Source organism: Nerophis ophidion, linkage group LG28 (assembly GCF_033978795.1).
Source record: "Nerophis ophidion isolate RoL-2023_Sa linkage group LG28, RoL_Noph_v1.0, whole genome shotgun sequence".
Classification (NCBI taxonomy): domain Eukaryota; kingdom Metazoa; phylum Chordata; class Actinopteri; order Syngnathiformes; family Syngnathidae; genus Nerophis; species Nerophis ophidion.
Genome location: NC_084638.1, coordinates 24528975 through 24638974, shown reverse-complemented (window position 1 = coordinate 24638974; position 110000 = coordinate 24528975). Strand labels below are relative to the sequence as shown.

The 110000-nt window shown below is 40.9% G+C and overlaps 3 protein-coding genes, 3 long non-coding RNA genes and 2 other non-coding genes across 14 annotated transcripts in view; 3 read left to right on the top strand and 5 right to left on the bottom strand.

Annotated features, from left to right (window-relative positions):
* Positions 1–7595, bottom strand: part of LOC133544984 (gastrula zinc finger protein XlCGF57.1-like) — a 202805-nt gene extending 195210 nt beyond the window's left edge. Inside the window, exons 1-3 of one of the 5 annotated variants that reach the window (XM_061890252.1) lie at positions 6982–7595; positions 6639–6742; positions 754–782 (exon numbers count right to left, since the gene is read on the bottom strand). In XM_061890252.1, the coding sequence (XP_061746236.1) occupies positions 754–782; positions 6639–6742; positions 6982–7093 (245 nt within the window). In that variant the 5' untranslated portion in view covers positions 7094–7595. Of the gene's footprint in view, positions 1–623; positions 783–6638; positions 6743–6981 lie in introns of all 5 variants that reach the window. The other 4 variants (XM_061890257.1, XM_061890254.1, XM_061890258.1 and 1 more) reach the window with 4 other exon arrangements.
* Positions 7596–13315: 5720 nt separating this feature from the next.
* On the bottom strand, positions 13316–27709 carry LOC133544996 (zinc finger protein 391-like). The gene is made up of 2 exons (XM_061890271.1): positions 27348–27709; positions 13316–16233 (listed from the first exon to the last, which is right to left on the bottom strand). Exons 1-2 carry the CDS (start codon positions 27442–27444, stop codon positions 14936–14938), a joined length of 1395 nt encoding a protein of 464 aa, XP_061746255.1. The 5' UTR covers positions 27445–27709; the 3' UTR covers positions 13316–14935.
* A 12909-nt stretch (positions 27710–40618) lies between these two features.
* LOC133544998 (zinc finger and SCAN domain-containing protein 2-like) lies at positions 40619–50304 on the top strand. Its single transcript, XM_061890273.1, has 2 exons — positions 40619–40718; positions 47346–50304. The coding sequence occupies exons 1-2, from the start codon at positions 40634–40636 to the stop codon at positions 48623–48625; spliced, it is 1365 nt and encodes a 454-aa protein (XP_061746257.1). The 5' UTR covers positions 40619–40633; the 3' UTR covers positions 48626–50304.
* Positions 50305–58215: 7911 nt separating this feature from the next.
* LOC133544975 (uncharacterized) lies at positions 58216–106006 on the bottom strand. Of its 3 annotated transcripts, none has more exons than XR_009804693.1 (8): positions 105935–106006; positions 61837–61961; positions 61441–61725; positions 60957–61365; positions 60540–60865; positions 59246–60481; positions 58865–59165; positions 58216–58791 (listed from the first exon to the last, which is right to left on the bottom strand). It is a non-coding gene; the product is annotated as an uncharacterized LOC133544975 (long non-coding RNA). The 3 variants fall into 3 exon arrangements; XR_009804694.1 differs by having other exon boundaries at positions 58865–59784; positions 59859–60481; XR_009804692.1 differs by having other exon boundaries at positions 58865–60481.
* Positions 72424–72529, top strand: LOC133545708 (U6 spliceosomal RNA). The gene has a single exon (XR_009804925.1). It is a non-coding gene; the product is annotated as a U6 spliceosomal RNA (small nuclear RNA).
* LOC133544951 (uncharacterized) lies at positions 77854–78928 on the bottom strand. The gene is made up of 2 exons (XR_009804686.1): positions 78363–78928; positions 77854–77943 (listed from the first exon to the last, which is right to left on the bottom strand). It is a non-coding gene; the product is annotated as an uncharacterized LOC133544951 (long non-coding RNA).
* Positions 79505–79610, top strand: LOC133545707 (U6 spliceosomal RNA). The gene has a single exon (XR_009804924.1). It is a non-coding gene; the product is annotated as a U6 spliceosomal RNA (small nuclear RNA).
* LOC133544944 (uncharacterized) lies at positions 84317–85026 on the bottom strand. The gene is made up of 2 exons (XR_009804683.1): positions 84826–85026; positions 84317–84406 (listed from the first exon to the last, which is right to left on the bottom strand). It is a non-coding gene; the product is annotated as an uncharacterized LOC133544944 (long non-coding RNA).
* Positions 106007–110000: the final 3994 nt, after the last annotated feature.

Sequence of the window (110000 nt, the reverse complement as noted above, 5' to 3'; positions counted from 1 at the left end):
ATCGTCCTGTCCCCTTAGCAGAAAAACAGCCCCAAAGCATGATGTTTCCAACCCCATGCTTCACAGTAGGTGTGGTGTTCTTGGGATGCAACTCAGTATTCTTCTTCCTCCAAACACGATGAGTTGAGTTTATACCAAAATGGATACATGGATGATACAGCAGAGGATTGGGAGAATGTCATGTGGTCAGATGAAACCAAAATAGAACTTTTTGGTATAAACTCAACTCGTCGTTCCAAAAAAATAGTCGAAAAAACGGAAAATAACAGAGCTGAGACCCGGTGTTTGTAATGTGTTGAAAATGAAAATGGCGGCTGTATTACCTCGGAGACGTCATCGCAAAAAGAGCGATAAACAGAAAGGCGTATAATTCGCCAAAATTCACCCTTTTAGAGTTCGCAAATCGGTTAAAAAAATATATGGTCTTTTTTCTGCACCATCAAGGTATATATTGACGCTTACATAGGTCTGGTGATAATGTTCCCCTTTAAGACTAAGTCTATGAGCATGAAGTGATGAAGCCTACTTGGATGAGAGTACAAAGGTCTTGTAAGACAAAGTGAAGAGTCCAGTTGTGATGGATTGAACGCCCTGAGAATAAAATGATATGTGGATGTGCTTACTTGGACTGTGATGAAGCTGTGAGGACTCAGGTGGTTTGTCTTCATGCTCTTCAGTCTTCACAGAGACAACAGTCAGTGGAAACTTGCTGACATCAGCCTCCTCCTGAGTGATCCAACATTCCTCCTCTTCTTCTTTAATGTGGGGGGCCTGCTGGACATCTGTTGGGTAAGAGAGAGCATGAATAGTTTTTGACTGACACTGTTAACACAATGACAGTAGTTGGGTTATTTTGTGTGTTGTGTCTTAAGTGTGTAGCTAAACAATCAATAAAAACATAAGAGATACTTGTGTCCGAGCCACTAAAATTAAACAGTGAGTACAAAAAATTACAACTTCAAAATCCTTTGTAAAAGGAAACAAAAATATATTTCATACTATGTTTTGTCATCATATAAAATACAATTTTTATGGTAGCGTTGTTGGCTGGGCCAAAAGGAACTCTTACCAAGACATGTTTTACTATGTGGTGTTTTTATGTAGTATCTCCATCAATAATTCCTCTAAAAAGCACAGCTTTCACATTCACTCGTCTACCATCTACGACACGCTGAAGAAAAGTCAGTCACCTTCATGTTCTTTTAATAAATGAAGTGTTGACGACATTGGTTATTGAAAATAAATGTTTTCTGTCAATTATTGATGCCTGTAGGTCAGAATCAGAAGGTGAAATTACCCAAGAAACTGAATTATATTGATTACAATGCATAGGCTGATTGTCAACAATAAATGGTCCCTCGTGTCAAAATATGAGTGTTTGTTTGTCTAAACTGTGTTGGCTCTGCGATGAAATGGCGACTTGTCCAGGGTGTACCCCGCCTTCCACCTGAGTGCAGCTGGGATTGGCTCCAGCACCGTGCAACTCGAGAGTGACGAGCAGTAGAAAATGTACAGATGGATGTTGTTACACATTGTTACTAACTGAGAGGAGCATCAACCTCTCATAAATGTTGTGTGTCTGAAACACTCTCATTTTCTTGAACTATATCAAAACAAAGCAGTGCGTCATCCTCACAAGACAATCCATCTTCATTTTGCTTGGATTTACATGACGTCACGTCCGGCTAATTCAATATGCGTGGTGGTCAAGCCACTGCCTGTTTTTTTAATGGATACTAGGCGCCATTTAGCCTTTGATGAAGAAAAATGCCCTAAGCCTGCCTTGTTTTTGGCTGTTGGAACTGTTCAAATCACGAAAAGGATAAATGTTTTTTGTCAGTTTCCCGAGTGGTCATCAAAAAGGGCAGAAGAATCCAACATTCCACAAAACGACAACGATAAAATGTAGCAAACACGGCAGTCCAAGGGAGCACAGTCAGAGAATGCACGCGTTTGCAGTGATCCCTGTGTTAACTGGGAACTGCGCATTTTCTTATTTATTTTGCCTATCATTAAAAAAAAAAAAACAGTTGGGTGAGTCTAAATAAAAGAAATTAAATGTGGGTAAAACGTAAAAGAGTTAAGCTTTTTACCAAAGACAACAATCATAAATGAATCTTTCAGCACATACACAATGTGCACATCTGTAGTCGTAGTTTGATAAACAATCATAAATTAATCTTTCAACACAAAGTTTTTATATCTACAATTATATGTTGATGAACAATCTTAAATGAGTCTTTCAGCGCATACACATTTATTTCTATAGTTATATTTTGATAAACAATCAAATTAATCGTTCAGCACATACACAACGTTGACATCTATATTAATATTTTGATAAAGAATCATAAATGAATATTTCAGTGCATACACAATGTTGACATCTATAGTTATATTTTGACAAACAATCAAATTAATCTTGCACACATACACAATGTTGACATCTATATTAATATTTTGATAAACAATCATAAATAAATCTTTCAGCACATTCAGTTTATATCTATAGTTATATTTTGATAAACAATCATAAATTAACCTTTCAGCGCATACATAATGTTGACATCTATAGTTATATTTTCATTAAGAATCATAAATTAGTCTTTCAGCGCATTCACGTTTATTTCTATAGTTATATTTTGATAAACAATCAAATTAATCTTTCAGCACATACACAATGTTGACATCTATAGTTATATTTTGATAAACAATCATAAATAAATCTTTCAGCACATTCAGTGTTTACATCTATAGTTATATTTTGATAAAACAATCATAAATTCATCTTTCAGCGCATACATAATGTTGACATCTAGTTATATTTTGATAAAGAATCGTAAATTAGTCTTTCAGCGCATATACATATTTATTTCTATAGGTAGATTTTGATAAACAATCATAAATGAATCTTTCAGCACATACAGTGTTGACATCTGTATTAATATTTTGATAAACAATCATAAATGAATATTTCAGTGCATACACAATGTTAACATCTATAGTTATATTTTGATAAACAATCATAAATTCATCTTTCAGCGCATACATAATGCTGACATCTAGTTATATTTTGATAAAGAATCATAAATTAGTCTTTCAGCGCATATACATGTTTATTTCTATAGGTAGATTTAGATAAACAATCATAAATGAATCTTTCAGCACGTACACAATGTTAACATCTATAGTTATATTTTGACAATCAATCAAATTAATCTTTCAGCACATACACAATGTTGACATCTATAGTTTTATTTTGATAAACAATCATAAATGAATCTTTCAGCGCATACATAATGTTGATATCTATAGTTATATTTTGATAAAGAATCATAAATTAGTCTTTCACCGCATACACACGTTTATTTCTATAGTTGTATATTGTGAATCATAAATGAATCTTTCAGCACATACACAATGTTGACATCTATGGTTATATTTTGATAAACAAAAATGAATCTTTCAACGCATACATAATGTTGACATGTATAGTTATATTTTGATAAAGCATCATAAATGAGTCTTTCAGCGCATATACCGTATTTTTCGGACTATAAGTCGCAGTTTTTTTTCATAGTTTGGCCAGGGGTGCGACTTATACTCAGGAGCGACTTATGTGTGAAATTGTTAACACTTTACCGTAAAAATATCAAATAGTATTATTTAGCTCATTCACGTAAGAGACTAGACATATAAGATTTCATAGAATTTAGCGATTAGGTGTGACAGATAGTTTGGTAAAGGTATAGCATGTTCTATATGTTATAGTTATTTGAATGACTTACCATAATATGTTAGGTTAACATAGCAGTTGGTTATTTATGCCTCCTATAACGTACACTTATTCAGCCTGTTGTTCACTATTCTTTATTTATTTTAAATTGCCTTTCAAATATCTATTTTTGGTGTTGGGTTTTATCAAATAAATTTCCCCCAAAAATACGACTTACACTCCAGTGCGACTTGTATGGTTTTTTTTCCTTCTTTATTATGCATTTTCGGCAGATGCGATTTATACTTATACTCCGAAATATACGGTACATGTTTATTTCTATAGGTAGATTTTGATAAATTAATCTTTCAGCACATACACAATGTTGACATCTATAGTTATATTTTGATAAACAATCATAAAGGAGCCTTTCAGCACATAGTTTTTATATATAGTTATATTTTGAATCAAATTAATCTTTCAGCACGTACACAATGTTGACATCTACAGTTATATTTTGATAAACAATCATAAAGGAGCCTTTCAGCACATAGTTTTTATATATAGTTATATTTTGAATCAAATTAATCTTTCAGCACGTACACAATGTTGACATCTACAGTTATATTTTGAATCAAATTAATCTTTCAGCACACACACAATGTTGACTGTTATAGTTATATTTTGATAAAGAAATGAATTGTTCAGCACATACACAATGTTGACGCCTATAGTTATATTTTGATAAACAATCATAAAGGAGCCTTTCAGCACATACAGTGTTTATATATAGTTATATTTTGAATCAAATTAATCTTTCAGCACATACACAATGTTGACATCTATAGTTATATTTTGATAAACAATCATAGATTAATCTTTCCGCACATACACATTTTTATTTCTATAATTATATTTTCATAAACAATCATAAATGAATCTTTCAGCGCATACAAAATGTTGACATCTATAGTTACTGTATATTCTAATAAACAATCATAAAATTAGTCTTTCAGCACATGCACAATGTTGACATCTATAGTTATATTTTGATAAAGTATCATAAATTAGTCTTTCAGCACATATACATGTTTATTTCTATATGTAAATTTTGATAAACAATCAAATTAATCTTTCAGCACATACACAATTTTGACGTCTACAGTTATATTTTGATAAACAATCAAATTAATTAAAAATGGATGAAATCAACACATTACCGTAAAATATAAAATAATATTATATAACGTACACTTATTCAGCCTGTTGTTCACTATTCTTTATTTATTTTAAATTGCCTTTCAAATATGCGACTTATACTCCAGTGCGACTTATACATGTTTTTTTCCCTTCTTTATGATGCATTTTCGGCAGGTGCGACTTATACTTTGCCGCGACTTATACTCCGAAAAATACGGGACATGTTTATTTCTATAGGTAGATTTTAATAAACAATCATAAATGAGCCTTTCAGCACATACAGTGTTTATATATAGTTATATTTTGAATCAAATTAAACTTTCAGCACGTACATTGTGTACACATACACAATGTTGACATCTATAGTTATATTTTGATAAACAATCATAAATGAATCTTTCAGCACATACACAATGTTGACGTCTATAGTTATATTTTGATCCATCCATCCATCCATCTTCTTCCGCTTATCCGAGGTTGGCTCGCAGGGGCAACAGCCTAAGCAGGGAAACCCAGACTTCCCTCTCCCCAGCCACTTCGTCTAGCTCTTCCCGGGGGATCCCGAGGCGTTCCCAGGCCAGCCGGGAGACATAGTCTTCCCAACGTGTCCTGGGTCTTCCCCGTGGCCTCCGACCGGTTGGACGTGCCCTAAACACCTCCCTAGGGAGGCGTTCGGGTGGCATCCTGACCAGATGCCCGAACCACCTCATCTGGCTCCTCTCGATGTGGAGGAGCAGCGGCTTTACTTTGAGTTCCTCCCGGATGGCAGAGCTTCTCACCCTATCTCTAAGGGAGAGCCCCGCCACACGGCGGAGGAAACTCATTTCGGCCGCTTGTACCCGTGATCTTATCCTTTCGGTCATGACCCAAAGCTCATGACCATAAGTGAGGATGGGAACGTAGATCGACCGGTAAATTGAGAGCTTTGCCTTCCGGCTCAGCTCCTTCACCACAACGGATCGGTACAACGTCCGCATTACTGAAGACGCCGCACCAATCTGCCTGTCGATCTCACGATCCACTCTTCCCTCACTCGTGAACAAGACTCCTAGGTACTTGAACTCCTCCACTTGGGGCAGGGTCTCCTCCCCAACCTGGAGATGGCACTCCACCCTTTTTATGATAAACAATCATAAATGAATCGTTCAGCACATACAGTGTTTATATATAGTTATATTTTGAATCAAATTAAACTTTCAGCACGTACATTGTGTACATGTACACAATGTTGACAACTATAGTTATATTTTGATAAACAATCATAAATTAATCATTCAGCCCATACACATTTTTAATTCTATAATTATATTTTCATAAACAATCATAAATGAATCTTTCAGTGCATACAAATTGTTGATATCTATAGTTACTATATATTCTAATAAACAATCATAAAATGAGTCTTTCAGCACATACACAATGCTGACATCTATACTTATATTTTGATAAAGATTTGGAAAAACACGCTATTCGTAAACGGTGCGTGCAACAACACCAACAACTATCCATCTACCTCTCAGAGTCAAGGGGGTGGCTGGAGCCTATCCCAGCTCCATTCGGATCGGAGTATAAAAAAAAGGCTTACATTGTTCTGCAAAAAATCAAACTATGCAATGAAATAGATCCATATACTTTATCAAAAAAAGATATGGATCTAAGGTAGAAGACGCAAAGTTAAATCATGAAATGCAACCCCGCCCGAGCAAAAACGATGCATTTTTACCTGGGAGAGTCTTGATACCAATGTCCTGTAGACCTCCATGCTTTTACAAGTTTTCATCCGTTTTGTCGTGCAGAATGATGTCTGAGCACAATAGTTCCATATGTCTGAAAACGCAGCCGACATAAAATCACTTGACACATCTTATTTGATAAAGTACATGGATCTATTCCATTGCATAGTTGGATTTTTTGCAGAACAATGTAAGCCTTTTTTTTTATACCCAGATCGGAATGGAGCTGGGATAGGCTCCAGCCACCCCCTTGACCATGAGAGGTGGATGGATAGTTCGCACGTCAATCAAATATGAAGTTAGTAAAGATGTGAGAGTAAGAAGTAAACAAACCTGTTCTGTGTAACACAACTTGATGTTTCTTGAAGACAGCCTCCAGTCGCTCGTTCTCCGCTTTTGCTGGAGAAAGTCCCCGCGCGTGGTCTGCTGTCGTTCTTTCGCACATTTTCACACAATCACAACACTTTACACTCACACTTTATCTCTGCTAGCGATGTCTTTTGATCACTTCCGCGTCTCTTTCTTAGCAGCTAACAAGCTAAGCTAACTAGCAAGCTAGGCTAGCACGAGAAGCTTCAGCACTCGGACTAATTTATCCGGATACAAACAATTATTAACGATGTTTACTCTATCAAACAGTATATGTGGGTACATGTACGCACTGATGAGTAAAAAAGGACTATTTCAACACTAAACGCCATCTTGACTTCTTCCTGAGTAGTTTAGATCCAACCGCGGTTGGGACGCCATTTTGTTTTTTTTCCCAGTCGTCCTGTTTAGTTCTCAAATTTCGAGAGAGAACAAGCAGTTAGCTCTATCGGTGCGTCTCAATTCTGAGAATACATCCTTCCAAGGACCCAGGCCGCGCTGTCGACGAAGTGTGGGCCGCGGCTGGACGACGTGAATTGAGACAGTCTCGTCGACGGGAGAATTTATGCTTACGTCACATGTCCCCGCCCTTACATTACGTCACATGTCCCCGCCCTTACATTACGTCCATGTCCCCGCCCTTACATTACGTCACATGTCCCCGCCCTTATATTACGTCACATTTTCCAGGACATGTCCGAAATAGGACCTGGAACGAGTGCTTTTCTAGTTTTTATTATTCCTAAATGAGCTTATCAAAGTTGGAAGTAATTATATAATTTATTAATTAATTTTATAAGTAATTATATAATAATAGAGTATAGATGTGTCAAACTCAAGGCCCAGAGGCCAGATCAGGCCCATCCATCCATTTTTTCTACCGCTTGTCCTTTGTGGGGTGGCGGTGGAGCCTATCTCCGCCTTCGGACGGTAGGCGGTGTACACCCTGGACAAGTCGCCATCTCATTACAGGGCCAACACCACACTTGCCAACCTTGAGACCTCCGGTTTCGGGAGGTGGGGGTGGGGGATGGGAGGGGCGTGGTCGGGGGTGGGGCATAGGCGTGGTTAGGGGCGTGGTTAAGAGGGGTGGCATATAATTCACAAATTCGAGTATTTCATATATATATATATCAATCAATCAATCAATGTTTACTTAGATAGCCCTAAATCACTAGTGTCTCAAAGGGCTGCACAAACCACAACACAAACCACTACCACATCCTCGGTAGGCCCTCATAAGGGCAAGGAAAACTCACACCCAGTGGGACGTCGGTGACAATGATGACTATGAGAAACCTTGGAGAGGACGAAAGCAATGGATGTGGAGCGGGTCTAACATGATACTGTGAATGTTCAATCCATGGTGGATCAAACACAGCCGCGAGAGTCCAGTCCAAAGCGGAGCCAGCAGGAAACCATCCCAAGCGGAGGCGGATCAGCAGCGCAGGGGTGTCCCGAGAATCCTGGGTCCCGACTCTGGACGAGTGGTCCATCCTGGGTCCCGACTCTGGACAGCCAGTACGTCATCCATGGCCATCGGACCGGACCCCCTCCACAAGGGAGAGTGGGACATAGGAGTAAAAGAAAAGAAACGGCAGATCAACTGGCCTAAAAGTTATATATATATATATATATATATATATATATATATACATATATATATATTCTCTGGATTATATATATATATATATATATTCTCTGGATTATCCAGAGAATAGTGCTCGATACCGTGGTAGAGCGCAATATGTAGGTGTGGGAAAAATCACAAGACTACTTCACCTCTACAGAACTGTTTCATGAGGGGTTCCCTCAATCATCAGGAGATTTTAATCTCCTGATGATGGAGGGAGTCCGGTCGATGACCATGGATGAAGTACTGGCTGTCCAGAGTCGAGACCCAGGATGGACCGCTCGCCTGTATCGGTTGGGGACATCTCTACGATGCTGATCCGCCTCCGCTTGAGATGGTTTCCAGTGGACGGGACTCTCGCTGCTGTCTTGGATCCGCTTTGAACTGAACTCTCGCGGCTGTGTTGGAGCCACTATGGATTGAACTTTCACAGTATCATGTTAGACCCGCTCGACATCCATTGCTTTCGGTCCCCTAGAGGGGGGGATGTGAATTCTCCCTGCCCACTGGGTGTGAGTTTTCCTTGCCTTTTTGTGGGTTCTTCCGAGGATGTCATAGTCGTAATGGTTTGTACAGTCCTTTGAGACATTTGTGATTTGGGGCTATATAAATAAACATTGATTGATTGATTGATTGAATATAACAAAAAAAAAAAAAAACGAAATTAGATTTTGTGATGTTAAAAAATATCGATATAATCATTGTAGTATCGACTAGATACGCTATTGTACGTGGTATCATTTCAGTGGATGTTAGGTGTAGATTCACTGCAGGGAATTTGTTCTGAAGTGTTTATGTTGTGTTGCGGTGCAAATATTCTTCCAAAATGTGTTTGTCGTTGTTGTTTTGTGTGGTTTCACTTTATGGCACATATTTATGACTGTGTTGGCATTGCTCATGCTGTCACCCTTATTGTGACATGTATGGCTGTTGACTAAGTATGCACTTCATTCGCTTGCCTGTTGTGTGTTCAAAGTCAAGATGAACGTGTCATTAGTTCATTACCGGGCACAATAAGATCTCGGTTAGGCCTCGTTAATTTTGGACTGTATGATTTGTGTCTTTGTCATTATGCAATATGGACCAAACTCGCCACAAAACAAACTACAACAAGATTGATTTGTCAAAAGTGATTTTATAGAATGAGTGTTGCCATCAATCCCACGTGGGTACTCGGCCTTGTCGGTGCCTATGTACACAGGACCGTCTCAGAAAATTAGAATATTGTGATAAATGGCAGAGTGATTTGTTAACGAACCCCAAGATGCAGAGATGGAGGCAGGCATGGAGTGGGAAGACATGATTTAATAAAGATACTAAGACAAAATCAAACAAAAGGGTACTAACACAAATCGCGCACGAGGCGGATAACAAACTAAGGGTCTTTAGCATAGAAGCTAGCAAGAAACAAAAAGGGCCTAACGTGGAAGCTAGCGGGTAGCAAACAGGAAAACAGAAGTCGTTACTTGTAGAGTGAAAACAAAACAGAAGCAGGGAACAAAAGACGGTAAGTCACAAACAAACGAATGTAGCTTACCGCTACGCTGCAATAAAACGACACGATAGCAACGACAGGAGCGACATGTGGCGACGACAATACAAATGACAATACAATGATCCAACAACTGACACAAGACGAAGAGGGTACAAATAGGAGCGGGCTGATTGGCAACAGGTGTGGCCAGGTGCCAATCAGCCGCAGCTGAGGAGGAACACAGCACTCAGGGAACAAGACAGGAAGCTGACAAAATAAGAGCACTAGACAGGAACTGAAGACAGGATACTAAACAGAGGAAACAGACAAATGCAGAGGAAAATTAAAACATGGACAAACTGTCAGGGGAAAGCCTGACAATAAAGTCCTTTATTCTCTGTAATGCGACTAAAAACATGAATATTTCATTCATTCTGGATTCATTACACATCAACTGAAATATTGCAAGCCTTTGTGATGGCATGGGGGTGCATTAGTGCCCAAGGCATGGGTAACTTACACATCTGTGAAGGCACCATCAATGCTGAAAGGTACATACAGGTTTTGGAGCAACATATGTTGTCATCCAAGCCACATTATCATGGACGCCCCTGCTTATTTCAGCAAGACAATTTCAGGCTATGTATTACAACAGCGTGGCTTCATAATAAAAGAGTGTGGGTACTAGACTGGCCGGCCTGTAGTCCAGACCTGTCTGCCATTGAAAATGTTTGGTGTATGATGAAGCCTAAAATACCACAATGGAGACCCCGGACTGTTGAACAAGTTAAGCTGTACATCAAGCTAGAATGGGAAATAATTCCACCTGTGTTTCCTCAGTTCCCAAACCTTTACTGAGTGTTGTTAAAAGGAAAGGCCATGTAACACAGTGGTAAAAAAGCCCCTGTGACAAATGTGTTGCTGCCATTTAATTCCAAGTTAATGATTATTTGCAAAAAATAAAATAAAAAGTTCTCAGTTCGTACTTTTACTATCTTGTCTTTGCAGCCTATTCAATTGAATACAAGTTGAAAAGGATTTGCCAATCATTCTATTCTGTTTTTATTTTCGAATTACACAACATGCCAACTTCACTGGTTTTGCACATGTAAAAAAAACTATCACAAAACAATATTCATATTACAAAAGAGAGTTGAAAAGATAATAAAATGGATTACAGAGATCCAACAAATGATTCATAAAGTCACACATTTAAAGGGGAACATTATCAGCAGACCTATGTAAGCGTCAATATATACCTTGATGGTGCAGAAAAAAGAATATATGTTTTTTTAAAGGGGAACATCATCACAATTTCAGAAGGGTTAAAACCAATAAAAATCGGTTTTCCAGTGGCTTGTTTTATTTTTCGAAGTTTTTTTCAAAATTTTACCCATCCTGGAATAGTCCAAAAAAAGGCTTTAAAGTGCCTGATTTTTGCTATCTGTATTACCACCCATCCATTTTCCTGTGACGTCACATCGTGACGCCAATACAAACAAACATGGCAGATAGAAAAGCAAGATATAGCAACATTAGCTCGGATTCAGACTCGGATTTCAGCGGCTTAAGCGATTCAACAGATTACGCATGTATTGAAACGGATGATTGGAGTGTGGAGGCAGATAGCGAAAACGAAATTGAAGAAGAAATTGAAGTTATTGAGCGAATAGCTATTGAAGCTATTCGGCGATCGCCTTCTAACCAACGATTGCATCTTTTGACCACTGGAGCAACTTAAATCAGTCGATTGGTAAGTGTTTGTTTGGCATTAAATGTGGGTGGAGGGAAAGGTTGGATGCAAATATAGCTACAAATGTACATACAGCTAGCCTAAATAGCATGTTAGCATCGATTAGCTGGCAGTCATGCCGTGACCAAATATGTCTGATTAGCACATAAGTCAATAACATCAACAAAACTCACCTTTGTGATTTCGTTGACTTTATCGTTGGAAATGCATCTGCTTTGAGTGTCGCAGGATATCCACACATTCTTGCCATTTCTGCCATGTTAGCATTGATTAGCATGCCGTGCTAATCGATGCATACTCCACGTAAGACAACTTGAATCCCTCCCTGATTGTGTTGTTACACCCTCCGACAACACACCGACGAGGCATGATGTCTCCAAGGTACGGAAAACAGTCCAAAAAACGGAAAATAACAGAGCTGATTTGACTTGTGTGTGTAATGTGTTTGAGAAAATGGTGGATTGCTTCCTGTTGTAACGTCACGGGTGAAAGGTCATTGCTCCGACAGGCGAACAATTGAAAGGCGTTTAAATCGCCACATTCACCCTTTTAGAGTTCAGAAATCGGTTAAAAAAATATGGTCTTTTTTCTGCAACATCAAGGTATATATTGACGCTTACATAGGTCTGCTGATAATGTTCCCCTTTAACCGATTTCCAAACTCTAAATGGGTGAATTTTGGCGAATTAAACGCCTTTCTATTTATCGCTCTCGGAGCGATGACGTCAGAACGTGACGTCACCTAGGTAATAAAGCCGCCATTTTCTCAAACACATTACAAACACCGCGTCTCAGCTCTGTTAATTTCCGTTTTTTCGACTATTTTCTGGAACCTTGGAGACATCATGCCTTGTCGGTGTGTTGTCGGAGGGTGTAACAACACTAACAGGGAGGGATTCAAGTTGCACCACTGGCCCGAAGATGCTAAAGTGGCAAGAAATTGGACGAAATTTGTTCAAAATACGAGGGTGTAGGGAAAGCTGATGAAATGGTCAGTCGTTTGTTCCGCACACTTTACCGACGAAAGCTATGCTACGATGGCAAGATTGTGTGGATATCCTGCGACACTCAAAGCAGATGCATTTCCAACTATAAAGTAAACGAAATCACAAAGGGTAGTTTTGTTGATGTTGTTGACTTATGTGCTAATCAGACATATTAGGTCGCGGCCTGACTGCAGCCTAATCGATGCTAACATGCTATTTAGGCTAGCTGTATGTACATTTGAAACTATATTTATATCCAGCCTTTCCCTCCACCCACATTTGATGCCAAACAAACACTTACCAATCGACAGATTTAAGTTGCTCCAGTGTCACGAGATGCGAAACTTCCGATCGTTGGTCTATGCTAAGGCAAACATGGCCGAATAGCATCAGTAGCTATTCGCTCAATAGCTTCAGTTTCTTCTTCAATTTGGTTTTCACTATGTCTCCATACTCCAACCATCCGTTTCAATACATGCGTAATCTGTTGAATCGCTTAAGCCGCTGAAATCCGAGTCTGAATCCGAGCTAATGTCGCTATATCTTGCTGTGCTATCCGTATTGGCATCACTGGATGACGTCACAGGAAAATGGACGGTGGCTTCACAGATAACGAAAATCAGGCACTTTAAAGCTTTTTTTAGGGACATTCCGGGATGGGTAAAATTTGGAAAAAAAACTTCAAAAAATTAAATAAGCCACTGGGAACTGATTTTTATTGGTTTTAACCCTTCTGAAATTGTGATAATGTTCCCCTTTTAAAATATTTTTTTTAAATAAAAGACAACTGTTAAAATGATGTATAATGTAAATATGCTTCCAGAAGTGGTCCAAAAGATGTTTCTGATCCCTAGTGTGTGTTTGACAATCATGGGTACTTTAGCTTTAACTTTAGAGGTGAACCAGTAAATATGAACTAAGAGGATTTTTTGTGTACATAAAAGCAACAGTATGAACAAATGTAAAACCTACATATCCATCATATAAAGGAGTTCATCTTTGGCAGTAGTTCTCAAACTTTTTTTCACCACCTCAGAAAAAACCTGGCTCTCCAAACATCACCAAAATGACCAACATTAAAAAACAGTAGCATAGTAGGCATAAGTATTCATTTAAAAACAAGGCAGACGTTTTATCTAACAAGTAGATTAATTTATATTTTTGGGCTATCGTTACATTACACAGTTCAAACAGTAACACTTTGTTTGAATTATAAGAAAATAAAACACTATTTTAATCAAATGACTTATTAGTGTATCAGTTTGAGAAACATTGATCTATGGAAATATTTATTAGAAATAGAAATATGTAACACGTCATTATTTGAAAAACCTACAATACACGGGTGAAAGTGAATGTTAAATATCTATATGCACGTAATATGTTTATTGTATGAAATTTATTTACTGTCATCTGGAAAATCTAATTATTCTGTTCATTTTTTAATTCAAGTACACAACGTTGATAATGCATGCATCTGACTAAGAAAAAAATATCTAATCTATAAATGGTTAACACGATTGTGTTACAAAAACAACATTGATGTTACACATGTTATATGTGCTCTCGTTGTTCAAGTTAAAGTCTTGGCAGGTTATTTAGTATCACCAGCACACTTGTGTTTGTCCAACTGGTAGTTATAAGAGAATCTTTCCCCACACACACTGCAACTCAACACTTCCTCTACTGTGTGTGTTTTCATGTGTCGAACAAGCTTTGATCGTTCATGAAAGCTTCTGTTGCATATTGAACAGGAATGTGGTTTTTCACCTGTGTGTGTTCTCATGTGTCTTTTCAAACACTGACTTTCTCTAAAACCTTTACCACAGGTTGAACAGGAAAACGGTTTTTCACCAGTGTGGGTTCTCATGTGCACTTTCAAATTGCGACTTTGTACAAAACCTTTACTACAGATTGAACATATAAAAGGTTTTTCTCCAGTGTGTATTCTTGTGTGTTTTTCCATACATGAATGTTGTGCAAAACCTTTGCCACAGATTGAACAGATAAAAGGCTTTTCTCCAGTGTGCGTTCTCATGTGTACTTTCAAATGGTGATTTACAACAAAACCTTTACCACATATTAAACAAGTAAAAGGGTTTTTTTTCTCCACTGTGTAATATTGTGTGTCTTTTCAAACCCTGACTGTGTGTAAAACCTTTACCACATATTGAACAGATAAAAGGTTTTTCTATGGTGTGTGTTCTCATATGTAATTTCAAATTGTGGCTCGTTCCAAAACCTTTACTGCAGATTGAACAGACATTAGGTTTTTCTCCAGTGTGTGTTCTCATGTGTACCTTCAAATTGTTACTTTGTGCAAAACCTTTACTACAGATTGAACAGATAAAAGGTTTTTCTCCAGTGTGTATTATTCTGTGTTTTTCCATATATGAACTTTGTGCAAAAGCTTTACCGCAGATTGAACAGATAAAAGGTTTTTCTCCAGTGTGTATCCTTCTGTGTTTTTCCATATATGAACTTTGTGCAAAACATTTACCGCAGATTGAACAAGAAAAAGGTTTTTCTCCAGTGTGTGCGCTCATGTGTACTTTCAAACACCGACTTTGTGTAAAACCTTTACCGCAGGTTGAACAAGAAAACGGCTTTTCTCCAGTGTGTGCTCTCATGTGTACTTTCAAACACCGACTTTGTGTAAAACATTTACCGCAGGTTAAGCAAGAAAATGGTTTTTCTCTCGTGTGTCTTGTCATGTGTCTTTTCAGATGACTATGGTATTTAAAGGTTTTGTCACAGTGGGAACATTTAAAGCGAGTTTTGTCAGTTGTCTTATCATCTTTAGAGTCTTCATCCTCAGTGTCAGGAGAGTGTGACGTTGTGTCCTCACTATCTGATAGTGGAGCTAAGAGCTTGTCTGCTTGTGATCCTCCACAGTGGTCTCCATCAGCTTCTGTTGTCATGTGTTGTGTTGAGCTGCTGCTTGGAGGCCCCCCCCCTCCCCTCTCCTCCTCATTTGGACTGTGATGAAGCTGTGAGGACTCAGGTGGTTTGTCTTCATGCTCTTCAGTCTTCACAGAGACAACAGTCAGTGGAAACTTGCTGAGATCAGTCTCCTCCTGTCCTAGAAGACACTCTTCCTCCTGAGTGATCCAAAATTCTTCCTCTTCCTTTTTGACAAAAGGGGGTTGTCGCTCCTTGTCTTCTTTAACACGAGGCTGTAGCTCCTCCTCTTCCTCTTTAATACGAGGATGCTGTGTCTCTTTGAAGTCCTTTTTAAAATGACCGGGCTGTGGCTCCTCATCTTCCTCTTTAAAATGGGGGGGCCGTGGTTCCTCCTGATCCAAAGTGAAGCTCCCCCCCTGCGTTTGAGGTACAGGTTCTTCTTGATGTCCAATCAGCTGCTGGATGTCTGCAGAAGACAAACAAAAGCACAGAACCCCCAAACCAGTGAAGTGTGTAAGTCGTACATAGTAACAGAATACAATGATTTGCAAATCTTTTCCCATCTTATTTTCAATTGAATAGACTGCAAAGACAATATTTCTAATGTTCCAACTGAGAAACTTATTTTTTTGTGTTGCATATAATCATTAACTTTGACTTTAATGACAGCAACACGTTGCATAAAAGTTGGCACAGGGGCATTACATGGCATTTCAACAACACCCAGAAAAAGTTTAGGAACTGAGGAGATACATTATTGAAGGTTTTTAGGGTGGAATTCTTTCCCATTCTTGCTTGATGTACAGCTGGAGTTGTTCAACAGTCTATGGGTATTTTAGGCTTCATATTGCGCCACATATTTTCAGTAGGAGACAGGTCTGGACCCGTACTATTTTACTATGAATCCACGCTGTTGTAACACGTGGCTTGGCATTGTCTTGCTGAAATAAGCAGGGGCGTCCATGAAAAAGACGTTGCTTGGATGGCAACATATGTTGCTCCAAAACCTGTATGTACCGTTCAGCAGTAATGGCGCCTTCACAGATGTGTAAGTTACCTATACCATAGTTTCCAAAAACAATTTGAAATGTGAACTCGTCAGACCACAGAAAACTTTTCCACTTTGCATCAGTCCATCTTAGATGAGCTTGGCCCCAGCGTTTCTGGGTGTTGTTGACGAATGATTTTGGCTTTGCATTGTATAGTTTTAACTTGCACTTACAGATGTAGCGACCAACTCTAGTTACTGACAGTGGTTTTCTGAAGTGTTCCTGAGCCCATGTGGGGATATCCTTTACACACAGATGTCACTTTTTGATGCAGTAGCGCCTAAGGAATCCAAGGTCAGAGGCGTTCAATGCTACGTGCGGTGATTTATCTAGATTATCTGAACCTTGTGATGATATTACGGACCACAGATGGTGAAATCACTAAATTCCTTGCAATTTTTTCACGCATTTGTTCACAAAGTAGTTACTCTCGCCTCATTCTTGTTTGTGAATGACTGAGCATTTCATGAACGCTGCTTTTATACCCAATTATGGCACCCACCTGTTCCCAATTAGCTTGTTCACCTGTGGGATGTTCCAAATAAATGTTTGATGAGTGTTCCTCAATGTGTATGTGTGTGCGCATGTTTGTGTGTGCGCCCCAAATGAAACGGACAGCGAAGCCTTGTCTGTCTGAGAGAAAGACAAGCATTATTGACCTACAGTTAACAACTAAGTTATTTCACTTTACCTTTTTTTGTGTTGATTGAGCTGTGTTGAAGCAGCAAAAAATGACATTTTGTTAAATGGAGAGTTTCCTGAAGCTGTCTCTGATAGTTGATGTATTAATGTAACTGCATCATAAAGCCTACATAAACTCCATAGTGTTTAGGGATGAATAGTCTCCCCTATTGCTATTGTACTATTTATCCAGCTTTAGTTACATTAATCAATGGTAATGTAGCAGCACAGTTTTGAATGGCAGGGTCCCTGCTATCACATTTTGATAAAAATATAACATTTAAATAATAAAAATCAACTTCAGGCGTCCCAAATGCTGTAATAAATGAAGCATGATGAGCTGTGCATATGTCAGCATGTGGCTCCACTTTTCACTTTTTTTCCAAGGCTTATTGGAAATACATTAAATTGACTTAGTAAGTAATTATTTTGACTTAGTAAGTCATTATTTTGACTTAGTAAAATACTAAGTCAAAATATTGAGCATTGATGGCGACAAGCCCAGTTACACTGTTCCTTACACCCAGCCACCTTCCCTGTCCGAAACCCTGAACATGCTTCAAAAAAGCTGGCACAGGGGTCAAAAAAGACTGAGAAAATTGAGGAGTTCAGGTGGGTGCCATGATTGGGTACAAACAATCACAAACAAAGATGGGGCAAGGGTCACCACTTTGTCAACAAATGCCCGAGCAAATTGTTTAACAACATCCATCCATTTCCTACCGCGTATTCCCTTTTGGGTCACGGGGGGCGCTGGTGCCCATCTCAGCTACAATCGGGCGGAAGGCGGGGTACACCCTGGACAAGTCGCCACCTCATTTTTTAACAACATTTCTCAACCAGCTATTGCAAGGAATTTAGGGATTTCACCATCTACGGTCCGTGGTATCATCAAACGGTTCAGAGAATCTGGAGAAATCACTGCACGTATGCAGAGAGGCTGAAAACCAATGTCCATGAACTTCGATCCCTACGGCGGTAATGCATCAAAAAGCGACATCAGTGTGTAAATGATATCACTGCATGGGCCCAGGAACACTTCAGGAAACTACTGTCAGTAACTACAGTTTGTCGCTACATCTGTAAGTGCAAGTTAAAACTCTACTATGCAAAGCCAAAGCCATTTATCAACAACACCCAGAAACGTGGCTGGCTTCTCTGGGGCAGAGCTCATCTAAGATGGACTGATGCAAAGTGGAAAAGTTTTCTGTGGTCTGAAGAGTCCACATTTCAAGTTTTTTTTGGAAACTGTGGATGTAGTGTTCTCTGCACCAAAGAGGAGAAGAACCATCCGGACTTTTTCTTCACGCAAAGTTGAAAAGCCAGCATCTGTGATGGTATGGGGGTGTATTAGTACCTAAGGCATGGGTAACTTACACATGTGTGAAGGCACCATTAATGCTGAATGGTCCATACAGGTTTTGGAGCAACATACAGTACGTTGCCATCCAAGCAACATCTTTTTCATGGACGCCCCTGCTTATTTCAGCAAGACAATACGAAGCCACATTCTGCATGTGTTACAACACCATGGCTTCATAGTAAAAGAGTGCAGGTACTAGACTGGCCTGCCTGTAGTCCAGACTTGTCTACAAATTAAAAATGTGTGGCGCATTATGAAGCGTCAACTACGACAACGGACATTCCGGACCGTTGAACAATTTAAGCTGTACATAAAGCAAGAATAGGGAAGAATCCAACCTAAAAAGCTTCAAAAATTTGTCTCCTTGGTTCCCAAACGAGTGTTGTTAAAAGGAAAGGCCATGTAACACAGTGGTAAAAATGCCATTCTTGCTTGATGTACAGCTTTAGTTTTTCAACAGTCCGGGGTCTTTGATGTCGTATTTTAGGCTTCATAAAGCGCCACACATTTTCCAATGGTAGACAGGTCTAGACTACAGGCAGGCCAGTCTAGTACCCGCACTCTTTTACTATGAAGCCACGCTGTTAAGTCCGGAGAACATAACATCCACAGTTTCCAAAAACAATTTGAAATGTCGACTCGTCAGACCACATAACGTTTTTTCACTTTTGCATCAGTCCATCCTGGATGAGCTCGGGCCCAGCGAAGACGGCGGCGTGTCTGGGTGTTGTTGATGAACGACTTTCGCTTTGCATAGTAGAGTTTTAACTTGCACTTACCGATGTGGCAACCAACTGTAGTTACTGGGAGTGTTTTTCTGAAGTGTTCCTGAGCCCATGTGGTGATATCCTTTACACACCGATACCGGTTTTTGAAGCGGTACCGCCTGAGGGATCAAAGGTAATGGGCATTGCTGCTTACGTGCAGTGATTTCTCCAGATTCTCTGAACCTTTTGATGGTATTACTCATCGTAGATGGTCAAATCCCTAAATTCCCTGCAATAGCTCGTTGAGAAATGTTGTTTTTAAACTGTTCGACAATTTTCTCACGCATTTGTTCACAGTCGTGACCCTCTCTCTATCCTTGTTTGTGAATGACTGAGCATTTCATGGAAGCTGCTTTTATACCCAATCATGGCACCCACCTGTTCCCAATTAGCCTGTTCACCTGTGGGCTTTTCCAAATAAGTGTTTGATGAGCTTTCCTCAACTTTGTCAGTCTTTTTTGCCACTTGTGCCAGCTTTTTTTTAAAACATGTTGCAGGCCTCAAATTCCATCCATTCATCCATTTTCTACCACTTGTCCATTTCAGGGTCACGGGGGGGTGCTGGAGCCTATTTCAGCTGCATTCGGGTGGAAGGCGGGGTACACCCTGGACAAGTCGTTCCAAATGAGCTAATATTTGCAAAAAATAACAAAGTTTTCCAGTTCGAACGTTATATATCTTGCATTTGCAGTTTATTCAATTGAATATATAAGGATTTGCAAATCATTGTATTCAGTTTTTATTTACCATTTACACAACTTGCCAACTTCACTGGTTTTAGGTTTTGTATGTAAATATATATTTTTTTACACAAACGTGTTTAAAGTGTTCGCCTGCCAACACGAAAAACAGACGCACTATTTTTTCAAACAATATTTCAGCCCCACCATCTTTTGTTATTTTCCTCCATAATTCTAGTTCTACTAAGTCCAGGTCATGGTTTGTTGTTGTGCAAATACTCTTAAAGCCAAACTGTGTAATATTTAGAATATTTCTGTGGATTTGAATCCGGACCTAATATGTTTCATTTAAATAAAAGTTTATGAGTGTTTACAATTCGACATTATTAAAGAAAAAAAATTGACAAACTGTATTTCTATTTTGGCCAACTGTAGCAATTTGTACAGTCGAAGCTCAGTGCTGTGATGTCAGCAAATGTCCTACAAGAAGACTCACTCCATACTTGGTGGTGGTAACCATGGTAACCTACAGTACCCTTGTTATTTTGTGTCACACCAACTTTGATGGCTGTGGCTTAAAGGCAAGTTACAGTTGAATTGAGAATCGTTTTGTTGTCTTCACACATCTCTCTTGTTTTATTTTCTCCCTTTTTGGGCACACGGAAACATCTTGAAAGAACCAAAGTTTAAACAAAATGAATACAAACCCCGTCTCCATATGAGTTAAGAAATTGTGTTAGATGTAAATATAAACGGAATACAATTATTTGCAAATCCTTTTCAACCCATATTCAGTTGAATGCCCTACAAAGACAAGATATTTGATGTTCAAACTCATGAACTTTTTTTTTTTGCAAATAATAATTAACTTAGAATTTCATGGCTGCAACACGTACCAAAGTAGTTGGGAAAGGGCATGTTCACCACTGTGTTACATCACATTTTCTTTTAACAACACTCAATAATCGTTTGGGAACTGAGGAAACTAATAGTTGAAGCTTTGAAAGTGGAATTCTTTCCCATTCTTGCTTGATGTAGAGCTTAAGTTGTTCAACAGTCCGGGGTCTTGTTGTCGTATTTTACGCTACATGATGCGCCACACATTTTCGATTGGAGACATGTCTGGACTGCAAGCGGGCCAGGAATTTACCCTCACTCTTTTACTACGAAGCCACGCTGTTGTAACACGTGGCTTGGCATTGTTTTGCTGAAATAAGCAGGGGCGTCCATGATAACGTTACTTGGATGACGACATATGTTGCTCCAAAACCTGTATGGACCATTCAGCATTAATGGTGCCTTCACAGATGTGTAAGTTACCCATGCCTTGGGCACTAATACACCCCCATACCAACACAGATGCTGGCTTTTGAACTTTGGGCCTATAACAATCCGGATGTGTATTTTCCTCTTTGTTCCGGAGGACACCACGTCCACAGTTTCCAAATATAATTTGAAATGTGGACTCGTCAGACCACAGAACACGTTTCCACTTTGCATCAGTCCATCTTAGATTAGCCGGCGGCGTTCCCGGGTGTTGTTGATAAATGGCTTTCGCCTTGCATAGTAGAGTTTTAACTTGCACTTACAGATGTAGCGACCAACTGTAGTTACTGACAGTGGTTTTATGAAGTGTTCCTGAGCCCATATGGTAATATCCTTTACACACTCATGTCGGTTTTTGATGCAGTACCGCCTGAGGGATCAAAGGTCCATAATATCATTGCTTAAGTGCAGTGATTTCTCCAGATTCTCTGAACCTTTTGATGATTTTACGGACCGTAGATGTTAAAATCCCTAAATTGATTGCAATAGCTTGTTAAGAAATGTTGTTCTAAAACTGTTCGACAATTTGCTTACAAATTGGTGACCCTCGCCCCATTCTTGTTTGTGAATTACTTAGCATTTCATGGAAGCTGCTTTTATACCCAATCATGGCACCCACCTGTTCCCAATTAGCCTGCACACCTGTGATATGTTCCAAATAAGTGTTTGATGAGCATTCCTCAACTTTATCAGTATTTATCGCCACCTTTCCCAACTTCTTTGTCACGTGTTGCTGGCATCAAATTCTAAAGGTAATGATTATTTGCAAAAAAAAAAAAAAAAGCTTATCAGTTTGAACATCAAATATGTTGTCTTTGTAGCATATTCAACTGAATATGGGTTGAAAATTATTCACAAATCATTGTATTCTGTTTATATTTACACAATTTCCTAACTCATATGGAAACGGGGTTTGTACAACACGTGTGTCACTTGAAAATAATAGTGATCTGATCCAGTAATATGTAAATAAGAATTCCTGCATAACATAAATGACTTTATTGGGTTGTTTGGTATACCAGTGTTAGTACAGTACCGCGATACTAAAGAATCATTTTTGGTACTATACCGCCTCTAAAAAGTACCAGTCCCCCAACCTCCGTTATCGTCACGTCGTGGTCATTGCTGGTTTACAAGCAGAAGAGCATGTTCGGCAGCGCACACGCACAGAGTACTTACAAGCAGACACAGAGTGTAGACAGAAAAGGGAGAACCAACGGATTTTGGTCTATAAACTAGCGATAAAGGTGAAATTATAACACTGAAACTCCCTCAGGAAGAGGTGCTTTAAAGGGGAACATTATCAGCAGACCTATGTAAGCGTCAATATATACCTTGATGGTGCAGAAAAAAAGACCATGTATTTTTGTAACCGATTTCCGAACTCTAAATGGGTGAATTTTGGCAAATTAAATGCCTTTCTGTTTATCGGTCTTTTAGCGATGACGTCAGAACGTGACGTCGCCGAGGTAACACACCCGCCATTTTCATTTTCACATTACAAACACCGGGTCTCAGCTCTGTTATTTTCCGACTATTTTTTGGAACCTTGGAGACATCATGCCTCGTGGGTGTGTTGTAGGAGGGTGTAACAACACTAACAAGGAGGGATTCAAGTTGCACCACTGGCAAGAAATCTGCCGCCAGACCCCCATTGAATGTACCAGAGTGTCTTTACATTTGACCGGCGATGCTAAGACAGACATGGCACAGAGATGTATGGATAACCTGCAGATGCATTTGCAACCATTAAGTCAACAAAATCACAAAGGTGAGTTTTGTTGATGTTGTTGACTTATGTGCTAATCAGACATATTTGGCCACGGCATGACTGCCAGCTAATCGATGCTAACATGCTACGCTAATCTATGCTAACATGCTATTTACGCTAGCTGTATGTACATTTGAAACTAGATACCCACGTTTAATGCGAAACAAACACTTACCAATCGACGGATTTAAGTTGCTCCAGTGTCACAAGAAGAGAAAGTCCTGATCGTTTGGTCCGCACATTTTACCGGCGATGCTAATAAGGCAGCCATGCTATGGGCCACTTCATTAGGTACACCCACGCTATGGCCGAATAGCGTCAATAGCTATTCGCTCAATAGCTTCAATTTCTTCTTCAATTTCGTTTTCGCTATCTGCCTCCATACTCCGACCATCTGTTTCAATACATGCGTAATCTGTTGAATCGCTTAAACCGCTGAAATCTGAGTCTGAATCCGAGCTAATGTCGCTATATATTGCTGTGGTAACCGCCATGTTGTTTGTATTGGCAGCCCTGTATGACGTCACAGGGAAATGGATAGTGGTTTCGAAGATAGCGAAAATAAGGCACTTTAAAGCTTTATTTAGGGATATTCCGGGAACGGTAAAATTTGGAAAAAAACTTTAAAAAATACAATAAGCCACTGGGAACTGATTTTTATTGTTTTTAACCCTTTTGAAATTGTGATTCAAGTTGCACCACTGGGCCGAAGATGCGAAAGTGTCTGCCGCCAGACCCCCATTGAATGTGCCAAAGTGTCTCCACATTTTACCGGCGATGACACAGAGATGTATGGATAACCTGCAGATGCATTTCCAACTATAAATTCAACAAAATCACAAAGGAGAGTTTTGTTGATGTTGACTTATGTGCTAATCAGACATATTTGGTTGCGGCGTGACTGCCAGCTAATCGATGCTAACATGCAACGCTAATCGACGCTAACATGCTATTTACCGGCGGTGCTAAAGCAGACATGGCACAGAGATGTATGGATAACCTGCAGATGCATTTGCAACTATATTACGTTTCCTTCCACCCACATTTAATGCGAAAAAAACACTTACCAATCGACGGATTTAAGTTGCTCCAGTGTCACGAGATGCGAAAGTCCTGATCGTTTGGTCCGCACATTTTACCAGCGATGCTAACGCAGCTATTCGGCCATGCTATGGCTATGAATAGCGTCAATAGCTATTCGCTCAATAGCTTCAGTTTCTTCTTCAATACTTTCATACTCCAACCATCTGTTTCAATACATGCGTAATCTGTTGAATCGCTTAAGCCGCTGAAATCCGAGTCTGAATCCGAGCTAATGTCACTATATCTTGCTGTGGTATTCGCCGTTGTTTGTGTACATTGGCAGCACTGTATGACGTCACAGGGAAATGGATAGTCGCATCGCAAATAGAGAAAATCAAGCACTTTAAAGCTTTTTTTAGGGATATTCAGGGACCGGTAAAATTTTGAAAAAAATTTCAAAAAATACAACCAGCCACTGGGAACTGATTTTTATTGTTTTTAACCCTTTTGAAATTGTGATAATGTTCCCCTTTAATATTTCATTTTCTACCACTTGTCCTTAATAATTTTGACATAATATTAGAATGATAAATGGAATGGATGGACGGATGGATAAATGACACAATATGTTACTGCAAATGTCAGCAGCTAAACTAGGAGCCTTTGTTTGTTTACTTACTACTAAAAGACAAGTTGTCTCGTATGTTCACTATTTTATTTAAGGACAAAATTGCAACAAGAAACATTGGTTTAATGTACCCTAAGATTCTTTATTAAAATAAAGCCAATAGTGCAATTTTTGTGGTGCCCTTTATTTAAAAATGTACTGAAAAGTATTGAAATACATTTTGGTCCCGGTACCAAAATATTGGTATCGGGACAATACTATGACTTTCCATACTTAAATAATAAACCCAGACCAGATTAAAAGTTACACTGCTTCAAAAAAGTCTACACGCCACTGACATAAACTAGGCTGACCATTATCTGAAATCTCAAAAAGAGGACACAAATATTCGTGCCAAGGAGAAAATTTGCCAATGATTCTCGAACTTGCTTTATTAATAATATATTTAGTTAAATAAAGCATTTTTTCTCTTTTGTTGACTGCTGTGTTGGCGCTCGGGATTTTTAAAATGGGGTCCCAGGGACCTCATCAAGTCATAAAAATGGGGTCCCACAGTACATTTTTGGGGTCCCACTTTTTTGTAAGCGTTTTTAAAACAAATGATAAACGTATTCATTATCCTGTTGTATCTCACATTCTGTATCGTGTTTTGGAAAGAGGTTGTCATAAACGTTACGTAATTCATAAAAAAAAAATACACTGTAAAAAAAAAATCCTATTTTTATGGTTAATTTACTCTAAATTTCTACTGTAATTTTTCAATTTTTTTTAAATAGGTTAGAAAACTGTAGAATTGAAGACATTATCTGTAAATAAACAAACAACCTGTTATTTTAAGTAATATGCCAGTAATGACAAAGTATGTATATTTCTATTTTTTTTTACAGAAAAATAACAAATAAATTATACATATAATTTTCTGTTTTCTTAAATTACTTTCAAATTTATGTAAAATTACAGTAATTAACTTTCATTATATATGTAACTTGTTATATAAAAATCTATGTCCATACTAACAATCTAACAGTTTTATATGACATTTTAAGGTAAATCTATTTTTTTAAATATTTATGTGTATTTTTACATTCAAGTCAAAAATTATATTTAGCCTGTTATATGAAGGTTTATGCTCATACTAACAATTTAACATTTTTCTCTGTAATATGACACACTTGATCAACAGCCAACAGCCATACAGGTCACACTGACGGTGGCCGTACAAACAACTTTAACACTGTTACAAATATGCGCCACACTGTGAAGCCACATCAAACAAGAATGACAAACACATTTCAGGAGGACATCTGCACCGTAACACAACATAAACACAAGAGAACAATTACCCAGAATCCCATGTGTTACAATGTACACCCCCACCACCAAACCCCGCCCACCTCAACCGACGCACGGAGTGGGGGGTGGGGTTTGGTTCTAGCGGGGTGTATAATATAGCCTGGAAGAGTCATGGATACAAGGAATTCTGGGTAATTGTTATGTTGCGTTTATAATGTGTTAATGTGAGGATGTTCTCCCGAAATGTGTTTGTCATTCTTGTTTGGTGTGGGTTCACAGTGTGGCGCATATTAGTAAGCGTGCTAAAGTATCACAACCTTCAGTGTAACCTGTATCACCCGGTATGCCTTGCAATCTCGTATGTGTATCTGCAGAAGCCACATACAACATGATACTTGACTGGCAAGCTGCTTGTACATGATGTGGAAGGTGTCCGTCAAAGGCAATGGCTTCACAACACGCCCTTATTCTTGTTATCTGGGTGACCACCAGAGAATGGATGCGGTTGCCATTGTCTTCTTTATTTTGTGAAACGGGTCAAAATGTCTCTGAGTGGTAAAGTTAGGTTGCCGATCCCTGATATACATATATACATACGGTAACTTAACCCTGGACCTACATTGAAAATACACGCAACCCTAATTCAAAATGCCGGACATTTGGCGCATTTAAAAAAACAGCCCGGACACCCGCCGCAAAAGAGGACATGTCCGGGGAAAATAAGACGTATGGTCAGCCTACATAAACCTCTTATAAATAGTAGTGGTTTGTGCATCCCTTTGAGACACTAGTGATTTAGGGCTATATAAGTAAACATTGATTGATGGATTGATAAATATTGTGTGTCTAAAACGTCCTCGTTCTCATGAAGAATATACAAACAAAGAATTGCATCATCCCCACAAGACAATTCACATACCCATACACAATGTATTTAAGAACAGTATTATTCATCAAAAATAGAGTTAGTAAAGAGGTGAGAGTAAGAAGTAAACAAACCTGTTCTGTGTTTCTTGAAAACAGCGTCCAATAGTTGATTGTTCTCTTTTGTTCTAAAAAGTTCCGCCTCGCATTCTGCTCTCGTTCTTTCGCACATGTTCACACTTTACGCAGCAGCTAACAAGCTCAGCTAACTAGCACGAGACGCTTCTCAGCTTTACAGTACCCGACTAGCTAAGCAACGCAAACATTCTCGCCGACCGAGACGTTTTACCCTGAAATAAAGAATCTAAAATGTGTTTTTTACGACATAAATATTTACATAATAGTGAACAAATAATAACACGGACTTGTTTACTAGCATGCGCCTTCACTTCTTTGTTCCTCTTCCATGTGCTTTTACGACAGTTGGCATACTTGACGTCACAAGACAGCGCTGCTCTACTCTCGCGAGATGTTTCATGCTTTAAAAAAAAGCTTTAAAAGCGATAGAAATAATTATGTAAATGTTTCGATATTGTTACATTATCTAATAGTCGTATGTTATATATTGTTATGTTGTTCATAAATATGTTAAAATATTCGTCCTGTAAATCAAGCATTTATAGCGTTTGTGTTAAAAAGTGGACTTTATGTTAAATATAACCCCTAAATTACAACCTGATGCCTGCAAAAAGGTGACTTGCAGTATGTTTTAAAAATATTGACACATACTTTCTGGTTTAAAGTTACTGGATCGAAATTGGAAAAGTTGAATATATAATACAATTTATTCAGTAGTGTTGACTTATTGAAATATCTTTTTAGAAGCTGAAACCATTCCATAACTCAACATTATGGCACTTAACAAAAAGTGATGTTGAAAATATTTAATTACCGACATATCTTTTCTGGAATAAAAAAAACAAAACCATACATCTCAGTTCATTTAATTACCTAAATCAGTGGTTCTCAACCTTTTTTCAGTGATGTACCCCCTGTGAACACTTCTTTAATTCGAGTACACCCTAATCAGAGCAAAACATTTTTGGTTGAAATAAAAAAGAGATAAATAACTAAAATACAGCACTATGTTATCATATTAAATTGTATAACAGTGCAAAATATTGCACATTTGAAGTGGTCTTTCTTGAACTATTTGGAAAAAAAAGATGGAAAAATAACTAAAAACTTGTTGAAAAATAAACAAGTGATTCAATCATGAATAAAGATTTCTACACATAGAAATAATCATCAACTTAAAATGCCCTCTTTGGGGATTGTAATAGAGATCCATCAGGATTCATCAACTTAACCCTGAACATTGCTTCACAAAAAAAGAAATCTTTATTTAACATCAATATTTATGGAACATGTCCACAAAAAATCTAGCTGTCAACACTGAATATTGCATTGTTGTATTTCTTTTTACAGTTGTTGAACTTACATTCATATTTTGTTGAAGTATTATTCAAAAAATATATTTATAAAGGATTGTTGACTTGTTGCTATTCTTAGACTACTTTTAAAAAAAAAAAACCTCACGTACCCCTTGGCATACTTTCAAGTACCCCCAGGGGTAGGCGTACCCCCATTTTAAAAACACTGACCTAAATCATAGCAAAGTTTATGACGTTTTGTTCAATACTCAAAATTACTTTTTGGCAAGCGTTACATTTTGAAGTTGAGGTGTGATTTTATATTTTAAAAGGGTGTGTACTTTATTATGATACAGAACTCTCCCGAGTGTGATCCAGGAAAGCAGAAATATGTCAGTCACAAGACCTCAGGCCTTTTTTCTTCCTCTTTCATCATTTGTACGATACAAGGGCGCCATCTGCTGTACAAAGATGGTACTAACAGGTTTTAATACAAAAGTTTTACAAAACCCGTTTCCATATGAGTTGGGAAATTGTGTTCGATGTAAATTTAAACGGAATAAAATGATTTGCAAATCCTTTTCAACCCATATTCAGTTGAATGCACTACAAAGACAAGATATTTGATGTTCAAACTCATAAACTTTATTTCTTTTGTAAATAATAATTAACTTAGAATTTCATGGCTGCAACATGTGCCAAAGTAGTTGGGAAAAGGCATGTTCACCACTGTGTTACATCACCTTTTCTTTTAACAACACTCAATAAACGTTTGGGAACTGAGGAAACTAATTGTTGAAGCTTTGAAAGTGGAATTCTTTCCCATTTTTGTTTTATGTAGAGCTTCAGTCGTTCAACAGTCCGGGGTCTCCGCTGTCGTATTTTACGCTACATAATGCGCCACACATTTTCCATGGGAGACAGGTCTGAAGTACTTCAAAAGTCACACATTTAAGTAAATGATCTTGTATAAAACACCACCGCTCAAATGATGTATAAAGTAAATAATAATATGCTTGCAGAAGTGGTCCAGAAGATGTTTCAGATGTGAACCGGTAAATATGTACTAAGAGGGATGTATGTGTACTCAAAAGCAAAAGTATGAACAAACGTAAAACAAATGTATCCATCCATCCATCTTCAACCGCTTATCCGGAATCTGGTCGTGGGGATAACAGCCCCAGCTGAGACCCCCAAACTTCCCTCTCTAGAGCAACAATAGCAACTTAATCCTGGGGTAAACTGAAGCGATCCCAGGCCAGAGAGGAGATATAAGCCCCCATTTGGTTCTTGGCCTGCCCCTGGGTCTCCTCCCATTGGGACGTGCAACGAGGACCTCCCTGGAGTAGTGATATGTCTCTGTAATTGCCACCCTTTCTTTTGTATATCATCACAATTTTGGCATGCTTTAACTCTGGTGGTATTTCTCCCTCGCTCCAGATGTTTAGGATACTTTGATATAGATGTTCTTGTAGTTTGTTTCCATCCATCCATCCGTTTTGTACCGCCTGTCCCTTCTGGGGTCGCGGGGGGTCGTTGGAGCCTATCTCAGCTGCATTCGCACGGAAGACGGGGTAAACCCTGGACAAGTCGCCGCCTCATCGCAGGTGGTTTGTTTCCACCATGCTTAAATATTTCAATTACAATTCCATCTGGACCTGTCGCTTTGCCAGCTTTCATTCGTGAGATGGATTTCTTCATTTCTTCCAGTGTTGGTAAGTCCTAGGTCCACTTTGATGGTCTGTTGGGGTATGGCATTGAGGACATCCCTGTTATAGACAGTTCGTTGGTTCAGTAGTTCTGCAAAGTGCTCTCACCACCGCTCATTGATTTATTTTTTGTTCTTCAGAATGGTACCCCCCCTGTCTTTGCTCTCGAAGGCCACCTGACCTTGTATAGATGGTCCATACATCTCTCTTGTCGCTGTAAAGAATGCCTTGCCATTGTTGTTATCAGCTAAGAGTTGAATTTCTTCAGCCTTTGACTGCCACCATTTATTTTTCATGCCTCGCACAGTTCGTTGTACATCACTTTTGATTTCTTGATACTGATTTTTCTTTAAAATGGAATTAGGGTCATTCAGCGGAGTTCATACTCCAACAGGCTCCTTCAGCTTACTTCCCGCACTATGCCATTCAAAAACTCCTTCATTCCACACTCCATCCAGCTGTATAATCTCTCCCCATACAGCAACAGATAATATCCGCCTATTACCTGACACCTGACACCTGACATGTCAGCTACTTCTTTTTGTTGTTAATGTCTATATTCCATTTTCTGCTGGACTTACTCTCTTTTTTTATGCTGGGGCTGCCAAATATACTGTGATAGTGTACATAGCATTTGGTATATATTGTATATATGTTATAGACATATTATATCTGTATATATTGTATACTGTACACATGATAAGTATATATTGTATATATTCGCAGATATGTTATATTTTACATTGCTATACCTAGTCTATTTATACCTGCATTGCCCTTTCCATCCTTACACTTTCCATCATTGTAACTAAGCTACTGTGTTGAACAATTTCCCTTGTGGATCATTAAAGTTTGTCTAAGTCTAAGTCTAAGTCTTAAGTTGTATGAAAGCTTCCCTTTCTCTATTCATGAGCTGTTGTCATTCCGTGTTGTTTTGATCAAACCAGTCCTCATGTTTCCTGGTTTTGTACCCAATTGAGTTAAAGCATGCTTTTCTGATTGCTACTTTTAATTGCTCCCTGTCTTCTGTGATGTTGGGTATTGTTTCTTCTAGGTTTCTTTGTAGTTCCGAGGGGTTAGTGCGTCTGCCTCACAATACGAAAGTCCTGTGTAGTCCTGGGTTCAATCCCGGGCTCGGGATCTTTCTGTGTGGAGTATGCATGTTCTCCCCGTGACCGCGTGGGTTCCCTCCGGGTACTCCGGCTTCCTCCCACTTCCAAAGACATGCACCTGGGGATAGGTTGATTGGCAACACTAAATTGGCCCTAGTGTGTGAATGTTGTCTGTCTATCTGTGTTGGCCCTGTGATGAGGTGGCGACTTGGCCTGATTGTAGCTCCAGCACCCCCCGCGACCCCAAAACGGGTAAGCGGTAGAAAATGGATGGATGGATCCTATGCTCATCTTGCTTTAGACATTCAATAATGTATTTTTTGCTGTGACATTTTTTTCGAGCCTTTAGTTTTAGCCTCATAACTGATGCAATCAATCTGTGATCTGATCAGCACTCCTCTGCATCAGTTACAGCTCTGGTATGAAGTTGGTGCCTCTTCCTCACTATAACATAATCAATCAAGTGCCAGTGCTTTGATATTGGGTGTTGCCAGCACACTTTGACGGAATTCCCTTGTCTAAAGATGGTGTTGGTGATTATCAAACTGTGTTTCGCACATTTGGTCAGAAGTAAGGCCCCATAACCTGAAAAAGGAAGGATGCCCACGCAGTAGTTTGCCTCTACAGTAACTCCGGTGAAAACTGCAAGATTTAATTCAAATTCTGCTTTTGATTTTTTATTAAAACTGACCACGCTTGACCAACTATATGCATACCTATCTTCCTGGGTGAGTTATACCCTGTCAAAACATAGATAACAACTGTGCCCAAGACACGAAGAGGGAAGCAATCAGAGCCACCTGTGGCCGTAAACGAGCTCGAGGCTAGCGCTGAGATGGCGTCACTGATACATAACACAGGACCCCGAGAACACACTAACGGATTATTTATAAAAACATTTGATTTAAAACTACCAGATCTCATCCAATTCAAGACTGCCCAAAGGATTTATAAAGCAAGTAAAGATTTACTTCCAACAGGATTACAAAGAAGATTTTTTACAGAGAGAAGGGATTTATAATTTAAGAGGAGAACTATTTTTTAAGATCCAATATTGTAGAACAACGCAGAAACGAATGAGTATAACAATAGCAGGGGTTAAAATATGGAAATGTTTAAAGGATGAAATAAAACACAGCAACAACATAAACCAGTTTAAAAAGCTTTTTAAATTATTTATCATTAGTAAATATAAGAAAGAAGAGCAAACATTGCTTTAGAAAGACAATAATATATAATATGTATATAAATACAATTTATGATTTCATAATTATACATATAGGTTATATTAAAATGTATATATTACCACTTTATATGGAATTTAAATAAATTGTGTGTATATATATATATATATATATATATATATATATATATATATATATATATATAAGTGTACAAATGTATATGTTTGATTTAAATGTTAAACTGTGTATATGAGACGTGTGCTACATATATGTTGCTTATATATTGTTTAAAAAAAAAGTAATATAAGTGAAGCATGTTTTAGATTTTATATATTTTAAACCTTGTTCTTGTTGTGATGGGGTAGGTTTATATAAGCGTTGCTTCAACCTACACCCTTTTGGCTCAATCATTGCTCAAATGAGTGTTTTACATTTTTTTTTTTGTTGTTGTTGTTGTTGTTGTTGTTCTTTGTTTTATGTGAAGATTGCCAAAATAAATAAATAAAAAATAAATAAATAAAGTTTGCAGAGAAGGAATAATTAATTGGAACTAAAAGAGGTCTAGCATGGACAAGCAGAGGAGATAAGTCAATATTTTGTCTTCTCGAAGGAAAACAACTTTTTATCTCCGATTTGGACTCCCTGAATGGCCTTGGCATGGAGCAGGCTGTTCTGAAGAAAATCTCCCGAAGACTCCTCAAAGACAGACGCTTTTGACCTTCCTTTTTGTCAACAACATCTGTAGCCGAACTTTATCGGCCTCAGCCATACAAAAACACTTCACCTCTCCCGAGTTAATTGGGCATATACGCACACACATGACCCCGACCCTTAAATCAACACCCTCACCACCGCTTATCTCCTTTGGGGTAGTGAAATGGCTGAGCGGCGCTACAGAGCGAACAGCGCGCCTGCGCAAACCCACCCCTCCCTCTGTTGCAAGTTGGTGTGATATATGTATGTTTAATGTGTGCCGTGCTATGTGAGGTTTTTTCCTTGGACTCAGACTAGACCTATGCTGAGGGTCTAGTCTTGGACTGATGTTTTTTTACCCCTCCCCCCTTTCCTAATGTCACCCGTTTCTTATTTTTTTAAGGAGCGCTGTAACCGGCTGATCCGTCGGCGGTCTCGTCTTGTCCCCCCCCTGTAACGTGTGTCTGCTCTTAGCGGGACTGTGCCGAAAATGTGCGCAGGCCCGCTGTTCGCTCTGTAGCGCCGCTCAGCCATTTCACAACCCCAAAGGAGATAGCGGTGGTGAGGGTGTTGATTTAAGGGTCAGGGTCATGTGTGTGCGTATATGCCCAATTAACTCGGGAGAGGTTAAGAGATGTAATTTCAGTTCTGATGTGTCTTGTACATGTTGGAACGGACAAATAAAAATGATTCTGATTCTGATTCTGATAAACTTTGGAGAAATTGCTGGATAAGATACTCGAGTCTATGAAGAAACGTTTTGACATGCTTGAGGAAAAGCTTGAGGCTCTTACAAGCGAGCAGCAACAGATTGGAGTACCCGGAGAAGCAAGGTTCCGACCAAGAGCGCCGCATTGAAGCGCTCTGTCATGCCTGTAATTCAGTTTTAAGTTTGATCATGTTTGTTTTGTTTTTGGACTCTTGTTTCCCGTTTTACACTTCCTGGTTTTGTTTTTCCATAGTAACCCATTAGTTTCCACCTGGTCTCCAAGTCACGCCCAGCCCTCAGTCCCACACCTGTTTCTAATCATCATAGCTGCTATTTATATCATTCTGTTTCTGTCCTCGTCCTGGGAACTTTGTTATTTGCATTCTGCTTCATGCCTTCATGCTCCCTCAATTACCTTGCAATCCATGCCCCTTGTACCTGTCCCAGTAAGTTTTTTGTGTGTTAGTTATTCATAGTTTTGCCACAGTGCAAGTTTAAGTTAGTTCATTGTCTTTCATGCCATCGAGCAGTTGTTTTGTTTTCCTGATTGTATTTTTGTAGCCAAGTTTTATACCTCTTTGTGAGCGCCCTTAGTTTGTTTATTTTTGTATTTAGAATTCCAAAGAAACAACATGTACCTTAATTCACGCCTGGCTCGTCCTGTAATCCCGCTGCGTCGAAGGAGCACACACAATCCATGTCCTGGCTTGACACGCTCCGACAAAAACTGACTGAAACGCAGAAGAGCAATGAGAAACTGGCAGCTAAAATAGACAAATTGGAAGGGCGCTCGAGACGTAGTAACATGGAAATAGTCGGGATACTAGAGCTAGAAGAAAAGGGAAGACGTACGGATTTCGTTGCGGACCTGATACCAAAGTTGTTTGGAGCGAGTAATTTCTCCAAGGCAGTGGTGGTGGACCATGGACTATGGTGACGGCAAGCGACCCAGGAGCATGATCGCAAGAATACACTTCCACCAGGACAAGGAGCTACTTCTTCGACTGAGTCGCAGCCAGGAGCTGATCTACAACGGCCTGCTCGTGTTCCTGTTTCCAGACTACACTGCCGAGGTGACAGCACAAAGACGGACCTTTCAAGAGGTGATGAACATGCTGCGGGTGAAGGAAATCAAGTTTATGCTACGTTTTCCAGCTCGCCTGCATGTGAAGGTAAAGGTGTTTACCTCTCCTACAGACACTAAGACCTTCATTATAAATCCTCTTGGTGGCTAATCATCTGTAACGGCTCCACCACACAAGGCTTATGATAAGCACAAAGCAGAAATACACTTTTTCACTGAGGTTTATTTCACCGAAGGACGCAGAGCAAAAAAGAAAACACTTTGCTACCGAGCTATTGCTTGGAGCAGTGAACGCAACTACTTGAAGATGGGGCAGTAAATGTGTATATATTATATATATATATATATATATATATATATATATATATATATATATATATATATATATATATATATATATATATATATATATGTATCTATATATATGTATATATATATATATATATATATATATATATATATATATATATATATATATATATAGACAGCCCAAATTGGTCAAAAAGTTGTCTGCTCTGCAGTTGCCGTGTTAATTGTGTGCTAAGTCAATCAATCAATCAATGTTTACTTATATAGCCCTAAATCACTACTGTCTCAAAGGGCTGCACAAACCACAACACAAACCACTACGACATCCTCGGTAGGCCCACATAAGGGCAAGGAAAACTCACACCCAGTGGGACGTCGGTGACAATGATGACTATGAGAACCTTGGAGAGGAGGGAAGCAATGGATGTCGAGCGGGTCTAACATGATACTGTGAAAGTTCAATCCATATTGGATCCAACACAGTCGCGAGAGTCCAGTCCAAAGCGGATCCAACACAGCATCAAGAGTCCCGTTCACAGCGGAGCCAGCAGGAAACCATCCCAAGCGGAGGAGGATCAGCAGCGCAGAGATGTCCCCAGCCGATACACAGGCAAGCAGTACATGGCCACCGGATCGGACCGGACCCCCTCCACAAGGGAGAGTGGGACATAGGAGAAAAAGAAAAGAAACGGCAGATCAACTGGTCTAAAAAGGGAGTCTATTTAAAGGCTAGAGTATACAAATGAGTTTTAAGGTGAGACTTAAATGCTTCTACTGAGGTGGCATCTCAAACTTTTACCGGGAGGGCATTCCAGAGTACTGGAGCCTGAACGGAAAATGCTCTATAGCCCGCAGACTTTTTTGGGCTTTGGGAATCACTAATAAGCCGCAGTCCTTTGAACGCAGATTTCTTGCCGGGACATACGGTACAATACAATCGGCAAGATAGGATGGAGCTAGACCGTGTAGTATTTTATACGTAAGTAGTAAAACCTTAAAGTCACATCTTAAGTGCACAGGAAGCCAGTGCAGGTGAGCCAGTATAGGTATATATGTATGTATATATGTATATAAAGGTATATACAGTATAAGTATATATGTATGTATATATGTATATAAAGGTATATACAGTATAGGTATATATGTATGTATATATGTATATAAAGGTATATACAGTATAGGTATATATGTATGTATATATGTATATAAAGGTATATACAGTACAGGCGTAATGTGATCAAACTTTCTTGTTCTTGTCAAAAGTCTAGCAGCCGCATTTTGTACCAACTGTAATCTTTTAATGCTAGACATGGGGAGACCCGAAAATAATACGTTACAGTAATCGAGACGAGACGTAACAAACGCATGGATAATGATCTCAGCGTCTTTAGTGGACAGAATGGAGCGAATTTTAGCGATATTACGGAGATGAAAGAAGGCCGTTTTAGTAACGCTTTTAATGTATGCCTCAAAGGAGAGAGTTGGGTCGAAGATAATACCCAGATTCTTTACCGAGTCGCCTTGTTTAAGTGTGTCGAAATGTTTTATTCTAGCGCGATACTGTGTTTTTGCGATTTTGAGCCGGTGCCATTGAATCATACTGTATGTTTGTATATCTGACTAGTGTTGTCAGTGCCTCCCCAACCTCAAACCTCCCTGCAGGGTGTAGCAGGTCCATTCTATGCGTCATACTTGATCATTTCGCCATATTGCCATATTTTTGCTGAAAGGATTTAGTAGAGAACATCCACGATAAAGTTCACAACTTTTGGTCGCTAATAAAAAAGCCTTGCCTGTACCAGAAGTAGCAGACGATGTGCACGTGACATCACGGGTTGTGGAAGTCCTCACGTCCTCAAAATGTTTACAATCATGCCCACCAGCAGCGAGAGCAATTCGGACCGAGAAAGCGACAATTTCCCCATTAATTTGAGCGAGGATGAAAGATTTGTGGATGAGGAAAGTGAGAGTGAAGGACTAGAAAAAAAAAAAAACAAGGGCAGTGGGAGCGATTCAGATGTTATTAGACACATTTACTAGGATAATTCTGGAAAATCCCTTATCTGCTCCCCCCTCCTCCACGGTGGAAGCATCCCATGTTCGGGGGCGGCCGGTCGGAGGAGGCAAGAGAGTCTGCATCTGCCTCTTTGACAGGTGCAGGAAGAACGATGCAAGCTCTCCCCTCATGTAAGAGTCGACTTATTACCACAATTTTCTCACCGAAAACTGCGACCTGTACTTCCTCCCCTCCATCATCTTCCTCTGTGACCTGTACTTCCTCCACTCCATCATCTTACTCTGTGACCTGTAGTTCCTCCACTCCATCATCTTCCTCTGTGACCTGTACTTCCTCAACTCCATCATCTTCCTCTGTTACCTGTACTTCCTCAACTCCATCATCTTCCTCTGTTACCTGTACTTCCTCCACTCCATCATCTTCCTCTGTGACCTGTACTTCCTATCCTCCATCAGCACTTGGTGCACACTTTCAACCACCTCACATTTATCGGTTGACACTTTGCCTAATAAGTATAATGTTGGAGCATAGAGAGGTCACAGTCACTAAAATGTTAAAAATAAGTCAAATTATTATTATTATTTTTATTTAATGCTTAAAGTAAATCTCTATATCAGCTTGAGGTTGATATAAAGTAAAACAAATAAGGTTTTATGCCTTTTCTGTGAAAGACAACTTTGTTTTTTATAGTAAAACTGAAATATGCAGTATTTAGATAGATGGATGGATGGATGGATGGATGGATGGATGGATGGATGGATGGATGGATGGATAGATAGATAGATAGATAGATAGATAGATAGATAGATAGATAGATAGATAGATAGATAGATAGATAGATAGATAGATAGATAGATAGTGTTGCGTTCGGACCTGTTCTTCCTTCGGTCAACGCCCCTCTGGTTTTTTTATGACACATAAGCTGGTTTTAAATCAATCAGAGACAGAGGTTGCTCATTTTGATATTTTTCATCCGAAGCGCTTTGGGAGATCAATCTAGATACAACTGTTCAATGCACGGCCCAAATTGATCTAAACTAAAAATGGCAGTTTCTCCCTCCTTCCTCACACTCCCCCTTCCCTCGGACAGTTGAGATAACAGATTGTTATGGCTTCATTCCTACATTCCAAATTCAAGGTCTATGGAAAGCCTCACACTTTAGCTGTCCTAAAATCTGACTAGGAAATAAAAAGACAACCAAATCCAACAATAGATAGATAGTACTTTATTGATTCCTTCAGGAGAGTTCCTTTATTTAGCAATGAAAGCCCTCAAAAATCAATAATGCAGGACACCATTGATTTTAAATATTTAATATTTTGAGTAATCACAATGAAAAGTTAAATAAAATCCTACTAAGTATATTTGAGATCCGTAAGTTTTCTCATTCATAAAGTGATGCATTTTTATTAGTTTTTTTTTTCTACTTTTAACACTTAAATTTCAAGATCAACTTCCGATATATCTGTCGATTTTAAGTTTGAACTATTATTTTGTTTGTTTTATGCTCTTTTGTCAAAACTTGGATGTTTTTATATGGCAACCACACAACACATGCAATATTTTTTCCACATAAAACATTTTAAAGGGACCATTTTTGAGTAATAATTCATCATAACATTGATTTTTTTGAGCACTGGAAAAAAAAGAAAATAAAGACAAAAGGGGAAAAAACTGCCTGCATGGCAGCTTTGTGTCAACATTGGCACTTTTTCTCATTGAATTTCACCTCATTCCACTTTTTTTTTAAATGTTTTTATTTTTATTTTTGCAATACTAACAATTTTGCAATTTTTGCAGAATGTGTGGCGGGCCGGTAAACGATCACAGGTTTAATACTTAAAGTGTAGGTTTTTTTTTTAAATTATTATTTTTCTCTCTCCCTTTTGTAATGTGTGGTTTTGTGTAAATACATATTTGATATGGATATACCAGGGGTCAGCAACCTTTTTGAAAGCAAGAGCTACTTCTTAGGTACTGATTAATGCGAAGGGCTACCAGTTTGATACACACTTAAATAAATTGCCAGAAATAGCCAATTTGCTCAATTTACCTTTAATAAATAAATATAAAAATGGGTATTTCTGTCCGTCATTCCGTATCACATTTTTTTGCCTTTTACGGAAGGTTTTTCGTGGAGAATAAATGATGAAAAAAAACATTTAATTGAACAGTTTAAAAGAGGAGAAAACAGGAAAAAAAAAATGAAAATTTAATTTTGAAACATGGTTTATTCACCTTCAATTTTTGACTCTTTAAAATTCAAAATTCACCTGAAAAAAAGAAGTGAAAAACTAACTAATTCAAATCTTTTTGAAAAAATTAAAAAAAGAATTTATGGGACATCATTAGTGATTTTTCCTGATTAAGATTAATTTTAGAATTTTGATGACATGTTTTAAATAGTTTTAAATTGGACGAAGCTATATTTCTAACAAAGATAAATCATTATTTCTTTTAGATTTTCCAGAACAAAATTTTTAAAAGAAATTCAAAAGACTTTGAAATAAGCTTTAAATTTGATTCTACATATTTTCTAGATTTGCCAGAATAATTTTTTTGAACTTTAATCATAATAAGTTTGAATAAATATTTCACAAATATTCTTCGTCAAAAAAAACAGAAGCTTAAATGAAGAATTAAATTAGAAATGTATTTATTATTCTTTACAATAAAAAAATAAATTTATTTGAACATTGATTTAGATTGTCAGGAAAGAAGAGTAAGAAATGTAAAAGGTTAAAAAGGTATATGTGTTTAAAAATCCTAAAAATCCTTTTTAAGGTTGTATTTTTTCTCTAAAATTGTCTTTTTGAAAGTTATAAGAAGCAAAGTAAAAAAATAAATGAATTTATTTAAACAAGTGAAGACCAAGTCTTTAAAATATTTTCTTGGATTTTCAGATTCTCTTAGAATTAAAAATGTCAAGCAAAGCGAGACCAGCTTGCTAGTAAATAAATAAAATAAAATAAAATACGGGCAGCTCACTGGTAAGTGCTGCTATTTGAGCTATTTTTAGAACAGGCCAGCGGGCGACTCATCTGGTCCTTACGGGCTACCTGGTGCCCGCGGGCACGGCGTTGGTGACCCCTGGTATATACCAACATAGTCTGTAACAGTACAGTAGGTGGCGGTGTGCACTTATAACCTTGGTTGTGACCCGCCATAAAATGAAGATGAAGAAGAAGAACGTAAAGCGTGCTGACTGTCGTGAAAGCACATCGAAGGAGAAAGAAGTGAGCAAGATGCTAATAAGTCAGTCTTATTTGTTCTCATGTTTGAACTATTTACGTCGTCTACAATACATCTTTGATTCTTTATTCAAGGATGAAGTCGTCTCGATGCGCTAGAAGCACTGTGCCGCTTCTCCTGCTATCTTTGCTTGTTAGTTAGCTCGCTAGTTAGCTTAACTTGTTAGCTGCTAACAGAAGACACAGAAGTTATCAACACATCGCTAAGTAGAGATCAAGTGTGAGAGTAAAGTCTTGTGATTGTGTGAAAATGTCTACATTACACATGTTGAGAGCGTTGGTGGATCAGCGACTAACTGCTGCCGTTGAAGAAATATTTGTAGTGTTCGAAAGAACGATAGCAGAATACGAGGCGGAACTTTCTAGAACAAAAGAGGATTACAATCAACTACTGGAGGCTGTTTTCAAGAAACATCAAGTTGTGTTACACAGAACAGGTTTGTTTACTTCTTACTCTCACATGTTTACTAACTGTATATTTGATTATTGACAAAAACATCCATCAATCCACCCATTTACTACCGCTTGTCCCTTATAACAGTGGTTCTCAACTTTTTTTCAGTGATGTACCCCCTGTGAACATTTTTTTAATTCAAGTACCCCCTAATCAGAGCAAAGCATTTTTGGTTGGAAAAAAAGAGATAAAGAAGTAAAATACAGCACTATGTCATCAGTTTCTGATTTATTAAATTGTATAACAGTGCAAAATATTGCTCATTTGTAGTGGTCTTTCTTGAACTATTCGGAAAAAAAAAGATATGAAAATAACTAAAAACTTGTTGAAAAATAAACAAGTGATTCAATTATAAATAAAGATTTCTACACACAGAAGTAATCATCAACTTAAAGTGCCCTCTTTGGGGATTGTAATAGAGATCCATCTGGATTCATCAACTTAATTCTAAACATTTCTTCACAAAAAAATAAATCTTTAACATCAATATTTATGGAACATGTCCACAAAAAAATCGAGCTGTCAACTCTGAATATTGCATTGTTGCATTTCTTTTCACAGTTTATGAACTTACATTCATATTTTGTTGAAGTATTATTCAATAATATAGCTCGGTTGGTAGAGTGGCCGTGCCAGCAACTTGAGGGTTGCAGGTTCGATTCCCGCTTCTGCCATTCTAGTCACTGCCGTTGTGTCCTTGGGCAAGACACTTTACCCTCCTCTCAGTGCCACCCACCCTGGTTTCTATGTAAAAAATTAGATATCGGGTTTCACTATGTAAAGTGCTTTGAGTCACTAGAGAAAAGCGATATATAAATATAATTCACTTCACACAAATAAATATATTTATGAAGGATTTTTGAATTGTTGCTATTTTTAGAATATTTTATACCCCTTTGCATACCTTCAAGTACCCCCATTTGAGAACCACTGCCTTATAACATTTGTAATATGTATTATAATCACAATAGCCACAAACATTAAAGTGCCTTATTCTCAACTTACTTAAAGTAAAAACAAAAACATTACAAAAAAACTAAAAATGAATGAATAGCTTGTTACTAATAGGGGTTTAAAAGAACACACACTCACATATATATATATATATATATATATATATATATATACATATATATATACATATACATACACCGTATTTCCTTGAATTGCCGCCGGGGCGCTAATTAATTTAAAACCTCTTCTCACTCCTGCGCTTACCAACGGCATGAGGTAAAAGTAAGCATGCGCTAATTATTTTAAAACCTCTTCTCACTCCGGCACTTACCAAAGGTATGCAGTAAAAATTTGAGTGTGATGTAAACTTGGACCTTAAATCCTACTGAATAGCTCCTGATCTTCTTCTCTTTATGCGATTTCAAATGACCGGTATTAAAATCAGCCTCCTCCATTTTGAAAATGATGACAGGGGAAGTGTCACTCTAATTATTTTGGGAAGCGAGTTTGACCCGGCATTAATTCAAGGCAGGCGCATACTATATGCCCTGCGGCAATTCAAGGAAATACGGTATATATATACACACAAATATATACATAAAGGGACAAAAGGTAGAAAATGGATGTATTTACATTAGTGTTGTCCCGATACCTTTATTTCGGTATGTGTAATAAATTTATCGATACTTGTCGGTGCTTTCCTAAAAAAAGGGGACCACAAAAAAATTGCATTATTTGCTTTATTTTAACAAAAAAGAAATTAGGGTACATTATTGAAATTAAGGGCTTCAATAAAATACTGAACATAATACACAGCTTGTCTTTTAGTAGTAAGTAAACAAGTTAAGTTAAAGTACCAATGATTGTCACACACACACACACACACTAGGTGTGGTGGAATTTGTCCCCTTGATCACCCCCTGGGAGGTGAGGGGAGCAGTGGGCAGCAGCGGTGCCGCGCCCGGGATTCATTTTTGGTGATTTAACCCCCTAATTCCAACCCTTGATGCTGAGTGCCAAGCAGGGAGGCAATGGGTCCCATTTTTTTTATAGTCTTTGGTATGACTCGGCCGGGGTTTGAACTCACAACCTACTGATCTAGGCCACTGGGTAGCCAATTAACATATGCAGTAACATATTGTGTCATTCATCATTCTATTATTTTGTCAAAATTATCAAGGACAAGTGGTATACAATTAATTATTAATCTACTAGTTTATTTACTGTTAATATCTGCTTATTTCCTGTTTTAACATGTTAAATCTGCACTTCTGCTAACATTTAATAATCACTTATTCTTCTGTTATTTCACGGACATAGGGAGAAGTGCAGGGCGCCAATAAACCTTTGCGTGCCGGCCCAATCACATAACCTGTACGCTTTTCACAAACATAAGTGAATGCAAGGCATACTTGGTCAACCGCCATACAGGTCACACTGAGGGTGGCTGTACAAACAACTTTAACACTGTTACAAATATGCACCACACTGTGAACCCACACCAAACAAGAAGGACAAACATGTCGGGAGGACACCGTAACACAACAGAACGAATAGCCAAAAGCCCTTACGGCACTAACTCTTCAGGGACGCTACAATATACACCCCCCGCTAGTCCCTACCCCCCCACTCCCAACCCCGTCCACCTCACCTCCTCCCTAAAAAAGCATGTTTTCAATTCCAAGCTGCTGTTTTGAGGCATCTTAAAAAAAAAATGTCCTTTGTGACTTCAATAATAAATATGGCAGCGCCATGTTGGCGTTTTTTTCCATAACTTCACTTAATTTATTTTGGAAAACGTTGTTACATTGTTTAATGCATCCAGCAGGGCATCACAACAAAATTAGGCATAATAATGTGTTAATTCCACGACTATACTGTATATATTGGTTGGTATCGGAATAGGTAATTAAGAGTTGGACAATATCGGGATATCGGCAAAAAAGCCATTATCGGAGATCTCTACTGAATATTAAAGGGGAACATTATCACAATTTCAGAAGGGTTAAAACCCCAAAAAATCAGTTCCCACTGGCTTATTTTATTTTTCAAAGTTTTTTTCAAAATTTTACATCTCCCGGAATATCCCTAAAAAAAGCTTTAAAGTGCTTGATTTTCGCTATTTGCTCAAGCGACTGTCCATTTCCCTGTGACGTCACATAGCGATTCCAATACAAACAATGGCGAATAGCACAGCAAGATATAGCGACATTAGCTCGGATTCAGACTCTGATTTCAGCGACTTAAGCGATTCAACAGATTACACATGTATTGAAACGGATGGCAGATATCAAAACCGAAATTGAAGAAGAAACTGAAGCTATTGAGCGAATAGCTATTGGCGCTATTCGGCCATGCTAACGCTATTCTGCGTTAGCATCGCCGGTAAAATGTGCAGACCAACCGATCAGGACTTTGGCATTGACACTGGATCAATAAGTCAGTAACAACAAAACTCACCTTTGTGATTTCGTTGACTTTATCGTTAAGAATGCATCTGCTTTGAGTGTCGCAGGATATCCAGACATTCTTGTCATCTCTGTACCATCTCTGTCGTAACATCGCCGGTAGAAGATGTCCGGTTCAAACACTGTTGACATCTATTAAACAAGACAAAAAGGCAAAGAATCAAACAGAGACAGAGTTAAATTTGGACTCAGATCTGAGGAGAGACATGGCCTCTGTACACCTTGCACAGTTCCTGCACCAAGCTATGACGAAAAGGTTTTCGTCTCCTCTTTTATTTGGATATTCAATGTTTACGCAACAACACATGTCAAAACAGGAATGGGGAGCATACACACAGTCACTGTTGTCGGTCACATTGAACAAAACAAGACGATGCCTCGGGTCCGGGCTCGTCCTGGTCTCAGCTTCGGCAAAACAGGAATGGGGAGTAAATAAACAGTCATTGTTTTTGGTCACGTTGAAGACAAAAGATGAGCTCGTCCTGATCTCAGCTTCGGCAGGTCTTTGAGGACAAAAGAAAACCCCTCTCGTCGCATTCCAACGTACACAGTGGAATGCCCCAAGACTTTGCTTGGTCGAAGAAGGACAGCTCTCAACTACTCAATTAAATAAAAGAGATCTGAAAGTTTTTTGATAATTCACACACAGTTTACACATTTTTTTTTTAACAAAAACCAAACGAGGGACTCTGGCATCTCTTGACACTGGAGTAACTTAAACCCGTCGATTGGTAAGTGTTTGTTTGGCATTAAATGTAGGTGGAGGGAAAGGCTAGATGTAAATATAGCTACAAATAGGCATAATGCACACAGCTAAACTAAATAGCATGTTAGCATTGATTAGCATGCCGTGCTAATCGATGCACATTTTACGTAAATCAACTTGAATCCGTCGTGTTATTACACCCTCCGACAACACACCGACGAGGCATGTCTCCAAGGTACGGAAAATAACAGAGCTGATTTGACTCGATGGGGTAGGGAAACATGGCGTTGACGTCGCAAAGAGAGCGATAAACAGAAAGGCGTTTAATTCGCCAAAATTCACCCATTTAGAGTTCGGAAATCGGTTGAAAAAACATATGGTGTTTTTTTCTGCAACATCAAGGTATATATTGACGCTTACATAGGTCTGGTGATAATGTTCCCCTTTAAGAACACAAACGTCTCTCCTGTTTATTCCCCAGAAGACAGAATTGAGATCCATTTTAATTTTTTTTACAATTAACCAAAATGTAACAAATATGCAACATGCATGACAAAACACACAAGCAGATGAGATGTGTTGTAAGTGCTTGGATTTTCCTTTCTAGCTTTAGCTTTGTGGTTTAGTCGCTATTTCGAATGAACGCGTCAAGGACAGGGCGGTTGCGTGTTTAGAGGATAAATGAGTGGTCCAGAACACATTATTCTCCTTAACAAATGTTGCCTCTCCTCACAATGACAACATTTCTCTTACATTCATGTCAATTTCCCTGATATTCCACTTGAGCAGCGGATTTTGTTGTATTAGCCAATTCTGTGACTCGGTAAGTCATAGTTGAAATAATATGCCTTATTTTTTGTTGAGTTCAGTGATTATTGATTAGATTATTATTTTGGGAAGGTCAGTGAAGAAGAGTTGTGGTCCAGTGTGTCAAAAGTTTGTTGTTGACAAACCCCAAGATGCAGAGACGGAAGCAGGCATTGAATAAGGAAACATGGTTTTAATATAAAATACTAGAACTAAACCAAACAAAGGGTACAAACAAAAAAGCGCGCATGTGGGCGGATAACAAACAAAAAGGCCTAGCGTGGAAGCTAACAGGTATCTAGCAGGAAAACAGAAGTCGTACTTGTAATAAGAAAACAAACAAAAGACAATAAGCTACAAACCACTATCGAATATAGCTTACCGCAACGCTGCATAGACAAGATATCATACAACACGACAGGTAGCAATGACAAGAGCGACACACAATACGATAATCCAGCAGTGACTGGACGGGAAAACAGGTGTTGACTGTGTTCACGCTTTTTTTCTTTTTACAGCGGACATGTCTCTAAAGATGAATATTAAACTCATTGCAATTATTGTCCACCAGCAGGGGGAGCTCATCACTAGTACTACTGCGCGGAGGCTGGCATGTGGTACATTATTTCCTGTGTGTGTATATGACTTATTCAGAGAGAGAACGGCACACGTATGGCGTCTACAATTAAGGATTGCAGTAATGACTTTTAGGATGTTTTTATATGAATTTGGTGGATTTGACCTTGGCCAGGGAAGGCATTCCCCTGAAGGTCTTTGTGTACGTTGCTTCCTCGCAGTCCCACTGTCAGACACGGCAAAGGTACCTTGCGTGCAGGTTTTAACAAGGTTTTGATACTCACATGTTTTAGCATAGTTTTCAGCCACGTCCGTATCCTCTCTATCCCCTCCTGCTCCTGGCAGCTTACTCTTAAAGACATCAGATGATAAGATTAACACGTACCACCTGTGAAATCTAATCACCTGCCAGCTGTGTCTTGCCGTCGGCACTGCCACGCCCCTGTCTGATGGTGCTCTGTCCTCAGCACCATGGACAGAGGCGGTGACCTTTGCTGGCCACACCTCCCTCCACAGTCTTCTTCATGTGTCAGCTGGTAGTACCCTGACTGCTGTGAGGGAAAACTGATGAGATTGTGAGATCATATGTTGGTGCAGGATAATGTCTCATGTGACTGAGCAAAGCTGGACTTTTCTAAAGAATGTTTGTTTTCTCCTGTCCCGCAGACGTCGATGAAGAACATCTTCCTCATGAGCAGGAGGAAGAACCACATTCCTCCCACATACATGAGGAAGAAGAGGTACTACATTCCAAACAAATTAAAGAGGGAGGGGATGAGCCGCAGTCCCCCAAAGTTAAAGAGGAAGACGAGACGCCACGGACCCATAATGATGAAGTGACCCTTCACATTAAAGGGCAGGCGGAAGACCCACTGCTCTTACACATCAAAAATGAAGAGGAGGACCCACTGACCCCTCACTTTAAGGAGAACGAGGCGGAACAAGAGCCGCACATTAAAGAGGAAGAGGAGGAACACAGCATCAGTCAGCCTAAATGGTTGGAGGAGTTCCCAGTGATGAGAGTCATTGTGAAGAGTGAAGGTGATGAGGTCAAAGGTGAAAGTGAGGCGAGGGTAGGGGGGGAGCCTCCAAGCAGCAGCTCAACACAACACATGACAACAGAAGCTGATGGAGACCACTGTGGAGGATCACAAGCAGACAAGCTCTTAGCTCCACTATCAGATAGTGAGGACACAACCTCACACTCTCCAGACACTGATGATGAAGACTCTAAAGATGATAAGACATGTCACACTGACAACACTCGCTTTAAATGTTCTCTATGCGACAAAACGTTTAATGACCGTAGTAATTGTAGAAGACACATTAGAAGTCACACTGGAGAAAAACCTTTTACCTGCTCAGTATGTGGTAAAGGTTTTACAAAAAGTCACAATTTGAAAGTGCACATGAGAACACACACTGGTGAAAAACCTTTTTCCTGTTCAACCTGTGGTAAAGGTTTTACACAAAGTCAGAGTTTGAAAGAACACATGACAATACACAGTGGAGAGAAAACTTTTTCCTGTTCAATTTGTGGTAAAGATTTTGTACATCGACAGTCTGTAAAAGTACATATGAGAACGCACACCGGTGTTAAACCTTTTTCCTGTTCAACCTGTGGTAAAGGTTTTACACAAAGTCAATATTTGAAAGTACACATGAGAACGCACACTGGCGAAAAACCGTTTTCCTGCTCAACCTGTGGTAAAGGTTTTACAGAAAGTCAACATTTGAAAAGACACACTAGAACACACACTGGTGAAAAATCACATTCATGTTCAATCTGCAATAGAAGCTTCTGTGAACGACCAAACCTTGTAAGACACATGAGAACACACCCAGGTGAGAAAGTGTTGAGTTGCAGTGTGTGTGGTGAAAGATTGTCTTCTAAGTACAAGTGTACGAAACACAAGTGTGCTGGTGAGAACAGCAGCAGCAAATAAAAATGCAGGATTTGAAATAAACTGTCAAAACTTTAATTTTGACTTTGTAACAACATCAACACATAACACATTTGTGACAATGTTGTTTGTGTAACAATCTTTTTTATATGCTTCCACATAGAGCTGGGCGATATTGCCTTTTTTAAATTTTGCGATATTTTTAGGCCATATCACGATATGATATATATTACGATATTTTGCCTTGAACTTGAATGAACACTTGATACATATAATCAGAGCAGTATGATGATTTCTATGTGTCTACATTAAAACATTATTCTTCATACTGCATTCATATACAGTTGTGATCAAAACTATTCAACCCCCACACAATTTTGGTGTTTTAGCAAGTTGTACATTTATTCTGTATTTCGTTTATAGTCATATCAAATAAAGATGCATTAAATAGACAAATGCAACTTGAATTACAACATTATATTTTGTAACATACCAAATTTAATATCTCTTTGACAAAATTATTCAACCCCTTGAAGATCATAACTCTTGAGAACAGAATTTGAATAAGGTCTTTTCAATCAGGTGTTGAAAACACCTGTAGATGTGATTAGAACCATAACGAGCAACAATTAAACTGATTGAAAAAGACTGTGACGCTCAGCTTCTTTTAGATGGTCAATGGTGTATTTGCAACATGGTGAAGTCCAGGGAGTGGTCAAAGAAGTCAAGAAAGGAGGTACTTTCTCTTTATAAGAAAGGATATGGATGTAAGAAAATAGCAAAGACATTACACATTCCAAGAGACACAGTTGGGAGCATAATTCGCAAGTTTAAAGCTAAAGGCACAGTGGAAACACTACCTGGGCGTGGTAGAAAGAGGATGCTGTGTGCGTACAGTGGTGAAAAACCCCCGGGTAACAGCTGAGAACTACAACGGGACATTGCAGAGGGGGGAACGCAGGTTTCGTCCCAGACAATAAGGTGCGCACTACGAGATGAAGGCCTCCATGCCAGAACTCCCAGGCGCACCCCACTTCTGACTTCCAGGCACAAGGAAAATAGACTTCAGTATGCCAAAAATCATCTGGACAAACCCCAAAGGTTTTGGGAAACTGTTCTATGTAGTGATGAGACAAAAGTGGAACTCTTTGGGCCTATGAATCAACGTTATGTCTGGAGGAGAAAAAATGAAGCTTACAAAGAGAAGAACACCTTTCCTACTGTTAAGCATGGTGGGGGGGTCAATCATGCTCTGGGGCTGTTTCTCTGCCTCAGGTACCGGGAATCTCCAGCGCGTTCAAGACATTATGAATTCTATTTCCTAGCAGGATATATTAGCTGCAAATGTCATGAAGTCAGTGAGGAAGATGAGGCTTGGGAGACGTTGGACCTTCCAACAGGACAAGGATCCCAAGCATACCTCCAAATCAACATCAGAGTGGTTGCAGAAGAAGGGCTGGAAGACTCTGGAGTGGCCTTCACAGTCGCCAGACCTGTAGATGCTTGCAAGAAGCTTGTGTCTGCTTATGTATCACCTTTGAAGGATGTCATTACTGCCAAAGGCTGTTCTACTAAGTACTAAAGATGCATGGAACTAGGGGGTTGAATCATTTTGTCAATGAGATATTAAGAAAAATGTCCTTTTTTGGTATTTTGTAAAATACAGTGTTACAATTTAGGTTGCATTTGTCTATTTGACACATCTTTATTTGATATGACCATAAACAAAATACGGAATAAATGTCTAACTTGCTAAAACACCAAAATTGTGTGGGGGTTGAATCATTTTGATCACAACTGTATGCTACTTTTCAACTTTCATGCAGAGAGGGAAATCAGAACTAAGTCGATTGACCAAAAGTGTATTTATTAAAGTTATTAAGCAATGGCACAAACATTCAAGTCATTTCCAAAACATGAAGTGCAAGATTGTCGGAGACATTTTAAGTGTCAAATAAAAAGGAGCTGCATAATAGGAAATCAAATAATATTCATCCTTCACTTTGTGGTATGATACTAGAGTTATGAAATTCTCTTCATTCTCTAGCGAGTGACTTTTCAAACGATGCTACATATTAACAGTAACGCTACTTTTTATAACAACGCTTTTTTCCCCCCACACTTGACAAATTACGCTTGTCCGTTCGACATATTCCCACTTGAAGCCGAACCACCGCCTGACGATGGAAACCCTGCTGTCTTTATTGGGAATTAATTCTTCCTTCATTTGTTACCAGATCCGCAGCATCTTTCTCTCGTACGGCTACGTTAGCAGCTAACTTAGTCCAGTCTGCTACCTCTCTGCTCTGTGAGGGCAGACACGTATGTGACGTATGACGTGACAGTGTGTGACGTATGACGTGACAGTGTGTGACGTATGACGTGACGTGTGTAAGGTTTGCCTGCTTGTCTGAGAGGAGACACAAGAAAGAGTGGAAAGAGCCTGAAGTGTACGCCCGCAGCTAAAAGCAACTACGTGAGAACGTATACTCGAATATTACGATATAGTCATTTTCTATATCGCACAGAGACAAACCCGCTATATATCATATATATCAATATATCGCCCAGCTCTACTTTTACATTTATAGATTATCCATCCATCCATTTTCTACCGCTTATTCCCTTTCGGGGTCGCGGGGGGCGCTGGCGCCTATCTCAGCTACAATCGGGCGGAAGGCAGGGTACACCCTGGACAAGTCGCCACCTCATCGCAGGGCCAACACAGATAGACAGACAACAGTCACACTCACATTCACACACTAGGGCCAATTTAGTGTTGCCAATCAACCTATCCCCAGGTGCATGTCTTTGGAAGTGGGAGGAAGCCGGAGTACCCGGAGGGAACCCACGCATTCACGGGGAGAACATGCAAACTCCACACAGAAAGATCCCGAGCCTGGATTTGAACCCAGGACTGCAGGAACTTCGTATTGTGAGGCAGACGCACTAACCCCTCTGCCACCGTGAAGCCCATTTATAGATTACATAGTTTGAAATATTTAAATATTACATATTTGTGTTTAATTGTTAGTGATCCCATAGTATATATGCATATGATATGCATATATACTGGTTCATATCTGAAACATCTCCTCGACCACTTATGGAATCATATTATTATTTACTTTATACATCATTTGAACAGTGGTGTTATTAACTTTTAAAATGTGACTTTATGAATCATTTGTTGGGTCTCTATAATCTATTTTGTTAATGATCTTTATTACTCTCTTTTGTAATATGATTGTGTTGGGATTATATATATATATATATATATATATATATATATATATATACATATATATATACATATATATATAATGTCATCCAGGCTCGGGATCTTTCTGTGTGGAGTTTGCATGTTCTCCCCGTGAATTCGTGGGTTCCCTCCGGGTACTCCGGCTTCCTCCCACCTCCAAAGACATGCACCTGGGGATAGGTTAATTGGCAACAGTAAATTGGCCCTCGTGTGTGAATGTGAGTGTGACTGTTGTCTGTCTATCTGTGTTGGCCCTGCGATGAGGTGGCGACTTGTCCAGGGTGTACCCCGCCTTCCGCCCGATTGTAGCTGAGATAGGCGCCAGCGCCCCCCGCGACCCCGAAAGGGAATAAGCGGTAGAAAATGGATGGATGGATATATATAATGTCTTGGTGGTAGAGCGCAATATGTATGTGTGAGAAAAATCACAAGACTACTTAATCTCTACAGAAGTGTTTCATGAGGGGTTCCCTCAATCATCAGGAAATTTTAATGGAAGCATTCACATACAATGGTTTATATAGGGCACAGAGTGGGTGGGTACAGGCAGGGGTAGGGCCGTGTTGATTGGCTCATGTGTTACCTAGGAGGTGTTTCCGTCTGTGATGGCATGCTGATATGATTGCCCCCTCAACGGGGGTTGCTTTCAAACATCAGTCGTTTACCAAGAAAAGGTAACACGCAAGGACATTAACACATCCGACATGTACGTAGGATTAACCAAAGGAGAATTTAAAGCTAGATGGAATAATCACAAGGCCTCTTTTAGAAATCAGACCTTACGGAGTGCTACAGAACTCAGCAAGCACATTTGGAACCTCAAAGACAATAATGTTGAATATTCAATAACATGGAACATTCTTGCATCCAGCACACCTTACAACAATGGTAATAAAAGATGCAACCTATAAAAGAGAAACTGTTTATTATATATCACCCAGACCTGTCATCACTCAACAAGTGCAGTGAAATCATATCAGCATGCCGTCAGAGACGGAAACACCTCTTAGGTATCACATGAGCCAATCACCACGCCCCTACGCCTGCCTGTACCTACCCACTCTGTGCCCTATATAAACCATTGTATGTGAATGCTTCCATTAAAATCTGATGATTGAGGGAACCCCTCATGAAACAGTTCTGTAGAGATTGAGTCTTCTGATTTTTCCCACACATATATATATATATATATATTTTTTTTTTTTTTTTTTTTTTGTGGAAGGATGTTTTTTTTTTTTTTTTACAAACTTGCATTAGTGGATAAAACAGACATTCCCATTATTGGGTTTTAAAATTTTTTAATGTAGGTTTTATTTTTAAATATCCCAAATCAATACTAATCAAAGTTTGAAGTGTCAGGCAAAAGCCAATATTGTACATCCTTTCACAGATAATTACTTTGCATACATTCATTAAATAGTTTATTTTGTTTCCCTATCACAGAACAAACAAGCGTTGTCTTCAATTGCAAAACAACATCCTTAGAAATGATTTAAAGTGTTCAATTTGTCTTTGTTTTCTTAAATGAACTACTTTGCCTTTGAAAGAATGAAACATTTCAAGTTATGAGTATTGGTTTTTGTTCCAGAGAAAATACAGTAAAGAAGAAATAGTAAGGAATAAAAAAAGATGGTATGCTGTAATTAAACTATTTTGAACCTGTCTTTTTAGTTTTTGTACTTTTTTTTATTTGCAGGTTATACTTAATGAAATCTTTAAATAATAAAATACTTTTATCACTCAATACGTGCATCAGCGACCAAATGCCTTTTTCAAACCATTGCTGTACAAAGATGGATTTGTTTCTAATTTTAATATAAGAACAATTCCTTAGTGGAGTATTGTGTGTGATGAAGTTGTGTTTGTAAATTAGTTTCCAGTACAATACTTGCTGGCAGAGATTGGTACCGTTCACATTTCAACTGATGCGGCACAAATTGTGGTACCTCAAAATCAATACCAGTCCTCAACCGTACCGCTTTTTGGTACTTTTGTGTGTGTTAATATTGTTTTTTGATAATTAAATCTATTTTTTTACTGCAACATTTAAAAATGAGCTTGTTATAACTGTTGTCCTTTTGTTACATCTTGCTTTATTATTTTCAAATTGTCATTTACACGTAAGTTTGTTTACAGTTGCAAGTCCAATACACTAGATGGCAGTAGTGTAAATTGTGTTTCGCCCCAAAATTGTTGATACTGTAAATATTGTATTTATTACACACCAGCTGTTTGATTGTAATGTGCATCTTGGTTATAGTTTAACTAATTTGGTGGGTGGTAACGTCATGAGAAATTGCTAATGCTAAACAGTAGCATGTCAATAGTTAAAGGGGAACATTATCACCAGACCTATGTAAGCGTCAATATATACCTTGATGGTGCAGAAAAAAAGACCATATATTTTTTAACCGATTTCCGGATCCTAAAAGGGTGAATTTGGCGATTTAAACGCCTTTCAATTGTTCGCTGTCGGAGCGATGACCTTTCACCCGTGACGTTACAACAGGAAGCAATACGCCATTTTCTCAATCTTATTACACTCACCAAATCAAATCAGCTGTTATTTTCCGTTTTTCGACTGTTTTCCGTACCTTGGAGACATCATGCCTCGTCGGTGTGTTGTCGGAGGGTGTAACAACACGATCAGGGACGGATTCAAGTTGACTTACATGGGGTGTTAATCGATGCTAACATGCTATTTAGGCTAGCTGTATGTACATTTTGCATCATTATGCCTCATTTGTAGCTATATTTGCATCCAGCCTTTCCCTCCACCCGCATTTAATGCCAAACAAACACATACCAATCGACGAATTCAAGTTGCACCAGTGTCAAAAGATTCGAAAGTCCCTCGTTTGTTCTGCACATTTCACCGGCGATTGCGATGCTACGACAGAGATGTCTGGATATCCTGCGACACTCAAAGCAGATGCATTTCCAACGATACAGTCAACAAAATCACAAAGGTGAGTTTTGTTGATGTTGACTTATGTGCTAATCAGACATATTTGCGCACGGCATGACTGCCAGCTAATCGATGCTAACATGCTATTTAGGCTAGCTGTATGTACATTTGTAGCTATATTTGCATCCAGCCTTTCCTTCCACCCACATTTAATGCCAAACAAACACCAATCGACGGATTTAAGTTGCTCCAGCGGTCAAAAGATGCAATCGTTGGTTAGAAGGCGATCGCCGAATTCGTCCTCATTGCCTTTGTCCGTCGTGACATGGCTCAACAGCTTCAGTTTCTTCTTCAATTTTGTTTTTGTCACAACCGGACATGGATTATTTTTGCTTCTTCGATGCAAAGAGAATACGGGACGAGCCAGACGTGACTGTGAGTACATGGTTGTTTATTTGGAATTCTAAATACAAAAAAATAAACAAACTAAGGGCACTCACAAAGAGGTACAAAACTTGGCTACAAAAATACAAACAGGAAAACAAAACAACTGCTCGGTGGCATGAAAGACAATAAACTATAAACAAAACTACAAAAACTTACACGGCCTGGAACTATGGACGAGGGCATGAAGGAGGTCCAGCATGGGTAGCGTGTGTGCGAGTGTGAAGATCCCAGACTGATGGACAGAAAGTAAAATCCTTAAATAGTAGCAGTGGTAATGAGAAACAGGTGTGAGAGGCTGATGATCGGGGCGTGACTAGGGTAAACTAATGAGTAGCTATGGTAACAAAACAAACCAGGAAGTGAAAAGACAGAACTAAAAGGTCCCAAAAACTAAACATAACCTGACCAAAACCAAAACATAAACTTACAGGCATGACAGTTTTCACTATCTGCCTCCAAACTCCAACCATCCGTTTCAAAACATGCGTAATCTGTTGAATCGCTTAAGGCGCTGAAATCCGAGTCTGAATCCGAGTCTGAATCCGAGCTAATGTCACTATATCTTTCTGTCCTATCGGCCATGTTTGTTTGTATTGGCGTCACAAAGTGACGTCACAGGAAAAAGGGGGTGGGGGGGTGGGGGGGTGGATATACACATAGCGAAAATCAGGCACTTTAAAGCCTTTTTTCGGGATATTCCATGATGGGTAAAATTTTGAAAAAAACTTCGAAAAATAAAATAAGCCACTGGGAACTGATTTTGGGGTTTTAACCCTTCTGAAATTGTGATAATGTTCCCCCTTTAAAGTTAAAGTACCAATGATTGTCACACACACACTAGGTGTGGTGAAATATGTCTTCTGAATTTGACTCATCCCCTTGACCACCCCCTGGGAAGTGAGGGGAGCAGTGGGCAGCAGCGGTGCCGCGCCCGGGAATAATTTATCGTGATTTAACCCCAAAATCCAACCCTTGATGCCGAGTGCCAAGCAAGGTCGCATTTTTATAGTCTTTGGTATGACTCGGCCGGGGTTTGAACTCACCACCTACCGATCTCAGGGTGGACACTCTAACCACTAGGCCACTGTGACAGTTTGACCCCACACTATCACTGTTTGACCTTTGGCTTCCTCTCAAAGCGTGCACATTTGTTAGGAAGCTCAACATGGACACACTACAAACATGCAATCGTGTTAGTGAAAAGCATGCTCGACAAACAAATTGTAACATTCTCACTCACCATGGCTCTGAATGTCTGGCTAAAAGAGTCAAGGTGGGGCTGAGGGCTTTATAAAGGTGAGCACACCTGCTTTGATTAATTAGGCCTAATTTAGGCTGAACCAGGATTGTCAGGAGCTGGGTGTTGCTGAGGGACACTGGACCTTTAAAAGTTGTCTAAGCCTGAATACACTGTGTACAAAAATGACTGCTTTACAAATACAAAAGTACAATGTGAATACTTTTTAGACATGTGACTGTTATTTATGGTGTAAATTACAAAATAACTTTTCTTAATTCTCCCTGTCAAATTGGTCCCAGCTTGTGGGCGGGGCTAGGGGCTATTTAAGTGGGGAAAATCCCATTTTTCTGCCAGTCTGCTGTCTGTCATTACCAGAGGAGATTCTCTGTCCTGAGCAAGTGTTTCGCTCTACATCATGGGTGTCAAACTCAGGCCTGTAATTTCATTTGGCCCTTGAGGCAATATTAAATTAAACATTAGAGCTGGCCTGCCGGTATTATACAGCGGCGATGCCGCTCTAACACAGATAATACTCATACTTGCCAACCTTTCCGAGACTCCCGAAGTTCAGTGCCCCTCCCAAAAATCTCCTGGGGGAACCATTCTCCCAAATTTCTCTCGATTTCCACCCTAACAACAAAATTGGTGGCGTGTTTTATCAACGGGGAACATTATCAGCAGACCTATGTAAGCGTCAATATATACCTTGATGGTACAGAAAAAGACCATCTATTTTTTTAACCGATTTCCGAACTCTAAATGGGTGAATTTTGGCGAATTAAACGCCTTTCTGTTGATTGCGCTGGAAGCGATGACGTCAGAATGTGACGTCGCCGAGGTAACGCACCCGCCCTTTTCATTTTCAACACATTACAAACACCGGGTCTCTGCTCTGTTATTTTCCGTTTTTTTGACTATTTTTTGGAACTTTGGAGACTTCATGCCTCGTCGGTGTGTTGTCGGAGGGTGTAACAACACTAACAGGGAGGGATTCAAGTTGCACCACTGGCCCGAAGATGCCAAAGTGTCTGCCGCCAGACCCCCATTGAATGTGCTGGAGTTTCTCCACATTTTACCGGCGATGCTAAGGTAGACATGGCACAGAGATGTATGGATAACCTGCAGATGCATTTGCAACGATAGTCAACGAAATCACAAAGGTGAGTTTTGTTGATGTTGACTGCCAGCTAATCGATGCTAACATGCTACGCTAATCAATGCTAACATGCTATTTACCGGCGGTGCTAAAGCAGACATGGTACAGAGATGTATGGATAACCTGTAGATGCATTTGCAACTATATTACGTTTCCTTCCACCCACATTTAATGCGAAAAAAACACTTACCAATCGACGGATTTAAGTTGCTCCAGTTTCAAAAGATGCGAAAGTCCTGATCGTTTGGTCCGCACATTTTACCGGCGATGCTAACGCAGCTATTCGGCCATGCTATGGCTATGAATAGCGTCAAAAGCTATTCGCTCAATAGCTTCAGTTTCTTCTTCAATATTTTCATACTCCAACCATCTTTTTAAATACATGCGTAATCTGTTGAATCGCTTAAGTCGCTGAAATCCGACTTTGAATCCGAGCTAATGTCACTATATCTTGCTGTGGTATTCCCATTGTTTGTTTACATTGGCAGCACTGTATGACGTCACAGGGAAATGGCCAGTGTCTTCGCAGAGAGCCGAAAATAAGGCACTTTAAAGCTTTATTTAGCGATATTCCGAGACCGGTAAAATTTTGAAAAAAACTTCAAAAAATACAACAAGCCACTGGGAACTGATTTTTATTGTTTTTAACCCTTTTGAAATTGTGATAATGTTCCCCTTTAATGGCACTTCCTTCAGCGTTCTCTACAAACTTGCATCACGTCCGCTTTTCCTACTTCCAAACATTGTGCCGTGCTAGTCACACAATGTAAGCGGATTTTACACACACATAAGTTAATACAAGGATACTTGATCAGGTCAGACTGAGGGTGGCTGAATAAACAACTTTAACGCTGTTACAAATATGCGCCACACCGTGAACCCACACAAAACAAGACTGACAAACACGAGGACACAAGTTAAAAAAATAAATTGTTTCACACACTACCATTTTACACTGGCCACCGCTTCCGAGTGGTGCTGCCTGGAGACCTTAAAGCGTCACTTGTTCAGCTTTTGAGCGTGGCGGGGGGGAGGCAAAAGGAGCTTTGTCTCCGTCCGTCAGCTTTTGCCAAAGTTCGATTTTCTGCCTCTCCTGCCGAGGCGGCACAAACTTTTGGCGCCGTAGCGCAAGAAGGGCGGTGGCCAAGTGACAGACAGGCTGGTATCCGCCGTGCCCATCTGGACCCAACACACCCTGTGTTAAAAAACAGATCTTTATTACTCATGTTTGAAACCATCAGATAAATCATTAGAAAGACAACACTTACTTCTTCTTCCTTCTCTTCCGCTGGCTCATCGTCGGGAGGTGGAGTCACGAAGGAATCGCAGTCCCCTCAATACTGTTCGATTCCCTCTGGCACGTCATCATAACTGTCATCATCCTCAAGTTGGTATTCGTCCTCCTGATCTTTGTTCAGGTCTGCTGGGTCGGGCCGGTCCGGATCAGCCTCGGCGTCGTAACACTGTACCGTGACAGCATCGGTCCTTCTCACCGCCGCTCTTCCTCGGTCCTCGTTCCACCTACACAGACCAGGTAAACCTGGAAGTGGAGGCCGCTGGCCGACGTACCTGTGGCATCGTATAGAGAATGTGTTGGACACGCTCGTCCGGAACAGTGGCCCCGATCGATACAGTTACATAGACTTTACCAGGAATAAAAACGGCACAAGTGCAGGTGGAAGCTCTCTAGAGAAGGGGAGCCCCGTTCGCAGCGGAAGACCGTAAGAGCCACCCCTCCTTAGGTCACTGTGGAAGTCCTTGTATAAAGCGCCACGCAAGGCGGGTCTTGGATGCAGCCCAAGTGGCGTAGCTGAGTGTTCCAGATCTCCCTCATCCTGTCTTGGTCAAAAAGCTTGACGCCCAAGCTGTTTTTGGCATCCCACAAGTGATCAAGCACCTCTTGGGCAAGACGCGTGGTTTTCTCCACTTCTCTGGTGCGGCAGTTATGGTGCAGCTCCTTGCTCAGCAGCTTGACGTGGGCATTCCCGCCATGCTCTGTCTGCTTAGCCTCACGCAGACGCTTCACGTCTCCCTTATCCCACTCAAACATGGCAAACGAGAGTCTGTTCATGAATTCGCCATACAGTGTGTGGCCCTCTGTGGAAACGCCCCTGGCAAAGCGGCGCATGAGGTGCCACGCGTCCAAGCGCACCACCAGCCGGTCCCACTTGCCGAACGTAGCTGCCACCTAATAACACGGACCCAAGTTATGCCGGGCAGGCCACCGTTTGAAAACTACAGCACAGCAGATCAAAACCTTACCTTAGGCCAGGAGTAGGGAACCTATGGCTCTAGAGCCAGATGTGGCTATTTTGATGACTGCATCTGGCTCTCAGATAAATCTTAGCTGACATTGCTTAACACGATAAGTAATGAATAATTCCGCTGGTAATTACGGTGTTAAAAATAACGTAGAATATAAAACATTCTCATGCATTTTAATTCATGCATCCGTTTCCTACCGCACCTGTGCAAGGAATAATGTCATTAAAAAGAATTAGAGACTTATTATACTCTAAAAATGTTGGTCTTACTTAAAAATAGCACGCATTTAGTTGTATTCAGTGTTAAAAAATATGATATGGCTCTCACGGAAATACATTTTAAAGTATTTGGCTTTCAGGGCTCTCTCAGCCAAAAAGGTTTCGGACCCCTGCCTTAAGCTGTCCGGCGGCGGAGCAGCAGCAGTCACGGTTCACATAGAGCACGTGAGGAGGGTCTCGGCTGGTCTCCCGGTGGCGGCGCATGAGTCCCTGGGCCATGGCCAGCAGACCGTCCCCCTCTACTGCCGTCACCACCGACATTAGCACCTGGCCCAGCTCGTTGCCGACGTTGGTGACCCAGGCAGCCGTTCCCGCGGCTTCACCTGCCAGCTTCTTGGTCATCTAGGAAAAACAAAAGACATTTAATCCGATCGTAGTCAGTGCCATTTTTCGGACATACCTCCTTGGTGGATTCCATTTTCAGGATACTTCCCAATGTAGACGTAATCCTGGCCTTCGTGTGCTCCATGCGAGGAAGAACCTCCCTCACGTATACCGACACCAGCCAGGAAACGCTTGGTATCGGGCGCATGGGCAGGATGCAGTCCCTCGGCAGCGGGAAGGAGCCGACGGAGCGAAAGCGAGCCATCACCTCCAGGTACTCGACGGCCCGGGTCTGCCACTCTCGCGAGTGCTCCACTTATCAGGTGGGAGCGAAGTCGAGTGGCACTGGTACCCAGCGTGCGAGCCTGCATCTGCCATATGACCTTCATGTCACAAGATAACCTTTTAAAGAGGGAGAGGAACATATGGTCAGGTCACGCAGATTTCAGACAAATGCACCACACACACATCCTTGGCTCTTTTGATGACTCACTTGTAGGTGAGGATCGCCGGGAACCCCGCCTGTTTTGCCGTGCTCAGCTGCCCGACAATGTTGCTGACCCAGGCAACATATTTCTTGCGGCACTCCAGGTACTCTGTGGTCATGTAGTACCAGTTACTGAGGTCCAAGACCTTTCTCAGACTCTTGTACAGTCCGAAACCCAGCAGCTTGTATTTTTATTTTGGCACTCGAGATTGCAGCCCCAAAGCTTGTACGAGCATCACAGGAAAAAGCGCGAGTGGAAAAACACAGCGGATGAGGCAGGGGGCTGCGTGTAATACGGCAACAGCTGGGGAGAATGCCACCACAGCCGTGGCCTGGACTTGAGAACCACTTTCCCCTTGGGACCTCGGACAAAAAGCGCACATCCCACCCAGTCGTGCTGGTCTTCCGGCAGCAGCTGTGACAGAGGGAACACCCGATTAACACGTTAGCTGGAATAACCACACGCGTTGCATCAGCAATGCGCTCGTACCTGGGCGCCTGAAGTCAGGGGCGACGCAGCACCGTCTCCGACGATTAGAGCTGTAAGGCGGGAAGGATCTGCTTCCGGCGGGAAGGATCTGCTTCCGGCGGGAAGGATCTGCTTCCGGCGGCGTCCTCGTCGTCTGCGAGGTAGAAGCTGTCGCCACATTTCAGTCAGCTCAATTCAGTTCAAAAGAGTGTATATTTTGGACAATGATTGATGATGAAAACTCAGGCTGAGATTCCACCTCCATAGACACTTCAAGGAGCATGGCATCAGTGGGCTTCTCTTCACCTGTAAACAAAGTCAAGTAAACAAATGTGGCTGACATGGTGGGCGTTGAGTGTGACCTAGCTGTGAAGAAGCGACCTGAGTGGGCCGTCCTGGGGAATCGTTTGCATTTACCTGGGGCGTCATGTCCGGGCGCGGTCTGCGTTTGTGCATCCTTGTCACGCTTCAACATGTAACACCGGAAGGCGTGAATCGTGGAACCCGGTTTGGTCTGCTTGCCTTGTAGCCATTGTAAGTAGCTGCATAGACACAACACATATGTTACAGGTGCAATGGAAAGTATTCCACTATCATCTTAATTAAAATTTACAATTGATCATCGCCGTTGAGGGATTCATACAATGTAGAGTGTGTACTTTTGGCATGAGCCCCAAAACCCACTGCTCTGCCATCCAGCTCCCTGAACGTTGTCTCCACCATGAGCACGGCCTGAGAGCGCAGGGCGGCGACCATGACCAGGAAGAGTCGTGCGTATGACCCCAGTGCGTTTTTGTTAACCACGAGAGGTGACCGGGAGGTGCCTTCGCTGTCACGCTCCTTCTGTTGCAACACCACGATGCTACGGGCGTACCCCACGTCATTACCCAGCAGCCACTTGAAGGTTTGACCCCGGTACTGCCCAAACTGGAGCTTGGCGCATCAGGGGTCTCCTCCAGACTGGCGGATGCATGCCCTGGTTTACTCTCTCACCTCCTCGCCTTTCTGCACCGCGCAGGCCACCAACGACTTAGCGGCTTTTTTCGCCACCTAGGCTGCCCCGTCATACCTCGGTAGAGTTAGCTCCCTGCCGAAGCCATGACACACAAAAAATGGCCGTAAATCCATGTTGTGTGGTCTGCCAAAACTGTCAGGTTTGTCCCTGACAGTTTGGTTTTGTTTTACTTTTTCCTGTGTGTATGTCTTTGTTTCCTGTCAGCGCTTTTATTTTGGTCATTTCCCGTCTTTCTCCCTAAGGGCTGTTTGGCACCTGGCCACACCTGGTGTCAATCAGCCCGCTCCTATTTGAACCTGTTTTGTCCTCCAGCCGAGCGCTGGATTATTGTATTGTATTGTCGCTCCTGTCGTGTCGTTGCAGCGTAGCGGTAAGCTATATTTGGTAGCTGTTTATAGCTTACTGTCTTTTGTTCCCTGCTTCCAGTTTTGTTTGTTCATAGCCTAGGTCATTATCTTCTAGCTCCCATGCTAGCTCTTTTAGTTTGTTATCCGCCTCTTACAGCGCTTTTTGTTTGTACCCCTTTGTTTGGTTTTGTTGTAGTGTGTAAATCAAAACCATGTTTTCTCATTCAATGCCTGCCTCCTTCTCTGCATCTTGGGGTTCGTCACCAACTAACTGACACATTTATCCTGTTTAAATGTGCAATACAAATTAGGTGTGTTGAATTGGACTGTAAATCAAACATACAAAACACGACAGTTATTTATACAAATGATTCAATTCATATATAGCATATATATTTACAGAGTATATATAAATATGTTATCTAAATATTGATAAAATTGCGAATAATGTGTGGTTGCCGGTCGCAGTTTTTTTTTCCCGATCACTTTGATTTGATAGGGTGGTTCTGGCTGTCTGGGGCTATTGCAGCTGCTGTTTCTGCTGCCGTTTGTTTGTGGTGTGGGCGCCCGTGGCTGCTGGGTCCGGCTGATGTTGTGACTGGTGGTAGCGCGCACTCGTGGTGGTTGTCGGGGCTGACGGACTTGCCGGCTTCATACTTGTTTATTGTCTTGTTGGGTGTGGGCCTGGGGTGCCCTTGCGCCCTGCCACGCCCGGTTTCGCAACGTTGTCTGGGGCAGTCCCTGGGTGGCGTGGGTACGTGGCTGGACCTGTGGGGCTTGGGGGATCGGCTAGTTCTCAGTGGGCAGTGGGTGCAGAGACTTAATCGCTGTCCCTCCAGCCTGTGTATGGATTTGTTGTCGTATACGTGTGTGTGTGTATGGATGGATGTAAATGTGTGTATATGTGTGTTTATGTGTGTGCATATGTGGGTATGTATACATGTTTATGTATGTGTGTATATGTATGTATGTATATATTTGTGTGTATGTATGAATATATATGTGTATGTGTAATTATATATATGTGTATGTATATGTATGTGTATATGTATGTACCTATATAATATGTATTTATGTATGTATGTGTATGTATGTATACGGGTATATGTGCGTGTGTGTGTGTGTATGTACATATATACGTATATGTATATATATATGTATATGTATGTATATATGTATGTGTATGTATATATATATATAAATGATAAATGGGTTGTACTTGTATAGCGCTTTTCTACCTTCAAGGTACTCAAAGCGCTTTGACACTACTTCCACATTTACCCATTCACACACTGATGGAGGGAGCTGCCATTCAAGGCGCCAACCAGCACCCATCAGGAGCAAGGGTGAAGTGTCTTGCTCAGGACACAACGGACGTGATATGTATGTGTGTATGTTTATTTCTGAGGATCTCGGCCTGCTGGTCAATCGGGGGTCGGCGCCTCAGGCTACTGCATCCAGGCTGCATGTCTGGAGCTCCTGGGTCCCACCGTCCATCCCTTCCGGGTGCCCGTCTTGGTTGGGGCCTGCTGGGTCTAGTCCCCTCATCCATTTGGTAGCTTGGTGCTGCAGGGTAGTCTGATCTGCTGCGAGTCGGCCAGCTGCTGGGTTAGTGATCTTGTGTGTCAGCACGTCTGTGATCTTCTTTTAATATTTGTTTTTATTTTTATTATTATTTTTTTTATATGTATTTATTTATTTATTTCTCCCCCCTCCCTCAGGGGGGTAACTCGACAGGGCGGTTGCTGGTTGTTCCATCTCCATCGTTGGGGTCCCTGCGGGTGAGGTGGGTGGTTCCCGCAGCCCTGCGCTGGGTGGTCCTGTGGCGGCCGACTTGGGTGGGGTGGCCTGGCATGGGCCGCTCCGTGCTTTCCGGGGGGGTGGCTCGTGGGGGCTCGGGTGCTGGTGGGGCGGGGGCGGTCTTCCCGTCTGGTTGCGAGGAGTCTCTGGGTACCCCCGGGTGGGGTGTCCCGGCTTTTTGCTTGTGTGGGGGGTGGTCTCTCGCTGGCTTGGGGTCTGGCCTTCCGCTGCTTTTCTCGTGCCCTGTCGTCTGCCGGGCGCGTCTGTTTGCGGCCTGCTGCTGGCTCTTCTGGGCGTCGCTGGCCGGCCAGGCTGCGTGGGGCCGGTGGTTCCTGGCTCCCTGGGCACCACACCTGCTGTTTGGGATGGGCTTTATGGGCGGCTGGGGCTGTACTCTGGCTCCCACGCACAATGGGAGTCAAATATATTGTACATACAAACACATATACTCACTCACACATACACACCGTTATTCATACATACAAACGTACATAGGTACCTACGCTCCCACATACATACATAAATACAGTACATACTTACATACTCCAAGTTCATCCATCTGCACGCACATTCACGGTACAAACATACACATACTGTACATATACATTCACTGTACAAATATACATATACACATACTGTACATATACAATTACTGTACAAACATCCATATACTGTACACATTCTTTACATATACAAGTACATAAACATACATACACTCATGCACATAATCACATTTCATCAAACATATATCAACGTTGTTGCCCTAGGGGAAAATGGGTAACACATGGCACACTGACAAATCTTAACCCATTGTTACTATAACAATCTACAAGCTTAATATAGGTTGCCTCTCTCTCTTCCCCTCCATTTTTGGGTATTCCTTTATTTGTTTATTTATTTTTTAAATCTCTAGTTATCATTATGTATATGTATTGTTGCATTTGAACAACTGTATTGTGGATAATAGAGGTAAACTATTGGTATTGCTCATGATCAACAGCGCTTTTTCTATTGGTATTTGTATTGCTCCAGTTGTAGTGTAAAAATGTTTATTGTCATTTCTATATTATTTTTCATTTCGCTAACTGCTTCTTTGCCAGCACTTTTACGATCATATTTGTACATATCGTATGTGCTGGTGATGTTCTATTGTTGTTGTTGTTGTGTTTGCTGTTGTTGTATTTGTCTCTCTGTCTAATCCCCCTCTTACCCCCTCAATTCCTCACTCTGTCTTCCTTTTTTTCTCTTTCTATCCCCTCCTGCTCCGGCCTGGCTGCACCAAATGATAATATAAATACATTCAATAAAGTAAAATTGAAAAAAGGCAACAAGAAGTTTCCTACACTTCCCTTTTGTAAAGTAAATCTGAACAGCCTATATAGTCATCTACATCAACTATAGGATTTGCCTGAGAAGCTGGACAGGACAAAAAAAAATGTATATATATATATTATATATATAAGGAAACGTCGCGGGTGATACTGCACTGGGGAAAGTGCGTTGCGCGGGGCCGAAGAACAGGCGGGTTATTGATTACGTTTGAACAGCACACAGTCTGTGCCGGTGACGAGCGGGACAGGCAGGTTAGGAACCACGCCCACAGCAACCACAGCATCTCCCCGTGGTGTTTAGACCTGGATTTGGCTGACCGAGTAGCGCCGCACATCCCTGTGGACGCACGCAACCGGGACAGTAGTGGAGGTAAGGGTGACGACGCTGCCAGAGTCAAACAGGGCGTGTGTTTCCAGGCCGCTGTCCTTGACAGGGAGGGTGGCGTGCCGCCTGCTTTAAGCTGTCTCCCCCCTCGTGGTCTGCAACATTTTGACTCCGACCTGGTAGTTCTCCAGTCGGGCGACCAAGGCATCGAATGTCGAGGGGCTCACCTGGGTAGCATATTTCCGTAAATTAGGCGGCAGAGAGTGTATGCATCAGTCTATAACGAATCTTTTGCTCAGCAAGTGGGAGCTCTCCCCCCGATGTCAGCCAACCTTCAGTTATGCGCAGCAAGTCCGCTACCTGGGCTCGGGGTGGCTATCCAGCTTCCTACGCCCAGTAATGAAATTTCAGAGCTCTGACCGGGAGGCTGTAACCATGACTGGCTAAGATAGCTGTCTTCAGCTTTGCAAAGTCTTGGGTGTCCCAGCAGGCACGCTGAGCCTACCCGCTCAGGAACGGCTCGAGGACGCCGGCCCAGTCCGTGCCCGGCCAGCCCTCCCTGGTGGCAGTGCGATCAAACAGTTCAATGTAGGCTTTGATGTCATCTTCCAGGCTCTGATTTGTGAGCACGGTCCACGGTGGCCGTGGGACTGTAAGGTGATTGTCCATTTTCATTAGGAGTTTTGCTACTGCTAGCTGCAACTGAGTTTGGCTTTTTAGCAGTGCAGCCAGGGCCTGATCCATGGTAGGGCTGCGGTGGGTCAGACTATACCTGCATTCTCCACCAATTGTAAAGTCAGAGCCCAAACCAGCACACAGAAAAAGGGGTTGCAGGTACCTGTTTATTTCCCCTTGAATGGCAAATAAAGTTTTTTCCCAATCAACGCTTTCAAATAAAAAATCATAGCAGGGTTTCCCGCAGCGCTTTGTTGTTAAGGTGGCCACCTTAAGAACAAAGAGCCACCACCTAAACAAAAGTCTTTACAAGTATAGTTCTGCCTAAGCCTCTGTCAGTACGTCTCTGCAGCACCCATCATTGTCCCACCCACAGAACCATCTGATTGGTTCTACGCCCAACCAATCAGCAGTAAGAATTCAGAGAGCATGTAACAGCCAATCAGCAGTGCATATTCAGAGTGAGTATTCAGAGGGCATGTAACAGCCAATCAGCAGTGCATATTCAGAGCGCATGGAGTCAGTGCTCCTATGGGGGGGTGAGCAGAAAGGTGTTTAGCAGGTGAGCATAGGGCAGCGGACTCTCCCCACATTATAAGAAACACCTCCCAGTCAACTCCTGGTAACATCACTATGAGCCCATTGACGTTCTAGAAACACAAGTGGCAGCTCAGCTCGCTCGCAGTCCTTGAGGTGAAGGCTAATTAGCCATTAGCGAAAAATTTTAATAACATTTTAACATTTACATAATAAAAAACAACTACAGGCTTCCCAAATGCTATAATAAATTAAACATGAGTAGAGCTTATGTCAGCATGTGGCCCTACTTTTAACTCTTTTTTTGAAAGTTTTTTTTGCATACTTACACAAAGTCATTATTTTGACTTAGTAAGTCATTATTTTTGATTTAGTAACATATTAAGTCAAAATAATGACTTAGTTTGTCAAAATAATGACTCACTAAGTGACTTGGTAAGTCAAATGACATAGTAAGTCAATGTTTTGACTTAGTAACTTACTAAGTCACTTTGTAAGTCACTCCGTGAGTCAAAATAATGACTTGCTAAGGTACTTCACAAGTCACTTAGTAAGTCAAAAGACTTAAGTCAATATTTGGACTTACTAACTTACTAAGTGAAAAAATTACTTACTAAGTGACTTAGCATAAGTAAGTTGACTTAGTAAGATACAAAGGCAAAATAGTGACTTACTCAAACCACTTCAACATTTCAGTAGTCTTTCAGATTTAAGCGTCAGCTTTTCAACATTAAACAATTGAGATACTAAGTATGTCATTATTATGACCAAGTGACTTACTTAGTTAAAATAATGACTTACTAAGTGACTTCCTAAGTAAGTTGACTTAGTAAGATACAAATGCAAAATAGTGACTTACTCAAACCACTTCAACATTTCAGTAGTCTTTCAGATTTAAGCGTCAGCTTTTCAACATTCAAACCATTGATATACTAAGTATGTCATTATTATGACCTAGTAAGTCAATATTTTAAAACAGTAACTTACTAAGACACTTAGTAAGTCAATATTTTCACTTAGTAACTTACTAAGTCAAAATAATAACTTACTTAGTAACCTAGTAAGTAAGTTGACTTAGTAAGTTATTAAGTCAAAATATTAAATATTAACTTACTAGGTCATAATAATGGCATATTTAGTATCTCAGGTAACTAGGACTGTTTTGTTTTTACTTTTAAACCCTTGATTGGATCAAGTGTCCTTAACATTATAAATAGTAGCCTCTCTTAAATGGGTTGTACTTGTATAGCGCTTTTCTACCTTCAAGGTACTCAAAGCGCTTTGACACTACTTCCACATTTACCCATTCACACACACATTCACACACTGATGGAAGGAGCTGCCATGCAAGGCGCCAACCAGCACCCATCAGGAGCAAGGGTGAAGTGACTTGCTTAGGACACAACGGACGTGACGAGGTTGGTACTAGGTGGGATTTGAACCAGGGACCCTCGGGTAACGCACGGCCACTCTTCCACTGCGCCACGCCTCTTCTGGAATAGTTTCAGTAGGGTTTAAACATGCAGAGATATTACCTCTACTTAAAAATCCAAGCCTTGACCCTTCTCTCCTCTCTAACCTTAGACCTCTCTCTAATCTTCCATACATTTCCAAAATATTAGAGAAGGTTGTCTACAGTCAGTTGTTGCCCTTCTTAGAGGATAATGGTATCACTGAGCTGTTCCAGTCCGGTTTCAAAGCCCTCCACAGCACAGAGTCAGCGCTTCTAAAAGTTTTTAACGATAATCCTCCTGTCAACTGATTCTGGTAAGTATTTCGTCCTGGTGCTTATAGATCTGTCTGCTGCGTTCAACACCGACGACCACGCCAACTTAATCACTCGTCTTGAGAACTGTGTGGGTATTAAGGGCACCACCCTCAACTGGTTCCGGTCGTACCTACCTGACAGGAGTTTTTGTGTAAAAATAGTTTTATATCTTCCACAGCTCCTCTACCACAGAGGGTCGTCCAGGGCTCAATCCTTGCCCCAATCTTATTCGAGCTTTACCTTCTCCCCCTTGGTTCTATTTTTTAGGAAGTATGGTATTGCATTTCATTTTTATGCCGATGATTGCCAGATCTATTTTCCCATGGCACAAACTAACACGGTTCAACGTCTCATTGACTGCCTGCACGACATCACAGCCTGGCTTTCAGCTAACTTCCTGAGCCTAAATGAAGACAAAACAGAAGTCATGTTGTTTGGTCCAAGTCGCTCTCCCTCCCCCAACGTTGACCTCGGCAGTCTGACCCCGTATCTCAGCGACTGCGTCACTAACCTGGGGGTAAAGTTCGACTCAGACTTTACATTCGAAAAACAAATCAGCAACGTCGTTCGAAAAAGCTTTTATTAATTACGCCAAATAGCGAAAGTGAAACCGCTTCTATAAGGACATGATCTCAAGAAATTAATTCATGCCTTTATCTTGAATCGTTTATACTACTGCAATGCCCCGTATGTCAGCATTAGCCAGGCCTCCCTCGCCCGCCTGCAGCTGGTGCAGAACTCTGCTGCTCGACTGCTAACACAGACCCGCAGACGTGAGCACATCACCCCTATATTAGCATCTCTTCACTGGCTCCCTGTGCGTTACCGAATCAATTTTAAACTCCTTATATTTGTTTTTAAATGTCTGAACAACCGTGCGCCAACATATCTCTCCGACCTCCTCCAGCCTTACTGCCCCACCCGATCCCTAAGATCAGCTGCTACTAACGTCCCTGACACAAGGCTGAAGCTTAGAGGTCACAGAGCTTTCACCGCTGCTGCTCCCAAGCTCTGAAACGACCTACCTCTGAGTGTTAGACAAGCCTCCTCTCTTCCTGTTTTTAAATCTCTCTTAAAAACAAACTGTTATTCCTTGGCTTTTAACACTATATCCATCCTGCAATGGCGCCCAATTATACACCTGCTGTGAACCGTTTTTTATGTTTTATTTATTAATCTTTTTATCATTTTCTGTTTGAGTTGTGTTTGCTCGGTTCTCATTATCTCTTAACCTGCCCATTGGCTACCCCGGTGGTAAATTTTAATGTGCTTTATAAATAAAGTTGATTTAATTTGATTTGATTTAAAACTTACCTGATGGGGGGGTTCTAGCAGAGATTCCAGTTTTTAACCTAATATTCATGGTTTGTACATGGTGCCATCTTAGAAGTAAGCTAGCTATCCCCCTGTTATCATGTTACTACTAGTGAAGTGAATTATATTTATATAGCGCTTTTCTCTAGTGACTCAAAGCGCTTTACATAGTGAAACCCAATATCTAAGTTACATTTAAACCAGTGTGGGTGGCACTGGGAGCAGGTGGGTAAAGTGTCTTGCCCAAGGACACAACGGCAGTGACTAGGATGGCGGAAGCGGGAATCGAACCTGCAACCCTCAAGTTGCTGGCACGGCCACTCTACCAACCGAGCTAAACCGCCCCGTTAGCATGCTAACAGATTATGCTAGCATTTTTAGCAAATTCTGTACGTATAACACCTAATAATCATGGATTCTGATACTTGGTGGCAACTTGTATGTATCCTAGATGTTACCATGCAAATGTTAGCATGCTAACATTTTATGCTAACATTTGAACCAATTTTAGACTTTTAACCTAATAACCATGGATACCATTACTTGGTGCTATATACAAGTATGATAGTTCTTTCACTGTTACCATGCTGATGTTTCTTTCTGGCATTTTAGCTAAGATTGTACATTGTAAACCTAATAATCATGGATTTCGTTACTTGGCGACAAGTAACAAGTATGCTAGCTGTTACCCTGTTAGCATGCAGAGTACAACTAAAACATGTAGATTGTTACTTTGTTCTCTAAAAGTATGTTAACTCTCCTAATTATACCAATATTCATATTAAAATTCAGTTCAGCTTCTGCTATTCCCCTCTCAAACCCTTTTAACTTTCTATTTCAATTTTCAAACCACTTCTACATTTCAGTAATCTTTCAGTTTAGCATCAGCTTTTCAACATTCAAACAATTGAGATAGGCTCCAGCACCCCCTGCGACCCCAAAAAAGGGACAAGTTGTAGGAAAAGGGATGGATGGAAACAATTTCCGCGCGATTTCAACATTTAAACCATTTTTACATTCACCCTACATTCCATTTGTATGTCATTTCAGTGTCAGCTCTTCAACATTCAAACTATTCTTACATTCATACTACACTATATCAGCTTTTCAGAACAACTTCAGGATTAATGCATTCACACAAATTCCTTCAGTAATTTCTTCATCTAGTTTAGATTTTAGTATTTGGCATGACTGAATGGGGCTAAGGGGCTTAGAAACGGCAGTAACATTTGGTATGTAACCACCTCCACCCAACGGAGAACAAAAGGCTAGCTGGAGACCCAAATGAGTTTCACAATGCCTGCTCTACCGCTCACACCCCCACAGCCCCTTTCCATACCTCTTACAGACCCACGCGAGACTAAGCGTGTGTCGTTGACCTGAGTCAAACTCTTATTGTGCAACAAACACAACAAATAGAGCATAATCAAACAACTGACGGCAGTTTGTTATATTGGATATCGCATGCTTATTTTAGTATATGATAATGTTTTTCCTCTATGGTGTCGTATTTGTGAGAAACGTTTAAGAAAATTGTGTACACAGGGCAGGAACAAGTCCTATGGGGGAGGAGTATGCTAACATGCTTGACTTCAGACTGCTGCTACCATTGGTTCCATGAGGGGGGGAGGCATCCTATTACACCAATGGCAGCAATCTGACGTACAAGGACTTTCCATATACTACCCGTCAGTCCTTACTACACCTAGTCAGACTGCATTTAATTAATTTTGGGGCTCAGTTTCCATACAAACATACTTTATCATAAGCATCTGTAGACATTGACAAATTGAATCATATTAACTGCAATTGGACTTGTTTTCTGCAACCATGGCTGTTTAAGTGGTAGAAGGGGATAGCCTACTTAAACCAATGCTTCTCCTACACCCATTGCGTTACTTCGGTAACGCATATACTAAAATTGGAACGATACAGAGAAGATTAGCATGGCCCCTGCGCAAGGATGACACGCAAATTCGTGAAGCGTTCCTCATTTTTAAATAAAAGTAATGTTTCTCTGTGAAAAACAAACCTTTTCTTACTTGCCTTAACCATGCACAGTGGAGACACGTAAATTGTTAAAGCACTCATGATTTAGAAAAATAAATCTATGAGTTAAAAATAGATAAAGTAAGCAACATTTTTTGTAAGAAATATATATGGTACAACGCCCCTGCAATGATGAGACAGATATTTATCAAGTGTTTATATCACATGAAAAAACTGTACATATAAATTTTATCACCCGAATCGCGAACCCCAAACCTTTACAATAGGAAAGTGTGGAATGCTTCTAATGAAATGTTCCTTGTTTGAAATAAAATAATTGGTCACCTGAACCTCTAACTGCCAACCCTTTACAACAGAGAATAATTAAATACTTTCCATGAAGTATTCATTAGTTAGAAAATAAAAAATTTTATTTCGCCCAAACCTTTAACCTCAACCCTTTACAACAGAACTGTGGATTTAAATGAAATGAGTACTTGGCAGGAGGGGATAGACAGAAGAAGAAAAAAGAAGACAAAAGAGGACAATTAGAGACAACACAACAAAAACAACAACACTACAACAACAGACTAATATTAACTAGAAAATCTCCCATGGAAATTTTCATCGGCCTGCTATCTGTGCCCTGGACCTCCGGCCGGGGGTCGCCGGAAGCCACCATACTTATTAGATAGTGCCGAGTGTCTGAATCCGTGAGTTTTAGGTGTCACTGTACAAAATGAACCACAGGGCCAACCTAAAACAGTAGCGTGTTTACACAAAAATGACAACACATTCGCATTTTCTTTCGCTCCCGTTCGGGATTACAATCTACCGCTCGGAAGATACCACACTTCCTCATTTTTCTACTGTAGATCAGAGATTTATATTTTAAACCACCACGGATACAATACCCTCTTAAAAATGAGAGTCGTAAACGCGAAATGGACAATCACTGCGATTTCTACCTCCTCGGTAACTCATCGGCGAAGCACCTGGGCTTCGGAAGTAATGTGATCCACTCATGCCTCACAGTGGATCGGAACAGAAGAAACAAGCCCCTGACTGGAAGGATAGACCGAAGATCTACAATTTTACTATTACTTCTACTCTCAGGAGACACTGAAATAGACCCTGGAACAATAACCACCCGATAATGTTATCTCGCCTGGCGAAGCCTCGCAATGTTGTTGCGAACGACAGAGGACTTCACCTCGAACATCGGTGCGGTTGGCGGCCCAGAGACGAAGGAAGACACCGGTGAGGACAGCGGCTTGGGGGCGGACAACGTAATGGCTCTTGACGACACTTTGGCCGCCATTAAAATCGGCAGTGCGGCGGTCCTCCTAACCTCTCCCGAAACCCTGAGGGTCATTGCCGCCACCTGAGACCCCAACGGCCTACTAAGGTTTCCGGGGACTCTTCGTGGATCCCTGGTCATTGTTCTCCACCTCACCAAAACCCGCGAAAACCACATCAACTCCCACCACTCCTACTTGCCCCCCACTCCCCCTCTTCAACCACGCCCCTCCCCCATCATCTGGACTATGAACAACGGGCCTCTCTCCCCCTCTCCCAAGTCTTGCTACAGAAACCTCAATAACAACCAACATCTTCTGGACAGTACTTCTCCCCAACAGACTCTGATGTTCTTTTTGGTTCCGGTGGGCTACACATTATCCACCTTAATGTGAACAGCCTCTCTGGAAATAAACTCGACCAAATCAAAGAAATGTTCCACAACAATAAGGTAACAATCCTATGTTTCTCCGAAACTATATTAGATGAAAGTGTTTCGGACTCAGAGATAGAAAAACTTCTTGGTCATCAGAAAGGACAGGAATAAACATGGTGGTGGTGTTTGTATGTATATTCACCAGGATATTAAATACATAACTCACTCTGATCTCAACCACAATGCCTTTGAATCTGTGTGGGCAGAAATCCAATTCACAAATGCTAAGCCGGTACTGATAGGGACTGTATACAGACCCCCTAATCAGAGGGATTTCTATGGTGTTCTAGAAGAGTGCATTGCTGGTCTAGAAAACGTGGAGAAAATTCTAACTGGAGATCTGAACACAGATAGTCAACGCAGAGATGCGCCTGTCTTCAAATCTTACAGCAAATTCTGTAATCTATACGCTCTTTCCCAGCTAATAACACTCTCCACACGGGTGTGATTCCACCCAATCAACCATAGATCTCATCCTCAGATCAGAACGGTATAATATAAAAAATAGTGGGGTCATGATCTGTGGTCTTAGCGACCACTATATAACCTACTGCACGCGCAAAATTAGTAAACCCAAAGCCAATGGCCACATAACAGCTCAATCCAGATCCCTTAAAACATACTCCAGTGATAATTTCAACCTCAAATTAGGTGAGTGGGACTGGTCCCCTGTGCTCACAAGCAACCTGGTTGAAGATGCTTGGGATCGCTTCAAAAAAGCGTTCCTAGCGGTACTAAGTGATATGGCTCCCTCCCATGAATAGTCAGGATCAAAGCCCGCTCTGAACTATGCATCAATCCCGACAAATTGGCTGCCATAAAAGACAGAGACAGAAAATATTTCGAATACTAAAAAGTGTAAAACCAAAGTAAATAAACAACCCAATAATAACTTCAAATCACTCCTTTCAACGCTCAAAAAGCAATGCAATACATTAAGAAATAAGACAAAAAACCTGACCAAATCCTTAAAAAAAATGGAAGTGTGATTTATTGATATCGGACAGCAGCAGTTCTCATGGAGCGAGCGAAGTGGGTTCTTGACCCATATGCTGCAACTTCCACTTTTTCGAGCAAGTCAGGGTGTGCTCCACCAACTGTCTTTCCAAGTGGGCCTTCCCACAAAACAAGGTGACTTTTAGTCTTTGGGGTGTGAGTCTTCCCTCGCGATGGCTTATGAGAAGTTCGACTTCTCCCGGTCTCTAACTCTTCGAGCTGGACATCTGGGAAGAAGCTTTTTTAACTTCTCAGGTTGAATTGCTTGATGGACTTTAGCAATTTCCTCCAGGCCGTAGCAGACCAGTTGATGTGCTTGTTCGGTTCCTTTGGGAGTCTTTACTCTGACCTTCAGGAGGTACCGTTTTGTGTTGACCTTCATGGTCATTCCTCCAACTCAATGTACGACCAGCGTTATGGCTTCACTTTTCAGGCCCAGTCTTTCGGCAGCTTTGGGAGTTCTATAATTTCAATCAATCAATCAATGTTTATTTATATAGCCCCAAATCACAAATGTCTCAAAGGACTGCACAAATCATTACGACTACAACATCCTCGGAAGAACCCACAAAAGGGCAAGGAAAACTCACACCCAATGGGCAGGGAGAATTCACATTCAGTGGGACGCCAGTGACAATGCTGACTATGAGAAACCTTGGAGAGGACCTCAGATGTGGGCAACCCCCCCCCTCTAGGGGACCGAAAGCAATGGATGTCGAGCGGGTCCAACATGATACTGTGAAAGTTCAATCCATAGTGGCTCCAAGACAGCAGCGAGAGTCCCGTCCACAGGAAACCATCTGAAGCGGATCAGCAGCGTAGAGATGTCCCCAACCGATACAGGCGAGCGGTCCATCCTGGGTCCCGACGAGCGGTCCATCCTGGGTCCCGACGAGCGGTCCATCCTGGGTCTCGACTCTGGACAGTCAGTACTTCATCCATGGTCATCGGACCGGACCCCCTCCACAAGGGAGGGGGGGACATAGGAGAAAGAAAAGAAGCGGCAGATCAACTGGTCTAAAAAGGAGGTCTATTTAAAGGCTAGAGTATACAAATGAGTTTTAAGATGAGACTTAAATGCTTCTACTGAGGTATTTGTGTTAGATGCTTCAAGCTTTTAAACTTCTCGCAGAAGTATATCTCGTCGGTGTGTCCACTATCACCACAGATACCACAGACTTCATCAACATCATTCTTTGTGGCTCTGGTAGATGCAAACTTTCTTTCTTGCCTCCTGTCTGCTTTGTCCACAATCTTCAGTTGTTCAAGTCGTTCCAGTATTTCCTCTTGGTTCTTCAGAAACTTCAGGAGCATATCAAAATGGTTGTCTGGGTTTACATTGTTGGTGGGCTCAATCATATGTATCAGCCAGTCTCTCTTTATGAATTCTGGTAGCTCGCTTTCAATGGACTTGATGACCAGGGGGTTCCTTATGGCTCCTGAGTTTCCTAACTCCGTCAGGTCAGCCAGGGCCTTCTCCACAGCTTGTATTAGTTAGGTCAATGACCCTCGTTGGCTGGTTCCCCTTAACTTGTGGCATTTCATCCAGCTCTTCCAAGATTTCGACTGTGATTGTTGATTTGTTCTCGTATCTGTTTTCCGGGACTCTGAAAACATCTGTTGTTGTGGAGTAGGTGGACAGCCTTAGTTCCTTGGCAGTGGATTCACTGACACTCTCCAACAGCTGGATTTTCTGGACTTCTGGTGATCCAGTGGGCTCCCCTTGCTTCTGCAGGCTCTCCCAATCCTTCCTCCACCTGTCATAGTCCCTTTTGCTTCCGTGGAAGATGGGTAGGGAAGTAGGTCTTATTTTCACAATGGGTGGTGTTGGTTGGGCAGGTCTGCCGCTTGCACCTTGATCAACCAGCCTTCTTACTTGGCAAATTCAGCCTCTGTTAACTTGAGCTTGTAGTGTGCTGCTTTCAGGTGTTTAAGTCTGCCATCCATTTAGTCTTTCAACTGTTGAGGGATCAATTTCTCCCAAACAGATATGGCATGGATGGTCGCACTTATCGTCACTCTTAGTAAGGTGAGGTGAATGTCATAGCCTTCCATCTTGTTGCTTTCAACTGGAACATTTTCGGCCTTTTGAATAGTGTCCTCTGACTCCGTAATTGCAGCTTTCAGCTCAGTTTTTCCGTATCTTCCCCAAACGCTGGTTTGAACAATATCCTTGATTTTGTCCATCTTAACTTCGGCTTTTTTTTATAGTAGTTTGGATTTCGTGTTCTTGCTACTTACCAAGCTCTGCTTCTGGATCATCCTTTCTGAGGTCAACCTCCAGGCCAATCTTGTAGTCTTTGTTTGGATCCAGCACTGACCTGAATTCCTCCTTTAATTTATATTGCAGCAGGCTGTCTGCTCCTCTTGAGATTAAGTTGGCAAGTTTGGTGAAGCTGCTTTTGGCAATCATCCTCTCCTGCTTCAGGATCTTGACTGGCGTCCCCAATACCTCTTCGGCCGTCTTTATTTGCTTTATTCCGGCGTCCACAGCTTTTATGGTTCTTGAAGCCCTGAATCTTCAGTCCAGAGCAGCTCTGCTGGTTCATAACTGTTAGGTTCCACTCTTCTACTCCAAAAAGGACCCACGGACAACTCACAATTTCCAATTGATCAACTTTTATTTTTTCCAACTTAAAGCTTTGTTGGTATAATTTCAGTTGATTTTCAAAATCATCAGCAGGTTGTAAACCTTTAAACCACAGAAACAAAGATGTTATTCTAGTTAAACAGGTATTTTCAAACAATGTTTTATAAATGCTTTTAAACCTGTAAATGTTTTAAACTTTCTACATAGTGTTTTAACTTTTAGCAAAACATGACTATCATTTAAACTTTGCATTAATGTTTTGTACTTTTAAATTTATACATTTGCCATTTTAGCTTAAGCTTTAAACTTTTACATGTGCTTTAAACAACTTGCTTTTAACTGGTCATACCCAGTATGCAATCAAAGTTCAAAGGTAAATGCAGTGGTTCAATTTGAGCCCAGCAGTTCAAACATACAAATTGAGAAGTTCAGCAAACAAATTAACAAGCTTGCAGGTTCAAGTTAAGCATATTAAAAAAAGCATTTTGATCGTCAATATATGAAGAAGTATATTCACCTACTATTGGTGTGTTTGGAGAAACTTGTTGAGTGGATCTTGCGGTTGTGGCTGCTTGCTGTTCTTCTTTCCATGGGGGTAGTTTGGTGAAAGAGTGACTGAACCTCCTTCCTTTTCAGGTGCCTTCAATCAGTAATTTGGTGGAAATTTTACCTTGGCATTCTGGGAATTGTAGTTTTCCCTGATTTTGACCATGTAGGGCATGGATTACTGTCACTTCTCAGTTTTTAACTCCACAAAAGGTGTTTTTTTTTGGTGAATAGCGTTGCCATGGAAACCCGAAAGGATCTGTTATCACCGTAACAGACCAATATACCTGAGGGGAGGGGCTGTCAAGTGACATCAACATCAACATGTAATTAAATGAACCTGCCAATATTACACAATGACAGGAAGTTTATTAGGATTTGTTGAAAAACAATGCCGATTTTAGTATTTGGCATGACTGAATGGGGCTAAGGGGCTTAGAAACGGCAGTAACATTTGGTATGTAACCACCTCCACCCAACGGAGAACAAAAGGCTAGCTGGAGACCCAAATGAGTTTCACAATGCCTGCTCTACCGCTCACACCCCCACAGCCCCTTTCCATACCTCTTACAGACCCACGCCAGACTAAGCGTGTGTCGTTGACCTGAGTCAAACTCTTATTGTGCAACAAACACAACAAATAGAGCATAATCAAACAACTGACGGCAGTTTGTTATATTGGATATCGCATGCTTATTTTAGTATATGATAATGTTTTTCCTCTATGGTGTCGTATTTGTGAGAAACGTTTAAGAAAATTGTGTACACAGGGCAGGAACAAGTCCTATGGGGGAGGAGTATGCTAACATGCTTGACTTCAGACTGCTGCTACCATTGGTTCCGTGAGGGGGGGAGGCATCCTATTACACCAATGGCAGCAATCTGACGTACAAGGACTTTCCATATACTACCCGTCAGTCCTTACTACACCTAGTCAGACTGCATTTAATTAATTTTGGGGCTCAGTTTCCATACAAACATACTTTATCATAAGCATCTGTAGACATTGACAAATTGAATCATATTAACTGCAATTGGACTTGTTTTCTGCAACCATGGCTGTTTAAGTGGTAGAAGGGGATAGCCTACTTAAACCAATGCTTCTCCTACACCCATTGCGTTACTTCGGTAACGCATATACTAAAATTGGAACGATACAGAGAAGATTAGCATGGCCCCTGCGCAAGGATGACACGCAAATTCGTGAAGCGTTCCTCATTTTTAAATAAAAGTAATGTTTCTCTGTGAAAAACAAACCTTTTCTTACTTGCCTTAACCATGCACAGTGGAGACACGTAAATTGTTAAAGCACTCATGATTTAGAAAAATAAATCTATGAGTTAAAAATAGATAAAGTAAGCAACATTTTTTGTAAGAAATATATATGGTACAACGCCCCTGCAATAATGAGACAGATATTTATCAAGTGTTTATATCACATGAAAAAACTGTACATATAATTTTTATCACCCGAATCGCGAACCCCAAACCTTTACAATAGGAAAGTGTGGAATGCTTCTAATGAAATGTTCCTTGTTTGAAATAAAATAATTGGTCACCTGAACCTCTAACTGCCAACCCTTTACAACAGAGAATAATTAAATACTTTCCATGAAGTATTCATTAGTTGGAAAATAAAAAAATGTATTTCGCCCAAACCTTTAACCTCAACCCTTTACAACAGAACTGTGGATTTAAATGAAATGAGTACTTGGCAGGAGGGGATAGACAGAAGAAGAAAAAAGAACACAAAAGAGGACAATTAGAGACAACACAACAAAAACAACAACACTACAACAACAGACTAATATTAACTAGAAAATCTCCCATGGAAATTTTCATCGGCCTGCTATCTGTGCCCTGGACCTCCGGCCGGGGGTCGCCCGAAGCCACCATACTTATTAGATAGTGCCGAGTGTCTGAATCCGTGAGTTTTAGGTGTCACTGTACAAAATGAACCACAGGGCCAACCTAAAACAGTAGCGTGTTTACACAAAAATGACAACACATTCGCATTTTCTTTCGCTCCCGTTCGGGATTACAATCTACCGCTCGGAAGATACCACACTTCCTCATTTTTCTACTGTAGATCAGAGATTTATATTTTAAACCACCACGGATACAATACCCTCTTAAAAATGAGAGTCGTAAACGCGAAATGGACAATCACTGCGATTTCTACCTCCTCGGTAACTCATCGGCGAAGCACCTGGGCTTCGGAAGTAATGTGATCCACTCATGCCTCACAGTGGATCGGAACAGAAGAAACAAGCCCCTGACTGGAAGGATAGACCGAAGATCTACAATTTTACCATTACTTCTACTCTCAGGAGACACTGAAATAGACCCTGGAACAATAACCACCCGATAATGTTATCTCGCCTGGCGAAGCCTTGCAATGTTGTTGCGAACGACAGAGGACTTCACCCCGAACATCGGTGCGGTTGGCGGCCCAGAGACGAAGGAAGACAGCTCAGACACCGGTGAGGACAGCGGCTTGGGGGCGGACAACGTAATGGCTCTTGACGACACTTTGGCCGCCATTAAAATCGGCAGTGCGGCGGTCCTCCTAACCTCTCCCGAAACCCTGAGGGTCATTGCCGCCACCTGAGACCCCAACGGCCTACTAAGGTTTCCGGGGACTCTTCGTGGATCCCTGGTCATTGTTCTCCACCTCACCAAAACCCGCGAAAACCACATCAACTCCCACCACTCCTACCCGCCCCCCACTCCCCCTCTTCAACCACGCCCCTCCCCCATCATCTGGACTATGAACAACGGGCCTCTCTCCCCCTCTCCCAAGTCTTGCTACAGAAACCTCAATAACAACCAACATCTTCTGGACAGTACTTCTCCCCAACAGACTCTGATGTTCTTTTTGGTTCCGGTGGGCTACACATTATCCACCTTAATGTGAACAGCCTCTCTGGAAATAAACTCGACCAAATCAAAGAAATGTTCCACAACAATAAGGTAACAATCCTATGTTTCTCCGAAACTATATTAGATGAAAGTGTTTCGGACTCAGAGATAGAAAAACTTCTTGGTCATCAGAAAGGACAGGAATAAACATGGTGGTGGTGTTTGTATGTATATTCACCAGGATATTAAATACATAACTCACTCTGATCTCAACCACAATGCCTTTGAATCTGTGTGGGCAGAAATCCAATTCACAAATGCTAAGCCGGTACTGATAGGGACTGTATACAGACCCCCTAATCAGAGGGATTTCTATGGTGTTCTAGAAGAGTGCATTGCTGGTCTAGAAAACGTGGAGAAAATTCTAACTGGAGATCTGAACACAGATAGTCAACGCAGAGATGCGCCTGTCTTCAAATCTTACAGCAAATTCTGTAATCTATACGCTCTTTCCCAGCTAATAACACTCTCCACACGGGTGTGATTCCACCCAATCAACCATAGATCTCATCCTCAGATCAGAACGGTATAATATAAAAAATAGTGGGGTCATGATCTGTGGTCTTAGCGACCACTATATAACCTTCTGCACGCGCAAAATTAGTAAACCCAAAGCCAATGGCCACATAACAGCTCAATCCAGATCCCTTAAAACACACTCCAGTGATAAGTTCAACCTCAAATTAGGTGAGTGGGACTGGTCCCCTGTGCTCACAAGCAACCTGGTTGAAGATGCTTGGGATCGCTTCAAAAAAGCGTTCCTAGCGGTACTAAGTGATATGGCTCCCTCCCATGAAGTCAGGATCAAAGCCCGCTCTGAACTATGCATCAATCCCGACAAATTGGCTGCCATAAAAGACAGACAGAAAATACTTCGAATACTAAAAAGTGTAAAACCAAAGTAAATAAACAACCCAATAATAATAACTTCAAATCACTCCTTTCAACGCTCAAAAAGCAATGCAATACATTAAGAAATAAGACAAAAAACCTGACCAAATCCTTAAAAAAAATGGAAGTGTGATTTATTGATATCGGACAGCAGCAGTTCTCATGGAGCGAGCGAAGTGGGTTCTTGACCCATATGCTGCAACTTCCACTTTTTCGAACAAGTCAGGGTGTGCTCCACCAACTGTCTTTCCAAGTGGGCCTTCCCACAAAACAAGGTGACTTTTAGTCTTTGGGGTGCGAGTCTTCCCTCGCGATGGCTTATGAGAAGTTCGACTTCTCCCGGTCTCTAACTCTTCGAGCTGGACATCTGGGAAGAAGCTTTTTTAACTTCTCAGGTTGAATTGCTTGATGGACTTTAGCAATTTCCTCCAGGCCGTAGCAGACCAGTTGATGTGCTTGTTCGGTTCCTTTGGGAGTCTTTACTCTGACCTTCAGGAGGTACCGTTTTGTGTTGACCTTCATGGTCATTCCTCCAACTCAATGTACGACCAGCGTTATGGCTTCACTTTTCAGGCCCAGTCTTTCGGCAGCTTTGGGAGTTCTATAATTTGTGTTAGATGCTTCAAGCTTTTAAACTTCTCGCAGAAGTATATCTCGTCGGTGTGTCCACTATCACCACAGATACCACAGACTTCATCAACATCATTCTTTGTGGCTCTGGTAGATGCAAACTTTCTTTCTTGCCTCCTGTCTGCTTTGTCCACAATCTTCAGTTGTTCAAGTCGTTCCAGTATTTCCTCTTGGTTCTTCAGAAACTTCAGGAGCATATCAAAATGGTTGTCTGGGTTTACATTGTTGGTGGGCTCAATCATATGTATCAGCCAGTCTCTCTTTATGAATTCTGGTAGCTCGCTTTCAATGGACTTGATGACCAGGGGGTTCCTTATGGCTCCTGAGTTTCCTAACTCCGTCAGGTCAGCCAGGGCCTTCTCCACAGCTTGTATTAGTTAGGTCAATGACCCTCGTTGGCTGGTTCCCCTTAACTTGTGGCATTTCATCCAGCTCTTCCAAGATTTCGACTGTGATTGTTGATTTGTTCTCGTATCTGTTTTCCGGGACTCTGAAAACATCTGTTGTTGTGGAGTAGGTGGACAGCCTTAGTTCCTTGGCAGTGGATTCACTGACACTCTCCAACAGCTGGATGTTCTGGACTTCTGGTGATCCAGTGGGCTCCCCTTGCTTCTGCAGGCTCTCCCAATCCTTCCTCCACCTGTCATAGTCCCTTTTGCTTCCGTGGAAGATGGGTAGGGAAGTAGGTCTTATTTTCACAATGGGTGGTGTTGGTTGGGCAGGTCTGCCGCTTGCACCTTGATCAACCAGCCTTCTTACTTGGCAAATTCAGCCTCTGTTAACTTGAGCTTGTAGTGTGATGCTTTCAGGTGTTTAAGTCTGCCATCCATTTAGTCTTTCAACTGTTGAGGGATCCATTTCTCCCAAACAGACATGGCATGGATGGTCGCACTTATCGTCACTCTTAGTAAGGTGAGGTGAATGTCATAGCCTTCCATCTTGTTGCTTTCAACTGGAACATTTTCGGCCTTTTGAATAGTGTCCTCTGACTCTGTAATTGCAGCTTTCAGCTCAGTTTTTCCGTATCTTCCCCAAACGCTGGTTTGAACAATATCCTTGATTTTGTCCATCTTAACTTCGGCTTTTTTTTTATAGTAGTTTGGATTTCGTGTTCTTGCTACTTACCAAGCTCTGCTTCTGGATCATCCTTTCTGAGGTCAACCTCCAGGCCAATCTTGTAGTCTTTGTTTGGATCCAGCACTGACCTGAATTCCTCCTTTAATTTATATTGCAGCAGGCGTTCTGCTCCTCTTGAGATTAAGTTGGCAAGTTTGGTGAAGCTGCTCTTGGCAATCATCCTCTCCTGCTTCAGGATCTTGACTGGCGTCCCCAATACCTCTTCAGCCATCTTTATTTGCTTTATTCCGGCGTCCACAGCTTTTATGGTTCTTGAAGCCCTGAATCTTCAGTCCAGAGCAGCTCTGCTGGTTTATAACTGTTAGGTTCCACTCTTCTACTCCAAAAAGGACCCACGGACAACTCACAATTTCCAATTGATCAACTTTTATTTTTTCCAACTTAAAGCTTTGTTGGTATAATTTCAGTTGATTTTCAAAATCATCAGCAGGTTGTAAACCTTTAAACCACAGAAACAAAGATGTTATTCTAGTTAAACAGGTATTTTCAAACAATGTTTTATAAATGCTTTTAAACCTGTAAATGTTTTAAACTTTCTACATAGTGTTTTAACTTTTAGCAAAACATGACTATCATTTAAACTTTGCATTAATGTTTTGTACTTTTAAATTTATACATTTGCCATTTTAGCTTAAGCTTTAAACTTTTACATGTGCTTTAAACAACTTGCTTTTAACTGGTCGTACCCAGTATGCAATCAAAGTTCAAAGGTAAATGCAGTGGTTCAATTTGAGCCCAGCAGTTCAAACATACAAATTGAGAAGTTCAGCAAACAAATTAACAAGCTTGCAGGTTCAAGTTAAGCATATTAAAAAAAGCATTTTGATCGTCAATATATGAAGAAGTATATTCACCTACTATTGGTGTGTTTGGAGAAACTTGTTGAGTGGATCTTGCGGTTGTGGCTGCTTGCTGTTCTTCTTTCCATGGGGGTAGTTTGGTGAAAGAGTGACTGAACCTCCTTCCTTTTCAGGTGCCTTCAATCAGTAATTTGGTGGAAATTTTACCTTGGCATTCTGGGAATTGTAATTTTCCCTGATTTTGACCATGTAGGGCATGGATTACTGTCACTTCTCAGTTTTTAACTCCACAAAAGGTTTTTTTTTTTTGGGTGAATAGCGTTGCCATGGAAACCCGAAAGGATCTGTTATCACCGTAACAGACCAATATACATGAGGGGAGGGGCTGTCAAGTGACATCAACATCAACATGTAATTAAATGAACCTGCCAATATTACACAATGACAGGAAGTTTATTAGGATTTGTTGAAAAACAATGCCGAACAATGTCTGATTGTGGGCAAACACTCTGAGATATCAATTTATCGTGAAAAACCACGAGCGCCTCCAGGCCTAGAGGAACGTTCCGGTGTTGTTGGATTTCCGATAAGTGGAGAATTGGCCGAGTTAGAGCGAGTAGTAAAATAGGAATTTTTGTGTTTTTTGGTTCCGACGTCTTAACATTAGGCCTCCATGAGTTTTATATTACTATCTTGGCTTTGAGGCCCAGCAGAAGCCAAGTGGGCCACATGAGCTCCATGAATGTGACATTTTCTGAGAGAAGACATGTGTGTCAATGTTTTCACCGAAACACATGACAGTGGCATAAAAGATTTGGGTGTGAGGACAGGTTTTTCACCAAAATAAAAGGCAATATTTTGAGACAGTGCAACAGAAAAGTGCAACAGCGTCTTCAAGCCCTGCAGTGAGTGGTGAGACAAGAGAGGGTTCTAGGAAAAATGGTCAGGGTGGAGAGACCTCAAGTAAGAAACAAAGCAAATACAGGGATAACGATTGGGATTCAAAATGACTGTACAACAAAAATGTGGGTGAGAATTAAACAAAATGCAACTAATAGTCATTATAATTATTTTTGATATTTAGACTTGAGATTACCATTTAAAAAAGCCCTTGTTACGGTTATATTTACATTCATTTAGAAAAAGCCCTTGTTACGGTTATATTCACATTCCTTATCTAAAAAAATAAAACCATTGCAGTAAATTTACGTTTTCATAATTGTTCATCTCAATTAAACAAATCAGGACTAGTCAGTCTGTCCGTCCATTTTTTATCTGCTTCAACTTTTATGTTAACATTTATCTAGCCATCCATCAAACCTTGTTATTCCGCTTATCCGAGGTTGGGTCGCTGGGGCAGCAGCCAAAGCAGGGAAGCCCCAACTTTTCCCTCCACAGCCACTTCGTCCAGCTCTTCCTAGGGGATCCTGAGACGTTCCCAGGCCAGCCGGGAGACATAATCTTCCCAACGTGTCCTGGGTCTTCCCTGTGGCCTCCTACCAGTAGGACGTGCCCGAAACACCTCCCTAGGGAGGCGTTTGGGTGGCATCCTGACCAGATGCCCGAACCACCTCATCTGGCTCCTCTCGATGTGGAGGAGCAGCGGATTTACTTGAAGCTCATTAGGATGGCAATAATTGATAAAAAAATGTCTAAGTCAGGTGGGCCAGTGACAGGAAAGATGTCCTACTGACACTTGTACAGGCTTATGAGAGTGGTGCTGAAGAGGAAAAGCAGCAAGAGGAAAATCAAGAGCTGAGGAGAGGTGCAAAACTAAGAACCCTAACAGAGAAGGGTAGAGGAATGCAAATTATGAAAATCAACACACTACAGTTTAAGTTCAACGCCAGTTATGGAAGATGGAGAACTCAAGCTAAAGCTGATCAATCAATCAATCAATCAATCAATGTTTACTTATATAGCCCTAAATCACTAGTGTCTCAAAGGGCTGCACAAACCACTACGACATCCTCGGTAGGCCCACATAAGGGCAAGGAAAACTCACACCCAGTGGGACGTCGGTGACAATAATGACCCAGTGGGACGTCGGTGACAATGATGACTATGAGAACCTTAGAGAGGAGGAAAGCAATGGATGTCGAGCGGATCTAACATGATACTGTGAAAGTTCAATCCACAATGGATACAACACAGTCGCGAGAGTCCAGTCCAAAGAGGATCCAAGACACAGCAGCGAGAGTCCCGTTCACAGCGGAGCCAGCAGGAAACCATCCCAAGCGTAGGCGGACCAGCAGTGCAGAGATGTCCCCAGCCGATACACAGGCGAGCAGTACATGGCCACCGGATCGGACCGGACCCCCTCCACACGGGAGAGTGGGACATAGAAGAAAAAGAAAAGAAACGGCAGATCAACTGGTCTAAAAAGGGAGTCTATTTAAAGGCTAGAGTATACAAATGAGTTTTAAGGTGAGACTTAAATGCTTCTACTGAGGTGGCATCGCGAACTGTTACCGGGAGGGTATTCCAGAGTACTGGAGCCCGAATGGAAAATGCTCTATAGCCCGCAGACTTTTTTTGGGCTTTGGGAATCACTAATAAGCCGGAGTCCTTTGAACGCAGATTTCTTGCCGGGACATATGGTACAATACAATCGGCAAGATAAGATGGAGCTAGACCGTGTAGTATTTTATACGTAAGTAGTAAAACCTTAAAGTCACATCTTAAGTGCACAGGAAGCCAGTGCAGGTGAGCCAGTACAGGCGTAATGTGATCAAACTTTCTTGTTCTTGTCAAAAGTCTAGCAGCCGCATTTTGTACCAACTGTAATCTTTTAATGCTAGACATGGGGAGACCCGAAAATAATACGTTACAGTAGTCGAGGCGAGACGTAACAAACGCATTGATAATGATCTCAGCGTCTTTAGTGGACAGAATGGAGCGAATTTTAGCGATGTTACGGAGATGAAAGAAGGCCGTTTTAGTAACGCTTTTAATGTGTGCCTCAAAGGAGAGAGTTGGGTCGAAGATAATACCCAGATTCTTTACCGTGTCGCCTTGTTTAATTGTTTGGTTGTCAAATGTTAGAGTTGTATTATTAAATAGAGTTCGGTGTCTAGCAGGACCGATAATCAGCATTTCCGTTTTTTTGGCGTTGAGTTGCAAAAAGTTAGCGGACATCCATTGTTTAATTTCATTAAGACACGCCTCCAGCTGACTACAATCCGGCGTGTTGGTCAGCTTTAGGGGCATGTAGAGTTGGGTGTCATCAGCATAACAGTGAAAGCTAATACCGTATTTGCGTATGATGTCACCTAGCGGCAGCATGTAGATGCTGAAGAGTGCAGGGCCAAGGACCGAACCCTGGGGAACTCCACACGTTACCTTAACGTAGTCCGAGGTCACATTGTTATGGGAGACACACTGCATCCTATCAGTAAGATAAGAGTTAAACCAAGACAGGGCTAAGTCTGACATACCAATTCGTGTTTTGATACGTTCTAATAAAATATTATGATCGACGGTATCGAAAGCAGCGCTAAGATCGAGGAGCAGCAACATAGATGACGCATCAGAATCCATCGTTAGCAATAGATCATTGGTCATTTTTGCGAGGGCTGTCTCCGTCGAGTGATTTGCCCTGAAACCGGATTGAAAGGTTTCACATAGATTGTTAGATGCTAAGTGTTCATTTAACTGCTCCGCAACAATTTTTTCAAGGATTTTTGAAATAAAGGGAAGGTGAGACACCGGTCGGTAATTTACCATGAGGTCAGGATCGAGGTTAGGTCTTTTAAGAAGAGGATGAATAACCGCTTTTTTGAATGCTAGGGGAACAGTGCCCGAGGAGAGTGATAAGTTTATAATATTTAGCACTGATGGACCTAATAATACAAAGAGCTCCCTTGATCAGTTTCCCAGGAAGAGGGTCAAGTAAACATGTTGTTTGTTTTATTCCATTTACACGTTGTAACAATTCCTCTAATGTTATTTCCTCAAAACGAGAGAAACTATTTTGGAGGGCAGTATCCGCCGTATATACAATCGTGTCAGTGTTAATAGAACCCCGTTGTAGCTGGGACGCATTGTCTTTAATCTCCTTTCTAATGACTTCAATTTTCTTACTAAAGAATTGCATAAAGTCATCAGCTGAGTGGGTTGAGCTACTGGAAGGAGTCCCTTGTTGGGTTAGCGATGCTACCGTACTAAACAAAAATTTAGGATCGTTTTTATTACGGTGGATGAGATTTGAGTAATATTTAGCTTTAGCTAAGGTAAGCATGCGTTTATAAGTTATTAAACCATCACTCCATGCTTGATGGTGCACCTCAAGTTTAGTCGTGCGCCATTTGCGTTCCAGCTTTCTACATAATAATTTCTGAGCTCTAGTTTCTTCTGTAAACCACGGGGTGCGCTTTTTTGGAGCCTTTTTTAACTTTAGCGGTGCTATGTTATCAATGGTTTCGCGCAGGGCGTCGTTAAAGTTGTTAGTGAGGTTATCAATAGAGCCCACATACTTTGGGAATGGTGCCATTACCGAGGGCAGTAGGTCAGCAAGAGTTGTCGTTGTGGCCGTATTAATGTTGCGGCTGCTATAGCAGTTATTATTATTATTAGTTTGACGAACATGCGTCTGAACCTCGAATTTTATAAGGTAATGATCGGACAATACTTTAGTATACGGGAGTATCGTAACTTTGGAAACGGTGATGCCCCTGACAAGCACTAGGTCTATCGTATTACCGTTGCGATGCGTGGGTTCATTTATTATTTGTGTGAGACCACAGCTATCAATTACAGTCTGGAGCGCTACGCACGGTGGGTCCGATGGGGTATTCATATGGATATTAAAGTCCCCCATTATGATTATATTATCGGCGTGTGTCACTAGATCAGCAACGAACTCTGAGAATTCATTAATAAAGTCCGAATAGGGCCCTGGGGGGCGGTAGATAACAGCCAGGTGTAGAGGCAGCGGTGTGACAGACCTCATAGTAAGCACCTCAAACGTTTATATTTATTATTTATGTTTGGACTAAGGTTAAAGTTTTCGTTGTATATTAGTGCGACCCCCCCACCCCTTTTGAGCGGACGGGCAATATGCGCATGTGTAAAGTTAGGAGGACATGCCTCATTTAGCGCAAAAAAGTCGTTTGGTTTAAGCCAGGTTTCGCTGAGACCGATGACGTTAAGATTGTTGTCTCTGATAATATCATTAACTAACAACGTTAGATAAGACGCCATTGTCATCAAAAGAGCCTTTGGAAGAGTCATTGGTTAATTCCATTATTGGTGAAATCTAAAATCTTTCTGCAGATGTCACAAGTGCTTATGAAGAGCTACGCCAAGTTTCAACTCCAGAACAGGAAACACGACGAAAAATTGACACGTGTACACAGACTTCCACTTTCATTCTCTCTGTAGCTGCAAGCCGCCTGGATGGAAATATTCTAGAAGAGGAGCCAGAATGGCCAGAAGCTGGTTCTATATTTGACTAAACTTGTAAAAGCTCTGTCATGTCTATTTTGAAAGACTACACAGTGCAAGGAAGCACCAAGTCTTCTGTGGGTCGCCAAGAAGCTGCTGCAAGCCAAGCTGTTCTAAAAGTGCTACAAGAGCAAGAAAGAGAACAATTGGAATTAAACCTTAGTGAAGAAAAAGCTAGAAAGAAGATAGCTGAACAAGAGGCAGCAGCCAGAAAGTGTTGCTTACAGCAAGAAGAAGAGAAAGCTAAAATAAAAGCTCAATTAGAAGAAGACCATGCAGCTCTACAAAGGACTCTAGAGTTAAAACGTAGAAAGATAAAGAAATTGGAGAAAGTGAAAAGTCTTAATGCAGCAAAGGCGAAAATGCTGATATATGATCAAGGGAGTGTCAAAGAAGAGTGGAGTGACGTGTTAGGAGATGATTTTGAAGAAGATGACCAAGTATCTGCGCCCCCAAGTCATCTGTCTACACATAGGTCTTCCGTATCAAAAGTTAAGAAAACATCCAAAGACAGTATAGCAGAGCTCGTTAAGGTCCGAGCAGGTGCTTTAAGTGCCAACAGAAGCCCAATTCCTGAACCTCCAACATTCAGCGGGGATCCATTGAAATATAGTGACTGGAAACTATCTTTTCAAACTTTGATAGACCAGAAGAACATACAAGAGAATGAGAAGATATACTACCTACGAAGATACATAGGTGGTCAAGCCAAGAGAGCCTGTGATGGTTATTTCCTGCTCGGAACTGAATCTGCCTATGCTGCTGCTTGGGAGATTCTAGAGGAGCGATATGGAAACCCATTTACAGTTGCAAAAGCTTACAGAGACAAGCTCCAAGTGTGGCCTAAGATTGGTTGTAAGGAAAGCCTTGAGCTCCGAGAGTTCACAGATTTTCTCCGCAGTTGTGAGGCTGCCATGGTTAACATCAAGGCATTGGAGATCCTGAATGACTGTAATGAAAACAGGAAGATCCTTTCTAAGTTACCAGATTGGCTGACCGCGGCTTGGAATATAAAGATTATGGAAATGGAACAAGTGAAAAAATGATTCCCCTCTTTCAGTTATTTTGTCAGATTTCGAACTTGGGAAGCTAAAGTTGCCTGCAACACTATCACTTCAGTGTAGTCACTGAAATCAAGTGAGACAGACAAGCCAAGGTCCCAAAGACAACAAAGCTTTGGAGCAAAGACGAACACAAGTTCTAATGAAAAGACTACAAACTCCAAAGAAAATAATTTCATGACGTGCATTCTCTGTAAAAGGAACAATCATACATTGCATAAACGCAGGAAGTTCATGGAGAAAGCTGTGGCGGACAGAGTCAAGTTCATCCAAGCTGAACGTTTATGCTTTGGTTGTCTTCAGTTTGGACACCGCTCAAACAACTGCAGCAATAGGAATGTTTGCGACACATGCGTAAAGAAGCATCCGGCTTATCTGCATGGGGAGCGAATCAAAGATGAACAAAAGCCACCACAAGCCAAGCCAAGTACAAGTCAAGAAAATCCTAATGAAATACCTCAAGCACCCCAAAACAAAGAAAGAACCAAAGATGCTACTTCATGTGGAGTAATACTTCAAAAAACTAACATACAAACGGCTGCAATAATCCCAGTCTGGCTTTCATCCACAACTCAACCAACGCAAGAGGTCCTTGTGTATGCTCTGTTGGATTCTCAAAGCGATACAACCTTTGTTCTGAGTGAAGTAGCAGATGCATTGGAAGTGGACAAAGAGCAAGTCAAGCTTAATCGTTCTAATATGACTGCAAGAACTACAGTAGTATGCTCCCAAAGAGTAACCAACCTGCAAGTAAGAGGCTTTTATTCAGGTGAGAAGATTGCCTTACCACCAGTCTACACACGTGAGTTCATTCGAGCGAACAGAACTCATATACCTACAGTTGAAACTGCCAAAGAATGGTCCCATCTATAGCATCTCCAAGATGAGATACCACCTCTGCAAGACTGCGGAGTAGGTTTGTTCATCGGGTACAATTGCTCACGAGCCTTACTTCCCAGGGAAGTCGTGTCTGGCAAAGTAAAACCAGCCCTATGCCCAGCGTACAGACCTTGGATGAAGTATCATTGGTCACCGGAATCCCTATGTAGACTACGGCGATGCCTTCGGAGTCAGCCATCGCATTGTAGTGAGACAAGTGACACCAGGTTTGGAGCCTTATCTAAACCTCAAAACTGAAGTACACGATGTGTGTCAAACCAAAGTGAAGGAAATTACTCCCTCGGACATTATCAAGGTCCTTGAATCAGACTTCTCTGAAAGAGCTGTAGAAGATGAGCGAGAACATCACACAAGATGCAAATGGACACTACGAAATGCCATTACCGTTCAAAGAGGAACGACCAAACTTGCCCAACAACAAGAAGTGTGTAGTACACCGACTAAACTGTCTTGAAATAAGACTGAAAAAACACCAAAAGTACTACAAGGACTATGTCAATATTATGGATGGCATAATTACCTGAGGTTTAACTGCAGAGCAACTTCAGACCTCAAACTGGTTCACGGGACCGAAGTTTCTCTTGCACACACAACTACCCATAAGAGAGTGCACGGTGGCAGAAATCAAGGATGACGACCCAGAACTCCGCAAAGCTGTCGTGTGTAACACCAAGGCAGAAGACGATAGATCATTGCTGAATCGCCTGGAGAAATTCTCTGATTGGTCAAGAGTAGTTAGAGCAATCGCCAGACTGAAACGACGTAGAAAAGAACACAAAGAAAGCAGTTCTCAAGACTAAAGACAGTAAGCTTGGTAAATTAAATCCATTCTTGGATGAAGAAGGCATCTTAAGAGTGGGAGGCCGCTTGAGTCAAGCCGCATTGCACCCACACGTGAAGCATCCTGCAATACTCCCAAAGAGCAGCCCTATCACAGCCTTGCGTATGAAGCATTTCCACGAGAAGGTGCATCATTAAGGATGTGGAATGACGATGAACGAACTGCGAGCCAATGGCTGGTGGGTCCTAGGATGCAGCAGTGCCATCCCGACAAACATTTTCAAATGTGTCAAGTTTCGAAAGTACAGAAGGAGTACTGAAGAACAGAGAATGGGTGACTTACCTATGATAGAACAGAGACTACTCCACCTTTCACTTAAACCGGCATAGACTACTTATTTTATTCACAATAAGTTTGAAGAAATATTTCATAAGTATTCTTCATCGAAAAAACTGAAGCTAAAATGAAGAATTAAATTAAAATGTATTCATCATTCTTTACAATAATAAAAAAAAAAATGTACTTGAACATTGATTTAAATTGTCAGGAAAGAAGAGGGAGGAATTTAAAAGGTAAAAAGGTATATGTGTTTAAAAATCCTAAAATCATTTCTAAGGTTGTATTTTTTCTCTAAAATTGTCTTTCTGAAAGTTATGAGAAGCTAAGTAAAAAAAATAAATGAATTTATTTAAACAAGTGAAGACCAAGTCTTTAAAATATTTTCTTGGATTTTCAAATTCTATTTGAGTTTTGTCTCTCTTAGAATTAAAAATGTCGAGCAAAGCGACACCAGCTTGCTAGTAAATAAATAAAATTAAAAAAATAGAGCCAGCTCACTGTTAAGTGCTGCTATTTGAGCTATTTTAGAACAGGCCAGCGGGCAACTCATCTGGTCCTTACGGGCTACCTGGTGCCCGCGGGCACCGCGTTGGTGACCCCTGCTCTATAGTATCTTTTTTTGTAACTTATTTGCTACTCTTTTTCTATTTATGCCTTTTTTGTAACCTTCCCAAGGGATTAATAAAGTTCATATCTATCTATCTGATATTATGTCATTACATGTGAAGTGTAAAAATACGAACTTATTAAATATTTCGTGGCGATGTCAGTTTCTCTTACCATGCGGCAGGAAGAGGCAAGGAAGCAGTAAAAGCAGCATCAGGTAAGAAAGTGTTTTATTCCATGTAATGACCCAACGAGGATGTCGTAGTGGTTTGTGCAGCCCTTTGAGACACTAGTGATTTAGGGCTATATAAGTAAACATTGATTGATTGATTGAAATAAAAAGACGTGTGGGGGAAAAAAAAATGTGCAAGTTCAACAACTTCAAAATGTCCAGACTAACGCTGGGCATAAGAAGCCTCTTTTAGTAAATAGCAAAAGATTGTACCTTTTGTTTTGGGCGATAAGTTTGAAGATTTTGCTTAAAGTTTTTGAAACCTTACATTTTCTGAGATTTATAATTCAAGGTTTTCATAAACTGTCAGCCATAATCATCAACATTTTTACCAATGCAACATTTTTGTGTAATTTTCACAGGACTCACTTTGTTAAATTCTACAGTTTATTTTGTTCAATTATAGAGAAGAATTATATATTTTTTTATATTGAATTTTAAAACAGTGGTTTTGGAAATGCTACATATGTACCTCCTGAGACCTCACTGTAGGCTTTCTTAGGTCATGTTACCTCTTAACTAAACTAAATTGATGATAATCCACCTTTTTTCTCTTTTTTACAAATAAGAATCGCTAAAACTGTTAAGGAGCCGAATCATTAAAGGGGAACATTATCACCAAACCTATGCAAGTCTCAATATATACCTTGATGTGGCAGAAAAAAAGACCATGTATTTTTTTAACCGATTTCCGAACTCTAAATGGGTGAATTTTGGTAAAATAAACGCCTTTCTGTTTATCGGTCTTTTAGCGATGACGTCAGAACGTGACGTCACCGAGGTAACACACCCGCCATATTCATTTTCATTTCTCAGCTCTGTTATTTTCCGTTTTTTCGACTATTTTTTGGAACCTTGGAGACATCATGCCTCGTCGGTGTGTTGTCGGAGGGTGTAACAACACTAACAGGGAGGGATTCAAGTAGCACCACTGGCAACAAATCTGCCGCCAGACCCCCATTGAATTTGCCAAAGTGTCTTCACATTTGACCGGCGATGCTAAGACATGGCACAGAGATGTATGGATAACCTGCAGATGCATTTGCAACGATTAAGTCAACGAAATCACAAAGGTGAGTTTTGTTGATGTTGTTGACTTATGTGCTAATCAGACATATTTGGTCACGGCATGACTGCCAGCTAATCGATGCTAACATGCTACGCTAATTGATGCTAACATGCTATTTACGCTAGTTGTATGTACATTTGAAACTAGATACCCACATTTAATGCGAAACACATACCAATCGACGGATTTAAGTTGCTCCAGTGTCACAAGATGCGAAAGTCCTGTTTGGTCTGCACATTTTACCGACGATGCATAGCCATGCTATGGGCCACTTCATTAGGTACACCCACGCTATGGCCGAATAGCGTCAATAGCTATTCGCTCAAAAGCTTCAATTTCTTCTTCAATTTTGTTTTCGCTATCTGCCTCCATACTCCGACCATCTGTTTCAATACATGTGTAATCTGTTGAATCGCTTAAACCGCTGAAATCCCAGTCTAAATCCGAGCTAATGTTGCTATACCTTGCTGTGGTAACCGCCATGTTGTTTGTATTGGCAGCACTGTATGACGTCACAGGGAAATGGATAGTGGTTTCGAAGATAGCGAAAATAAGGCACTTTAAAGCTTTATTTAGGGATATTCCGGGACCGGTAAAATTTTGAAAAAAATTTCAAAAAATACAACAGGCCACTGGGAACTGATTTTTATTGTTTTTAACCCTTTTGAAATTGTGATAATGTTCCCCTTTAAGCAGAATCAAATGGAATCAGAATCACAAAAATCTTATAAATACCCATCCCTACTAAACCCACATCCACAAGTGGGCCACAGGAAGGAACCCAAACAGGAAAAACTGCTATATATGAACCTGGAATGTCAGAGCGACATTTGTTCTCCAAGACGTGCAGTTATAAACCTCAAAATTGTCATCCAAACATTCAGTTGTCTCAAATCAAAAACTGTCACGACTTCAAGTCTGAGGCTTCTACTCATCAAAGAGAATTCCTCTGCCCATGACATGCAAGAGAGTTTGTCCCTGCCAATCTAAATTTATATTCCCACACCGGAAACTGCAAGAGCATGCATGTCCTTACTTAAGATTACTCTGCTGGAGAAATTGCTCCTCTTATTGATTTCGATGTTAGTCTGCCTACACTATAGGTTACAACTGTTTGCAAGTACTGGTAACTCGAGAAGTCATGTCAGGAAAAGACAGTGAGCCCTTTACCCAAAGAACAGATCTTGGCTGAACAATAGTCTGAAGTGTTGATCCTTGTGTGGATTATGGAGACGCTAATGGTTGCAGCCGCATGATCATTGTCAAGGAAGAGACACTCAGCCCACCATTCAATCAGTTGTTGAAGGAAGTCCATTACATTAGTCGCACCAAAGTTAAAGCAGTCACACCATGATGTGATTGGAGTACCTGAGTCCGATTCCAATGGAATGAAGGTAAAAGACTAATTTCTTCAAAGGGGATTTGCGCTTCATTCCAATATTGGAGGAAGTAGTAAAAATGCTAGAAGATGAGCATCGTGAACTACATTTGCCATTTACGGAAGACAGTCCAAGTTTACCGAATATCAAAAGTTGTGCAGAAACACTGACTCAAGAATTCTAAGCAAAGATAGAAAGAGAAACAATATCACAAGGATTACAGTCACACATTAAAAGCGTTACTAAAACGGCCTTCTTTCATCTCCGTAATATCGCTAAAATTCGCTCCATTTTGTCCACTAAAGACGCCGAGATCATTATCCATGCGTTTGTTACGTCTCGTCTCGATTACTGTAACGTATTATTTTCGGGTCACCCCATGTCTAGCATTAAAAGATTACAGTTGGTACAAAATGCGGCTGCTAGACTTTTGACAAGAACAAGAAAGTTTGATCACATTACGCCTGTACTGTATATACCTTTATATACATACATATATACCTATACTGGCTCACCTGCACTGGCTTCCTGTGCACTTAAGATGTGACTTTAAGGTTTTACTAATTACGTATAAAATACTACACGGTCTAGCTCCAGCCTATCTTGCCGATTGTATTGTACCATATGTCCCGGCAAGAAATCTGCGTTCAAAAGACTCCGGCTTATTAGTGATTCCTAGAGCTCAAAAAAAGTCTGCGGGCTATAGAGTGTTTTCCGTTCCGGCTCCAGTACTCTGGAATGCCCTCCCGGTAACAGTTCGAGATGCCACCTCAGTAGAAACATTTAACTCTCACCTTAAAACTCATCTGTATACTCTAGCCTTTAAATAGACCTCCTTTTTAGACCAGTTGATCTGCCGCTTCTTTTCTTTCTCCTATGTCCCCCCCCTCCCTTGTGGAGGGGGTCCGGTCCGATGACCATGGATGAAGTACTGGCTGTCCAGAGTCGAGACCCAGGATGGACCGCTCGTCGGGACCCAGGATGGACCGCTCGCCTGTGTATCGGTTGGGGACATCTCTATGCTGCTTATCCGCCTCCGCTTGAGATGGTTTCCTGTGGACGGGACTCTCGCTGCTGTCTTGGATCCGCTTGAACTGAACTCTCGCGGCTGTGTTGGAGCCACTATGGATTGAACTTTCACAGTATCATGTTAGACCCGCTCGACATCCATTGCTTTCGGTCCCCTAGAGGGGGGGGGGGGGGGGGGGGGGGGGGGGTTGCCCACATCTGAGGTCCTCTCCAAGGTTTCTCATAGTCAGCATTATCACTGGCGTCCCACTGGATGTGAATTCTCCCTGCCCACTGGGTGTGAGTTTTCCTTGCCCTTTTGTGGGTTCTTCCGAGGATGTGGTAGTCGTAATGATTTGTGCAGTCCTTTGAGACATTTGTGATTTGGGGCTATATAAATAAACATTGATTGATTGATTGATACACCATATTCATGAATGAAATGATAGTGTGGAGATGCCTCCTGAAAAACTGAACAAAATACCTGCCTGGTAAATACCATAGTATGGGGTGTACTATCCTCAGAAACCTGGAAAAATAAGAGTAATGTTTGACTCTTCGGCAAAATATAAAAGGAGTTTACGCACTAGTAGGAGTCCTGTGACGCACGTTTCACTAGTCATGGTGGAAGACCATGAGTATCTGTGCTTCCTGTGGTGGGACAATGGAGACTTCCAATCGACTCCATCTGTCTATTGCATGCGTGTCCACCTGTTTGGAGAATAATCATCACCGGCCTGCGCAACTTTGGCCTCAAATATTATCACTTCCCAAAGAAGATACTGCAGAGGCAGTAAGAAACCAAGATCTAACACTCAGTGAGCAACAGACTGAAGGGGCTATTGGCGTCAAGTGGTGTATCGCCTCTGACCATTTACAGTTTTGAGTAGTTGTTAACGACCAATCACTGAAGAGTGTTGTCGACTGTAGCATCCATCAACGACCCACTAGGGTTTATGGCGCTTTCCATTCTTCTTGAAAACAATATTGCAGAAAATGTGTTGTGACAAGGCGGACTGGGACAAGGCCTTTGCAAGTGATATCTAGCCACGGAAGGAGTCCTCACTGTCAGATCTCATGCCCAAAGCAGATGTCATGATCAAACGACTTTATTTTCCAAAATATTTCAGAGTAGCGCAGAAACATGAACTCCACTATATCTCAGAAGCAAGTGTTGCAGTATATGAATATTGTACCTATCTAAGAGCCATTGGTAGATCAGTAAAAATGCCTTGCTCACTTGTATTTTGCGTGGACCAGAGTAACACCTACCAACTTAACTTGGGAGCAACGCTACCAAGGCTGGAGCTGTCAGCAGCTGTTGTCGCTGTGCGCTCAAACGACTTGCTTAAACTAGAATTGGAGATGGAAGATATTGAATATTTTTTCTAGCCCCGTACACAATTTGTCTTGGGATGTATCAACAATGATGCATGACGCTTTCATGTTTTCATAGCAAACCACATCCAGCGTATTAGAGTACTTAACCCACAGAATGGACGTAGATTACGTCTGAGGAAAATCCTGACCGTGCGTCTCGTGAACTAAAAGCTAAACCTCTTATCGCCTCCAGCTGGACCAAGGTTTTTCTGTCAAGAAGAACTGCCCAGCGCCAAGATTAATGTCATAAAACTAGACGCAAAAGACCCAGAAGTGCCCAAAGTTGTCGTAAACTACACACAAACAAAAGATAGATTCTCTAGGGCAGGGGTCATCCAACCTTTTTGAAACCAAGAGCTACTTCTTGGGTACTGATTAATGCGAAGGGCTACCAGTTTGATACACACTTAAATAAATTGCCACGAAATAGTCAATTTGCTCAATTTACTCAATTTACCTTTAATAAATAAATCTATATCTATATATATCCATCCATCCATCCATTTTCTACCGCTTATTCCCTTTCGGGGTCGCGGGGGGCGCTGGCGCCTATCTCAGCTACAATCGGGCGGAAGGCAGGGTACACCCTGGACAAGTCGCCACCTCATCGCAGGGCCAACACAGATAGACAGACAACATTCACACTCACATTCACACACTAGTTTTAGTGTTGCCAATCAACCTATCCCCAGGTGCATGTCTTTGGAGGTGGGAGGAAGCCGGAGTACCCGGAGGGAACCCACGCATTCACGGGGAGAACATGCAAACTCCACACAGAAAGATCCCGAGCCTGGATTTGAACCCAGGACTGCAGGAACTTCGTATTGTGAGGCAGACGCACTAACCCCTCTGCCACCGTGAAGCCATATATATATATATATACAAAAAATTGGTATTTCTGTCTGTCATTCCGTCGTACATTTTTTTCCTTTTACGGAAGGTTTTTTGTAGAGAATAAATTATGAAAAAACACTTAATTGAACAGTTTAAAAGAGGAGAAAACACGAAAAAAATGAAAATAAAATTTTGAAACATACTTTATCTTCAATTTCAACTATTTAAAATTCAAAATTCATCCGAAAAAAATGAATAGAAAAACTAGCTAATTCAAATCTTTTTAAAAAAAAATAAAAAAAGAATTTATGGAACATCATTAGTAATTTTTCCTGATTAAGATTAATTTTAGAATTTTGATGACATGTTTTAAATAGGTTAAGATCCAATCTGCGCTTTGTTAGAATATATAACAAATTGGACCAAGCTATATTTCTAACAAAGACAAATCATTATTTCTTCTAGATTTTCCAGAACAAAAATTATAAAAGAAATTCAAAAGACTTTGAAATAAGATGCAAATTTGATTCTACAGATTTTCTATATTTGCCAGAATAATTTTTTTGAATTTTAATCATAAGTTTGAAGAAATATTTCACAAATATTCTTTGTTGAAAAAACAGAAGCTAAATTGAAGAATTAAATTAAAATGTATTTATTATTCTTAATAAAAATAATAAAAAAAATATTTGAACATTGATTTGAATTGTCAGGAAAGAAGAGGAAGGAATTTAAAAAGGTAAAAAGTTGTGTTTAAAAATCCTAAAATGATTTTTAAGGTTGTATTTTTTCTCTAAAATTGTCTTTCTGAAAGTTATAAGAAGCAAAGTAAAAAAAAAAAAAATATTTATTTAAACAAGTGAAGACCAAGTCTTTAAATATTTTGTTGGATTTTCAAATTCCATTTGAGTTTTGTCTCTCTTAGAATTAAAAATGTCCAGCAAAGCAAGACCAGCTTGCTAATAAATAAATACAATTTAAAAAATAGAGGAAGCTCACTGGTAAGTGCTGCTATTTGAGCTACTTTATGAACAGGCCAGCGGGCTACTCATCTGGTCCTTACGGGCTACCTGGTGCCCGCGGACACTGCGTTGGTGACCCCTGCTCTAGCGTAATATTTTTTTGTCTGGTTTGTCAAGAAAAAGATCAAAGCTGATCAGATTTGTGATAGAGTTTAATAGCATGCAAAAGAAAAAATTAAGCCAAAAGTCTTGAAGATAGTCAAGAAGCTGAGCTTACTATCATAGCCATTGTGCAAAGGTCAGTCTTCTTTAAAGAAATTAAAGAGCTTTTGTTCCAAAAGCAGTTGACTAAAAACACGACAAGTAGGCTTTAAAGGGGAACATTATCACCAGACCTATGTAAGCGTCAATATATACCTTGATGTTGCAGAAAAAAGACCATATGTTTTTTTAACCGATTTCCTTACTCTAAAAGGGTGAATTTGGCGATTTAAATGCCTTTCAATTGTTCGCGGTCGGAGCGATGACCTTTCATCCGTGACGTCACAACATGAAGGAATCCGCCATTTTCTCAATCTAATTACACGCACAAAGTCAAATCAGCTCTGTAATTTGGCGTTTTTTCGACTGTTTTCCCGTACCTTGGAGACATCATGCCTCGTCGGTGTGTTGTCGGAGGGTGTAACAACACCAACAGAGACGGATTCAAGTTGCACCAGTGGCCAAAAGATGCGAAAGTCCCTCGTTTGTTCCGCACACTTTACCGACGACAGCTATGGCTACCACAGAGATGGCAAGAATGCGTGGATATCCTGCGACACTCAAAGCAGATGCATTCCAACGATAAAGTCAACAAAATCTGCAATATTGGAAAATAGACCAACACTGAATCTGCCGGAAGTGCGAGCTATTCAGGGACGACGGCAGTCTGTTCCCGCAGACGAGCGAGGTAAACCCCCTGGATATGATTTATGCCACTTCTTTTTCTGTCTCGTTTAGTCCACCAAACTTATAAGGTTGTGCATGAATGCACAAAGGTGAGTTTTGTTGATGTTATTGACTTATGTTGGAGTGTGCTGATCAGACATATTTGGTGACAGCAATGACAGCAAGCTAACCAATGCTAACATGCTATTTAGGCTAGCTGTATGTACATATTGCATCATTATACCTCATTTGCTTCCAGCCTTTCCCTCCACCCACATTTAATGCCAAACAAACACATACCAATCGTTGGTTAGAAGGCGATCGCCTAATTCGTCCTCGCTTCCTCCCTTGCCGCTGTCTGTCATGATATGGCTCAATAGCTCAGTTTCTTCTTCAATTTCGTTTTCGCTACCTGCCTCAACACTCCAACCATCCGTTTCAATACATGCGTAATCTGTTGAATCCCTTACGGCGCTGAAATCAGAGTCTGAATCCGAGCTAATATCGCTATACCTTTCTGTGCTATCCGCCATGTTTGTTTCTGTGTGGTCACGCTGTGACGTCACAGGATAATGGACGGGTGGATATAACGACGGTTAGAATCAGGCACTTTGAAGCCGTTTTTCGGGATATTGCGTGATGGGTACAATTTTGAGAAAACTTAGAAAAATAAAATAAGCCACTGGGAACTGATTTTTATTGGTTTTAACCCTTCAGAAATGGGTGATAATGTTCCCCTTTGACGACTAAATCCCTTCCTGGACCACAAAGCATCCTTAGAGTAGGAGGTAGATTTGAGCAAGCTATATTACATCCACATGTCAAGTACCCACAGGACTGTACAGTTAAAGCATTTAATCAATTGCAACTAGAAAAACTTTGTGCAGGTATTTATTGAGAAAAAAATAGGAGCACATCTGCAAAGATATTTTAACTCTTTCATTTGCATTTTGTTCCCTAAGACTAATCCATCCAAAGTTGATTAAACTAGAGTAATATTTTCATGAATCTGTCTAGCATGTTCGAAACTTAAATCTATAGCCAAATGGACAAGTGACTGATCAGAAGTGTCACTTATCAACCAGTGTCCCTCCTTCTCCTTTATTCACAGAGGTGGGCCAGGGCTGTTACTCATATTTTAGCTCACACACCTCGTCGTCAAACACGAAGAGGCAACGCCTTAGTTGGAGAAACTGGTCAGTAAATGACAGTATTTTTTTTTTTTTTTAAACTTGAGAAACTCCACTATGAGGAGTGTGTGAAGCTGTGCTAAAAACGGCCCCCAGCAGCAAAAACCTACGAAGCTCGACGATAGCTTATTTCCTGTTGGGTTCCACATGGAAGGAAAAGTGCGACAAAAGTGTGATATTACTAACGCACACATTTATCACATTGATAAGTATGTTCATGGTAGTAACCGTAGAAAAAAAAGCTGTTGGAAATGATTTACTAAAATGTTTGTGTGTATGTCTTTTATGAATACCTATAAAAACACCATTGTGAAAGGTCAATATTTTCAAGTTGCTGACGTCTAAACAAGTCCTTATAAACCAGGTACTTAACTTCATATTTTGTTATTTTGTGTTTAAGTTAGCTGGAAAATTGAGCATAGCTTAAAACTAAAAGTAAAGAAGATTTAAGATTGTATTGAACTTTTCTAATATGAGGATTTTTCTTTTTTCTTAACTCAAAACATCTCTCAGGCTGGGGTTCTATAAAGCAAAACATTATTTTCTTACCTGTTGGTATCAGTTTTCAGTTTTTGGTGTCTCCATCAGTCCCTAAAAAATTTAAATCAAGGCATGTTGGAGATATTCAGTGACGTCAATGGATATTTCCATTAAAAGTGAAGCTTGACCCAAAGAGCTTTGCGCAAATTCTACTTTGTAGCTATAGGCAATATGTTTCTTATTTTTCTCTATGTGATTAACATTTTTATGTATAGATCGACTCATGAAACTAGCATTTCATGAGTAGAAAGCATTTTTTTTCAATAAAAGCAACTCAAAACACATAAGAGATACACGGCCATGAGACACGATATGCTTTGAAATGCATAATGTGCTAGCCGGGGCCGTCTGTCAAATTTCAAAAGCCAATGCGGCCCCTGAGCCAAAAGATGCCCACTCCAGGGCTAGAGTCTCAGCCGTGCTAGATAATAACATTGCAAGCATCATAAACAGAAGACAGGCACGAAGACAGACCGAAGGAGGGGCAGATGTTCATACTGCAATCCGATGAGGAGGTAGCCCGCGCGGGTGGAACGCTGGGAACGGCTTTTAGCAACGGCGAGAACAAGACGGCAGAGCGGCTACATCATCATGGCAGACAAGGTCCAAAGGGGCCATCTTGTCTTTCTCCATGGAAAAGTTCTGGTTCTCTTAATCAGTAGTCTTTGACCTCAGCAAGCCTAATGCCTCAGAAGCAAGGTCTACATTGTAATCTTCCTGTACTTCGTAATTTCATGTCCTTAAATACAATTTTGTTCGTCCACTGTGAGAAACACTTCGGACAGGTTGATACGTCTGTGGTTGCATTGTGGCAATGGTCATGGTTTTCACAACGCGGAAGAAAAAAGCAAGGAGATGGCAGAAGCAGCGTCTGGTAAGAAAGTCTTTTATTCTATGTAATGAACCAACAAACAAAAATACATGCAGGGAAAACAAAACACAGGAAAAGTTGTGCGAGTTTAACAACTTGAAAATGTCGAGAAAAGCGGACGCCGGACAAGAATTAGCAAGACAACGTACCGACCGGACACGTCGAGAGAACAACGTACCGACCGGACACGTCGAGAGAACAACGTACCGACCGGACACGTCGAGAGAACAACGTACCGACCGGACACGTCGAGAATTCAACGTACCTACCGGACACGTCGAGAGAACAACGCACCTACCGGACACGTCGAGAGAACAACGCACCTACCGGACACGTCGAGAGAACAACGCACCTACCGGACACGTCGAGAGAACAACGCACCTACCGGACACGCCGAGAGAACAACGCACCTACCGGACACGCCGAGAGAACAACGCACCTACCGGACACGCCGAGAGAACAACGCACCTACCGGACACGCCGAGAGAACAACGTACCGACCGGACACGCCGAGGAGAACAACGTACCGACCGGAAACGCCGAGAGAACAACGTGCCGACCGGAAACGCGAGAGAACAACGTGCCGACCGGAAACGCCGAGAGAACAACGTGCCGACCGGACACGTCGAGAGAACAACGTGCCGACCGGACACGTCGAGAGAACAACGTGCCGACCGGACACGTCGAGAGAACAACGTGCCGACCGGACACGTCGAGAGAACAACGTGCCGACCGGACACGTCGAGAGAACAACGTGCCGACCGGACACGTCGAGAGAACAACGTGCCGACCGGACACGTCGATAGAACAACGTGCCTACGGGACACGTCGAGAGAACAACGTGCCTACGGGACACGTCGAGAGAACAACGTACCGACCGGACACGTCGAGAGAACAACGTACCGACCGGACACGTCGAGAGAACAACGTACCGACCGGACACGTCGAGAGAACAACGTACCTACCGGACACGTCGAGAGAACAACGTACCTACCGGACACGTCGAGAGAACAACGTACCGACCGGACACGTTGAGAGAACAATGTACCGGCTAGGAAGGCAGGGTGAGAATAACTTTTTAAGCTCTCTGACTAGCGATCAAGAGCAGGTGAGCACCCTGATTGCTAATCAGGGGCAGGTGAGTCAAATCAGCGCCCTGGTAACCAAAATGTAAGCGAAAGGAGGAACGCCGAAACAGCAAATGACTACCAAACATAGAAAAATAAACACAAACAAAACAAAACACGACCTGTCGTGAACAGGCCATAACACGTCAGACTATAATGGCATACTCTCGCAAAGCTCTTTGGGTAACACTTTATAATATATAGCGATGTCCGCTTATGTCAGCGTTCGGAAAAGCATCACAGATGTGGAAAATTGCAACCGGCTCGTTTGGAGAAAATATGAAAGAAGGCAAGATCTATCCTGTTCCATGGTTTGATTTCATAATTTAAAGATTCATGGATATTCCAAAAACATGTACCCATAGGAAAGAAAAGTTGGTTTTATATAATAGGCCCCAGATTTAAAAGAATAGTCATATTTAAGCTAGGTTATCCCACCTTTTAGTGTCAAGCGTGACAGACATAACCCTAATGTTTGTAGTTATTGTTCAATTCACAATCTAATTATACACATACCATTGAAGCACACTGCCCGGTTGAGGAAATGCGCCGTCGGCTCTTCAAGGCTTCACTGCTTCCTTCTGCTGGTGATGGCTGAAATAATGAAAGGAGCTAGATTATACTCTACTGGACACAGAACACAGGCCCAGTTTACACTGCACACCAAATTAGATTTTTTTCCCCCTCATGGAGTTGCGTTGCTACGTAGCTTTTTAAGTAAATAATTTTTAATACAAAACCGTAGTTTTCACCACGGCAGCCGTAAACCGAAACGGATGATCAAAAACCGTACTCATTATGGTAAAACTGTAATTGTTGGCAGGTATGGCAAAGAGACAGATCAAAATTTAACACACAATGTAGGTCCGAAAAAAATAACAAAAAACGGAAAATAATTGATTATATTTTTTACGGAGATATAGAGACAGAAAAATCACGTGCCTGTTTATATATATAGTGATACTCGCTTATATCGCAGATTGGAAAAACATCACAAATGGGGGAAATTGCAAACTGCTCGTTTGGAGAAAGTATGAAGGACGGCAAGATTGTTTTATTACCATCTCTATCATGTTCCATGGTTTGATTTCATAATTTCAAGACTTATGCATATCCCAAATAAAAACACGTACCCATAGGAAAGAAAAGCTGGTCTTACAAAATAGGTCCCGTATAAAAATAAAGTCATTCAAGCTAGGCTATCCCAACTTTGGGTATGACGTTAAACTACATGCAGGCATGAGATGGGAGGTTGTGTGTGGGGTTAGTGAGTCCCAACTAACGTCTATAAAATGCACACAAAGAACCGTTTGCACCTTCTCTTGTGACTGGCGGGTGGTCAGCGCCATAAAGCTGAGCGGGTCCCTGGGTAAATGGGGGCGGGCAACAAACAGGACAGACTAAGTTCAACAGCCCAGTAAGGCAATTAGTCTAGGACAGGAGTAGGGAACCTATGGCTCTCTGGCTCTTTTGATGACTACATATGGCTCGCAGATAATTATATTTATATAGCGCTTTTCTGTAGTGACTCAAAGCGCTTTACAAAGTGACACCCAATATCTAAGTTACAGTTAACCCAGTGCGGGTAGCACTGGGGGCCGGTGGGTAAAGTGTCTTGCCCAAAGACACAACGGCAGTGACTAGGATGGCGGAAGCGGGAATCGAACCTGGAACCCTCAGGTTGCTAGCACGGGCACTCTACCAACCAAGTTATGCCCAGTAACCGTGTAATACTCCTCCATATCAGTAGGTGGCAGTCGGTAGCTAATTGCTTTGTAGATGTGGGAAACAGCGGGAGGCAGAGTGCAGGTAAAAAGGGGTCTAATGCTTAAACCAGGGGTAGGGAACCTATGGCTCTAGAGCCAGATGACTGCATAGGCCTCTCAGATAAATCTTAGCTAACATTGCTTAACACGATAAGTAATGAATAATTCCGCTGGTAATCACAGTTTCAAAAATAGCGTTCAAATTATAAAACATTCTCATGCATTTTAATCCAACCATCCGTTTTCTACCGCACCTGTTCAAGATGTCGCATTAATGGTAAGAAGTATTATTATATGTATTATTGCTTAAGTTTTAGAATAACAATGTTGTTAAAAAGAATAAGAGACTTACTCCACTCTACATATGTTGGTCATACTTAAAAATGCACAAATTTAGTGTTGTATTCAGTGTTGAAAAATGTTATATGGCTCTTACGGAAATACATTGTGAAATATTTGGCTTTCATGGCTCTCTCAGCCAAAAAGGTTCCCGACCCCTGGTCTAGGAGAAGGATCTCTGATATAAAATACCCCTTCCAACCCGCACCAAGCCAGCGTGGAAGGTGTAGGCTAATAACCAGCATGAAAAGTACGCCAAATGGCAGAAACATGCTGAGGCTTTCGTCCAGCAGTGGACTGACAACGGCCGATGATAATCCCAACTTTAGCTGCATTACGTACTGTATTAGCCAAGCGTGGCAGACATAAGCCTAATGTTTTGAGTTAGTTTTCACTTCACAAACTAATTATACACATAGCATTGGTGAAAACTTCTCGGCTGAGGAAATTCGCTGTCGGCTCTTCAAGGCTTCATCGCTTCTTTCTGCTGGTAATGGATGAAAGGATTTAAATTATACTCAACTGGACACAGAACACTGGCCACACAGCACACCAAATTGGATTTTTTTCGCCCTCAAGAATGAAGCTGAGATAGGCTCCAGCGCCCCCCGTGACCCCCAATAGCTTGTAGAAAATGGATGGATGGATACAGTTTGGCTATTTCTTGCCGGTTTAAACACCCCAAAGTGCTTCAAATCGAATAATTTCACATCAAATTCAGGCCACATCGCAGCATAGTCCGAGTCTGATTGGAATCTGATCTTTTTAAATGTGTTTCCAAAATAAACGGAAACGCGACCTGAATGCGATTTTTCCGTCATCTTTGGGCAAGCTTCGTCAATCATTCGCGCGAAAGTTACACTACATGTATTCATTCATCCACTGTATTAATTCAATTTATTTAAACATAAAAACACTCAATTTAAAAAAAAAATATGGTGACTCGCATTTTATTTTGTAGTGGTTACGTCCTTGTTAATTTAGAAAAAACAGTCAACTTTGTTTTTTGCCACGAACTTCGCATGCAAGGCACGTCAATGTTACATTATGGCCTGTGCGCGTTTATACTGAAGTCTAATAGAGAGCACATTTTAATCTGGACCACTTTGGCCTGCAGTATAAACACAGTCAAAATGATAATTAAAAAAAAAAAAACGCACCGTAATTGCACCTTATTAGTGAAAAATAAGTTTTATAATCAGCGTCAATCGGCCAACACGTGATTATTCTCTCATAGCTATGATGGGATGATCGGTCCAAATAGCTCTTACTGCTGGTGGCTCACATTGTAAACAATGTGAGGATGTGAGGAGCCCTACAACCAGTGACGTCACGCGCACATCGTCTGCGACTTCCGGTAAAGGCAAGGCTTTTTTATTAGCCACCGAAAGTTGCGAACTTTATCGTGGATGTTCTCTACTAAATACTTTCAGCAAAAATATGGCAATATCGCGAAATGATCAAGTATGACACATAGAATGGACCTGCTATCCCCGTTTAAATTAGAAAATCTAATTTCAGTTGGCCTACTGAAATGACCTAATGATTTTTTTCCCTTATCTTTTAAACATTTCTGTGTGGTCTACATTGCATGTAATGGTGGTTCTTTGGTCAAAATATTGCATTGATCATGTTTTAAAGACCGTTTTCAAGCCGCTTTCTGACCGTTTCTTCAGGATGCGCCGCTTTGTGAGCGGTTTTACTTAGGTAGCTTCACTTCGACAGCGTTTTTTCCCTATTATCTTTGTTGTACCGTAGTTGTTTGCGCTTCCATAGTAAGTCGACTGACAGGTATAAGTTAGAACCAGTGCTGGGCGATGAGGGAAAAAAATTTAAAAAAAGGTTACTATTTTTTTTTTTTTTCATTTTCAATTCAATCTCGATTAATATCACAATTTTTCGTTTTTTATTAAAGTCGAAATGTCTCAAGCAGGATTATACATAGTACCATTGCATCCCTACTGTTTACTGCTGCAGTATCTAGTAACAGACTTTACCGCCATGTTTGATCAAGGTAATATATGCTAACAACTGACAACTGTTATTGTTCATATCCCTGATAGGGTTTACTATAAGTGCAACATTATAGATAACCCATGCTTAGAGCCCATACCTAGGTTTTAGGCCCACTGTTTCACTTCTTTTACAGTATGTTTTGGGGGGAGAACAACTTTTTTCCCTCTCAAAGCTCTTTTTTTATTGTACTTGCCAACACAAAATTGATTCTGCAGTAAACAAAGTATCATGTTCTATGCTGAATAGTATGCTGAATTTCCCCAAGGGATCAAAAAAGTGCTTTCTATTCTATTCTATCAGTGGTGTATTGAATACTATAATACATTTATTTCAAGTTAACATTTACTAAACAAAACTTTTTAAATGGTAAATTATGATTTGTATTATTTGATTACTTGTATACATCAGTACTTATCACCAGTGCTTTGGCAGATGGCACGCGGTAATACAGACTGTGGACC

Bases quoted from the DNA above. Each gene is read 5' to 3' on its own strand.
- LOC133544996 (XM_061890271.1), bottom strand. From the start codon at position 27,444: ATGTGCGAAAGAACGAGAGCAGAATGCGAGGCGGAACTTTTTAGAACA. The intron at 16,234-27,347 runs GTTTGTTTACTT...TGTCTTCTGCAG, and splicing joins TTTCAAGAAACACAGAACAG to ACATCCAGCAGCTGATTGGA.
- LOC133544998 (XM_061890273.1), top strand. From the start codon at position 40,634: ATGAAGATGAAGAAGAAGAACGTAAAGCGTGCTGACTGTCGTGAAAGC. The intron at 40,719-47,345 runs GTCAGTCTTATT...CCTGTCCCGCAG, and splicing joins AGTGAGCAAGATGCTAATAA to ACGTCGATGAAGAACATCTT.